The sequence below is a fragment of the Canis lupus genome, chromosome 38 (assembly GCF_011100685.1).
Source record: "Canis lupus familiaris isolate Mischka breed German Shepherd chromosome 38, alternate assembly UU_Cfam_GSD_1.0, whole genome shotgun sequence".
Lineage (NCBI taxonomy): Eukaryota > Metazoa > Chordata > Mammalia > Carnivora > Canidae > Canis > Canis lupus.
Window position 1 is genome coordinate 4192638 of NC_049259.1, and position 144179 is coordinate 4336816.

A 144179-nucleotide genomic window follows, 5' to 3' on the forward strand; every position below is an offset into this window, starting at 1 on the left:
AAGCTCACTTCCTTGGCAAACTATCATACTAATGAAAACAGTTATATCATTTCAATAAATAACTTTCCCCTGAATTACAGACTTGCTTATCAAATTGCTTAATAAGAAATCTCAACTTAACTGTCCATCATTCAGAATTAGCATGTCCTATGCTGGACTCCTGATTTTCCCATACTCATGACCTCATCTAACATTAACTACTTCCCAAAGACCCCATCTCCAAATATCATCACATTGGGGATTAGGGCTTCAAGATATGGATTGGAAAGGAACACAGACATGCAGTCCATAACAGATACCTTTATCTTCTATTCACCTTTCCCTTGATTTTTCCTCTACTTCTTAATAATCTTGCTTTTTATTGAACATACTTCTGCCTCATGGCCTTTCATAGTTCTTGATCCATCTGTCTAGAAATATATTCTTCCACAGTCCACTCCCTCAAGTCCTTGAATGTTTGGCACATCCTAGGAAATAATTCCCTAACTCTACCATCAAAAATTACAACACCCTCTTTTTCCTATCTGATGTATTTTCTTTCACAGCATGAATCACCCAGTAATATTCTATAAATTTATAAATTTTTAGTGTTGCCTATCTCTCATGAGAATTCGAATTCTATTAGAGCATAGATTTAATTTTTTTTTTAAATTTTTATTTATTTATGATAGTCACAGAGAGAGAGAGGCAGAGATATAGGCAGAGGGAGAAGCAGGCTCCATGCACCAGGAACCCGACGTGGGATTCGATCCCGGGTCTCCAGGATTGCGCCCTGGGCCAAAGGCAGGCGCCAAACCGCTGCGCCACCCAGGGATCCCCTAATTTTTAAAAATGTATTGTTATATCTCAAAACTTCTACAGTCATATATGACACACAGTTAAAAACATGTACTTTTAAATTGAATCAAATTACAATGCACTAATTTGGACTGCCTTGAGAAATATATAATTGAAATTATTAAAATTATAATGAAATATCAGTACACAATTTGTTTAATATCTGTTTTTCTATTATTAGATTGTGAACTCTGTGGATTAGTGACTTTTGTGAATTATTTAGTACTGAGATTTTTAGCAGTCTGAACAGTGTCTTCTTCATCACTGGAGCTCATTGAATACTGTTGAATGTCTACCTATCTATCAATTATCTATCTCTCTATTAATCTATCTCACATAAGGATAGCTTGTTTCCAATAGCACTCCTATTTGTGGATTCACCACTTTGTACTGTAGAACTCTTCTTTAAATTATCATGAATTATTCTCTATTATCTGTGGTATCTCTGTTAATGCAATAGAAAATCTAACAAACTAAATTACGTACGGTAGGAAGAGCTCTTCCTTTTAAAATTAAAAGATAACATTTTAGAGCAATTCTAAATCTTATAGAGGAAGTTTCATTTTTAAAAAAATTAACCACCTTAATAAAGTTAGTTTGTCAAAATAAATGCCACCTGCAGCATTTTGTGTTGCTTTCATTGAAATGATTCATTTGTGGGCAAATCAGTTGCTGTATAATGTTTTCCATAAAGTCTAGCACAGCTGGTTTTTAATTTGTCTATAAAGCAAAAATTCCCTTTGGAGTAAGTGTTTTCATTTGGATACTTAGATTTGTCATGTTTACAAACAGTATTTTCCTTACTTTATGGGCAAAGAAAAGTATAATAAGAGAGTCAATGTGCACACACACAAATACACATTAAGTAACTTCTAATTAGCTTGCTTCTATTCTAAGTAAATAGATAATGTTAAAAAATAAACTAATGGCCAGAGTACTTCCAATGAAAGAAAGCATGTGTTTATTTGGCTAACCTATGTTTAAATTATGAACACAGCCATCCAAATAAACACATTTGCATAGCACTTTAGAAGACATTTCTACCTACTTAATGCAAACTTGGTGAGAACATCATTACAAGAAATACTATTGTCATTTTATAAATGAACCCCAACATGAACTGACTTTTTCATTAATGCCAGGGTCAAGAATAAGGCCCTGGTCCTTTCTGTTCTAGTTCAATGCTTTTTCTCTTCCATATAGTCATCTACATCTATTTTCAGTAAGTCATGTTTCATTGAGATGAATAAGCGTTTATACTTGGCCTGTCAGACTTCCTTAAAACCCAAGCTGCTTTAAAGCAAATAAAGGTGCCCAAGGAATGAAATGAAGATAATTACATTCAAATATTAAGAAGCCACGATTCGGGCAGCCCAGATGGCTCAGCGGTTTAGCGCCACCTTCAGTCCAGGGCCTGATCCTGGAGACTCAGGATCTAGTCCCACATCAGGCTCCCTGCATGGAGCCTGCTTCTGCCTCTGCCTGTGTCTTTGCCTTTCTCTCTTTCTGTGTGTGTCTCTCATGAATAAATAGATAAAATCTTTAAAAAAAAAAGAAGCCATGATTCTCCTATCATTATCATGTCTAATGAAATTTACTTATACTCAAAAGCTCACGGTGTTATACTGGAACAACTGAGGTAAAGGGAAGGCATGCTACTTTGAGGGTAGAGTATTGCTTTTCAACAATAGGGCACAGCCCTGTTTCACCAAAGAGTAACTGAAGTGTAACATCTTTAGTGTCACAACCATATTTTAAGATTTAGCTTTTTAATTTTTTATACCTCATTTATTATTCACAAATACATTTTAATAATTAGGATAAACAATGTCACACAGGCAATCTCTATATTCCGCAAAGCTATGTTTGTATCTGTTGTTTCATCATGGGTGTTGATACCTGTTTAACAGCGATCTATGTTTTAAGAAACACTACAGGTGACACTGATGCCAGCTAGCTCATAAGAATTGCTGATTTATGGTGTAGAGTAATAACTTAGAAGACCTCCCATTGGGCAGCACGGGTGGCTCAGCAGTTTAGCGTCGCCTTAAGCCCAGGGCCTGATCCTGGAGACCCGGGATCGAGTCCCACGTCGGGCTCCCTGCATGGAGCCTGCTTCTGCCTCTGCCTGTGTCTCTACCTCTCTGTCTCTCTCTCTCTACTCTCTGTGTCTCGGATGAATAAATAAGTAACATCTTTTTTTTTTTTTTTAAAGAAAAGCTCCCATAATACATTGGCTCAAAGAAAATAAACACTTGTTTTTCCTTCAAGATTTTATTTATTTATTTGGCAGAGAGAGACAGAGAGAGCACAAGCAGGGGTAGTGGCAGAGGAAGGGGAGAAGCAGGCTCCTCATTGAGCAGGTAGCCCAACGTGGGGCTCGATCCTAGGATCCTGAGGTCATGACCTGAACCAAAGGCAGGCAATCAACCAACTGAGCCACCCAGATGTCCCTATCCTTAATTAAGTGTCCAGGAGTAGGAGGTGTGTGTATCACTCTATATGTCATAATTATAGGTGACTCTGTCTGAGGGACCCAGTTGCTGTCATTCTAAGGGTGTTGGAGGCTGGCTCACTGATATTTACATATATTTCAGCCCACGGAAGTGGGAAAAGAAGCCCATGGAACTTTTAGTGAAGGTACTGCTTATATCTTCAACGATGAACCCCAAGATCTCGGTGAATTTACTATTTGAAGTTTATTTCTTATTCACATGAAGTCCTAAACAGTTGTTTCCGCCCAGTGGATGGATCTCTTCTAAGGGGTTCTTCCAGGATCCAGACCCATTTCTTGTGATTTCACTATTGTCAACAAGAGAATTCCAGTCTTGTCATGCTCATCGTCTCCTAGCTGGTGCAGGGGTAAAAACCATGAAGTAGCAGTTTGGGAGCTATTAAGGAAACAGTGGAAATGGCACAGATCATTTACAGAACATTCTATTCTCTAAATGTAGCACATGGAACACTTGACTGAAAGGGGGGTGGGAAGCATAATCTAACTGTACACTGAGAAGAAAAGGAAATATGTTCATTGAACAGCTCCAAAGTTTATGCCAACTGGAACATAGTTCTTTCTTTAAAGTTATAATAGAGGAATTTCATCTTTCATTCCCTCTCATTTCTCAATGACCTAAAATGTTAATGATATACCAACTTGAGCAGGATCCAGGAAAAGATATGTCTTCTCTATAGCTATATGCTCAGATTAAATTTGGCAGGTACTATTTTAAGAGGAAGAAGAAAATAATTAATACTGGTGAAAATGTAACAGTTTCTGCCACAACTTTCCACACATAAAGTCTGCAAATATATTTGTTTAATTAAAGTTGAATATGGATTGTGGGGACAGCATTAACATAGATTTAATTTTCATTTAGCAAAATTTCCTGAAGAAATGAAGTGATAATGTAAATGTATTTGTTTTTCTCTTCTCTCTGGTGTCAGGTGTTTTATCTCTCAATTTTAACGCTATGCTAAAGGACTTCATGGAGTCTTACTTTGTAGTCAATGAGCTCTTATTCATTTAGTAAAAGTCTTCTGATTTAGTGGTTTAGAATTTCAAAGATACCATTTACTAAAACATCACGTAGATTTAATTAAGTGCTTAGCTTTTATTGGAAATATGGCAGGTGTCTGTCTAAATAAATTTCTATATAATTAATTAGTAGCTGTCTCTGTGTAATATTTAAGAATTGGCATGGCACTTGGTTAAGAATTCACTCTTCGTTAGATGAATAGTTTGCTTTCAAAGGAAATTACATCTATAGAACAAAATCCTCACGTTAACTGGAATTAAACTATTGTGTGTCAGAAACACTGCTAAATATTTTCACATATGGTAGCTAATTTAATGACGCCATTGGTAGTAAGGCCATTTCTATAAGAAAGGATTGAATAAAGGAGAAGATAAAGAGGAGGTAGGATAAGATGAGATTCTAAAGAAGAAGAGGGGGGAACAGAACCAGAAGAAAGACAGGCTTTTAAGTTGGCTTCACTGCAAACGAGAATTCTTGACATAAATCAAAGAGCTGAGAATAGTGTTACATTAAATGCACAGCAAACTCAAATAGATCCTCCATTATACCTAGTAATTCTACTTTGTTTTTCTGATTAGCTCTTGGAAGCTTGTTTCCCCAACTTCAACAACGGTATTACACATATCTCCTAATATGCCCAGATTTCTAATTCTGTCTTGCCCCCTTTACTTCTGCTTCCAGCTTAAATCCTCAGTTCATACTTTATGATATTAAATTAGATGGAGAGGAACCTTTTCATCTTTCCCATATGTGACTGAAACCATATTCTTCCATGGATAAAGTATGTCTTCCAGAAAATGCCAATTCTTCTTTGATCCCTTTTTCACATATCATGGAGGTCTTTCTTTTTACTTTAGCATACAATTAATCTAAAAATTTATATTAAAGGAAAAATTCTTAATTTCACAAAAGTCTTCAGCATCTGCACCACTGCCACATACTCATACTCACATGTGGTTGGCACTTGCTCCCTGCCCCCGTCACATTTCATCTCACACCAATATGGTTTCCCCCTTCTCCATTCCTTTGAGATTATCATTTACAGTTACTATTTTGTAAAGATTTTATTTAGTTGTTTGTTTATTTATTTATTTGAGAGAGAGTGAGGGCTAGAGAGATTACAGAGGGAGCTTGCTGCTAAGCAGGGAGCCCCATGCAGGGGCTGAGATCATGACCTGAGCCTAAGGCAGATGTTAGGTAGGTGCCAGGCAGATGCCCCTCATTTCCAGTTATTGGTGACTTCCATGGTGCCATATCGAAAGGTACATACTTTTTTATCTCTTAGCTTTACTCAATACTTCAGAGAGTTTCTCCCTGATTCTCCCTTTGTCAAATGAACTATTGTTTTGATTTCTTGAGAAGATGCACCCTTGGATTTCTTTGTTTCTTTTTCTCTAGACTATTTTTTTCTAGACTTGTTCTTTCTATGTAATTCCTACATATGGTGCTTTGAATAACCTTTCTCTTCTTCCTTGGATTCCAAATGAATTGAAAAATAAAAGAAGTGAGTTCAGTAATTAGGAGCAAAATGTAGTATTTGTGAATGATGAAATAGTCATTTAAGATGGTGGCTTATATTTTGGCTAGTAGTCTTCCTTTTTTTTTTTTTTTTAAATTTTTATTTATTTATGATAGTCACAGAGAGAGAAAGAGAGAGAGGCAGAGATATAGGCAGAGGGAGAAGCAGGCTCCATGCACCGGAAGCCCGATGTGGGATTCGATCCCAGGTCTCCAGGATCGCGCCCTGGGCCAAAGGCAGGCGCCAAACCGCTGCGCCACCCAGGGATCCCCCTAGTAGTCTTCCTAATAACAGACCCCTAATACAGACAGAGCCTCTCAGTCAATAACAGTGGAGAACTATTCTATGTCTTCTCTCACAGGGATTGAGTCTTCACCACATTGCTGAGAATAACAGAGTGCATGCTTTTTGTAGAAGTTGGCTCCCAAGAAAAAGGGGAGAGGAAAAAATAGAGACCTATGCCTGAGTAGGATCATGATCCTAAAATGAATATATGCCAGTGTGAGAGGTTGAATGAAGAGAGACCAGAAGTGCTGTTTCCTTTTAGTGGAAGGAAATTATTGTAAATGTTATCAATGGCTATAGGCGTTCCCAGTAATTCTTAGGAATTCTAGAGTTTGTATAAAGAAATACAAGTCACAGACATTATGTGACAAGTATGTGACAATTCCATAATGCAGATGAGATAGGCATCTGATCAGAAAGGCCTTCCTAGGCTACCAATAGAAAATAGCACCTGAACTTACACATTACTTGCTTTCTGCTTACACCCCTTATAGGCTGACACAAATAATTATTCTTTTATAGTTTGTCTAAAGTATAAAGAAAAGTCCTTGACTATAAGATCTTTTTTTGGTTCAAGTTGTATTCCCAACAGTAACCAGAATGTGGTAGGCATTATTGAGTGAATGAATAAGTGAGACAAAAGTAACACAAATATACAAAAGTGTCATATCAGTATTATATGTAGAAATAAGTGAAGGTGACTAAAAGTCTTATAGTTGTTCATTGATGGAAGAGATTATTGCTCTCTAGATTGATCAAAGAAGGCTTCAAGGAGATAAAATTGTGCTATGTAGGATGAGTGAGGAGAAAAATATGACTAAAAGCAAAGTTCAAAAAAAATCACAAGACATTTTTTGGGCCTGTGAAATTTATTAGAGTTACATTACATGAACTTCTTCTACTCACTGCTGTTATATAAAGAAACATGATGAAATATATGAAAGGCATAAAATCACACATTTTATTCTTCATTTTGTTTTTCTATTTCAATTATTGTTACTGTATTTAATATTTAACTCTATAACTTCTGTGTTCTAGAGAAGAATATGTAGTGCATGTGTACACATGCAAGTGTGCATATCATGTTGTGTATATAAATACACCTATAAATAAACAATATTCTAGGACTATACAATTTATTGAAAACATATAAACCATATTATAAAGTATATTTTCCCCTTAATCTTATTTCTAAAAATTACAAATGACTTTCTGCCTAGTTTATATATTCTCTTTTTATTACTTTAAAATTCTTTTAGCATAGTAAGTTGTTTTAAATCTTCTGTGTTTAGAAGCATCTTGTAAGCAAAAATGACAGTAATCACATGCTATTTTATTTTCCCTCCTTCTATTAATAGCAGTATAAAGTAATATAGCCTGAGAACTAATATATATGAATGGTCTATGCTTATTAACTCTAAAATGATTTGCAAAAGAAAATGTGAAATTGGGAAAGTATTCTTTTCCTGCAAGAGTAAAATTTCAAGAAAATGGAACAATCAAGAATAGCTTAGATAAGATTCCTGCTGTTTCTCTCCAGGAGATTCAATAATCTTCTGATTCTTTTCCTATAATATTGCACAAAATTGCTCATGTTAGGCAACTAGCAGGTATCAAAAGAATACAATTATGATGAGATGACTTTCTCTGATCTATAGACTAAGTCTGATTTTTAATTTTGCATTTTATCCCTATTTATTAGAACATGCAAATATTACCTCTTGGATTGAATAGCTCAACTCATGAATGAAAATTATCATTGTTTTGAGTTAACCTACACATTTTTGAGCTTTTAACTATAAACTTAAGGCCTGAACTGTATTTTTTTTTCCTAATACAGAAGCTATCCAAAAGTCCCAGAAAGGTCAATTTCATTGCTCTTCTCTATGATAGATACTTTATAAAGAACTGAGGGCAGTTATCACCATTATATTTCACCTAAGAATACTTTTTTAAAAATCCACACCATTTTTGGATCTCTGAAGACTTTGCACCAGATAAGTGGCAAGATCTAACCTAGAGGCCATTAGACAAAGCATATTTTATCATTGCCCACTGTGTAATCTTAGGCAAGAAGAATGTTTTGTAATTCTCATCTTTAAAAAATTCTGTCTATATTTCTACTGGTCCTAAGGCATGCATGATGATTTAGAAAATATTGTTTATGGGGATTTCTATAATAAAAGGAACATATACTTTCTCTACTACATTTAGAATTATTAAGCATGCCATTTTTTTTAGGTGAAGATGAAAATCGCTGTTGTAAATTTTATTTTCAGTAAGTAATTGAGGAAAGAAGAGCTGCAAAGCCGATACATATTCAGAAGTGATAATAATATATTATTATTATATATTTGATCAGAAATTTATTTTAGTAAATTTCATATAATTTCAATTTGATATTTTGTACTCTAATTTTTTCCTCTAAGATATTTGCCTACATAATTATTCTTCTCAGAAGTATTAACTAACATCAGATAGGCATAGAAATAAGCAATTAATTATTTAAATCTCATATTAATTTTCCTATTTAAAAAATATTTTTTATTTTCATTCATTGAGGTGATGTTTATTAATACAACAAATGTATACCAAGGCCTTAGGAGGTGCCAAGTTTAGTTTGATTTTCAAAGAGCTTAAATTATATTAGGAACCTTTATCCAGCAAATGATAATGCATTTCAATGTCCAAGAAAACAATGATATGACACTTAATTTCTATTATATTAACACCTCTTGCATTTTCTTTGTTGTTTTATAAATATTTATTGACTGTCAACCATAAGAAGGGCATTCTCCTATGTAATGCAGATAAATTGGCAAGCAAAAATGTAAAAATTTCATTCCTTTTTAAATTTATTTTCTAATGCTAGCTAACCCTCAAAGCAGAGCTCCATATACATGAGTGACCCAGCTTAGATGACAGAGCAGAAATACTCTGCTGATTCAGAGTATAGAGAGTTGCTGATTAAACCTTTAAGATTTTGGGTGGTTTGTCATAGAACAATAAATAATTGATATAGGTGAGGATACAATAAGCATAATATACAAATGAATAATAATATATCAGAAGAGTTATTCTCAAATACTTTATATTCAGTGTTTTTGTACAGTCATAAATAATTACAGATCACAAAAAACTTTTGTCCATTGATGACATCTATTGGTATCTACCATGTAAGGTATTAGAATAGACTTTTAGAATATGTATTTGTTTAAAAGTAGCAATAAATAACTTATTATAGATTAACAACATATTTTAATGGAAAAAAACCTATAATTTCAAACACAAAATATAAAAATAATGAGAGTGACATTTTCACATTTTTGCAAATTTAACTACTTTTTTACATACCTGACTGATTAAATAATAACTGGATTTATATATCTGGTTCTTCACTCAATCTACTGTGATATGTAGTTTTCCTTGAAGAAAATGAAGAAAAGTTTGCCTCATGAAGTCATGTAGTTGGAAGAGAGGGGCATTTTAACAACCTTTTCAGGTGATTGTGGATATATTTCTTCGATATGACACCAACACTCCTTAATTATGTTTCTTAGAGCTTGCTTGCTTGCAGTGAGGAATCTGAAACTGTATCAAATGAATTCTCATTTTACTCTTACATTAAAATCCACTTGTAGTTCTTGTACTTTGAACGGATTTTTCAAATATGCATGATTTTGTAATTTCATGTCCTGACCATTAAGAAAATACAGATTATCTCTGTTGAGCAGGGAGCCTGATGTGGGGCTGGATCCCAGGACCTCAAGATCATGACCTGAGCCAAAAGCCGACACTTAACTGACTGAGCCACCCAGGTGCCCAAGAAGAGCCATTAAGTACTAAGACACTGATACAAGTTTTCCAAAATTCTAATTTTTGTTTAAAATTTCAATCATATTGGGGCACGTAGGTGGCTCAGTTAAGCATCAGACTTTTGGCTCAGGTCATGATCTCAGGGTTTGGCTCAGGTCATGATCTCAGGGTTTCAGATGGATTCCTGCTTTAGGCTCCATGCTCAGTGCAGAGTCGGCTTGAGATTGCTTCCCTTTCCTTCTCTCTCAACTCTGCCCCTCCCTCCACTTGTGTATGCACTCTCTACTAAAATGAATAAATAAAATCTCTAAATAATTCTTGAATTGTATTGTTGATAATGTATTGTTAGTGCCTAAAATTAGGCTTTTTGATTATTAGTGTATGATATTACACTTCTACTGTCAAGCCAACTGTTTCAAAGACATTCATCTCAAATAAACATATTGCCAGCCATATAATAGGCAATAGCAAAACAACTGGTGAGGAATCATGGTGTTCCATCATGAAGTTCCCTTTTTATAAAGTCTTGGGTAACTAGATAACTGACTGCTTGAGTGACCCCACTTTTCTCTTTTCACACCATTCCCATTCTTATGGTTTCAGTTTGCCAATAAAAAGTGAACCCATGATGGCAGCCCACGTGGCTCAGCGGTATAGGGCCGCCTTCAGCCCAGGGCATGCTCCTGGAGACCCAGGATCGATTCCCACGCTGGGCTCCTTGCATGGAGCCTGCTTCTCCCTCTGCCTGTGTCTGTGGCTCTCTCTCTCTCTGTGTGTCTCTCATGAATAAATAAATAAAATTTTTAAAAAAGTGAACCCTTGAGATCCTAGGTACCTCAGAAATATCTGAAAATATTCAAGTCTGAATAAGTATAGTTTATAAGTCACTTGTTCTTTCCAGTAAAAATATTCATTAAAAAGTATCTAGTTCAGTCAGCTTGCATCACAAATAATTGCTAAAGTGCTTTTGGTTTAATAAACTTTATACAGTAGAAGAGTTTTAAGGACATTTCCCAATTCATACAGAATATATAAAATGATGTGCATTTTAGGATTCAGATACAGTAAAATTAATTATTGCTATTGTTTTGTCAAGAGCATTCTTAAGTGCAAGTAGCTTTCAAAAAATTATAGGTACATAGTGGTGAACAATACAGTGACTACTATACTAGTACATGTGGCCTGCTAGTCCACAAATACAGTGAAGTGTCATCCCTTGATTTGATGGCTCTTGCATCATTAATGCAAATGATGACATGGTGAAAAAGGTAAATAATAATATCATATTACTATAAAAATAATTTGGCATTACAGATGACCTATAAAGTTTTCAAGGACTTCCTGAGTGCTGTAGACCACATTTAAAAAATTTTTATAAGATAAACATGTGGAAGCAAATTAGTGTCATGGGGCATTAGGAGTATTGGAAAGGGGAATGATTTGTGATTTTGAATAGAGTGACTTGTTTTGAGAATGCTGAGAAGGTGATCTTTGAGTCACAAAGATTTCTGAGGAAAGAACTCACTACGCAAAAAGCATAACTAATGCTAGTGCCCTACGCATGTTTCAAGATCAGTCCAAAGGCAAGTGTGACTGGAGCAGAGTCAACAATGACTAGAGAGGTAACAAGAGGGCGAGATCATATAAGGCTTTGAAGGCCATCATAAGTATTTTCCAACATGCAGGGTTGTTAGGCGAGGGGTTGCATAACTTGATTTAGATTTTTAAGGAATCTGTCTGGTTGTAGACAGAAACAATAAGAGTGCACGGGTGAACACACATCAATGTTCTATAATGAGTTATTTTAGTGATCCAGATGATGTATCACCATGGTTTGGACCATAATGGTAGCAACTGGAGTTGATAGAATAAAGTGGTTGAATTATGGGTATGTTTGGAAGATACAGATATTGGGAATTTCTAATATAGTGCCTGGATGATGCAACAAAAAGACTGGCCAAAAAAATTCCAAAGTTCTTGAATGGAGCATATGAAATGACAAAGCTGACATTAATCATAATAGTTACAACAGCAGGAAGGTAAGTTTGAGGAAGATCAGCTTAGTTTTGACATGCTTCTTGTGAGGGTTTATTTATTTATTTATCTTTTCTTGAGGTATCTTTTAGACATATAACATTAGATACTAATTAAAGAGTTGGATACATTAGACTGGATTGAGGGATGAATTCATGCTAGAAATAAAAATGAAGGTGGTCCTTTGTCATTAGACTGGATGAGGCAGTGAGTATTAGATTGAGAAGAGATGAGAAATCAATACCTAGCCCTGGACCCTGCCAACGTTGGGAAGTTGAGTAGAGGTGGAGAAAGTAAGGAGACTGAATGAAGCAGGCAGGGAAGTAGGGGTTAATTCAAGAAAAAACAAAAAATTCTTTAGGTCTAGGTAAAAATAGAAGGCTGATTTCCTACGTCAAATCTATTGACAGTAAGATGAGAACTGTGAACTGATGGTTGGATTTAATAATATGGAAGCCAATGGTGACCTTGGTAAAGAGTTCTCTTGGGGTAGTGCAGGTAAAATTCTGATTAAATTGGGTCCAAGAGAGAATAAGATCTTTAACATTAAGCCAAAAGGCTTAGTACAGAGAGAACAGAACACTTTGAAGCAAAACACAGTAGAGCCCTTTAAAAAAAATCTATACTTCAACATCATATTAAGTTTTGTTATATAAATCAAGGCAAATAGTATTAAATCAGACCAGTAGTAACTTTAGAATTATATGTTCTATTTAAAATTCTAAAAATAGGAAGCTCAGGAAGAAAATTACTATAGTTTTTATATATTTTAAAATTTATAGTATGTTTAAAGAGGCACTCAACTCTCACAGTATTATGGAAGCTATAGTTTATCAGGACATTTAAGGATGTGATAGAAATAAGAATATACTGTCATTGTCAAAAGGATATTAATTTTTCATCATTTTTAACTTTTCCTTCTGTCAAGAGAAAGTCTGTTGTAATAGGAAAAAGAAGCTCAGGGCACACATTAAATCAATTTTCTTCATATAATTTTGTTTTTCTGTCTATAAATACAATAAAAATAGAGTATCATTAATGCATTTCAATTTTCAATTATCACATTAAATATACCCCAAAGAAATTAAACAGTTCAGATAGGGATATCATTATTGATATGAACTTTTCTCCATGCATAGAGATTACCTAAACTTTTTCAACCATTATTTAGTATTTTTAGACCTCTTAATTTGTTTATTAATTCTTTTTTTTTTTTTTCTAAAATCTCTTACTATCTACCAGGCACTTTTCCAGGAACTGGATGAAAAGAAGGAAACAAAATTTCTGAAAATGTATGATTGCTGTGTATATTGGTTTGCAATTTAAAAAAACAAGAGGTCATGGAAAACCACAATAGAATGATCACTTTTATCAAAGTTTGAATGTTAAATAAAACATATTTTGGTAAATTCTTATCTGTGCTGTATCCCAAATACATGACTAATCATATATATGTATATATACTTTCTCAAAATGACATAAATTCTTTTTGAGTAAAACATATCTTTAATTACTATTCTAATATCTGTGCTTCCCACATCTACTCCTAATGTGCTGTGACCACTATAGAATCATAAAACTAAACTAGTGTATTAACCATATATTGATAACACAACCAAGGAAAGATGGGAACTCAGAGTACAGACAGGAACTGGAGAACCATGCTTGGAAATGGCTGGAAACCACACATCTCTAAAATATTAAGAAAAATGAAATGTAAAATATTTTGGGGTAATATGTGAGGTAAATGTGAGGAAGTCATATTCATGCAACAATGACAGTGTTAAAAGACAAAAATCTTAACGATTATAATGAATTATAGTAAAAGTAAACACCTCTGTGGATGAGATGGGTATTAGAATGATCATAATATTCACGGACCTTCATACAAGTAGACAAGATAGGATATAGCAATAAAAACTATAGGGGCACCTGGGTAGGTGGTTGAGTGTCTGCCTTTGGCTCAGGTAATAATCCCAGGTCCTGGGACTGAGTACCACATCAGGCTTTTCGCACAGAGCCTGCTTCTCCCTCTGCCTGTGTCTCTGCCTCTTTCTCTAGGTCTCTCATGAATAAATAAATAAAATCTTAAAAAAACTACTATTAAAATAAATCAATTGAACATGCTTCTTTCAGAAAAAATAAATTGAATAAGCAACAGCAACAAAATAATAGAATGAAGAATATTTGATTGACACAATTGAAAATCTTGAACAAATAGATGTATATGGGACCATACATCCACAAGCCCAGCATTTTCATTGTTTTAAAACATTTACAGAAATATTAATGAATAGCTTCCATGTATCAAATTTTAAAAGAAGTTTCAGATAATTTAAAAAGAAAAAGCCTACTTTTATTGGATACTTTTTTAAAGTGTGAAATGTTAGCCCAAGTTTTATTTCACCATTAAGTCAACACACACTATTCTAAATAACTCTTGGACAAGAAGAGAATCAATATTCATACTATTATTTAATGATAGAAATATTACATATGCAATAAGATTAATTCAAGAAAATGTGGAAATTAAAAAAGAAAATGTATAAAGTTTGCATTTGGTTAATGTTAACAAAAGATTTATTTTAGGAGAATTTCTTTTATAAAATAAACTCAAGGCAAAAGAATATACTTTCAAATAGAATAGAAAATTTTAGTTATTGTTTAGTAAAACTCAATGCTAATCTTTTGGGGAAAAAAAAGAACTACTGGCATGTTTGATCACTTAAACACACAGACAACATTAAAAAACAAAAAAAAAGAAGAAAATAAATTCAGATAGAAAAAAAGATGAAATTGTGAGAGTCTTTTGTACATAAATTTATGGCAATCCTTTAAAATATTTAGATGAAATGAATGGTTTTCTAAGGAAAAAATAATCTATAGAGCAATCCTTGTAAGTAATTTATAAGGCAGACAAAAGCTCTTTTCTGAAATATATATGTCTTTAATGATCTTATTTGGAAGGGAAAATAGAGAATATGGAACTCTCTCCAGTTTAAGTTATATAGCTAGAATGGGACAATTAACACAAAAATAAAATTCCAGTTTAAAAAAATTTTTTCTGAAGGTACAATCAGCTGAGTCATCTTAAATAAAAACATTTATGCTTTAATAGGCAGTGGTTCTAATGTGGTAAGGTTCTGATTCCAGAGCTTTTAGGAGGCACTTTAGATTCGTGGAAGAGAGCCAGAATTGGTAATTTTCATATGCTTTTAAATAGCTCTGTAAGTCTCCACAGTGCCCTATTTTGAATATTATGCTAATGTAAGCAAATAGGACTTATGGTGTCTTATCCACCTCTAGCCTCACTAGCCAGTCATGACCCAGAATAAGGAATGCGATGATGGGTTATAATCTGGGCCTAATTTCAAAACAAAGTGTTGTTTCCACTGTGTTGTTTGGAAGAGTTTATAAAGTATGGAAAATATTTACACTCACGTTTTTCTTTAGCTTTTTAAGGAAATTATTTTAGTCAACACTCAAAATTGTTTTAAAGAGTAAATAAGAATTAATTTCATATATCTGATCGGTCTTACTTCATGAGCAGATAGTTCTCTTGAGGGCAGTCCTTCTTCAGGGAGAACAAGAAGCACACTGGGGAGAATGGGTGATCCTCTGAGGTGTGACATCATAAAATCATTGGGTGTTCATAGTTCATGAATTGCTAGAGTAGGAGCTCATTCTTTCCCATAAATGCTGAGACAATTCCTGGGGAAATCTAGGATTGATTGATTGATTGATTGATTGATTGAATGATTTTTTCCTTTAATGTCTGTGCTAGGAGAATCCGGACGTGCCCTTGAAACTGCAAACTACACAGGTTGCCAACACAAGGGAGAAGACAAATTTTGTGTGGGTGGTAACCCTACTCCTAGGTTTAGGTTATGGGAGGTAAGTGATGTAGGGTTGCTAAACTAAAGAACCCTTCTAAAATGTTTCCTCTATCTCTTCACCCCAGGCCAAAACTGTCTTTCTAAGAAAGCCTACACACAACGGTGTGAAAAGAGCAATTCGGAGATACTTACAGATATTATGTTGAACAGTTTTTTGTTGACCTGTTTTACACATAACAATCCAAATAGCCTTTATGTCCTACCGTAAAATTTTCCAGTATTCCCCTTTAGCTTAGCTTTCGTATTTTTTACATGATGATTCTTATTTTCTTGATGCAGTTATGTAATTACATTTCAGAAGCAAGAACACCAGGCCTGGGGATCCCTGGGTGGCGCAGTGGTTTGGCGCCTGCCTTTGGCCCAGGGCGCGATCCTGGAAACCCCGGATCGAATCCCACGTCAGGCTCCCGGTGCATGGAGCCTGCTTCTCCCTCTGCCTATGTCTCTGCCTCTCTCTCTCTCTCTCTCTCTATGTGACTATCATAAATAAATAAAATTAAAAAAAAAAAATTTAAAAAAAAAAAAAAAAAAAAAAAAAAAAAAGAACACCAGGCCTGTTTTCTTATTTCTATTGAGTTAGTGTTCATTTTGGCAGTTACTATAATTGCATATTACTGAATTCAGAAATGCCGGCCAGAAAAATAAAATGGGAACCGGTGCAACACTATTTTGATTCACATACTAGTTTCCTATAAATGATTTCACCAGCAAAACACTCTTTCTCTCCAAAGGCTTCCAAAACCCTACAAAAGGAATATGATCAAAAGCATTTTTTTTAACTCAAAGCAAAACAAGTAGAAGAAAGCTAAAACATAAAAGGAAAAAAGCACTCTCTATAATTATACTTTCAAAAATGTTTCATTTCCCCTAAATAGCACATATGGTTTCAATAGTACTTATTTTGAATATTTAATGTTATTTATAGTTTATGAAGTACACTATTCTTAAGAATTAAATCCTATTACAGTAAGAAAAGTCCTCTTCTGTTAAACTAGTATGAATAAATCACAAAAACAAACTTCTATAATATACTAGTTATTATGATTGTTTTTTAAAATTTGCAAATTTCAAGACAGTTTTTCTGAGATAGAGCATCTTCATTTCAAAAGTGACGAGAGAGAGATTTACAAAAGCAAGACATCTAGAAATGTAAATAGTTGATACAGGTAACAAAGGAAGAAGTAACATACCCAGATAGGTACAGAATTACCAATAGGATTTTACCTACCTGTATCAACTGACTCTTTTTATCAAAGGAATAAGACTTAATTTATTATAGTATTATGCTTTTACTTTGTACTAAGCTAATGTGAAAAACTCAAACATAAGATGGAATATTATTGATAATGAGACAATAAAGTTATAAGCTGTATGATATGAGTGAGCAGAACTGATTTTTCATGATCTTGTTGCCATATATTAGTACAGGTGTCCATTTATCCTCTGTGATAGTAATTGTCAAAATGTACAGCTACCCCTTTAATATCCTAGTTTGCTAATTTCCCTGATATAGTTATTCTTATATAGCTTTTCTATCATTACCAAAAAAAATCCAGATAATGCTTATCAAATAAAAATTATTTAAATATCCTGAAATCATACATAGAGCACATTAATATAAGTGGAGGAAAATCTACATTTTCCTGTCTTTTTTTTTTTAACCTCACTTGACTGAATTTAAATTAATTACTTCTTCATTTATATGTAATAAATAAAGAACAATCACCAATACGTAATTCCACAGAAAAATCTGTAGTAAGCCAAAGGGATATTGGTACATATTTTCCAATCTTATACTTCATTGGTGGAAAACTTGTAATCCTGGCTCATTTTAGAGTTAAGATCAACACTTAATACTGTTGGAACTATTCTCTAAATTGACTTGTTAAGAATAAGAAATAAAAAAATAAAAAACAAGAAAATAGACATTTTATTGAAAATTGGCTTGGTAAAATGTTTGGTTTACTTGTGACACTGGCTTACATTTTTAATCAAGTTTTTCTGAGGCTAATAATAAAATTATTTCATTATTCATCAGAAAATTCTTGACAAAGAATAATTAAAGGAATGTTAATGGAAGTTCATATTGGAGGTAGATCAGGGAGGAAAATCTGCATGGAATTAAAATGGTGCCAAAATAATCCATGAAGTAGACCATCTAGGACTATGAGATCATTATCACTTACACCCAGGGGGGCCTATTATATAGATATTTCTGAACTTTGTCACAGAGAGTGCAATTATGAAGAAGAAGAACCCTTAGTGCTTATAATTTAAGAATCGATTTGAAACTTGGTGCTTGATGATGAAATTTATTACATAGCTTGAATGATCTCTGTAATTTATATGATCAGGATTTGTCTCTGAACTTGTTCTAAGGTAATAGATGTACAGCTAGAGTGAAAGATAAAGAGCCAGCCATACAAGGAAACTGGGGAAGAACATTATAAGTATAAAAGCCCTGAGATGGAGACTATTTTAACATGCTAGAAGAGGAGAAATTCACTCTGTTTGTAGTATCTCTTGGTCTTGCAAAATAAAAAGGAGAAAGGCAAAATTAAGTATTCATTTTAACAATTATTAATCATCCATTATGTGTCAGATGTTATTCTAGTTTGTAATATATAAATGATGGGTTTCAAAGCAGATCACCCCAGAATGTACCACTCTGGCAGATTGATTATTTTGAGTTAAAGTTACATAATAAATAATCCATGCAAGGACACTCTGAACCTCCTTTTTCTCCCTGGATGTGGGAAATAAATCTCCCGTGTGAAAGGAGCCCTAACATCATGAAAAGGAAAAGAGACATCTGTGCCACCAGAGAGAGAGAGAATTTGGAGCTCAGGAGGCTACGTAAACAAACCTTGTTACTTGTTCCTTCCTCTCTAATTTACTACCCCAACCTCAAAATTCTTTGTCTTGTCAATTCTGCACAAATTTATTGTTTCCTTGTCAAAAAAGTATAAAAGCTGTCTACTTTGGTCACTTCTTTGGGTCTCATATCTTCTGGACTCCCATATATATGAAATAAAATTAAATATGCTTTTCTCCCGTTAATCACTCTTTTTATTACCAGAGGTGTCTCTGCCAAGAACCTAGAAGTGTAGAGGGAAATTTATTTTTCCCTTCCATACATAAGCAAGCTTGTGATATTTTTCCGGCTGAACTGTACATCTTATCGAAGGGAGCAGTCACTGAAGTGTATTACTATAATAAAAGTCAATAGACTTCCAACAAAAAGTGCAAACAAGCAACTATGGAGCACATGCTGAGGAAAATTAAATTTTGACATTCATTCTAAGAAAAATTGATATTGGGGTAAAATTTGAAAGATAAGGTGGCATGCTTGGGAATTATAAAAGTATAGAGAAAGGCCTGTGAGGCATATGTACAGAGGTACGGTGGGAAAGCATCTCTTGGTGGAACAAAATCTTCAAGGTTGATTGACTATAGAGTGTGGATGGTTAGGAGCATACAGTTACCTGATACCCTTTCAATATTCTGATACAGATACAATAAGACAGATATTCCTCCTTTTACTATACAGTGTTATGGTGTTGTTAATTATACATAATAGTAGTGCTTTTTTATATATGTACAACTTGGGGTAGTTACTGGTGGAAGGTTCAAATATCAAGGATCAATCATTGGTTTGCATTGTTTTCATTTTTTTTTTCATTTGTTATCTTTGGAGCTCATTTTTCTACTAGTTCAACTAAAACTTTATTTTTCTTTTGGTTTTATTTACATTTAGGCCCTATACACACAATGACAAAAATATATAATCATTTATAAAATATTACTAATTAGGTGATGTTTGATATTTTATTAATATTTTTCTTTGTCCTCTTTTTTTTTTTTTAACTATCCTTACAATGTGACAGTGAACTATAAATCAAGTATCTTTCAGTATAGTGATAGATATGATTGCTTCTGGGTAACTACTCTTTAATGAGGATGTTTAATCGAACCTGAATTCTCTGTGGATATTAGTAATTAATACATTAATACACTGCTCTGTGTGGGTTGTATTAATTGTATTAATTCTTTATATTGAAAAAATCATTTTTTATAACTACAGGGTTAAATTTTTTATCAAAATAGGAATAAAAGATATAATCTGAGAGTAGATTTTGAGTGTATAGATTCTAAGATAATACAGTTTAGAACAGTTACTCAGCTAGGATCTTCAATTATATTAATACACTGAGACATTTTCTGCAAGAATGCCCTAAAATCAATTACTCTGCCCCAAATACTGCAGTACACTGTACTTAGGGCTTTTCTGTGCACTTCATTGATTTTAAATTGCTAGTAGCAGCATCTGTGTCTTACTCCCTAGTGCTACTTTATGTATGTATGTATGTATGTATGTATGTATGTATGTATGCATATACGTATGTATGCATGTATGTATGTATGTTTCAACATGCTTATATTTAAAAATATTTTATTTAAATTCAATTTGTCAACCCAGTGTTACTTTTAGAAACTTCTATTTTTTCTCGAATCATACATCATTGAATCTGAAGTCATCAGAGTAAACCCATCCAATGTCTAATTCCCCAAATTTCTACTTTGATAATTCTTGATGATTTCAGTATCCATGTAGATGGAAATTTCAAAACTCAGATCTTGCAATTCCTTCTTCATTCCAACCTAGCCACTCACGCCCATGATTATGCATTATACATCATAACATTAGTGACAAATTGCATCTTCATAATTAAACTTTGAGAGCCCCACTCATCAATTAGCAGATCCTCTATTTCCAGTTTTCCATTTCTAATATCCTAATCTCAATAGTCCTTTGATTCTGCAAGAGCCTAAAATCATTAATACTACTAAATTTACACTGTTTATTACTGTCACCTCATAGATTTGTTTTTATCATACTTAGCTTTGATTCCATTATCTCTTATTTTGACGATATCTTTGCATACAACTTTATCAGTTCAGGGCCTCCATGAAGCAGATGAGAAAAAGAGATTAGATATTCAGAATATTTTTTGGTAAAATTGTTTAAGGGTGAAGTCACGGGGAGCAGGAGTAGACAAGAAGACCCTTTACATTATGGTGCAGGCCTGGGAGGAAAGGGAAGAAAGATTGGATAGGGAAAGTCTCAAATGGCTTCTCCATCTAGGAAATTCTTGATCAACCCAATGGGGAAGGCTCCAAACAAAAGTAGCTCATAAAAGGAACCTGTGTCAATCAGGAATAGTCCAGTTATAGCAAACCCATCATGCTCAGTCATTGGCTGAAGGAAGCCAGGAGAAGCTTGGCTTGGTATATACACTGCTGTGGATCGAAGTATGGCAACTGGAGGTTATCAATCAATATTCCATGTAGATAATTTTCCTTAAGGGAGATCTGATCGTAGAACTCCATAGCTGCCAAATACTAGCAACTCTGTTTATTTTGTTTCACTATGCTGGTTAAATCCCAAACCTGGTTAAATCCAATTCTCTACTTATGCTCTAATTGACGTATCTGTATGTCATATCTGTAGCATCTGGTACAGTTGATCTTTCCCGTCTATAAATATACTTGTCTTCAAGGACAATACTCTTTGCAGATTTTTTTTTCTCTTTTCTGATTTTTTAACATTGAGGTGCCTACAAGTCACACCACTTATTTTTTTCTATCTACTCATAACCTCTTAGTGAGCTCATCCACTTTCAATATAACAGACGGCAGATATAGACAGACAACCTCCAAACTTACATCTTAGGTTCTGCCTTTTCTCTTTTATTCTAGAATCAGAAATCCACTTGATATTTCCAATAATATACATAATAAGTATTTCCAATACTCGCTGCTCCAGGTTAAGTAATTAGTACACATGTCTAAGTAGTTCTTTGATTTTTTTCCCCATCATGTGCATTTCTTTAATTTCCCTTTTCCACTCTTCCTTCCAACCTGGATTATTTCAAAGGACATGAGTCTGATCTTTCTGTCTAGTCTTCTTTTTTTCTATATTAGATTTCACGTTAATATCATAGTTAACTTTTTAAATCGAAAAACTCTCATTAGCTGATTTTTCACATTATTGCCCTTAAATGACTCTGTTTATTTTCTTTTGAAAAAAAAAAAAAAACAGGATTTCAATAAGCCCATGAAATCAGAACTAATAAGGAATATAAAAGCTGATAAGCTGCTTAGATCTGATTTTAGGTTTCAGATCTGTTTACTTCCTTTCAAATCTGATTTTATTTTTGAGTATATTTCAAAAAATAACATACATATTTTTGAATTCCATAAATTTGATGACATTTCCAACAACAGATGTCTAACCAATAAAGTAGCTGACCCCAGGGTCAGTCAATTAAGCATCTGCCTTCAGCTCAGGTCATGATCTCATAGTTCCAGATAGATGTTGGCTCACTGCTTAGCGTTAAGTCTGCTCCTCTCTTTCTCTCTGCTTCTCCCCCTGGTACTTCTCTCTCTCTCTCTCTCTCAAATAAATTTTAAAATAAATAAATATATACATAAATAAATACTAATAAAATCTAAAATAAAAAAAGAAGCTGGCCCCAAAGAATTGCTTCATATTTATCAATTCCATTGTTTGTTTTCTTAAAGATTTTATTTATTCATGTGAGACACAGAGAGAGAGAGGTAGAGACATAGGCAGAAGGAGAAGCAGGCTCCCCTCAGGGAGCCCGATGTGGGACTCCATCCCAGGACCCTGGGATCATGACCTGAGCCAAAGGCAGACACTCAACCACTGAGCCACCCAGGTGCCTTTGGAATTTAGAATTTTTATGCCCTTGTGGACTTTATGCCTACTCATTCTATAAATTATTGAGAGAAGAGTACTGACATATTTGATTATAGTCATGAATGGTTTATAGTTGTCAGCTTGCCTATTTCCCCTTACAGAAACTTTGCTTCATGGATATTGAAACTCTGTTATTAGGTTCATGCATGTTCAGGATTGTTAAGTTCTCTTGAAGAACTAACCCTTTCATCATTATGAAATGATCTTTGTTCTGAAATTGACTTTGATATTTTTATATGAAGTCCAGCTTTCTTTTCTTTTCTTTTTTTTTTGAAGTCCAGCTTTCTTTGACTATGACCACAGTATATATTTTCCCATCATTTAGATTTTAACCTATGGGTATCTTTAAAAAAATGTTTGTTTGTTTTTTTTTCTAAAAGCAGCATATAATTAGATATTGCTTTTCAATCCAATCTCTGCATTTCAGTTGGTGGGTTTCAGCCATTACATTTTATATGATTAGTAATATGATTATGTTTAATCTATCATCTTGCTATTTCTCCCATCTGATCTTTGCTTCCATTTTCTAAGGCTCACCTCATTTGTTTCTCACTATTCAGGGATCACCATTTTTCATTGCCTAATATCCAGTATCCTGAAAATTGTTGGTTCACATATTTTTTTTTCTTGTTTTTCTTGGTTCATTCAGATGGGAAGTTAATCTGTTCTCTGTTAGCCCATATGGCTGGAAGTGGAAGCTGACCTAGATAATTTTTTTTTTTTAAATTTAGCACGATCCTTACTTATTCTTCTCCACCCTTTTCGATCTATGTCCAGGCACTGTTTTCTTTTCTCTGCCTCCCAAATTAGTTTTAGAAAGAGTAAAGAACATAGAAAAATATTTTAAAAATTAAGTAATATATGTAGTATTACCTACCTACTAATCTAAAATTAAAACAAGACAATAATTTGGTATACTGATCTATTTTCAAATACTGATTTGATCTCATTCTACATTTCCAGACTCATATCCCCAAATCAACAGGTGTCTTTAGCTTTAGATCTGTTCAATACTTTCAAATCTGATTTTATTTTTGAGGAGAATAAGTATATCTATTGTTTAGTGTTAAGATCCTGACCTCTAGAATTTGAATTCTCACTTGAGAGGTTGGGCAAGGTATTTAATCTTTCTACCCTCTCTTTCCTCGACAGTAAAACAGTGATATAAATTGCACCTACTTCCTGAGGTTGCTGTGAAGTTAGGTGAGTAATAAACAACATAGAAAATAGAAAATAAATTAATGTTACTTTTATAAAGTAATTTTAAAATGATTTTAATGATATTTAGTGAAAATGTATTCTTTTCTGTCATGTTTCAGATATGTTTACTTCCTAAAATTTTTTAAGAATAAGCATGCTAAAAAAAAAAAAGAATAAGCATGCTAAACAAATTATCTATTCAGTCTAGAGTTCATCTATGCTAGTGGCACTAGGACCCAATTTTTAAAGAGCCATCCATAATAATTGCTCTGTATGTGGTAATGACCTTCATGGCAGCCAACCTCAGTTCACTATCTTCAAAAGGGTGTTTTTGGCCAATTTTCCTCAGTTCTGGTGACTGTAGGGAGTTGATCACAGCAGGTTTGCAAATAAGAAACAAGATTTCTCTTTTTTTGGTCCATTACATATAAAATTGAGATGTTAAAATGCTTTTGGAATCACTTGGATTAGGCCAAATGATGATGGCTTGAAGTTTTCTTGGAGTGTTTCATACATCATCTGCTCCAAAATGAAATAATGATTCCTAATGTAGTCCTCACTCAAGGCACAAACAAATATGTTACTAATGAGCATTTTCTTTAATGGAGTGGGTCTTATTATAGCAAAAAAGCTCTCATTATTCCTTGGCAAATCTACCTTAATACATGCTTTGGTGGATTCATAGAGAATAATAATGATTTAAGCTATGCAGAAACACATGCATTCAGATTTTTCAACACAAACAGAACAACCAAAAGTCGGCATGTCAGTGGATCTTCAACTGTGAGTAAATACTCAAGTGATGTGTACTATTACAAAATCTTTAATAAAAGTAATGAGAAACACTATTTGAGGTTTATAATGGTAACTAAAGTTTTTTGTTTCATTTTTAGTGAAGATCAATCAGAAATCTTTGACTATCAAGACAAAATTGTAAGTAATAAGCATCATAGGAAGAAATCTAATAATCTGTTGTAGATTATTATTTGCAAATAACAAATAATGTTGCAAATTTGCAAATAACAGTTATAATTTGAAGGCAACTTTCTAAAAATAGCTAAAACATGTGGAAAGACAGAGAGAGAAAAAGAGACTGATTCTATCTAATGGCTGTATTTTATGTATTACATAGAATGGATATTTGATACATGAATGATGACAAACACAGAAAGAAAGAAAAGAAAAGAAAAAAAAAGAAAGAAAGAAGAAAGAAAGAAAGAAAGAAAAAGAAAGAAAGAAAGAAAGAAAGAAAGAAAGAAGAAAAGAAGGAAGGAAGGAGGACTGGTGCATATGCATGTATGTGTGTGTGTTCATTTTAAGTTAATAGATATATATTTTCAGTAACTTACAAACAAAAGTAAAGCTGAAGATACATTTGATGATTCCTATCCCTCCTTTTATTTTGCACCAATTAAGAAAGAACGATGGTTTCAGGTGTTCTAGTCAGATTGGAGTCATTTTCTGTTCAAAAAAAAGGATGCTGGAAAGGAACAAGCACAGGAAAGAGTTCCATGTGGAATAAGCATCTGCTTATTTGTCTTAAATCTTGAATTTTAAGATATCTTAGAATGTGTTAAAATTATTTTAGGACTTATCAAAATGAAGAACATTTTGTGATGAGGAAAGGAAGAGAATAATTTTTATAGTTGTTTTATAGTTATTAAGTGTTACTGTTTTATCAGTGATTTCTATCAGAAAATGATTACATTTGACAAAAACTTCCTAAATTTCAAGAGAAAGTTTTAATTGGCATTTATGTATCATATAATTATAATCAGTTTTAGAACTAGGGTTAATTATATTCATGTCAGTTAGGCTACAAAAATCAGTCTTAAATTTAAAAAACGCACTATAAGAGGTACATTGAGCCAGTCCAGTGCACCAGATTGAACATTTATGATATAGTATGCACTTTGCAAAATCTTACTGAATGAATAAAAATAGTATCTCTAGGCCTCAGGATTTCACATCCGAATATAACACCCCTCTCTTACCTTTGTACTGAAAATCAAATGAAAACCAAATATTAAGAGAGAAATATTCCAAATTCTTATTTTATCATCCATATCCTGTTTCCTTTTTATTTATGAAAACCTTATTAAATCCCAATCCAAGGAGATCTGTCTGGCATAGAAAACTGGAGAGAGGGTCTCTGCATGCTACAGGAAATAACTGGTGCTTAAAATAACTACTTTTTGAGTAAAACTGGGCCTGTAACTTCTCTATATGTGACCTGCTAATTCATCAACCCTGTTCCTATGGTCAAGATTCCATTTCTCAGGTTATTAGACCCAAGGTAGTAGGAGACAGAGCCTCTAAATAGCTGTGCCCACTGATAAGAATAAAATCATATTGGCCAGGCATTACACAGAGCTAAAATATTTTAAATTACAATAGATTCTGTGAAAAACTTTTGATCTTTTGACAAACTACCACTAGATCCGGGAATGTGGATCTACTGTCTGGTGATCAGACTGTAATGAGGAGACGTTCGATGCCCACCCTCCCTTCAAATATATTGTTAGGAATAAAGATTTCAATGTTTCATTTTTGCCCTTTTAAAAAAGATTTATTTCAGAGAGAGAGAGAGAGAAAGAGAGAGAACACAAGCACAGGAGGGAGGAGGAGAGGTAGTGCAAGCACAAGGGCAATAGGAGAGGAAGAGAGAAATTAAGCAGAATCCGTGCTGAGCTGGTGCCAACAAGGGGATGAATTGCACCAGCCTGAGATCATGACCTGAACAGGAACCAAGAGTTGGAGGCTTAATGAGCCGTGCCACCCAGGCCCCCAGTTTTTGCCTTTAATAAAAGGGTTAATACTTTTCATCATTATATTGTTCTATTAAGGTAATGTTTGACATTTTTGACATTTTAAGTAAATATCTTAAGAGCATGGTGTTTGTCATAGTATGTTGAACATGCATTACTTCAGTCTAAAAGTCCCCCTTAAACTTACTTCAGGATGCTCTACATTTCATGTTTGCACACTAAAAAGGGACTATAAAAACAGCATGCTGGATGGGACTCTGAACCTACCAGGAACACAAACAAAACAGGTATGTAGTGTTTATGAGCGCTCTCCATGCTCCGGGTAAAAGATTTACAACCCCACACTTAACCTTTACAACAGCCTGCATGATATGCTCAGGCCAAGATCTCATATTTACTGTTCTCAAAAAAAAAACAAAACAATAAAAACTAAAAGTTTGCTTTTGTTATAAATATTTGTAAATTCATTTGGTGGCAAATCATGCTTTGAACTGCAATACTAGTCTTTTTTCATCCAACCAAGTGAAAATATCCACTTGCTCCCCTGCAGAAATATTAATAGGTTTGTTTATGAGGTGTAACATAGCCTGCAGTCTATGTTTTGTATTACTTATCAAAAATTTTTTTTAAATGCATTAAAAATACATTTGGTTCCAAGGGTTTAGGGTCATGGAATTGTGAGAATATGCCTGTATTCCTCCCATGTCACTATCATTATGGTACATTTAAAGGGAAAGTATGATTATGGGCCAACATATCAATGTCTTATTCTATTTAAAAAATGTAGTAGAAACAATAATTATCATCAAAAGGAGCAGTAGCAGCAGTAAGAGTGGCAATTCTCACTTTAATGAAAACAAATGAGTTGGGATCTTTGGGATTGTCTCTTGATGAGCCAGAAGGTAATTCACCTCTTTTTTAATTTTATGGCAGAATAAATAAATAAATAACTAATAAATAAATAAATAAATAAATAAATAAATAAATAAATAAATAGATTTTTCAAACTGGATGTGCATTCCTCTTCTGCTTCATCTCCTTTACTACTGAAGAGGACTAAATTTTCCCAACACTCACTCACGAGTCTGAGATAGCACAGAAAAGTCTAGTGGATAACTAAATCAGGTTTAGTTGGCTTTTCCTGGAGCATCTGGTTTACTTTTTCTAGCAGATGCTCTAAATTATATAACCAATCTTGATTTTTCATCAGGGAAACCTGGTTTTGAGGATGCGTAAAGGAAAATTTCTGTCCAAATACAGCATCTTTTGGCACATTTGGGGGAAAAAATGGAATAGGTTTTCACCTTATTTTCCTTATTATTTTCTACCGTTTTAAAGGTTATGTATTTTTATGTTAATAGTCTGGGATTTTGCAAACTATCTTAACATTTTTTTTTTTTTTTGGAACCAAGTAGGGTGTATTAAACAGCAGTTCATATGTAATTATAACAAAAACTTTTGTGCTATTCAAAAGGTTCATAAACATTGTCTTACTTCAGTGACTTCCCAAGGTTACATTTCTCCATGATTTACATTATCCTTTACTATTTAGTTAGTTTAGCTTATTTCCAACTTCACTTATTAAAGATAACTATGTGATTAACATCATGGCAAGTAAAGTGTAGAATACATTTTGTATTCGGTGCATTGGGATTTAGCAAAATAGTGTAGAGGGTGTTGAAAGAGGGAAAGAGAAGAGTTTAATACGACCACTGCACATATTTTCAAAATGAATTTATACTCAGAAGCCATAGACATTAGATTAAAATATACAAAATCTCTGAGGGCACAGGCCTGTGTAGGGATGGAGACAGGGATCAGTGGGGCTAGAGGAATGGTCCCAACATGCTCAGGCACGAAGCTTGTCCAGCTAAGAACAATACTACCCTGTTCCTTTCACTGAGAGCTTTTGAATTAAAAGATGTTTGTATACATAAATCGCATCTTCTTTATCCATTCCACAGTTTGGCTATTGTGGACATTGCTGCTAGAAACATCGGGGTGCAGGTGTCCTGGAGTTTCATTGCAATAGAATATTACTCAGCCATTAGAAATGACAAATACCTGCCATTTGCTTCGATGTGGATGGAACTGCAGGGTATTATGCTGAGTGAAATAAGTCAATCGGAGAAGGACAAACATTATATGGTCTCATTCATTTGGGGAATATAAATAATAGTGAAAGGGAATAGAGGGGAAGGGAGAAGAAATGGGTAGGAAATATCAGAAAGGGAGACAGAACATGAGAGACTCCTAACTCTGGGAAACGAACTAGGGGTGGTGGAAGGGGAGGAGGGTGGGGGGTGGGGGTGACTGGGTGGCGGGCACTGAGGGGGGCACTTGAGGGGATGAGCACTGGGTGTTATTCTGTATGTTGGCAAATTGAAAAAAACAATAAAAAATAAATTTATTATTAAAAAAAGATGTTTGTAATTATTTATTTTTAAAGGACTTATAAACATTTGGCTTTAAATATAGCTGTGTTAGACAAATTCAATCCATGTCTTTATAGCTATGGTCAAGAAGTAAGCCCATTTCAAAACTTTGGATCAGTCATTATTTTACATGTTAAGGTATTTATTTGGTTTCCAAGAATTCCAGAAATCATGGATGCTTGTAAAACATTTCAAATACTGCATCCGTATAAAATAATCAAGTAAATAAAACATAAGATTATCTCTCTGTACTACATTTCTCTGGAAAATTTGTGTTTCTACCTAATGAAATTAGTTCCTATGTTCTTTCCTCTCCTTAGACTTGAAATAATTCAATCTTCTGGTCCTACTTTGAGATTTGCCTCACAATTCACTAAGAAAATTAATACAAGCAAGATTCCTAAAATGTATTATATTTGCAATCCTACACTACCTGCACCTCAACTCATATTTCCTTCTTTTAGAAGGAAAAATTGTATTTTCTGCTCTCATCAAAGGCTTGTCCAAATCCTCAATTTTTTTTCTCTAATTCCTACATCCCCTAGGCTTCAGAATTCATTCTGGAACTGATCACCCAAATCCTAAATTTCTCCTAATGCACTAGATCATTTCCATTAGCATAAAAACAAAAGGAATGTATCTGTTCATAAATCAAAACAAACAAAAAAAGGTAGATAAAAAAATCCTTGATTCCACCTCTGCTCATATTTATCACCCTATTTTTCTTTCCCTTCTACAGTGAACATTTTAGAAATTATATTCTATATAAATGGACTCTAGCTTCCTCACCACCAGATCTATAATCCATTCACTCCTAGAGAACTTCCACTTCTACATTCCACTGGAACTGCTCTGTTTTAGTCAAAGCAGAGGTCACATTAAATAGTTTCTAATCCCCGTATTTAACACAATTCCTTTCTTGAAACACAAACTTCTCTTGGTTCCAGAGACAGAATACTTATTTGCCTTTAAGACTTACTTTGTTGGCTTCTTTTTCTCTCCCTTTTCATGTAGTAATTCACAGAGCTTGATTCTGGGACCCTTCTACTTTGTTCTTGATATGTTACTCTGTTCAGCGAGCTCCTCTAGCTTCATAAACATTCAGTATCATCCATGTGATGAAAACTCTTAAATTCATCTGTATGGGACACACTGTACCCTGAGTTCTAGGCACAGGGATATGACATCGGGATCTTATGTTTAATATGCCCTCCAGATATAGTACTATAAACTTAGTAAGTCTTGTATTCTCCTTGTAACCTGCCTCCCATCAAGGTGTTCCTTCACAATCACCTCCATTTTAATAAATGTTACCATCTTCCTCTCTTATTAATCTCTGAGGCTCAGAAGCATCCTTAATTATTTTCATTATTTTAATACCCATATCTATTACATGAGGAAGTCTCATCACTTTCTCTCCAAAATAAAGCCGGATTTTACCATGTTCTGTCCATATCCAGTGGGCGTATTCTTGTCCAAGTAATAGTTGCCTCTACTTTGTTAGCTGTACTCCATGCTTCCACATGGGTTTCCATAGTATATTTCCCTTTAAATAGCCAATGTGATAATCCAAAATTATCCAAATTCAAATTAGGTCATAAAATTCTCTTGCTTAAAAATCCTCATTGACTTCTCATCACATCTGAAGAAAAATATACAGCCCTTTCCACAGTCGTCAAGCCACAACCTATACTTAGCCCCCCTACTCAAATATATGCCTAGAATATTTTGTTCTCTTCCCCCAAATCCTCACACTCTGTTTCTCTGTTCTCCTTTAGGACTCAACTCAAAGTTCACCTGGGTACAGCCAGGACTACCGCAGAAAGTTCTAGTAAGGCTCACAGTGAAACAAGAAACAAAGTTAGATGTATATAACTATGCTAGCCATACAGTTTTTTCTTGGTCTTCAGAGGGATCTTTAAATGATTTGTCCTAAAACAACATGAAAGACAAGAAAGTCCACGGGCATCGGCACCTCAAATTTGGCAGAATCTTTCTCCACTTTGGTTCCTGCAGCACTGAATTTTTGGTCTGTCCCTGTTAGTGAAAGTAAACTCTACTGAATTCAAATCACCATTTTCTCTGACCCCTAAATTGGCATCAGTGTTGGACACCTCGCCTAGCCCACTCTATCTTACATGGAATAAGGTCTATGAGACAGAGAAGATGAGACCTGGCCATCTGAACACCCATGCTTACATTCTCCGCCCACCAACTTCCTAATTTTTCACATCAGTTTCATTTTCTTGATGACACTTATCACAATCTGAATATGGATCATGTATTCATTAGTTTGCTCATTTATCATCTATCTCTATCTCTACTCACACACAAGTTAGGTTCTGTTAAAACAGAGATTTCTATGTCTTGTTCCTTTTATATTCCTAGTTTGTAGACTGTAATAACTCACATAAAGTAGGTGTTCACTAAGCATGTTTTACTAAAGGAATAAATATAGCTGAATTCATTTTGCCTTCCAGAAGGCCTTCACTTAATTGTTATTCTTGGTTAACATATAAAAAAGATAAAATATTTAATGCTGTATAATGTGATAATTACTTATGCATCTTCCTTCCATTTTCTCTACCATGTTTACAATTTTATTCACCTGCATTCATTATACTGATTAATGTACTTGTAGTAAAATAGGTCTCTATGGATGAATAAATTTCATACCAGTTATCATAATTGAGAACTATAATTGGATCATAAAAATTATCATTTATGTGGAGAGATATATTTGGACAACATACCCTTAAACCAAAGTAATAAGAAGAAGATCAGAGAAGGAAATAAATGAAATAAATGTGTCATTTGCATATAACATGTATTATTTGCATAGAACAATGCCATGTCATTGGTGTAATTAAAAATAAAAAAGCATCTTTGATTATAACTCAGGAATTAGGCACATATCCATATTTTAATCTATTAATCAATGAAAATGGGGAAACATTTTTTAAACATTTATTAGGGAACTTTAATCAAAGCTGCAGAGATTTTTATCTGTTTGTGGCAGTGCCAGAGAAATAGAAAGTAATAATTTAAACCATGCTAATTAAACACCTTAGAGGTACATATATTATTTCACTTTTTCTTTTCCTTTTTTTCTTTTTTCTTTTTTTTTAATTTGAAAGACTAACTGATCTCAAGGCAACATATCCGGTAAACGACAGTCAGAATATGACCTCAGGCTCATCCTCTTGCTTCCCTGTTCCTTCCCACACATGGCCAATGGCCTGATATTCAAAGACCAGGGCATTTCACCTATATTTCAATATTGCATCCAGAGTTATAACAACTGCTTTGAGTTAAAATTGAACTATAACTTATGAATATTTTCCTAATGTTAAATTTGATCTCTCTTTTTAAAGCTCGGTTCTTATTTTGCTATTTCCTCTTTTTAAAAAAATGATATTTAGAATTTATTTCAGATCTTTAGAAGATGTTTCACAAAATAGTTTGTGAAGGTGGAACATGCTGTATCAGCAGGCATGATAGCATAGAAGATATTTTCAAATTTGTAAATAAATTACTATTACATCCTGATCAGTTATTCACCAGTAGTTTGGCACCACTAGCAACATATAGTTTTATAGGAATAATAACTTACAACTTAATGTGACATTCAATACCACATTCTGGAGTAGATTAATGTTACAGTCAGTAGGATATTCACTGGGAAACCATTTCTGTTATCTATCTGAGTTCTCTGCAACCTTCTGAAAATATAAAATATGATTATATCATGTGAGATGCAAATAAGGCTAGCCACTCAGTGGCATTGCACAAATAAAGTGATACACACTTCCTTTTAACTCATACTTAATATAGAAGTTTCTTTTTAAATTTTTTATATATTTTATTTTTAGAGAGACAGCACTAGTGTATGAACGGGGGTTAGGGGGACAGAGGGAGGTTGAGAGAGAGAATCTTAAGCAGGCTCCATGCCCAGTGCAGACCCAATGTAGGGCTCCAATCTCATTAACCTGAGATCATGACCTGAGCCTAAACCAGGAATCAGACATTCTAACGACTCAGCCACCCTGGGTGCCCCAGAACTTTTGTAGAGGTTTCTGAAGAAATTTCAGTAAGTTTCTAATGAACTATCTGCAAAACTTAAACCTGTGATAATTCCCATTTCCTTTTTTTTTTTAAAGATTTTATTTATTTATTCATGAGAGACACACACAGAGAGAGAGAGAGAGAGAGAGAGAGAGAGAGGCAGAGACACAGGCAGAGGGAGAAGCAGGCTCCATGCAGGGAGCCGAACGTGGGACTCAATCCCAGGACTCCAGGACCACAGCCTGAGACAAAGGCAGATGCTCTATTGCTGAGCCACCCAGGGGTCCCAATATTCTCATTTTCTGAGATACAAAATAATTTAAAAGTACAGAAAAATTTAAGTTTTTTCAATTTTATTATCATGCAAAATTAATCTAAAGTAATAAAAATTATGTTGAAACATCAAAGATTTAATTCAAGAATATTTAATTCGAGAATCATGACTGTTCTACAAAATGACCCTGAGAAAAAATAAAAATAATTACATTTTAAATATATTTATTATGACTAAAAAGAATGATTAAGTATCATTCTTGTGACTCAAAGTTTTTTTTGAGTCCTATTTTGTTAGTTTGCTATACTACTTTTCTTCCTTTTTAAAAAGTTTATTATATTTAAATTCAGTTAATTAACATATAATATATCGTTAGTTTCAGAGTAGAGTTCAGTTATTCATCTGTTTCATATAACGCCCAGTGCTCATTATATCATGTGCCCTCCTTTACTATGTACTATTTTTATTTTCACTTTAGTGTTTATAGTTAGTGTACATAAAATATTTTGTTCTTACAGATTATGTTTCAACTACTTAATTTATAATATAACTAAATACTTTCCATGTGATTTCTTTCCATAAATAAATTTGATTCTCGGATTTCATTTCTAGGCTTCCCATGAGTAAACTTTTTATGCAACCCAAACTCAAGCATGTAAAATGTGTATCTATTGCAGAGAACAAATTGTATACATATATTTATCTTGTTTTAGAGGGATTCCAATGGTTTACTTATAAAACATAGAAATAAAAATTCTAATAAAGATCTTTCGTACTGAAGAATTTCTCAGTATTTTCGCTTTGACGAATTTTTCTCTTCAGGTCATAGAAATATCTAATTGTGGGTACATAGGTAAAAAACATTGCACTTAAAAACAAACAAACAAACAACAACAAAAAAAAACATTGCACTTGACCAATGGTAGAAATTAGACTCATTCTAATTTTTGCTATGCTTTGTGTTCAAAAGGTCTTATTTAATATCCACAAATATCAATTCTAGGTGCTCTTGAAGGTATTGATTTGCATGTTTGCTACTTTGTTATTGAATGTCTGCAGTAAATTACATGGCTATTATCACTTTTATTGAAACATTTTGTGTGATTTAAATGTATTTTTTCTATACCACAAAAGTGTTATTAAAGATAAAACAACATATAAAAAGAAAATACTACATGTGAATGTCTTCTTAAATAAACATTTTACTTTAAAATGGTTTTAGATTTGCATAAAAGTTGTGAAGATATTAAAGAGTTCCTCTCTATTCCACACTCTGTTTTTCCATTGACATCTTATGTTTGTATGGTACATTCATCACCATTAATAAGTCAATATTGACACAGTATTATTCATTAAAGTCTATATTCAATTCAAATTTCCTTAGTTTTTATGTAGCGTCATTTTTTCTGTTCCATGATTCTTCTCCAGAGACATTTCGTGTTGTAGTCTTTTATTCTTAGGCTCCTTAGGCCTCTCTGGTCTGTGACAGTTCCTCAGTCTTCTCTTGTTCTCTGAGACCTTGTCAGTTTGACGAGTACGTCAAGTATTTTCTATAATGTCCTTAATTAGAATTTGTCTGATATTTTTCTCATGACTACATGGTGGGGGGAGGGGCAGCTATATACCTTATTCTAAGTCATGAGTTTGGAACAAATCCACCTGTGCCGTTTCCCACCTGTGCCTGACAAATTGGGGAAATAGCATGATGGATAGAATGCTCTAAAACCTACCCAGTTTAGAAGTGCTTTAGCCTCAGCGTGAGACTTACATGGCTCAAACAGAACTTTCATGGGAGGACCGGGGAAAGGAAAACCAGTATCAATGTTGGGAAAAGCTTTTTACAACAGTAGCTGAGGTACATTGTTTCAAAGGCATTCATGTTTCAGCGTTTTAAAAGAGACTAAAACACTAGATCTTGGACCAATATTCAAAGATATGCCAAGGTACAAATATTGCAGAGTATGTTCTCCTGAGGGGGACTCACCAGTCTCGACATGATATATCTATGTAAGCAGAGGATGTGGTACAGTGAAAGATGGTTAAAGTAAGCAAGCATAGGAAGTGCAAGGGGCATTATGTATTGTGGACTCCTCAGCATTCTTATTTGTGCCAGTCTCTAGCCTGAACCTCCATGATTTGTGCAAGGAATCTTGGCTTTCGGGGAGCTCCCTGGAGAAAGCTCTCAGTAACTCTTTCAATAATCAAGCCCCCAAAAAAAAAAAAAAATAATCAAGCCCAACCATTAGAAAAACAAACAAATAAAACCCAACTAACCTTGCTGGTCACTATGGTAGGTAACAAACCTAGAGTAGCAGATACATTCCACTGCTCTTCTTTTGTTCAAGACCTTAAAACCAGGTATTCTGATGTTCCCAGAGACAAAGACCATTTCCATTTCCAATGCAAATCAATTATATCTCCAAATATCAAAGTATAATGTTGCTAAAATGTTTTTCAAAATTTAAATGCACAGTAATAATTATATTATTATGGTTGCATGCCTAATAGGCAGATAGTGAGATTCTTCAGTATTTCACACAACTTGGAATACACAACAGTAAAAGTTCTTGAGAAAAAGAACAAAGTTTCCTTTGTGCAATGGCATATGAGCTTAGACTTGCTCTCCTTGACCTCTGCCACTTAGCTCAATGCCTGGTCTTCTACCAGAATCAATCACCTTCTGGTTAGCTATTCCTTTATTTACAGAATATGGACTGAATTTCTCAGCAGAAAAACTTATTATAGTTATATTGCAACTTTCAGAGAATCCCTATAGTATCTTATTTTGGATCTGCCTGAACGTAGAAAGGATTTCAAGAGGAAGATAATATGAAATCTTGTCTAGAAATCTTCAATCATCAACACAGCAGAAAATGTTACCTGCTAACAATATTTTAAATGTTAGAAATACTTTTGAATAATATATTTTTACAATATATTCAAGAGCATGTTCTTTCTTGTATTCTCCTGCTGATATGTTGCTTAAGCTTCCTGTTCATAAGCCAGTTCAGTGAAAATGAAGAGTGAAGCTGGTTATCTCTATCTCTGCTACTGGAACTAACAGAAATGGTATTTCTCTATGCTTTGCATTTGATGCTGGGTAATTTCAGAAAATTACCAAAGTTTTGTATGTGTACACCTGAGTGCATATGTATATGTATATGTATTGATATATGTGAATATATAGAAATATCTTCATTATGAGGTTAAGACTTTCAAAAGAATACTCACAAAAATTAATTTGTTTTATATTTTTATTAATATTGATAGTTAACAAATCACTTTCATAGCATAACAGATCTTAGTATATATACATATATTTATGTTCTGTATCACAAACTTCAATTGATATCTTTTCAAAAGAACATTGCACATCTAAAAAAATACAGATACTATTTTGAAAAAATAAACTCTATCAAGTAATAGATACTCATAGCTAAGCCAGAAAATGCTGGAAATATAGTATCCATAAACATCTCAGGGCAGAATCCAATGGCAGCTATTATACAGAATTTTTTACTTAAGATATAGGAGTTGAAAAATACTTTTCAGTAAAAGATAAGTATTTTATGTTTTAGTTTTGTGTAATAACACTCACTGATATATCAGGAAAAATTTCAGGAGAGTTAACAATAACATGCTCACAAAATATGGTCATAAAATATATTAACACAGTCATAAACATGCAAGGAGAAAAACTAAAAAAGGGAGAAAAAGGAATAATCTCTACAAAATGCTAATGAAAAATATAGCCTAGGAAATATATTTCTTTAATAAAGCCCTTAGGTCCAAATGTTATTTTGTACTACTTCCATGAAGCCTTTAAAATTTTTTTATTTTACTCTTTTATTATGCTCATAACATCTAAATTTTTATAATATTGTATAAGCATGCTCTATCTAAGCAATGATTTGCCACACATAATAGCTCTCTTCTATGACCTAGTCCTCACACTGATGATCCTTTTTTTTTGGGGTGGGGGTTCCAATAACTCACTCAAGAACACTCATACTGACAAAAGATGAATGAAATCTGAGGAAAATAACAGGTGGAACATAGGAATTGAAAATTATATTTGTTTATTATTTTTTAGAGATTTTATTTATCTATTCATGAGAGACACAGAGAAAGAGAGGCAGAGACACAGGCAGAGGGAGAAGCAAGCTCCATGCAGGGAGCCTGACGTGGGACTCGATCCCAGGTCTCCAGGATCATGCCCTGAGCTGAAGGCAGCGCTAAACTGCTGATCCGCCCGGGCTGCCTGAAAATGATATTTGTTATGGCTTATCTATGCAAGCAGTTGAAGGCTTCAATCTGAACTAAGGTAGTGTGCTTGGTATTACATGGAGGCTTTTGCTAAAACACATCTGAACAGATTAATTCTTCTATGAAGAACCTTGCAGCAGTTCAAAATGAAATATTCCTTAGACTGAGTGTTACAGAAGAGTAATATGATAATTTTGAAAATTAGATGCATTCAGGTTAGGATTGATTAAGACTTTAAAGTTAAAAACTCTTAAATGAAATAACTCAAATGCCCATTAAGTTACCAAGTAGCAGGTTAAAAATTGCTAACCAGATAATGTCCAAATATTTTTAGATGGTGCCAGAGCTATGACCTTGTAAAGCATAAATGTGTATACTGCAAAAAAAAAAAATCCTTAGTTTATTTATAATCTCCTGAGATGAACAAGTTTTTAATAGAACCAATTTATGCAATGTAATAAGTAAATGATAGTTGCAATAATGAGTTTGACAATTTTTGTATTTATTGTTTCTCAATTTTAATTAGAACTGTATGGTTTTTGAATTTCTAATTATAAAACAAAATGAAATGTGATTTGACTTTCAGTTGTAAGCCTTTTGGGGCCCTTTAAATCATCTTTATCTATGAAAAGAAAGTCGTGAGCAACAATAATATAAAACAAGCCCTCAATGTTATCAGTGGTGCAAGAGTCACTGAGTTAATCAAAAGCAATTAGCTTTTCTCTCAGAAGTGTGCTGTTAAGATACACTTAAATTGAAGCATTATGTTCTGCTAATATGAAACTCTTTACTCTCATTTAGTAATGATTTTCTTTGCATTTAAATCATGCCACCACTGTTTTTGCTGACCTTATCAGACATAAAATGAGATGGCCTCTTTGAGGTAATAAAGGGCCTGGTTTTGGCTAAATTCTCATACCACTGTAGTTTTTCCTCTTGCATCATAACTGGTCTTGTTTTACAAAGGGCTTTTTACTTGTATGATCATAATGTGTGATGTTTTTGCTTGAGACGGTCCTCTCAGCGACCCATGGGCTTACAGATTCAGAACTTTAGCAGGACCTTTGATCACAGCTCCCCATGAACTAAAATATTGAAATGTGGCTTGGATGATACTTTGAAAACTTTTTAGGTTGGTCAAAAATATATATATATATAAAGAATGCTGGTCAACTGATAAATACGACATTGATTGAGTCCTTTTTGTTGCTATGGTTGTTGCCAACTGCAGGAACCAAATTCAGCTAATGGAAGGATACTTTGTACTCAATGTGGACAATAATGACTGGCAGGCAATGGGTGAAATCTACCTCAATCTCTAATTCTACATCATTAACAATTATTGAAGGGAAATCATAACAAAACAAACTTTTCTAAGCAGAAGAGACTTTTCAACCACATCAAACTACAATCATTTAAAGGGAGTTAGATAAAATTGGATGTCTTGTGCCATGTATGAAGAGTTGGGTAAAAGTCCATTTGTTGGAGATACAACTAAATTAACATTCCCTTGCTAAATGATATATTTTAGGTATTAAATTAAACATTCTAGGTATTAATAAAATTCCTCTCACTATATTGCAGTGACCCCAAATAATAAAGATGGCAGATACTTCTCTAATGTGTACTATGTGTTGGACACCTTATACATTAGTATATATGTTAACATATGTAATCATTAAAAATCTTAAGAGATAGTAACTATGATAATATCTGTTTTACAGATAGGGTAAATGAGAGCTCATGAAAAATAAGTAAACTGACAAAGGTCACACCACTAATGAGAGGCAGAATCAAGATTGTCATAATCAGGCTGGCTCCAGAGTCCATTTCCTTTACCATTATATTATACTGCCTCTCAGAATAAATTAAGAGCTGACACTGTTTCTTCAGGAAAGATTAGAATTTGAAGTTAAAAGAAAAATAAATATATCATATAAATTTGATATTTTATATCAAAGTTTTAGTAGTTCCTATAAAAAAGAGTAGTGTTTTGTTAGGAAGACAAAATTATACTCACTACATATCACTATTATCTACAGACATCTACACAACAGTCTAGTTAAACAAATCTGACTAAAGATGACTAGGGCTGTTATGTTTAAGGCATGTATTCAGGATATACAAAGCATAATTTGAAAAGTAATTCAGTTATATGTCAAATGTACAACACAACAGGGAATGATTTACAATTATTCTAAGTGAAGCACCATTCTAGTTTATACTGAGCACGCATATGAAGTCCTATGGGAAAGATTTGGAGAACAGTACCTTTTTACGAGGTGTGCAGGAATAAGATGGAAGCAAGCTCTGGAATTGGCAAAGCCATTCAGTTGAGGTCACAGTAGTAGATTATGACAAGCTCGAATCTAGTCCTAAAGTGGCTGAAGTCATGAGAGTCATAAACAGCTTGGACAGAGCAGTTCTCAGAAAGAGGCCAGGAATATATAGGATGAAATGTAAGCAATGTTCCAGAATGTCTAAAGACTGCAACAGAGTCTCTCTATAGAATCAAGTTTTCAGACTAATTGTGTGCCAGCTCTTCTAAAGGTAAGGAAACTTCCTTGTCTATATACAGCTTTAATCACCTGGGCTGAACCTAGAGAATGCCCAGAGCAATGCATGGCCTATAACAACAAGCAAAGACTAAATTACAAAGTAAATTCTGGCAGCTTCCAGAGAAAGTCTGTCTTTCAACAGGCTCTGCTGAGTTGACCTGTAGCAATCCTTTTCTATTTACAAATAGTCACATCATAATATCTATAAAGACATAAGCTATACAGTACAATGACTTGAGACTTCTTGGTGGTACATTAGTTTGTCAGTCACTCAACTATGTTTTACATATACTTTAGATCAAGCCCTGGGGAAATAATAGTGACCAAGAAAGACAGGCCCCAGTGTACACAAGATTACCCATCAGTGTGTTGGTGTGAGGACAATATTATTGTTGACTTGTGGTAGTTAAGAACATAATATCTTAAGACTGACTCAACCTTGTTAAGACTTTTTACAAGGAAATCTGTCAGCAAATGTCAGTATGTATGTTATATGTCTGTATGTAAACTAAATATTACACATAAACAGGTAATTGCAGATTTCTGGTTAAACATGGTGAATTGAATACATGTGTTTATCTTCATACCTTCCTGCATTTTCAGAAAAATGAGAGTAATAAAATTGAGAAAATCTTAAATTAGTCAAAGAAATGGAGAGAAGGCAACAGAGGAAGAGAAAAACAACAAAAAAAAAAGGTAAGATGAACAGTTATCACAACAGCAAAAGCTAAAACATAAGTCCTTAAAGATGGATAAATCAACAAAAAGCAGATTAATTTGTATTGTAGAAAACTGGAAAGATCAGGAATACCAGAAATTAAAAATGAAACTGAGAACTTGCTGAAACAGGTTTGCTTAAAGACATTTAGAGTCAGCTAGATCCTGCTTTTCCACCATTCCCTGTCCCCTAGATCTGCTACTCATCTCAATAAGGAGACAGAAGGTTAATCCTGGGCAAACATTGACAGAAGAATTCCAGGATCTTGAACACACTTGAGAGCAGGATTTATTGAAAACAGGGAAGAGTTACAGCCTCTGTCCTTTACACCAATCTCAGGACCCTGAGAGTCAGCCTTCTGCCTTGTATACTATGGTCTTTTGATGCCAAGACCTATGAGTGAGGCATCATTTATTGCAGGGGTTAACACTCCAGGTTTGATTCTTGGTGAATCACTTTATTTTCAAACCCAAGGATCGATATTCCTTGCACATAAATACAAAGCATCTAACCATCTTTTCACTACTATAAAATTTCTAATGAGAGCCAGAAATCACCAAATTTCTTAAGTAAAGTCTTCAATACAAAAGGGAAGACTAAAATAAGAGAACAGAAATCTAGAGAGAACAAAAATAAGGAAGAAAGCAGGACAATTACTGAAAATGAACTAAAATTATCCTTCAGAGACAAGAAAAAATATTACCTCCATAAATGGGGACATGATGTTGCAAAAGAAACAGTCAACGAATGTGATACTTCAGAAGTTTTTCAGAGTGAAAAAGCTGATCACATACTAGTGATTAGGAATTAGAACGACTTTGGACTTCTATGCAGCTACATTGAGTTGTAGAAGACAAAGAGAACTGCCTTCACGATCTGCAGGAAAAAAAAAAAACTTGCCAATTTTGAATTTTATATCCAGTCTCTCCATGTGAGACAATGTAAATTATCAACACACTTAAGCTTTATCCATCCTTTCCCAGAAGCTCCTGGAAACTGAGATCCAAGCAATAGAACAAATCAAGAGGTATTCAACTCAAGAGAGTGCTGGAGGAATATCTAGGATGATGGTAGAGCAGATGGTAAAAAAGCAGAAGTCCTGGGGTATAGGTCTCTGCAAGCCATGTCACCAAGACAAAGGCAAACAAATGAAAAACTGAAAGACTACTTGAAGTGTGTGTTAACACTGTTCTGTATAGTTTTTGGTTTGGGAAGAAATAGCAATGAGTACATTAATAAATATTCAAATCTAAATAAGCAATGATTAATTCTGGGTAACAAATTATAATACAATAATGCAATTTTAGTGTAGAATTTATATCTGGCATTTTAATATAAAGAGTGACAAACTTGTGATATAACTATAGTAAGGAAATAAAGGAAGAAAATGCTTTTGTGAACATCTATGCTTGTGTAGGAGAGTGCAGTCTGTCTATATGTAAAACTTCTTGGTGGGAAGAGTTCTGTAAGTGTTCAAATGTCATCTTCCATAGAGGAAAGGCAATAGTGCTTCAAAATGAAAAGTCAAGAGAGAGCAGAATATAAGTAGTATTGAGTATTTATAGGTAGGTAAATAAAGAAATGGCTAAAATAATTAAGACGATTGCTTCTAGGAATGTTATGGGGCTATGGGATGGAGATTTCATTATAAATTTGGCAATATTATATGAATTTAAAAATCATGTGCTTTGATAAAAGCAATTTTTAAAAATAGCATAAAATATGTTGAAATGTGTTGGAAGAAAGAAACAGTAAGTCAAGTCATCACAAACTACTTATTAAGACTCCAATATACCCAAGTTTCATTTTCATAAATGTGATCATCCATTAGAAAAGTTAAATAAGTACTGGGGGAAAAAATAAAGGTAGGAAGTAAAATTTTGGCATGAATATTATTTTTTCAAAGAAAACTCCACTGTACTCATCAATGTTGGGTCAGTATTCATCATATACGCTCCTATAACATCCTAAACATTCCTGTCATAGTCAATATACATACAATTGTGACTAGTCTGTTGTCTGTCTGCCGCCAGACTCAGTCTCCCCAAGGGTAGGAACCCTGTCTGGCATGTTAATTCCTATATTCCCATCACTTGATAAGCAGCTGTTACAGCACTGGCTCTCAATATAGATTTGTTGAATTAATGTTGAATGAATAAGATGTCCCTCTTTAATAGAAATGTTTTGTCTTGTTAAAGAGATAGAAAACTATAAACTCAATCATTAGGGTGCCCAAATGGCATCACGTAAGGCCCCAAGTCAGTAAACTGACTTAAAACCTAACCTAACTGCAGTGAACCCCCTAGAAATGTAACCAGTCAACATGGAAATCTCCTGGTCAGACCTAGGGAATTTACTGATAGATCCTTTTTGTTCATCCTGGGAAAGCAACCATGCCTATAATTATTATTTTCTAAATTTTTCTTTTTTCCACTCCTTCTCTGCCTTTAAAAACTTTTCCTTTCCTTAGCTCTGGGGAGTTCCCTTCTGCTTGCTGGGTTGGATGCTACCCAATTTATAAACTGAATAATAAAGCCAGTTAGATCTTTAAAGTTTACCATATTCAGCTTTTGTTATTTAACAGGTTTAGAATTATATCATTGACCTTTGCTCATTTTTTAATTCTCTGAATTGTAAGCTATTTTACAATCTAAAATTATTTTGAGAAGTATTCTCATTACAGTCTCTTGGCACATTTTAGGCACATTAACAAATCAGTGGCCATTTGTGAATTTGCATTATTGTCCTAATTTCATTAGTTTTTATTAGGAAGCATGGACTCAAGAAAGAAATGTAATAATATTGGTTTAAAAAGGGCAAAAAAACATTCATTACTCTTTGATTAAATTTCTAATCAGTATTCATTTCCAGTTTCTTCCAAGTTACACTAGAACATAGCAAATAAAAAACAAATCACTAAGCCTGGCAATATTTAAAATATGAATGTCACTTTCCAAATTCATTATTTTCTTCTCCTCAAGGCAACAGACAGCTTAGCTTTCATGGCAAGAAAAATAGTTCCTCTGTGGTCATTTCAATGCATTAAAAGATTTTAAATTTTCTAAGACATTATTCCAGCTTGATCTAACAAATGCTGAAGGCAAACACAGACTATTTACAGTATACTTTTTCTCCAACTGAATGGCTTTTACTATATTATTTTAATACCTGTCAGTACATCCGATAATAGGAGAGTCTTTCCACCTTTAAATATTGTTTATTTCACTAATGTAATATATGACATGGACCTTCCTTTTGGAACACTGCGTCAATATCTTCCCCGAAGGAAGGTGAACTGAGTTAAAAACAGCAATCTTTATTCCCTTCCATCGCCTAGGATCCTTGTTAGAGTCACTCTGCTAGGCGTATCCCATAAATGAATCCAAAGACAGTTTAATGTTGCAATTTTCCGCAACACTGTTAAATATTATAGTAGAGTCTAATTCATTTAAATCTAATAAAACTGATCCCTAACATTATAGTTTTAATTTAAAAGAGTGTGTCACATTTTATGGCTAGAATAGAAAAAAAAAGAAAGAAGCATTTATCTGCATCCTTTATATTTATTTATCTGAATCTGGTAAACAAATCCTCAAATTGCTGGTGATTTTTCCCTTGCATTTTGAATCTAGACTTTTTTTTTTTGAATCTAGACTTTTTTTAAAGTTTTTTTTTTTATTTTTTTATTTTTTATTTATTTTTTTATTTATTTATGATAGTCACAGAGAGAGAGAGAGAGAGAGAGAGAGGCAGAGACATAGGCAGAGGGAGAAGCAGGCTCCATGCACCGGGAGCCTGACGTGGGACTCGATCCCCAGGTCTCCAGGATCGCGCCCTGGGCCAAAGGCAGGCGCCAAACCGCTGCGCCACCCAGGGATCCCCTAAAGTTTTAAAAATGTAATTACTTAGTCTTAATTCTGGAAATATTTATCATAAGCCTCTTATACAATTTTCTGGGCTATAAATATATAATTGCTCTCCCTCGTTTGGACTTCAAAGCACTGTCCTTGAAGCCTCTTTTGTTATTTTTAAAAGAAGAGTTGATGTATTTCCACAGAGTTGTGATGAGATTAATAAAATAGGTCTGACTTTTGACAAATAAAATTTCTAGGATTTAAATATATAACATCTCTCAACTTTAAGGAGATTCTCTCAATCAATTCTCACAATTAGTGTATGCCTTATGTATTTTATTATTTTTCCCATTTTACTGAATTTTTTAAAGGTTCAGGAATTTTTCCAAGGCCTTGCAGCTCTTAAGTATGAAGTTAGGATTCTGGTCCAAGAAGTTTGACTCCGGTATGCAGGTACTTAACCTTTATGCTGTTTGGTGTAAAATGTTACATCTGTTTAATGTTCATTTGTGAAGTGTATAGTAATTATTTCTTATGAGCTTCAGAATGTCTTTGCTTCCAAAAAAGTACAAAGTTATGTGGGCTGGTAAAATTTTATCTCTTTTTAATTTAGTGACCCATGTATTCCCCACACATGTATATTCAGATTATCTGGAAGTTTATATTACTATTAGGGAACCCCCCTACACAATACCTGTGCTCAGGTTGACATTTGCCTTACAATGGAATAATTAAGTGATCATGCAAGCCTTCAGCATTCAGCTAATCTTAGCAATGTTCCTCCAAACAGCACATGCTGAGGACATCTAGATACACTCCAGGGAATCATCAAACCCTATGAAAAACTTTGCTTTAAGTGAATTGAAGTAAAACAAAACAAAACAAAACAAAACAAAACAAAACCCAAAACTGAATTCCTTATTTTGCCTTAATCTGCTTAGAAAACAAGACATGCACTCATTAATTGAAGAGACAACCTAAATTCACCAAAATTACCAATAGAGACTACACCAGATGGGGTGATCACACAAAGGAAACATTCTATTTTCAGCAAACCAGGAGATCACAGGGGATAACTTCTAAAGCCTTGACTCCCTAAGGTGAGAGTGTTCCTTTTTTTTTTTTTTTTTTTAAATTTTGTTCATTTATTCATGAGAGACAGAGAAGGGGGGCAGAGGAGAGGCTGGGACACAGGCAAAGGGAGAAGCAGGCTCTGTGCAAGGACCCCGATGTGGGACTTGATCCCGGGTCTCCAGGATCACACCCTGGGCCCAAGGCAGGCACCAAACCACTGAGCCACCCAGGGATCCCAAGAGTGGTCCTTTATTTAAGGACCTTTGTCATGGCCTGTGGAAGTGGGCATGAAGTTTCACTGGTGTACTTAGAACCTATACCTGCCTCCTATGTTAATAGGTTAATGATCCTGGTGGTCCTCCTAGGGTGGAGTCTTTAATATTTTAATGAAGCAGAGGTAACTGTCCAACAAGAGGAAGAGCCAGTATTAATCGGATGAGGTCTTGGGCTTCTAATATCTGGAGTATCTGGAGGGTGAGGAATACAGGCCTTGCTTTTTTTTTTAGGCCTTGCTTATTTTTGAAGCAGCCCTGAGAGTTTTTACCACAGATTTATTGTCTCTGATGTGGTTAGGATGGAGACCATTGGTTTTTGCATTCCCTTTGTTCCCTTAAAATCCTCAACTACTGAGGTTTTTCCATTTCTTTGTAATTCTCACACCTCCTAGGAAGTTCTATAAGAATATAAGAAGTATGCTTGTACAGGGAGGGCGGAGATCATGAAAAATATTTAGGTGCCTAAAATGACATCTTTTGTGTCACAGAAGCTGTATCTCCTCTTCCTTTTTCTAGAGACACCTAAATCTTTTTGCTTACGAAGTCAGCATGTAACCATGTGACTGACAAACTGGAGTCATAAAAATTGAGAGAAGGAAAAAAACTCACTATTCTGAGTTGAATAGTGTTTAGAAATATACACGAATACCATATATATTTTTAAAAAATAATTTATATTCATATATTTAAAAAGTATAATTTTTATTATAATTAAAATTATATGATTTATAATATAACTTATAGTAATATATTTTAAAAGTATATGGTTGGATGACATTGTGAATGTATTAAATGCCATTGAATTGTAAACTTTTTTTTTTAAGATTTTATTTATTTATTCATGAGAGACAGAGAGAGAGAGAGAGAGAGAGAGAGAGAGAGAGAGAGGCAGGGGGAGAAGCAGGCTCCATCAGGAAGCCCGATGTGGGACTCGATCCCAGGACTCCAGGATCATGCCCTGGGTTGAAGGTGGCACTAAACTGCTGAGCCGCCCGGGGTGCCCTGAATTGTAAACTTTAAGTGGTTAATCTTGTGTTATGTCAATTTTGTCTCAATAAATAATTTGCATACATTATTTATTAACTGTTGAATGAATGTCATTATTTTCAGATAGATCTTAGGGTATAGAAGAATTATTTATATATATATGTTCAACATCATGAAAAATGTTAATGCATTAAAAATAAAATTTCAAAACCATTCTCACCATTGATAATTAATTTAGTAATTGAGAGTAATTATTTTCCTCTAAACTCTTTTTTCTATGCATTGATATACTTTTACATGGTTGCAAACATTATTTATGGGTTTCTGTCTTCATTTATTCTTTTAGTTTTACACCTCTGTCAGTTTCCCAAGTCTATGCTACTATATCATAATTATTTTATTCAAATTTATATTTACTTAGCTTCTAACATTTAACTATAAAAGCTTATTATGTAAACACCATAGTTTGAGTAATATTCCAGAAAATATTAAACTTCTTGTACACCTGTAATTACTTTTAACTTATTTGCAGTAGGAAAATTAACAATTTAAAGACTAGGACTTTTTCTGGATACAACTGAAGTCTTTCAGAAAGTGAGAACTAATTTGTCCTTCCACTAGCAGGTTTTTTTCCTCTCTCAACAAAGCTAACAAAATGTGAATATTATCAGATTTTAAAATTCTTAATTTGATCCTCATAGATTTTTAAAAATTTTAACTACTTATTTTCAAATAAAATTTATATTTTTCATTAATGTGGGTTTTGTTTCAAGTGTGATTTTTTGTTTATATTCTTTGCCACTTTTTTAAACTGGATTTATGATATTTTTAAATGATTTATAAAACATTTCAATTATGGCTAGTCCTTTTATAAATGTTATTTTTGCTGCAGAAATATTCTATTTGGCGATTTGTTCTGAAATTTTTGTGATTTGTTTTTAGTTCCAAAGTACTGATATTTACAAAGTCAAATTTTCTTTTGTAAACATTTTAGTTCATTTGTGATTCGAAATTAATTCCTAATTAATTTATAATTGCTATTATGTATTATAATTAGCCAAAATAATTATAATTATTCTTAATTAAAAGATTTTTTTTAAAGACATATTTATTCAGCATCATGATCAGACTATTCCATTTAGCAATCAACATCATGGGTGCAAAAAAAAAAAAAAAATCTACATTAAAACCCTTTGTTGGAATGCTTTACACTTTCCATAGAACAGAAACTAAAATAACCTGTTATACAATTAGTCACAAATACAGTCCTCGAGTTTTTTGCCCATACCCATGAGTATTGTCTAAAACATGTCTTCTTTGTAGCCACTAGGCCCTGCCACCACTGTGCTTGGCTGAGTTCACAAATCTGTTGTAACCTGTAGCTTCCCTGTCCCTTCTCTGGCTCTCCTCTTCTGCTAAGCTTTGTTTCCTGGCAGTAATTAAAACGTTCTGCCACCGCCTAGCTGCTGCTGCTGCTGCTGCTGGAACCGCCATAGCCACCTTGGTTTCGTGGTTTGGCAAAGTATTGGCCTCCACCACCATAGGGGCCAGAGCTTCTGCCTCCAAAATCTCCTTCTTTCATGGGTCCAAAATTTGAGGATTGATTGTTGTAATTGCCAAAATTGTTATAGCTTCTGCCACCTCCAAAGTTGCTTCCGTCATTACCAAATCCGTTATAGCCATCCCCACTGCCACCGTATCCACCACCACCTCGACTGCCACCGAAGCCACCTCCACCACTGGAGTTCCCTCCACACCAAAGTTGTCCTTCCCACCAACACCAACCCCACGACCACCACCAAAGTTTCCAGAACCGCTTCAGCCTCTTTGGCTGGACAAAGCACTAGCCATCTCCTGCTTCCGTAGGGCTTTCCTTACTTCACAGTTGAGGCCATTCACAGGATGGCATTTTTGAATGACAATCTTGTCTACAGAGTCGTGGGCGTCAAAGGTCACAAAAGCAAAACCTCTCTCTTCGCCACTGCCTCGGTCAGTCATGATCTCAGTCACTTCAATTTTCCCATACTGTTCAAAATAATCTCTTAGATGATGCTCTTCAATGCCACCAACAAAAATCTTTTTCACAGTTAAGTGGGCACCAGGTCTTTGAGAATCTTCTCAGGAGACAGTCCTCTTTGGTTCCATGACTCTTCCGCCACCTCGTGCGGCCCAGCGTTCGAGGCCGCGTCCACCTCCAGCACGGTGGCTACACGAACCCAAAGCCTCTGGAGAACTTGGTGTTGGGGTCTCTCATTACCACACAGTCCGGAAGCGTCCCCCATTGCTCAAAATGGCTCCTCAGACTCTCATCGGTTGTTTGGAAGCTCAAACCTCCCATGAAGAGCTTCCTCAGCTGCTGGGGCTCTTTGGGAGACTCTGACTCAGACATGATGGTGTGGGGAGGGGAGACCTTAACGATGCTTCCTCGGTGGCGTCCAGGGGCAGAAAGGAGTAATCTAATGAACATATCTTTAAAAGATTGTTTAAACATTTCTTCATAATTCCTTTATTTTAGATTTATTCTATCTGGATTTTACTTGGTATGTGGTACGAGAGACTTTTGTCTCAAATAATAAATTTCCCAATATATTTCTTACTTTTCCCATCCCTTTGTAATGGATTACATAAATGAAATAACCATGATGATCTATATGTCTACGTGTCTGTCTGTGTTTGTACTATAGCTGTGAGTATCTATCTATCTATCTATCTATCTATCTATCTATCTATCTATCATCTATCTATCATCTATTTTAAAGATTTTATTTATTCATGAGAGACACAGAGAGAGAGAGAGAGAGAAGCAGAGACACAGGCAGAGGGAGAAGCAGGCTCCCTCGGGTTGCCCGATGCAGGACTCAATTCCAGGACCCTGGGATCATGACCTGAGCCAAAGGCAGACGCTTAACTGCCCAGCCACCTAGGCATCCCGTTAGTCTATATTTTTATCTACACCTGAATAAAATAATCTGCCTAAGGGTTATTCTATCCCATTGAATATCTTCCTAGGCTATATAAACTTACCGTATCACACACTTTTTCTTTTTTTAAATATTGGTTCTCCCATATATATTTATTGTTTTTCTCGACTTTCCCTATCATCTCAAGGTGGAGACTATACTTACCTTTTGAAATTTTGCTTTTGTCAGTTAGAGTTTTATCCCATAAATGTGCTTAACACACAGTTATAATTTTTTAAAAATTATTTATTTATTATTTATTATTTATTTAATTCATGATAGACACACACACACACACACACACACACACACACACAGACAGAGACATAGGAGGAGGGAGAAGCAGGCTCCATGCAGGGAGCCCAGTGTGGGACTCGATCCCAGGACCCCAGGACCAGCACCTTGGGCCAAAGGCAGGCACCAAACTGCCAAGCCACCCAGGGATGCCCACAGTTATAATTTTTAAAAAGATTTTATTTATTCGTGAGGGACATAGAGACATAGCCAGAGGGAGAAGCAGGATCCCTGTGGGGAGCCCGATGTGGGACTGGATCCCAGGAGCCTGGGATCATGACCTGAGCCAAAGGCAGATTCTCAATGAGCCACCCAGGTGCCCCATACATGGCTATAATTGAAATAACAGGGGCAGCCCGGGTGGCTCAGAGATTTTGCGCCGCCTTCAGCCCTCAGCGGAAGGTGTGATCCTGGAGCCTCCGGATCAAGTCCCACGGCGGACTCCCTGCATGGAGCCTACTTCTCCCTCTGCCTGTGTCTCTGCCTCTCTTTCTCTCTCTGTCTCTCATGAACAAATAAATAAAATCTTAAAAAAAGATAATTGAAACAACAAATAATGGTTGGGTGTTTCTATTTCTAACTTTTAATCTTACTGGTATTTCATAAATGTGTGTGTGCAAAAATAATTGGAATTCTGTGTGGTTTAGATATACAGATGGTTTGTCCAAAAAGTGGACGATATGTTAACATAAAATGCAAATTATGACTTTTCTAAATAATTGATTTTTATTAAGGCAATAGGATTTTGTTTCATGTCTAAGAAAAAGATATCTTATTTTCCCTAATAAGAATAATAATAATTCAATCTATCATCAAAACTGGGACACTTTTAAGAGTGAAAAGAGGCATTAGTAGTAATTTCACTTGTCAACAGGACTAAACTGAGCCTGTTCTGGAAAAACTAGAGGATAATAGGTGACTTCACTGCCATATTCTAACATTTAATGTCTGCCATTGTACTGTTTTTCTCAACCTTGTGGATAGTTAACCAATAGTGGTTAATTAGACAAAAATCCAGTCTCTGTAGCCATATATGATCAAAGCCAATGTTTTGTGACAAGTTGCTCAATGCAGCAATCTAAGGTGTTATTTTTTATGGACAAATATGTTAAATAAAATTGTACAAATGCATAAGCAGACATTATACAGAAGGAAAGCTTAAAAATAACAATATTTTTGCATACATATATACTCAGAGTCATCTGTAGATTGGGGTGTCAAGTTTATTTTCTCATTTTTAAAAAATTAAATAAATTTTATTTATTTTTGCAGGAAAGAGAGGGAGAGAGAGAGCATGCATGAGTGGGGGTGGAGGGCAGGCAGAGGGAGAAGCAGAATTCCTTGCTCAGCAAGGAGCTTGATACAGAACTTGATCCCAGAACCCTGGGATCATGACCTAAGCTGAAGGTAGACACGTAACTGACTGAACCACCCCAGCACCCTCATTCTCCCATTTCATATACATGTAACTCATTTGTGGTACATCAGAACTAATCACATTTTAAAGTTACTCAGAATTTGGATCACAAAAAATTAGATTGTAAACCAAACCTTAAAAACTGCTTTTACAAATAAAAGTGTAAATGAAAAAGATTTTAGCTACTGTCTTAGTGAAGTGGAGTGATACAAGCTTAGTCTCAAAAAAGGAGTATTTTTTTCAATATTGTTATGATGAAGTTCTTTGTTACTCTTAATCTGTTTATATAACCTGTGGGAACAGGCATTTATAATTTAACTGAAGTCAGCTTTTTTTTCAGTGTATTTATATAAAACATATCTTTTTCAGCTGGTTCAACCGCATCCCCAAAACACAAAAATATAAGATATTTGTTAAATAATAACTCAATGTCATTAAAGTCTAAGAGACTGGCTGGATATTTTCAAATGCTGAATCATTTGAGCTGAATTGACCTTCTTTCATAGATAATAATTTCTTAGGTGTACAACATTCAGAAATATAAGACACATACTTTGAAATATTGAGCTTCAAACTAGGAACTTTTAATGTTTTCCCTGAAATATAATTTAATGTGAAAAAAAGTTTTAAAATTAAAATGAAAATTCTTAAAAATCATTAACAGTCATGCTTTTCTCCAGTCCCTCTGTTCTCAAAAAGACACTCCAATTATTTGTAGCTCTGTGATTGATGAAACAAAACAGTGGAAAAGTAGGGTGAAAACTTTATATATTCTCCAAAGAAAGTCATTATTCAACCGTGAGGAATATTAAATCTTGATAAAGAGATCAATTACAAATAGCTCTGTATGTTCACTCAGAATTGTATGTTCCCAGTAATGAACTGCGTATCACTATTAGAAAGGCTGGATATAAATCATTGAGATTTGCCACAATGAAATACGAAGAACAGATTATTATTGTTATTATTCGCCTTAGGTGTGCAATATAATGATTTTGATTTGTTTCAAGACACATAGAGAACATAAATCATGAGTTTAAAGGAAGTTACTTTTTGTTCATTTTTATTTTTACTTTTAAACTTTGAGGCTTTTCTAGAAGCTACAGACAACACAGGCCAATACAATGGTATTCTACTCTTTGACCAATATATCTATATGTCTATCAAAGATCATTTGCATTAGAATAAAAGCACCCACCCTTCACAAAGCAAAAATCTAATATTTTTTTTAATTATCCCATTTTATTCAATTAGATGAGGATAGAACACTGCTTAAAAATATATGCTTGCTGACAACATTTCTGAAGGTTAGTTTTTCCCACCAAAGTAACTGAGTTGCCTCCCATTGACCTTCACTAATCTACTTAGAGGCAATTCCCTGCAGAATTCTTAAGGCACACATTTTTGGGTTCATGCAGTAATGTCAAATCTCTTGGGGAACGTCATGATTGGAGCCTTAATGAATACCGTTTTCCTTCAAAAATCAACGTAGTTTTTCATTTTTTTTTGTTTTTGTTTTTGACTTCAAAGCAAAATCTAAAATATCTTTTTATAGGAACGTTTAGAATATTTTTTAGAAGCAGCAGGATTGCATGCTACAATAGTTTGGTGTGAAAAAGCAACTTAGAAAATAAACTTAGGATTGTGACTTTTTTTTTCCAATGATATAGATTGAGGAACTGATGGGTAGTGAGTAGATATCTATGCAGATTGTTCATAATACTTTTGGTTGGATGTACTGTGTAAAGTCAAGCACTGCCCTGTTTAAATATATTTATAATATGGTTACACATTTATTTTTAAGCCTACTGGATTTGGATTTAGCCATGCATAAATATTGGAAAATGTAAGCCATAGTTTATTCAGATTGTTTATTAGAAAGGAAAGTAATTTGAGAAAGGAAAAGGGATGAAAATATAACCTGTTTTGTCAATGATTCACAAATCTTTAATCTTCTTAAATATTTAAAGTAGCCTATTGTGAGAATGTGTCCTGATGATTTTTCTTATATATATATGCTTAAGTTTTGTAAAACCAGATATATTGATTATATCAACTTATAAAACCTACCCTCCTTTCAATTAGTGCATAATAATGACTCAAAGTATGCTTCTTATTGAACAGTGGTCTTGATTCTTGAAACAGGTTTTTTTTTAAGACTTTATTTATTTATTCATGAGAGACACACAGAGAGACAGAGAGAGGGAGAGGGAGAGAGAGAGAGGCAGAGACACAGGCAGAGGGAGAAGCAGGCTCCATGCAGGGACCCCGACGTGGGACTCGATCCCGAGGCTCCAGGATCACGCCCTGGGCCAAAGGCGGCTCTAAACCGCTGAGGCACCCAGGCTGCCTGAAACAGGTTTTTAATAACCTGTTTATTATCTTAAATGCAGTAAAAAGAAGCAAAGTAAATATTTGATTATCACCCATTATAATTTCATTTTAAATATATCACTCATTATAACCATCCTCAAATTTTTTTCTTTTGAAAATTAAAGTAATAAAAGAACTTTCTGTACATGTTTGTTATCTGATAGACTATACAGCTGGTGGGAAGGTTCACTGAATTACTCTATGTATGTTGGAACTGTTTCCTAAGAAAAGTCCTTAAACCTTATCTGTTCTTCAAACTAATTTGGTCTCACCTAAAGATCTTGCATTTCTTTTTTTTTTTTTTTTTTTTTCTTTTTCCATACTCTCCTTTGGTCCAGCTATCTAGGTACCAAGCTTTTTTTTTTTTTAAACTTCCCAGAACTTGGAAATCATTCCCAAATTCATAGCAGAGCTATAATTTTGTATTCATTTTCCTTCTGATATGTTAGAGACTGTTTTTATTGGTCTCTAAGAAAGTATTCATTGAGTGAACTTTTGAATATTAACATGAGAACTCTTTGTAAGAGATATTTTTACTTCTCATACCAAAATTTTAAGAATTACAAAACAAATTAAATTAATACAAGGTGATGAAAATGAATTAGATGCATCAATGAAATTCTACAAAAGAATTGTAGAATTGAATACCACAATTTTTCCCAAGGGGAAGGAAGCTTCTCAGTGCTCTCAACTGAAGTGTTCTTAATATATTCTCTTTAAGCAACATGACATGTTCAGGATTTTTCTCACAGTTTCCTTTATGGCTTTTGATTTAACTTGATAAACTAATCCATGTTAATTTGATCTCCATCACATTAACACTCAGCCAGAGGCCATGGTTTTTCTTAACACGTGGGGTGAAATTTGTATGGTTTTTAGGTTTGATTAGCAGAAGAAATAACCATTTTGGGCAAAATACTTCAAGTGTGATCTTTGTTGACTTTCAAATCACATTACCTAATTGTATTCTCTGTTTTTTCGTTAGGGCCATCTATCCAGCAACTGTTTTTAAAGCTATAACTATACATACCTCACTCCAAATTGAATGTGATTGATGTCAGTCTGATAATGTCCCAACTGAATTCCAATTTTTATAAAAGGCCTAAATATTATTTAAATAAATAAAACTTATCTCCTAAATAGTGTTGTAAAAAATCATATTTTTAAAAACAGGATAATTTAAATTCCATTAAAGGGATATCATTCATTTAGAAAGCATCTATTTCCTATCAAGTGAATTGCAACTTCTGCCTCTTTAGACAGCATGTCATTTCTTATAGATTTCAATATTATTACATTTTTTATGTGCCTGAGATATGGAAATGAAACTAATGTGGATGACAAGATTCTGTCTTCTTTTGGTGAAAAACAACAACATCCAAATATAAATTAGGCACACATCCTATATAAAGCATAGTTATATGAAAAAAAATCATATGCCAGGAACAGGTCTGTGAGTAAATATGTTATTAGAAGATTCAGATTGTAAAGTCTGTAGACTTTACATAGACTCTCTCTCTCTCTCTCACACACACACACACGCACACACACACACAAAACACAAGAAATAAATTTGTTCTACATGGGCCAATCTGGATTTAAATTGTAGTTGCCTTTTAAAATATGAGGGAAGTAGAATTTTGGATTGGCAGAAATATTTAGCTATGTATTGTACTAATCCTTATTGACGAAATCCATTTATATGCAGCCTTAAAGAAACATTGAATGCAAATCTCATTTTTAATCTTCTAAAAGAGCTCAAGGATAATTGTACTGAAAAAAATACTTATTCTGAAGCATGACTCATTACTTGATTTTATTTTCTTCATTGTCTTGGATACAAATTATATGTTGATTTTATATTCTTTCTCTTGTCATATATTTCACATGCTTATTTTGCAGATGATGCTTTAAGAAAAATGAGCTTTAAAGTACTTGCATATGATTTGTGTTTAAAAATATCACTGATATTAAAGCATGTCTCTTAAAGCCAAATTGCCGTGTGCAAGATGATTCTTTTAAAATATGAAGTTTTCTAAAATAAATAAATAAATAAATAAATAAAATATGAAGTTTTCTTTGTGTTTTATGTATTTACCTAGATTTCTAATTGTGTATATAATTTTTCAATTGTATTTTTTTTAGCAGAACTGCAGTGGACAATCATAATTATTATTTATATTTTTTAGGGCCACTTGAGGATTTTTTTTTCAGAATTCTGAAATATTAAAAATGCAATCTACCAAATGACTTACTAAAAATATGGCATTATTGCATGTTTTCCCTAAATATGAGATTCCACAACAATTATGGTTCCTTGAGTTGGTAGATCAGCAAAGATCTTGCAAAGAGTATGACATGGTTATTGGTCATATGTCATTTATCTGTGTTTGTCAAACAATTTCAAAGCATTTTAACAAAAAGAACAATTATTTAAAAATCAGATCAAATCAGTTCATTATTTCCCCTACCTACAGAGTTGAGATCCATTTTATTATCTTTTAGTAGAATAACAATCATTTAGCTGCTGATAATGACATAATGCGGACTACACAGTTCATGTTTGAGATAATGTCTAGGCTCAATGGGAAAGAGTACAGTGAGTCTAGGAGGTGAAGTGTAAGCTGGTAACTGTGAGAAGAAAGTCACCAAGATATTGCTGGTCACCAATATATTGTGTATTCTCAGGTTGTGCATTCTTAGAACTTTTCCAGTCCTGGATATTAAGGCAACCTAATATAGTTTTATTTCTTAACCCCTCTTTTGTCTAGTTGCTTCTCAAAATGTGGTCCACAGATAATATTTATCAGAATCAACAGGGACTTTTTTTTTTTGTCCCAAATGATGTTCTTTGAAGGCTACTCCAAAAGTACTGAACTATAGCTCTGAAGAAAGGGGCCAGGACTCTGAATTCTGAATGAACACTTCTTGGGATACCTATGCATAATGAAAATTTTAAAACAACTCCAATAAGTTGATCCAGATACCTCCTATTAATAGATAGAGACTAATTGTAGATCTAGTCTGTGGAAATATAAAGTTCTTTGACAATCTTTGACCAAGGTAAGAAAATTCTTACATTATTCCTATGACCAGGTCCACATATTATATTCAAATTCTGTCCAGTAGGTCCTTGATTTACCCCTCAGTGACCAGGTTCTTGGCTTATTATTTTCATTCTTTCTGGGAAGTGGTGGCAATCTTATGAATGTAGTTCAATATGATTCTTTTTTCCTATCTAATTCCTTATTATATAACATTTCTTATCTGCTGACTCTGAACGCTTGTATATTCAATATTTCAAGATTCTCCATCATTGTATTTCACATGTCTGGTAGAATGCATAGTTGTAAATCCTTACTGAATCTCCATTTTATTGACCACATATTGCATGGTGGGCAATATATTAACACTTACTCTTGTATTCTGGGGATATTGTGCTCCATATCTTTAAATGGTCATTTAATGACTGCAACTCTTCCCATATGAATATTTTACCCTGTGGGATGCAGATTTTGTTAAATATTCAACCTTCTTTTCTATCTCAATCAAACAAATCCTCTGGCACACAAACACAGTACTTGAAGCCAAAAGAGACCCTGCCTAGACATACAGCATTATCTTATCGGTAGAATGATCCTTTAATACTTTTATTAGATTCATTGCTTCCAGATACAGATATATACCTAGTATATACATTTGCTTTCTCATTAACTCCTTCTTGGATTAGTGTAATATCTGCTTCCTGTACGTATACTACGTCCAGCTGTGCATATCTAGTTTACCTGCCTTTGCACAGGTTGATCCCTATCCCTGGAATGTCTCCTTTTAATAGCACACTCATACTTGTGGATTAGTACTTTTTAAAAAGAAAGGCAGTTTAAAAAAAAAAACCTTGAGAAACAGAATTAATTATGACTATATAAAAGGGCTGAGACAAAAACCAATGTGCCAACATAATTTCCTTAATTTGAATTTAATTCTGATGTTAGTTATTTATGTAACTTTGTTCTATGAAACTTTGAGCAGCTGAGGACAGGCATTGTTTTTCACCTGTGTTTATATTTGGAAGTTCCTCACTCAATGACTAAATTCCTGAAGGAATGCATTTGAGCATTAGTAAGACTTTTATTAGTAACTAGTTTAAAAATAATTAGTTTTAAGGACAAATGTATCAAATCAATCAGATTTATTAGCATTTTCTCTGAATCACTGATATTCTTTTATCCTCAAATCCTAGGTTGCATCAATGACCTGATAATTATGCTTTGCAAAATGAATATTCTGAATAATCATACTTAAAATAATTTGGTTCAAATAGACATTTCCACCTAGGTCATAACATCTTTCCATTTTTCTAATCTTCACTGTTACCTAATCATTTGAATATCACACTATTGTAGACTCTCCAAGTACTTTTTTTTTCTAGTTGGTTATTTTAATTTTTTAGATTTAATTGCAACTAAAGGCTTTTCATATTTTAAAACTTTTTTTTTTTTTTTTTTTAGTTTTTATACCAAGGTTCTTAAATTTCTTAGTTCTGGGGTTCTGTGATCTATAACTTTTTCTGAGAGAATCTTCTCTCATCATTAAATTCTAAATATGTAAGTTAAAACACTCCTTTTTGAACAGTGATACATGTTTCACTTCTTCCTAAAATAATATTCAAAACCTGTTAACATGATGTTAATTTCCAATGTGAATAATTACATTATCCTTTTAAAAAAAGCAAAACATGAATTGCCTTTAATCGGATCTGATTAGTCTTAGATAAATTTCTAGAGAACGAAAGGAAAAAAAAATAAGGATCAAAATAAGCAAACCAAAACACTTGGAATCAAATGTAAAAGTTAGTTTTCAACAACCCTGGAAAGTACAATCAAAGAAATATGGATATTAACTAAAATGGTTTTAAAAGTGGCATGTGTCGGGATCCCTGGGTGGCGCGGCGGTTTGGCGCCTGCCTTTGGCCCAGGGCGCGATCCTGGAGACCCGGGATCGAATCCCACATCGGGCTCCCGGTGCATGGAGCCTGCTTCTCCCTCTGCCTGTGTCTCTGCCTCTCTCTCTCTCTCTCTCTCTCTGTGTGACTATCATAAATAAAAATAAAAAAAAAATCTTTTAAAAAAAAGTGGCATGTGTCTGTCTGCCGTATTAGTACATCAAAGACTTTATGTCAGTGGGCATTTTCTTTCCCTGGCATGTTCCCTGTGTTACTCATGTATCACTTGACAGTCACTGAAGTTCTGCATCCCATGTTGGTTCCTGTTCTCCAGAAGGTCATTGGTACTGTTGTCACTCTCCTTCATTTTTTAAAAAAGACTTTATTTATTAATGAGTGACACACAGAGAGAGAGGCAGAGACACAGGCAGAGGGAGAAGCAGGCTCCATCCAGGGAGCCTGACGTGGGACTCGATCCCAGGACCCTGGGACCACGACCTGAGCCAAAGGCAGACGCTCAACTGCCGAGCCATCCAGGTGCCCCCACCTTCCTTCACTTTAGAGCACTGTCCTTAGTGTAGCTCTTCCTGAACATCTTTTGTAGGATACAGCTTTACAATTTCCTAACATAGTGCAAACCATTTTCTAAATATCAAAAGTGACTCACTTTCAGTATTTCAGCGTCTTTTTATAAAGAAATGAGGAATTCTTCTTGATTTGCCTTGTTAATAGATCAGGGAATATTTTAACTAAGTGATCTGCTAAGGAAATTTGCCTCTCTACCTGTTATCCAGATGATCTGGAAAATGCTCAGAAAGCTTTCCTTTATATCCATTCAATATGAATTTCTGACTATTTAGGCAATTACCTGACAGGTTCAGCATAGTCTTTAAGATCCAACCTTGTGGGCAGCCCCAGTGGTTCAGCAGTTTAGCGCCACCTTCAGCCGGGGGTGGGATCCTGGTGACCCGGGATCGAGTCCCATGTCAGGCCCCCCGCATGGAGCCTGCTTCTCCCTCTGCCTGTGTCTCTGCCTCTCTCTCTCTCTCTCTCTCTCTCTCTCTGTGTCTCTCATGAGTAAATAAATAAAATCTTAAAAAAAAAAAAAAAAAAGATCCAACCTTGTAGAAACTCAGTCCCTGGCATTTCTGCCTTTGCCCAGGGTATAACTTTTTGTGGAGACTCATTGAGAACTTATGTAAAATGAAAGCTATCAGCCTGCCTGATAACCAGGATATAGTAGCATATATCTATAAATTATTGCCCATTCTATGGCCTTATTAATGAAGTTTGAGCCTTTAGTTGGCACAGAACAGAAACTGAAAATAAAAACGCAAGATGATTTGACAACATGTCACCTTGAACTAAAAGCTGCACTTTGCTTTGGTATGATTTAGGATATCAGCATCTCTAACTTATTGCAATAGACTTTAAAATGTTTTCCTTCAATTATTCATTTAAGAAAAGATTACTGAATGCCAATTATATGCTAGATATTGTTCTATGCATTGGGAATGCATTAGTGAAAAAAAGAGATAAAATCATTTAGTCATGAAGCTTACATAACTAGAGGGAGCAGAAAGATGATATAAAATAAACATAACAATTAGGTAAATTATATAACATTTTAGAGATTGAAATTAGATTAAAATAATAAAAAAGAACAGGGTACAACTCTTCCATTATGTTGGCTGGGAAAGTCAGAATAGACCCCATGAGAAGGTAAAATTGATCTAAGACTTGAAGAGGGCAAGAGTTTATTATTATGATGTCTGAGTGAAAATAGTCCAATCAGACAAAACAGCTGGTGCAGAGGCCTAAAACCTTGTATATTAAGGGATACAGAATGGTTGGAGCAGAGTAAGCAAGGAGGAGAATAGTATGAGTTGGGGAAAAAAGAGATATAAGAATTAAAGACTTTTTTTTTTTTTCAGAAGGTTTAGCATGGTGCTAATGATACCCAAGGTATTTAAGTGATATCCATTATTATGAACAAGAACCCTGGATGATAGAGAGTATACCAGTTGTCTATGGCTGTTGCAAAAATTACTACAAAATTGGTGGCTTAAAACAACAGAAATTTGTTTTCTCACTTTCTGCTGGCCACAATCAGCCCCTGGGCTGGAATCAAGGTGCCAGCCTTTTTTAGTTTCTGTGGCTGCTGCCACTCCTTGGCTTGTGGTCACATCTCTCTGATCCTCAAAGCCAGCATCTGCCCAACTCCCATGTTAGTTTTCACATGGCCTTCTCCTTTGTGTGTGTCGAATCTCCCTCTGCCTCTCTCTGTACTTATCCAGATGATCCAAAATAATCTTCCCATCGCAAATTCATTGACTTAATCACATCTGGAAGATCCTTTTGCCACATAAGGTAACAGTGACAAGTTCCATACTTTAGGGCCTGCTCTCTGTAGGGGCCATTAGTTAGCCTACCACAAGGAGTTATGGAATTAGATTATCACTGCAATTTTAGAAAGAAGAAAATTAACCTAAATTTCACCTATGAAATGTATTGAGACTATTGAAACTAACCGGAAGTCTTACTCGCCTTAAGGTAGATACTATCAGCTTACAAACTTTCTAGTAATTTTCGGTTTAGTTGATCACATGGTATTGTGGCCTTATAGAAAGGGTTAAACAATGTTCTAATAAAAGCCTGATTCCTGGAGCAAGAAATTTAGCTCTATAGGATCCCGAATTATCATTATTTCTAATCAGCTTCCCAGTCATTTCTCCTTTACCTATTAAAAAAAAAAAAAAAGCATGTGAAGTACAAGTTGATATTAGGAACCTTTTCAGTAGCTATAGCTGGTAGTTATGAATTTAACCTATCTTATTCTTGTAAATGCTTACAATTTAATCTTTATCCAAGCATACCACCAAAGAGTTTAAGATTTTACTTGATTTTGTTGGCCTTGGGCTTAAAAGACTGACATCCTGGTGCTTACACCCTATATACTACATAATGGGCCCTGCATTTGGAGGCATATATTGTTTCATTGACTTATCTTTAAGCAAAAATTATTCTAAAATAAATGCAGTGTTATACAGATGCATGTGTTATGAAAAACGATACTTCTCTGAAGTACTCCTGAAATGAATGAACAAAGGAATAAACTTAGAATGTACTGCTAATTCTATTTTTATATTAGACTTTCACAGGATTCTTCTCTTGTCAAGAGAGCCTAGGAATGTTCCAGGAAAAGCTTTATTATTCAGTGAGAGAGTCCAGAATTTAGCGTTACTACCAGAACAGATTAGCATATTGTATTCTGGTAAGACCTTTAGTCTTATGTCTTGACATGAACCTGTGAATATATACAGGATATATAGGGTATAGGATGCTCATCACCCTGCGATCCTGAGGCCATCAATGGCCTTGGAAGATGTCCTGGAGATTAAGCTCTCTGGCTCCACATCCCTGGCTCTGGAGCCATTATTTTCCTGTACTCTGAAACTCTTCATTGTGAGCACAGGCCTGCCCTTCTCTGCTTTCCAGAAACTTCACAAGGTAGCTAGTGGGCCAAAGAAAGAATTTTTTCTCTGCACTTTTAAGTTTTAAATGTAGTATATCATACTATTTAAATGCAGTATATCATACTATTTTTCAATTACTGTGTTATTTGATTGTCCACAAAATCTTTAACTGTTAATTGCCCTATAAAATCATATCTAAATCAAAAGGTGGTGGCAGCTAACTCTAATCCTCTTTACTATACCTATTATGAAATAGACTCCAGTTTCTTCTTTGTTCATAATTTACATTGATGCATGCATTTCTTCAATCATTTAAGCAGGGTTTGGTGGGAGTAGTAGAGGTCTAATTGTACATTTCTACAATCTCAGCAATTCTTATTGAGTCGTGTGTGTGACAAGAATATAGGCATATTTCTTTTGCATCATGCAGTTTCTAGCACAAAGGGACACTTAAAAGAATTGCTTCCTGATAACAGTGATTTTGCAAAGTAGCAGTCATTTGATTTAAGCACATGTAAATTCCACTTCAGTTAGCAGAACTAGAGATTTAAATGTAATCATTTTAAATGAATACAAATTCTTGGAAAATTCAAATTATCAAATGAATGACTAGAACTATCACATTGGAAAATTATGTGATATAACATTGATGTTTATGGCAGCTTTCATAATATAATTACAAAGTCAGTAGATGGCACTATTTGTTTTATTAATAACCACTGACCACTCCCTTTACTCATAAAAGGTATCAATGATAGTTTATGTTTAACAAAATTCCAAAATTGCTTATATCTATCTTACCAAATATATCGTTTTGATTTCTTATTATGATGGCTTTTTTGCCTTAATTTTATAGAACAATTTTAAATAAGGGCATGAACATTTTTTTCCCCAATGTTACCACTTTTAACTTGAAGTTTCAACCAGATATGAAGAAAAGGTTGTTATAAAGAGATGTCTTTTATTAAAAGGATTATTTTTTTTACTACTTATAAGAAATTGTAAACTGAGAATCTGAGATAGATCATCTAACATGTTCTGATCTTATAGAATTCATTTCAAGCTCCAAATCTGAACATTCGCACTAATTAATTTCCATATTGATTAAACAACAAAACAAAATACAACCCAAAATTTGTGCAAGTAAAATGATGGTGCATTTCATAGAAGACAAGTATATGTGGAGGAATCGGAAAAAATTGCTTTTATGAAGAAGTAGAGAAGTGCGAGGAACCAGAGGATGGTGCCTTTCATAAAAGACAACTGTATGGAGGAACCAGAACAAATTGCTTTTATAAAGAGTAGACGAGTGTGAGAAACCAAAGACCCATCCTATCATAAGCAAATGTGGTATTTTATATGAATGTAACAGTAAGTGATATAATTATACGTTAATTCTATGCATCAAAAAAATTATATGTGTCAAGTTGGTTAGGCTTTGGTCCTCGTTGTTTGGTCAGACACGAATCTAGTTGCTGCTGTGAAGGTGTTTTGTAGATGTGATTAACATTTACAATCTGTTGACTCTAAGAAGATCTCCCTTAGTAATAGGGATGGGCCTAGTCCAATCACTTGAAGGCATTTAGAGAAAAAAACTGAGGTTTCCCATAGAGAGAGGAATTTTGTCTTAGTCTGTAATAGAGAAATCCTGCCTGAGTTCCCAGCTACCAGCCTGCCATATAGATTTCATACTTGCCTGGCCCCACATTGTGTGAGCAATTCCTTAAAATCAATCTCTTTCTTTCCCTTTTTAATTGTGTTTGTACTGTTTGTTTCTCTGAAGAACCCTGATATATAATATAAATAGAAATTTATATTAATTCAATTATAAAACTTAAGAAGTCACTGTGTTTATGAAATAAGAGCTGGTAATAATGAAATGGGTAAGACTACATGCTGGCCAAAAAAAAAAAAAAAATTGCTGAATTTAAAACAATAATGAAGGGGCTGCCTGGGTGGCTCAGTTGGTTGAGCAGCCAACTCTTGATTTTGGCTCAAGTTGTGATCTCAGGGTGGTGAGTTTGAGCCTTGTGTGACAAGCTCTACACTCGGCAGGAAATCTTAAGATTCTCTCTCTCCCTCCCCCTCTTCCCTTCCCTCACCTCCCTGTCTCAAATGAATAAACAAACAAACAAATCTCAAAAAAAATAAAACAATAATAAAGGGAAAAAACACTGAGTTATTGATAGAACTAAAATATCAAATCAGGTGGAAGAACAGACATTAAAGTTGCCCACAAAAGTCGTTAGAAATGAAAATGGAAGTTTCAAAGTTATTAGAGAAGATGAAACATGGGGGATAGATCTAGGAGCTCCAATGTATATGTGATAAGATCGCCAAAAGAAAATGACTCCTTGACTATCAAGAAAAAATTATTCAGGAAACAAGTCCCAAAGATGGCCTATAGTCCACGAGAAGCAAAATGTTATTTACCGGCAGGGGAACAGACAGCAGGCAATCTCAGACATCTCAACAACACTAAGTGCCTAATGATAATATGCAATAAGAAAAACTGAGAAACATTAATGGGGACAGGAGAATGAGACAAGAATTATATATCCAAACAAAATATTATCCATGTTCAAGAACAAAGTAAAGATAGTCTTACTTATGCAAGGTACAGGACGGGCACTTGACTCTTCTTTGTTGCACCTGCTATTTTTGGTACTGTTGTAATCTGCTGTGTTCCCCAGATGAACCATTTCTCATCTGCTTCTTGAAGTTGTATTTATTGCTTCCTCTGTCTGGAACACTCTTCTTTCTTGTTCAACTTTGTAGAGCCTTGCTATTTTCAGATCTCACATAAAAAAGAAACAAAACCAAACCAAAACAAAAACCCCAACTCAGATTCTTCTGCATAGAAAAACCTACTCTGCTTCTAAAACCAAATGAGCTATTATTCCTCTTTGGTGATTTTTCCCCCTTTTCATTTTGTTTTTACTGAGGTATAATTTATATATCATAAAATGCGCCCATTTGTGTGATTTTTGAAAAATTGGCATATTCAAGTCATCATCACAATGATCAAAATACGGAACATTTCCGTCACACCCCAAAATTCCTGTTTAGCTATACCCAGGTAATCCTTCACCCCCATCTCAGGTAATCACTGATTTACTTTCTTTCATAGACATTATCTTTTCTAGACTTTCATGTAATTGGAAACATACAGCATGTATTCTTTTGCATCTGGCTTTTTTTGCTCAGCTAATGATTTTGAAATTCAAATATGTTGTCTTATCAGTGGTTCATTATATTTTATCGCTAAGTAGTATTCCATTGTATGAATGTACAATTTGTTTATCCATTTACAAATCTTTAACCATTTACAAATCCATTTCATTATGAATAAAGATCATACAAATATTTGCATTTGTATAGTCTTTTTGTGGACCTATGCCCTCATTTCTTTTGAGTAGGTAGGTAGGAGTGGAATTGTTGGTCTTATGGTGAGTATATTTTTCCTTCTTTTTATTTCCAACTATCCTATACCATTCTGTTTTAGGTGTGTTTTATAAGTATTATCGAGCAATGTGATTTTCAAGATATCAAATCTGAGCACTTGTCTTTTAACAAAGAGAATTTAACTTAGTCATATTCATTGAGATTATTGTGTTTAAGCTTATTGAAACCATTTTATTTTGTATTTTCTGTGTGTCATCATTTCCTCTCCCCTCCTCCATTCTGCATTTCTTTTCCTTTATTTTTTAAAATTTACATACAGTGAAATATACAGATCTCCAAGATCTCTAGTTACAATTTAATGCGTTTTGACAAATTATGCTTCTTTTTAAAAAAAAACAAACAAAAAACAACTTAGACTTCTCTTTTTCACTGCTCCCTGTTGGTTAGGGAGACATATATCCTATATTAGTGAGGATTAGGTTTGACTGCACAATTAAAACCAAATCCATGTGGACTTTTCCAACGTGGTGGCAAATGTGATCACTCAATTTTAAAGCTCATTTTACCTTAGTTCTCCCACAGCAAAATACAACTGTCCAGTAAAATTTCTGATTAATTATCTTGACTTCAACCACCCACCTTAAAACTAAGACCATGGCTAAGAGAATAAGGACATCCTGGTTGGTCCAACCAGGAGCATGTGTCCATTCAATAGTATTGGTTGGGGAGGAGGAGCCACAATCCAGCCCTATGACACTGATTTTCCCTCGGAGGAATTCTGTTGCTAGAAAAATGAAGACATCATTTTCAAACCTTCTTCTATCCATTAATATATACATTTTCCTAGAAAAACAATTATATACTGTTGTGGTTTATAACAGGCATCACAACATACCTGTTTTTGTAATTTTTCTTTCTCCTAAGTATCTCCTGGAGTTATTATCATATAAACAATATAACTCTCATTCTTTTTAAATCCTTATGACATGCCATAGTATAGACATATCATAATTCAAACCCTTTTAATGGATATGTAGGTTGTTTTGAAATTTTTAGTATTACAAATAGCACAATAAACATCCTTCCATATGCTTCTTGTGCATAGGTGTGACTGCTTCTTTACACATTTACATCACATGCTTTGTGCTGAAGTATGTTAAGGTAAGTTACCTGTAGGATGCTTATAAATATCCAATAAATAGGAATGAGTTCACAGAACATCTGTCATTTTTATTTTAATGGATCCTACCAAACTGTAGTCTAAAATGATTATATTTGTTTGTACTTCCATGAGCACCACAGGAATACCTATTTCTCCACATCCTTGCCATTTACTTGTTATATATACATACTAGATAGCCTTTTGGTCGGTCATTTGTCTTAATTTGGGTGGGATGCCTTGCACAGAAATCCATAATTGTAGTATTTTTAAACTTGCAAATCTTTTATTTTACATTTTTGCATTCTGCTTCTTACTAAGAAAGCTTTTTCTATCTAAAAGTCACCAACACTTTTTCAATATATTTTTCCTAATAATTCCATAATTAAAAAAAGTTTGGGCTGTTGGTCCACTTAAACATATTCTTGTGAATGGTGAGAAATATGAATTTGAATAATTTTTAGATAGCCAACTTGCCATTATAATATTATAACGATCACTTAGTATTACTGAACAACAGTCATGCCATTGACTTTTCAGTTTAATTCCACCTTATTGGCTTTGTTTTTGCCCAATTAATAGAGATATGAATTGACAGATTCAGAATTCTAGCACTTGCAGAATGACTGTAGACTATTCACCCTTCTAATACAATTTCTTCCTCCCACATATTTAAAGTACCATCTCTGTCATTTACTAATTCACCATAAATCCATACATTTGTGTACAGAATTTCTTGTTTCAGCAATCTATGTGTCTGTTCTATTATGTTTAAAACTTCTAATCTGATTATTTTATCCACTCTGCTTACAATTTAAAAAATCCCTCTGTATCTCAAAATCACGTATATGCCTTTTAACATCCCTACCCGCTCCTGCTTTTTGAATCTAAGATATGACTACAGACTGTTTTCCCCTGTTATTTTCTATCTTCTAGTCATAAAAACCTTCTGGTGGGTATCTGAACAGGACAAGTACATTTATTGCATGGAATACTCATGTCTCCATGTCTTCAGAAGCTTCTTATGCTTCATCTTTTATGCCTCATTTACTGGCCAAGCACCTATTTCTTTTTAAATATTAATTCAAACATTGGCACTTCTGGCCTTTCCTTCCTCTCCATCCCAATCAAGTAGAAAGATATTATTCTTTCCTCCTTTATGTATCCACCACCTTCTCCTGAGTACTGTATATCTTCATTTACATATTTCTCTCCCCAACATAATGAGTATCTTGAGGGCAGGACCATATCTCATTAAGTATGTAGTATGGACTGAATAAATATTTGTTCAGTAGGTTAATAGAAAAGATTGTCAAATTATACAAGCAATCACCAGAGCATCTGATTTATAAAATGATGCAACAAATTTTCAAACAAGACAAAATATCCTTTCAAAACAGCATCAAGAAGTGAGTGAACTTAACTGTACTCAATTAGCTCATAACAAAGCAAATGGGTGACTGGAATGATAATTCACACTACAACATGTTTAATGAACTAGTAAAAGATAAATTCAGTCAAAGGAAGCCAGACAACTCATCTTGGAAGAATTAGAACAGAGGGGCTCTATTATCATCTGGCATTCACTTGATGTTGTTTTATGTTCAGAAATGTAAATGGATAGGGACTCCAGGGATATTCCAGATTGTTCAAGTTTGGTGAAAAATAGGGAAAACGGGGCCTTTTTTTCCTCTTTGTAAAGAGTTAAATATTAGATCTTAAAACCCTGTCTCTAGAGCAAAGAGCAAAGACAACACAGCTTATTATTATGAATAGTAATCATAGCAGTTGCCAACTTTGATATTATCGTGTACTAGGTACTAGGAGCTATTTGATTTGTCATCAGTTAACTCTATAGGTGGTGATAGTATTCTCAGTTTATATGTGAGGAAAGTAGAAAATGGCTCCTCTCCTCTCTATGAGAGTCATTAAGTGAAACTCAGAGCACGTGACCAGTACGAGTGGAGGCTGATGCTTATATTCAGGCATTTTCATTGCAAGCCCACAGATCAGTAACTATGAAGTCTTGCACTCCAAAAATAAAAGTATATTGTGTAAAATCTATGCCAACAAAAAGAGAAATGTACAAAATTGCATTGTTAATTCATTACATGAATGATCAAAATTCATGATTTTTAGAATATGTCTAGAATAAAGAAATAGAACTTGAATATAGATTATAGAATACAAGTGGTTAATTGCTTAAGAAGAGGTAGAAAAACAGTATAGCAAGACTAGAAATAAAATAAAAAGGCTGTCAGTTTTGTGTTTAAAAATTCTCTCAGTAGATATAGTTTTAACAGAAATTTCTTTAAATATTCAAGGTTTGAACATTCAAGGTACAATTAATTTACTTGTAGTTGAAAATCTATCAGAACAAATAAGACAAGTGAGAACTTCTAATTGATTTTCATAAAGTCGGCAAATGTGACAGTGATAGAGCATAACAAAAGAAAAATAACAAATAACATTTCATATGGAAAGGGAAATAGCATATGCTTTAAGAAATATTCTTTAAAAAGAAACTCAAAACTTAATCTAGTTTGCCTGTTCTCCTTTATTCCTTAAAGGCTTACCTTTTGCTCATTGTACTTCTTTTCAACATTACTCCTCACATAATTGGAGGATCTCAATGTCTCTGTTAAATTGTCTGCTGGGAATTAAGATAGCCCCTTCTGTTATTTTATCATAAGCCTGGTCGCTACATATCTGCCAGTGAAATGCAAGGTTGGAGGGGGAGAGAAGCAGGAGCCATTATTACTCCATTGGCAACAGTGATAGGATGCCTGGCTTTTAGAAAATGGCAGACATAAAGATTTGCTTTTAGAAGTGAATTATCTGCTTCAGGGCTGTGAGGTTTTTGGTGAAAATTTCCTGTGATTCTAGCATTTCTGGACTTCTGAAATGATGTAGCTCATCCAACGGTTTTGCATGCCCCTAATTCTTTGTATTAAATCACATCTAGCCTAAAATAGCCAGAATGATTGATTTTTTTTGTTGTTGTTGTTACACTCTTGACTGTTATGTGTCCCTGAAGTGGTCCTTGCTAAAACATTTTAAAACATGATCTGACTTATTCAAATTTGAAGGTAATAATGATCTTGCTATCAGCCAGGGATGAATATTGATAATCCATTGCATGTTATGGAAAAATAGCTCATTAAATGATTGGATAGGGGCACCAGGATGGCTCAGTTGGTTGAGCACCTGCCTTCGGCTCAGGTCATGATCTCAGGGTCCTGGGATCGAGCCCCATATCGGGCTCCCTGTCCAGCAGGGAGTCTGGATCTCTTTCTCGCTGCTCATGTTCTGTCTCTCTCTCTCTCTGTCTCAAATAAATAAATAAAAGATTAAAAAAAAATTTTGGATATGTTTACCTCGAATAAAGTGTCTATTAAAGGCAAGGGTTGGGATCCCTGGGTGGCGCAGCGGTTTAGCGCCTGCCTTTGGCCCAGGGCGTGATCCTGGAGATCCGGGATCAAATCCCACGTCAGGCTCCTGATGCATGGAGCCTGCTTCTCCCTCTTCCTGTGTCTCTGCCTCTCTCTCTCTCTCTCTCTGTGTGACTATCATAAATAAACAAAAATTAAAAAAAGTAAAGGCAAGGGTTTTGGAGAGCAATAGCTTCTGCAATATAATTTTATTGTGGAAATGACTATAAGAACTTGTGGGGGGGCTGAAATTTCTCATTACATGAGAGAACTAATGGGAAAGGAATAACATTCTGGAATTTTATCCTTTATAATAAACTGGTAAATGTAAGCAAAGAGTGTTCCTGAATTCTGTGCTCTATTCTAGCAAATTATCAAACTGGAAGAAGGCATCAGGGGAACCCCAACTTATAAACTGTCACTCAGAAGTGCAAGAGTTCCAAGAGTTCTCAGTGGTGTCTGACATGGGAGACAGTCTTTGGAGATGGAGCCTTTTTCTGAGACCCTTTTATGTAGGGTCTGCATTAATTCTGGGTAGCTGGCATCAGAATTAAATAGAATTGTTGGATACCCAGTTGGTGTCTGGATAACTGGAGAACTGGTTGATGTGAGGAAAAAAAACAACAACACCCATTTGTTGTCAGGAGTGTTATGAGTAAAAACAGACTGAATGCCATCCTATGAGATGTGTTACAATCCTCTGACCTAGCACTGTTCCTCCTGACCTAGAGGATGTTCCTTCTCCCATAATTATGGATCTAGAAACCAACAAGTAGAAAAGTAGCAGCTCCCTCATCCTTATATTAATATGTCACAAAATTTTGTGTCCCAGTTTTGCAATATTGGTTTCTACTAGTTTATCATTCTTGGGTGATGAGAGAAAGACAATTCCCTCTGGAGACATAATGGTTCCATCTGAGGAAAAGTTTTCATACAGGTGTTTTATGTTTCTCATTCTTATGAACAAATAGACCAAAAAGAGGAATACTGAACAAGGTGAGATGAGTAGCCAGGTTGTCCCTTATACAATATGGGTAGGCAGAGTTTTGAACCCAGAATATTATTTCATAGCGATTGTTCATTATTAATCAGAGCCTATAGCAACCCAACACATACAGGACCAGTAAAGGATATTCGAAGTTTCATGAATGTGTGATGTGGTTTAAAAACATGATCAGTTGTGGTGCTGAAGGCAAAAGAGAGATCAAATGAACAGTGGAAGAATAAAGTTATCAGTTCAACAGTATGCTGGTGACCAGCTGCAGAAACAAAACTGTAGTAGCTATGTGTATTTATCTTTCTTAATCATTTGTAAATAACAAATCGACTTGTACAAACAAATGCCTATTTATTTTCCTCTCCTTCTATAACTGTTTCATATAAAAGATGTTGTTTGTGAACAATCATACAATTAAGTCTTAGATTATACTATATTAAAAAATTAGTTGTATCTGAAGGATAATCACAACTCAGATGGATAAAGTTACAAATGGGAATTTTCCCCTTCCTTTTGTTCTATGTGAAGGGCTTCATTTTAGCAAACATAGTTGTATTACACTATGTGGGAAGCATAATGCTGCAGTTTGGGTTTAGTTGAGTATTATAAAGTGTAGTATTCTGGATATTTATTAGGAAATACTTTTTGGATCAACATCTATGGAAGAGAAAGAGAAGAAACAAGGTGAGTCAGAGGGAAAAGTTGAGTTGCGATGGTCAAAGGTCAGCTCCCAGTATGAGCTCTGGAATGGGCTATTAGAATCATCAGATTGGCTCAGGGTCACCTGGACTTTCTCCCTCCGTGATAATCCCCTGGGTATCCATTGCCCCTCAATGGACAGAATATTGAGTAAAGCAACTCTCTGCCACAGAGGCAATCCCTGAAAAGCCTCATAGCACTCACAACATCAGGGCAACGATGTTTGACTTTGAAATGGAGGGGACCTGAGTAACGGGGCTCTACTCCATGTGTACCACACAGGCGGTTGCTGGTGTGGTTGTTTAAATTTAAATATGCATTCAAGGCTATGATGGAAGCATAGCCAAAGGGGTAAACTGTACCTATTTTTCTGTTGGCAACTTAGCACCATTTAGTCCTTATGCTTTCTTGTCTGTTGCTGGATCTGGAAGCTTGAGAACTACCTTCTGCCAATTTGAGGAAATCACGTGAGAATTTGAACGTTGGAAGAGAAGCAGAACAACCATAGCTTCTGTGGCTGCAGCAGACAGATGGGTGAATTTTGTAGGATGTGAGGTTTTGCCAGTGGCTCCCAGCTATTTTCCTGAAAAACACCCACTTTCATACTGAAGCTGACTGAGAATATTGGTGAGAATTGTCTGCAATTCCTGATTTTTTTGATTTCTTGATGCTTCCTTCCCCAGTCCATCCTTTGACAATAGAAATAAGTTTCTATTTCTCTGCATTAAACAGATTTAAGTTCAAAGTACTAGAGAGATTTGCTTCTGCCTGCCTCTCTGCCCTTCTGATCTGTTAAATTACCTTAGTGACTCACCCTTTGTCATCATCAGCTGCAAGCTTTCAACAATATCAATGTAAAATAACCCAGTTTCTGACACCAAACTCCTTAATTTCCAGCTATATTCTTTTAGTTATGGCACAATGACTCCAACTAATAAATGAATTAAGCAGAATTGACAATCTACCAGTCTTCCCACTACTCACTTATGTTCTTATATTTTATTTAATCAGTTAAGAATTCACAGTCCATTGTCATAAGATTTACTTACATTTGCCTTTGGCTCCTTTACTTCTCTCTCGCTTAAAAATCCCAAACCTGATTGAATCTACCTCTCCTGGGGGAAATCCACATGAAATCAGATCAAATCCATGACCAACAGTCTCAAATTTATTCTTACCCTTACCAGTAAATCCTAGCACATTTTCCAATCTCCTGCATTATTATTTTCTATTTTCTGCTCCTCCCTTGGATCTGACATAGTTTCTCATCTATCCTCATTCTTCACAGAAAATGTAGGCAACCCGAAGGGAATTTTTCCCTGCTGCTTCCAACATGCCCCTGACACTATGATCTGGACCCCTCCCATCCTTCCTATTGTCCTGTTACTATGGATGAACTGTTTATATTTTGATCAAAGGCAAAACTTTCCATGTGTGTTCCAGGTTCCATCTCTTCCACTTGCTCATGACAGAAAGTTCACTGTCTCTGTTCTGTGTCATTGTTTTCCTTTTTGTAAGAATGATACATAAGGATCATGCACAAAAGCATGACAAATGGCATTAATTTCTCCCATCTTATAAGCACAAATGCTCCTCTTTTTACCTCACAAGTCTTCAGTTACCATCCCATTGCTCTGCTCTTATTGATAAAAAAACTTCTTGATAGTGTTTGTACCATCTTATGTCTCATTCCTGTCCTCCTTCTTGCTCCACTATGGGGAGTGAGGGGTGGGGAGCAGTTGAGTGCGTGTGTTTGTGTGTATGCACGCATGTGTGCTTTTGTGTGAGAGAGACAGAGAAAAGGATCACAAACGACTTCCATGTTGTTAAATCCAATGGCTATTTCTCTGAAGCTGACTGAGAGTATTTCTCAGTCCTATTTCATTCATCTTACCTGCTGCAATTGTCACAATCCACCCCTGTTCATTGAAACCCTGCCTATACTTGCTTTGTAGGTAGCATTCTTACCCCTCCAGGAAACTTTTTTTTTTTTTTTTTTTTAAATAAAGGCTGACTATCTCATGCAGGGCCTCATTTGGATGTGTCTGGAGTCTGACAGACTTGGCTATCCTACCTTTTCCTACAAATGGACCTTCAGAGCTTGTTTGAATGCTTGGGTAGGGTAACACAGCTTCTTGTGTACCTTTGATCAAAGAATAGTCGTCCTCTATGGAGGAAGGCTATCTTCTTCCACTTCGGGATGGATGCATGTGGAGTGATGAGAGAGCAAGGGGACACCTGCCTAGCTAAACAGATCAGCTGAATCAACCTTGGCAATCAGTGAGGTGACAGGTGTCACAGCCAGATTTCTCTCACATCCTATGAGACTCTAAACATTCCTAAGTCTTCTCTACCTACACTGCTACCATGATGATGTCTTCCAGTTTAAACACTGTCTATATGGTAATGACTCTCATATTTAAATCTCCTGCCCAGACCTCTGCCTTGAGCTGTATCTAGCTGTTCACAATGCATCTGCATTCAGATGAGAAGCTTCTCAAACTTGTTTAGAACTGAACTGATCCCCACCTATGACAAACTTGCTTTTTCCGCCTGCTTTATTCCTATTACGTAAATATCAACGGTATCCTATCTAGTTGTTCAGCCAAAAGCCTAAGAGGTTTTTTGACTTCCTCTTTTTTTCTTTCATGAAACACCAAGTACAATCTCTCTCTCTCTTTCTTTTTTACAGATTTTAAAAATTTATTTATTTTTTATTCATTCATTCATTCATTCATTCGTTCACGAGAGACACAGAAAGAGAAGCAGAGATGTAGGCAGAGGGAGAAGCAGGCTCCTGCGGGAACCCAATGTAGGACTTAATCTCAGGACTCCAGGATGACGCCTGAGCCAAAGGCAGCTGCTCAACCACTGAGGCACTCAGGTGTCCCCCAAACACAATCTCTTAGCAAATTCTCCACTTCTCAATATCTCTACCTACACCACCTCAGCCAAGTCTTCATCGTCTCTTACTTGGATTACTGCAATAGCTTTTGCCTTTCTTTCATCTCTTTTAAGGCAACCTTTTAAAAATATAATGCAAATAATGCCCACTTTTAATCAAAATCCTATGGATGATTTTGAATCCATACAGCTTCTCAATGGGCCTTACCCGATAATCTCCTCCCATCCCCGCTGCCCATTTTAAGAACATTTTTTTTTAAAGACTTTATTTATTTATTCACGAGAGTCACAGAGAGAGATAGATGCAGAGACACAGGCAGAAGAAGAAGCAGGCTTCATGCAAGGAGCCTGACGTGGGACTCGATCTTGGGTCTCCAGGAGACTCTGAGGTGAAGGCGGCCCTAAACCACTGAGCCACCAGGGCTGCCCTTAAGGACATTTTTGACTTCATCTCTCACTCCTCTCTTCTAAATCAGTGGCCTCTTGCTGTTTTCAGAATGGACCAGTACATGTCCTTTCCTTTTGTTATTGCATGGCTTGTTTAATCACTTCTTCATGCAAATATTTCCTTCTCAGTCATAGTTTTTCTGTCCATTCTGTTTAAAACAATGAAACACATGCCATTCCTGGCACTTTCAATTTCTTTTCTCTCTTAATTTTTTCTGCACAGCATTTAGTACCATATGACCTACTATCATTTGACTTACTTATTGCTAGTATGTCTCCCCTAGAACATAAGCAACATAAAGCCAGGGATCTTTACTATTTTTTTTCACTGTTAATATTCTTATCACACATATACTATTGCTTTTAACCATAATAAATTCACAAATATTTACTGAACTAATAACTTTGTAAAATAAATTTATCAAAGAATAAAACTATTTGATTATATCAGTCAATTCCTCCCCAAAAATTTAGGACATTCAAAATATTTATATATATTTAAAGATTTTACTTATTATATATATATATATATATATATATATTGATTTATTGATTTGCCAACATATAATATATTTTTAAAGATTATTTATTTGTTTGAAAGAGATAGAGCATGGGTCCGTGCACAAGAGTGGCAGGGGGAGAGGGAGAAGGAGAAGCAGACTTCCCACTGAGTGGGGAGCCCAACCCTGGGCTTGATCCCAGGACCCTGAGATTACGACCTGAGCCAAGGTAGACACTTAACTGACTGAGACACCCAGATGCCCCTAAATAAAATATTTAACTATATTGATAAATAATATGATTAAAAAAACACACATACTCAAAGAATAGGATAGAGAAGAAAATAAAAGTGAAAATAGATTAGAGAAACATAATGTTCAGTATGACCAAATTTGTTGTGAAAAGAGTTGAGAGTTGCAGAAAGTCTATGTGATATTAATAGCACTGTCCTCTGGTTGATGAAGTTAAGGTTAATTTTTGTATTTGGGGGGCACAACTGAGTGACTCAGTCAATTAAGTGCTTGCCTTCAGCTGGTGTCATGATCCCGGGGTTCTGGGATGGAGCCCGGTGTCCAGTTCCTTGCTCAGTGGGGAACCTGCTCCTCCCTCTCCATCTGCCACTGCCCTGCTTGTGCTCTCTCTCTCTCTCTCTGTCTTTGTCAGATCAATCAATCAATCAATCAATCAATATCATATTTTTTGTATTTCTCTTAAAAATTAGTATTTTGAAATTTTCTAATATAAAGTTATTATTTTTAATTTCAGCAAAAAGGTAGTACATTGTGTTAACCAAAATTTAGTGAAAGTTGCTTTCATTTTTCCTCAGCTACCAGAAAGCACAGAGAAAAATCAGTTACCTAGTTCAGTAATTTGCTCCTCTCTAGTGATGGGTATCAGTCTGTAGATTGTTTTGTTTCTATTTGGCAATAAACATAAAGTTTTGCAATATGCTTTCAGATGTAAGTTACTTTAAGTTCTCTTAACTGTGGTTAAGAGAAAATAAAGTATAGACCATCCTAATAGAAATGACATTCTTGCTAGCCCTGCAATCATCTCAACAGATTCATGTACTGCCAATTGTGTGTTAAGCATATATAGATTGTCTGCTCTGTGTATTATCTATTGAAAGGGCTATTGCTAACCATACTGCATACTTCCTGGACATCTTTCTTATCATTTAGATAGTGTGTACACAGAGAATGCAAACTAATTTTAATGTGCACTGAAGCAAAATATTACCAGGAAGGTGAAGCTACTAAAATATATAGCATATAAATTGTTTGCAAGCATTCATGACTTTCTGATTACCAGGCATTCTGGATGTTCCACGCTACTGCACCTCCCCATTAGTATAGATAACTGAGAGATGAGCATTATGTTGGAAGAAAATAAAAAAGAACTTATTTTTACTTCCATCTCATCCAAGAAATAGTCATGCTTGCTTCGAGGTATTCAGAAGGAAAACAAGTCCACCTTTTTGAATGCATTCTACACCACACACCTACTGTATTCGACCAAAGCTGTGGCTGAAGTTCCATGAGTGCTCCTAAAGCACCCAGAAATTTTCCTATTAATTTTTTGTTTAATGTATACTTTCCCCTATGAGATTATAGAATCCACAAAGGTCATAGATTTATCCATTTTGTGTCTGAGGTCTCTGAATAGATGTCACCATGCTTGGCACAAAGGGTACACAAAAATACTTGTTAAAATACACCTGTCTGCATTTGTATGTGCACAAGCACATATATATATACACACAGGTACACACACCTATGCTATCCAAGGTCATCATGTGTTTTGTAGAATTTCTTAAGAAGTTAATACGTTTCTCTGAAAAAAAATTGAACTACTTCTTCATAATTGCAGCCCTCGCTAGAATGTAGAACATAATAAAATGGTTTATATTAATATTATTGTTTGCTAAGGAGAAGATGTTTTTCCTCCTTCTATAAAAACAATAGTGTGGGATGTATACCATAATTTTGTAATGCAAATAATCTGTGTCCTAAAACAACCAGTGATATCCTGAAACGGGTTTCTAAAATAGAGCGAAATATCTTTCCCTTCAAAGGTAGTTCATGAATTAATATGTTTCATTCGCTTAGCACGGAGTCTTCTACACCAGCTTCCTGGATAAAAGTGATTTTAAACCCTGGCCTTGGACCACTGGATTAGGCTTCATCAAAGAAAAGTAGTTGAGGTAGGAAGGATATATACAGTAGTTGTAATGTGTCCTCTTTCAAACCCTAGATTTCCACCTTCCAAATTTAGAAGTTTAGCAGCCAAGTCTCTGACTCAGTTCCTCTTATACTCAATTATGATGCATTTCTTTATCCTTAAAACCTTGTTTAACACTTATTTTGGGTAACAAGTTTTTTTTTTTTTTTTCCGCTTGCCTATTTCAATTTTAAACGAGACCATTTCTATGAGACTCCTGAAGAATACAGCATCGGTAGGTAATGCTATTTTTCTTTGCCAATTTCTGTGGCATCTTTGTGGTGGTGAAATGCATCTTTGGTGGGGGGACTCAATTGCTAGAGAATTCCAAACCTTTATCTCTAGGTTACTTCTATTACTGAAGTAAGTGACCCTACAGTAGAATAAAAATCAAACCTAGTTTATAGTCTTAAGGCCGTAGGAGGTTAAATTAATTCACTTACCAGGTCTGCTCCAGCATTTGTCCCTAGAGAATTTTTCCCGCCACCACTTTCATAATATTATTTTTCATTGTCACTGAGTGCAATTATTTTTCACGTTAGTCATTTCATCAGTGCAAGGGAAATATGCTCATGCTCCTTCACAGCTCTTTCCTGAGTGACCTGACTGCCTACATGTCTTTTCATTTTATGGACTCAGGAAACGGATTGTAGAGAGAAATGTAAATGGTAAGATTTTGGTCCCCATCTTAGTTGGCTCCTGGAGGCAGCAACTTCTCTCCTTCTTTATTGTCTCCTGCTCCTCCTTCACTTTTTGCTACTTATTTCCCCTTTTCATGGACTTTTACCCAATAAACTTTAATTTCTTCCCTAAATTCTCCCAAATATTTCCATAGCTAAATGTTCCATACATTGTTGGGTTTGTTTTTTTGGTTCTTGCTTTTTAACTCTAATTGAATGCTCTGAGCAGGGATATCCTTTATCATAACAGAGTGATCAATTCAAGGGTATTTTTTTTTTTTTTTGTCCAGGCCTATAGAGCCACTTTATCTGACTATATAGCAAAACTATGGGCTACAGATCAAGCATATGAGTATCCAAATAACTCCTAGAGGATAGGAGCTCCAATTCCACTGCTAAATATACAATTTTCATCTCTTGCCTTGCTTTTTGCCATCAAGAATTAACTATATTAAAAGGATATTCTTGACAGTTTCCCAATAACAATTCAGCCTTCAACCCAGGAAATCCCATCAATAGATCACATAGACTGCTTTGTGGTGGCTGGGAGAGATTCAGTGGTTTAGGCTATGCAGCTAACAGTGCAGGGAGATCTTAAAAGATCTCTATCCTTGACACTATGGATAAATAATATGAATGCTCCTGAACCTCCTTAGAGAGTACTCTTGAATATATCACTTCTTTATAGTTCAACCTTGTTATGAAATCTTTTTACTCCTTGAAAGTCTCTCTGACACCACTTAAGACAGGATCAGAATTCCTAGTCTAAGAACCATCTGAAGTCCTTCAGGGATAGTTTGGACCAAATACAGTAGGAACAAGCAAGAAATTGTCTTTTGAGTAGACTACAATAGATAGCTATATATCCAGTTCAAAGTACAGAAACATTTCACTGAGAAGACCTACCAGTTTCTACCAAAGGTCTCAGTCTGTGTAGATACTGATATTTCTAATATCGATAAGAAGTTAGATCATAAGGACCTCTATAACAGCCTTTGCCACTGACCTTTCTGTAAGTGTTAACCAAAGCTATAAGGCTATACCAGTTCCCTTTGGCTTGTGGCTCATCTTCTGAGTCTTTACCTTAAGTTGGAGACACCAACATATTTAGTCCTGGATAGTCTACGTTAAATTCTAGGAATGGTCTACTTTATACATTGACCAATAGAGCTCCTCAAAGGTGATTCATGATCATTAAATTGCTGGCCTCAATCATTTATTTAATCAGAACAAAGATCTCTTGTTTCTTGTTGCCCTCCTGGAGCTCTGAATTGCTTTAATGTTTACTAACAACAACAACAACAACAACAACAACAACAAAATAAGCAGTTTAAACTTTCACATTTAGCATGGTAAACTGAAACTGAGTGGGAAGAGTCTTGGCTAACACCCTTACTTAAAAAAGTAAAGGCAACCTACTCCATTCATACATTATATCTATATCAATTATGTACTTAATTAAAAGGAAGTACCATCACTGGAATATTTCCAATGATGCTTTCCAATTCCTAACTTAATTCCCACCTTGGTTTCCTCCATCCTTGCATTGCCATACCCACCTAGTTTCATATTAAGATCTTTTAGGTTACCTCTTAGGATTTTAACAATCCTAAGAAGTTTTGCCTTGCAGTTTCAGGCCACTTGTATGTAGCCTTAGACTCTCTTCCCCTATTGTTGAGCATTCTCATGTCAGCCTCAACATTGTTTTGTTGTTGCTTGCTTCTTTGTTCAGTTTTCTTAAAACTGTTGTTTTTCTAGATCATGACCCTTATTATTGGATTTGAATTCCTCCAGACCATGGCAAATAGAACAAATAGAGAATTAGAATAACAGAATACTAACATTAACAATTTTATATATGACTAACACAAGTATCTATAAAAAATTAAATTCTTCCCTCAGATCATATACAAATACTGATTTCCCATTGATTAAAGTCTTACGTGTAGGAAGCAAATTATTAAGTCATTTAGAAGAAAATGTAGAAAATATATTTAAAACATATATTGGGATATTAAAAATCACTCATCCTAAACTTCCAGCTTAGAATTATATGGCTCAAACATGCAGAGAACTAAGCCTTTGCTACAGTCAAAAATCCATGCTGGGGCTTCTCATCACTCTCCATTTTTTTTTTTTTAATGTTCCAGCTTCTATCTTGATGTCAACCTCTGTGTTTAATTAATTTTAATGACCATTCAAACTATGTAATTCTATTTCCAAAATCCTATCTTTTCATTTCCCTGACTTTTCTCCATCAGGAATCTTTACCTGATGTTCCCTTAGCCTCCCACTTCCAGTGTCATATCCTGGACTATTTTATGTCTAGTAGCTATCATTTCAAACATGCCATTCTGAACATTATCTCTAAAACTCATCCTTTCTGCTTTTTCCCACCGTTTCATACCATCATGATTTCACTTCCCTTTTGAAATCAAATTTTATAGATAATAATTACTATTTTTCACATGTTTATATTTTCAACTTTTGACCCTTTCTCACTTATACTATTAAGCAATATATTCCCCTGGTTAATTATGAAAGTCAAAACTATTGTAACTCAAGAAAAATAAACAATCTGAAATTCATGATTATCCTTATAACCCACTCTTATCAGGCCTCAGCCATCACCAACACATTACTGGCTTAAACTGCAAGTAATATTTTCAAACCAGGCACTTCTTACCACTTACCATGTTACAACTAGTCTGAATTCTCTCTAGAATAGTGCAATATTATTTTTCAAGATTTTATTTATTCATGAAAGACAGAGAGAGAGAGAGGCAGAGGGAGAAGCAGGCTCCATGCAGAGAGCCCGATGCAGGACTCGATCCCGGAGCCAAAGGCAGATGCTCAACTGCTGAACCACCCAGGTGTCCCTGCAACATTTGTCTAACTGGTTGGTCATTTACCTCTGTACTCCTTCAAGTGCTTTCTCCAAATGACAACATGAGTTAAAATGTAAGTCTGATAAAAAACTGTTAATGGCTTCTCATCTCTCTCAGAGTAGAAGTTAAAGTTCTTATACAGGTGTATGAAAGCCAGTAGGCCTCATATACAGATATATAGGAATCATACAAAGATTGTTCTCATCAGTATTATTTGTAATGCTAGATACAGGGCAAATAGGATGGTCTTTAGACATCTACATTATTACTCCTTTTTGCTTCAGGAGAAGAAATCATTGCATTTGGTTAAGTTGGAAATGTACTGGTCATTATTTAACCCAACCCCAAAATAGGTATGAAGTAATAAAAGTAAAATCTCTAAGCTGTTGAATCTAATGTTAATAACACAAGAAGAAACATGGTGGCAGTGAGGGTCATCTCTTTTTATCTCTGGTTGACCCTGGCTTTCTCTTTCTCTAGTAACAAAAAATGGATTATATAATCATATTCACATATTGGCATAGACATAACACCGGAGGAGAACATAATACTGAAAGAAACAGATTCAAGAGAGTAGACAGCTTTGTGCATACAATAATATTAAATTTGTATTTTCCTCTTTTCTTTTCATCTATCTCAATATGATATTTTACATATAGTAAATATTCAATAAAAAAGAAAATAAAATTCTCTGGATATCATCATACATAAATTGCCAGATTGAGTATTTCTAAGCTTCATGAGATACTGCTTATTATAAATAAAAGTATAATATTTGGAGCCATTAGACATAGACTTGAATCCTTGTTCTGAAATGTACTAGTCATGTTTTCCACTTTCTCTAGACCTCTATGACTTCATTTGTAAACTAACATACATTACACTGATCGCCATTGAAAGATTAATGTGCAGTAAATGACTGGCAAACAATAAATACCCCCAAATTGGAGCTTGTACAATCATTTATAAATAAAGAAAACATACTCTTTCACACAGATTTCATGCTTTGGTCCCCTCACCTTTAGCCTGTACTATATACAGACCTACCAGATACTGTTTCAGATTTTTGTTTTGATGAACACTGGGTGTTATATGCAAGTGATGAATCACTGTATTTTACTCTTGAAACTAATATTACACTATATGTTAACTAATTAGAATTTAAATAAAAAATTGAGATGTTAAATTTTTTTTAGTATGACCTGCTATGTTAGTGCATTGCATTTGAACATCATATGTAATATTGTTTCTGTTTTCCCACCATTATATTGTCCTATGATTCTAGCATATTTTGGTTTCGTTTTAGTGGTCATTGCATAATACAATAAAAAGTGTTTTAAATGCTGAAACATTATAAACCCTAAATTACTGATAGCTATTATTATTATATCCATGTGATTCATTTGTAAGACATGATATTAGTCAACTGAACCCTAAACTTGAAATCACAAACTGTACAAGGAATAGTAAAGAGAATATTTATTTGTCACTGTTATATAACACAATCAAAGCACATTTTATTTTCCAAGGTTATATTTAAATAAGTTATTGGCATATTTTATTTTAAAGATAACTCTTTGGTACTTGATACTCTGAAAACATGAAACATTAATGTTATTAGAAAAATAATAGTCATCATCAGGAATCTCACATAAAAATTTGTTATAATCATTAAATGATAGTTGTTGATCTATAGGTTTGTTGTTGATCATAGGTTTACTTACAATATCTTTAAAATATTATCCTTTTAATGCCTCAAAAATAAACATAAACATAAAAGGTAATATTATAGATTGCATTACACATGCTTTTTAAGCCATACATAAGATATCCATTGTATGTACATTCATATATATATATATACATGTAGTATACACTACATTTATATACTATTTATGTCATATATAGAAAGCATGTGTACACAGTTATATATAAATTTTAAATGTCTAAGCATTAAGTTATATACATATACAGGGCTTTTCTAAAATATTTCAGCATATATTATATGACAAATGAGTTCTCATTTTGTATGTGGTGAAATAATCAGGAAAATAAATTTCATGGTTATGCACATAATGCTTATATATACATTATTGCTTATGTATTTAAAATTAGTTAGAAAACAAGGATGCAATTCATTTCTTTTTTTTACAGTTATTTCAGTTAAACCATTGCCAGTATTTGAGAGAAGTTCCTTTTTTTAATTTATGGAAAAGTTTATCATAACATAAAAATACATTTTGTTTATATAGCTTTAGAATAAACGATGGTAACTTTCATACACCATTTAGAAATGGTTGCAACTGCCTGCATTCTGAGTTTCTTCATGAAATACACATATATTTTTTCCTTCTTTCTTCTCCATAGGGGCAAAAGGACTATAAATTTACCATCTGCTCTAAGACTTTTTGGCCATAAAGACCGCAGTTAAAACTATGTTAATAGCTCAGTTCAGACAAGAATGATTCCTTAATTTTCATGTCTTATAGGGTAAGTTAATTAAATCCATTAAGGCTATTTTATCACTCCATAGGCTACTCAGGTTTTTGTTTGCTTCCATCTTATAATTCCAGACTAAATTCTACATATCTGTTATTTTCATAATTTCATTTCTACTAAGCCTGTTTTTTGTAACATCCTGTTTCACATATTTAAAAGTTAAAATAAGTTTTAAATGGTTTAAGAGGCAGGTTGTTACTAAGATTAAAATTGTTTTGATATTGAATAAAAATATATATCATTGAGGAAAATAATGCATCTAAGAGTCTGTTTATGTCCAGTATCATGCTGAAAGCATGTGCATAAAGGAGTATACATATGACCACAAAGATGGAAAATTAAATTCTGGAGCTGCGTGATCTTTACTTTGACAAATCCATAAAATGCCCAAAAATACACTGTAACAAGCACATTATAGGGCATACTTATAAATACTTACAGGGAAAATATTGTCAGTCTTTTGTCCTTAGTTTCTGGTTTAGTGTTGAGCACAGAGTAAGATGTTCATGCTTTCAGTTTTGAGCAGAGTGCTTTGGGGAGATAGAAAAGTGACAAAATATGTTTGGGAACATGGGAAAGGCTTATTGGAAGAGTTTTATTGATTAATAAAATTTGTCAGGTTGAAAAATAAAGGAACGCAGATATGTCAAAAAAACCCGCAGGTTATTCATGTAGTGATTCCCTAAACTTATGAGTGACTCAGAAGTTAATGAATAATTCTGCAGGATATTTTAACATTTCAAACCAAAAACTCATTCATTTATTCAGTTGATAGGTATTTATTGATTGCTGACTATTCAGCCTGAGGATATGGTGGTATTCAAGATATATTGAGTCTATCATGTAGTAAGAAAGAATAAAAGGTAGGTATAGTGTATGATATAGGTAAGGATAAGATGGTATAGGAGCACATAATGGAGCATCCATTCAAGTCCTGACAGAAAAATTTCTCAGTAAAATAGGTATTTAAATTAAGGTCTTTAAAATTGTTAAATGCAAAAGCATACACAGGTTTGATTTCATTTGTATAAAGTTCGAAAAAGATGAAGCGAACTGTTGGAGGGACGCATGTTTATGTTGTAAAACTATAAAGCAAAGTGAGCAAGGAAATGATTACTACAAAACTCAGGATATGAGTTTTCTGTAGCATTGAGGGAGAGGTCTATGATTGAAGAGAAAACATGAAATCTAGAAGGTTTTTGGAGTGTTGGCAAGATTCTATTTCTTGACTTATGTAGTGTTACACATGTTTTCATTAATAGGGATTGATTATAATTCATAGTTATGTTGTATGCATTTTTGCATATGTTTTTAAATCTTTCAATAGAAATTTTAGAACTAGAACACAAAGGAGGCAGAAATAGAAACAAATCCAAGTCCAGTTATATTAGTGATCCCAAATGAATGGTATTAAAATTTCTACATTAAGAAAATTCAGCTATATATTTTTTCCTTCAAGAGATACTCCAATGCATATAAACATGAAAGGTTTGAAGTTATGATGTCAAGAAAATATAAAGATCTCAAATTATAATAAAAAAAGTAGTTGGATAGATACATCATGTAAAATAGGCTTTTGGAAAAAAATGCCTTCTTAGTGACAAAGATTATTACTAAACACTTTATAAAATATTTAACTCAACAATAAGATATAACAACCCCAAGATGATGTGAACATGAGAAAAATCACAAATAAAAGAAATATAAATAGACCTTAACATGAAAAAAATAACGAGAACGATAACAGTACAGTAAGAGGTTTCTATAAACTCCACTCAATTGTTGATGTTTTAAGGGCAGATACTAAGTAAAAATTAAGATACTTAATTCTTCCTGTTGAAAATAAGAAAAGAGTTGGCCTCCTTCCTTTTTCATAGAATATTTATTTCAAAAAATTATAATTGTGTACGTAAAGTCTTCTTAAAGGCTACATAGGCCTCTTTTCAGCTTTAAGAGCTAGGGAGATCTTTCTCAAGGAGAGGGGAAATGTTTGAGATGGAATTCTCCAGGAAGAAAGTGACCATCTCTCAGTGTGTCTGCGGGAAGGTAGGAACTTAACTTAGACCTTATTCCAGACTACTTCCTGTCATAAAGATATTAGAAGTTGATTTTTCCTTTGGATAAAGTCCATTAATGAACACAGGTGGTCTCCCCAGTTACAGATAAATCTAGGATGAGCCATGTGTGACAACTGGTGCTGTCACATTCTCTTACTTGAAGACTATGCATTTTGAGAACATATATGTAATGGCTTATTTCTGCTTGGCTCATAAAAAGGTCAGATTGCCTTCTGTCTTTGCATTCTCTTAATGAATTTCTATGATGCACATAACAGTTGCTATAATGCTTATTCACTAATAACACTGATTTTTTTTTCTCTTCTACCTTTGTAAAGAGATTTCCTGGGTTGAGAGGAAACTTTGTTTTTAATTAGATTTACCCAACTATTTGCAAGAAGCCTTAATTAGCACTAAGACCAACTGGATTAAAATACCTACAAATTTGGGAATTTAAGATACACACATATAAATAACTCAGGGATGAAAGAAGAAATCATAACAAAATAATGATGTTCAAGCTGAATTTTAATGAAAACATTTTCTATCAAAATGTGAGGTTCAATGAAAGTGATTTTTTTAAAAAGATTTTATTTATTTATTCATGATGGACAGACAGAGAGAGAGAGAGAGAGAGAGAGAGAGAGGCAGAGACACAGGCAGAGGGGGAAGCAGGCTCCATGCAGGGAGCCCCATGCAGGACTCGATCCCAGGACTCCAGGATCACGTCCCTGGGCCAAAGGCAGGCGCTGAACCGCTGAGCCACCCAGGGATCCCCAGTAAAAGTTATTTTTAAAGGAAAATGTGTGGTGTGGAAATTGATGAGGACCAACCAAATGAGAATAAGCAAAGGTTTATTCAGAGCCTGCTGTAGCAAGGAAGTCAGCCAACATCACTTGTGTTTGGGCAGAGACTCAAATGCAGAAGAAGAATGGAAAAGCTTTAGAATTATCCGTTAATCTTTGCCTATTGGAAAACTAGATCCAAGAGGGAAAAAAAAAGTAATAGATCACAACAACATTATGTCTATGACAGAAAAGCAAGTAATTAATAATTAATTAATACATAAATAAAATTGGTGTAAAAATAATAGATCAACCCAAGTAAGTATGGAAAGAGCAATTTAAGGAAAAGCAAACCTTATAATGATAGAAGCTATCTAACAACTAGGGAGAATAGGGAATTTCCTTATCTACCATAAATCTAGTCAATATTCTGCTGTAATGTTGAATCATTAATAGTATTGTATTGGAAATATCAAGATTAAAAATATAAGAACCAAAAAAATATATATATAAGAACCAAAACATAACATAGGAGATAGAAAAATCAATAGAATACACATAAGGATGCTTTAAAAAAAGTAAAAGGGCTTAGTTAGGTATATTTATATTAAGAACTATATATAAAAAATAAATGTTTAACTAGGGACCACAAATATTTAAAAACATGACTTTTTAAAGAGACATCAATTATAGTTGATACGATTATAATGTAAATATAATAAAATAATTTACCTAAGAATGAATGTAACAATAGCTATGTAAGACTTTTACAGAGAAGTTTATTTATTTATTTATTTTTAAAGATTTTATTTATTTATTGATGAGAGATAGAGAGCGAAAGAGAGAGAGAGAGAGAGAGGCAGAGACACAGGCAGAGGGAGAAGCAGGCTCTATGCAGGGAGCCTGATGTGGGACTCGATCCCGGGTCTCCAGAATCAGGCCCTGGGTTGAAGGTGGTGCTAAACCGCTGAGCCATCCCGGCTGCCCTATAGAGAAGTTTATAAAACTTCACTGAGCAACATTAAGAAAACATGACAAACCACCATCGGGAAAACTCATAATCATAAAAATATTAGTCTTCCTGAAATTGATCTATAGATTCAGATTTCATTTTTCTGTATCTTGAAACATTTCTTTCATCAACCTAAGAATTATTTCATTACTCATAATTACTTCCAATTTATGCTCTTTGGGACTTTAAAAACAGCAAATGGAAGAATGATGGAAACATCTAAGCAGATAGTATAGGAGTGAAATTGCTCATTGCTATTAAATCATCTTTCATTTTCCTTATTGTGTTGCTCACTATAGTACATCATCTTGACAGAGAAATGAAGAGTTTATATATTTAGCTTTTTAATTATTTATTTTATTTTGGTTTTCATTGGACACTCTTCAGAATTTTTATTTTTTCTTCATCTTCATCCCATATTGACATTAAGAAGAAAATTAACAGAAGTTTTAAAATTATGTAATGAATCAGAAGATGAATGAAAAGAGACCCATAGTGGCAATCTAGATGCTAATGATCATGGTGAATTTGACTTTGTAAACAAGATTTATTAGTCTTCAGTTGATGACTAACTAATTGGATTTTTTTTAAAAATAAACAAGAATTAGCCCGTAAATAAGTATTTATAAAGACAAAGGGAATTAAGGTGTCTCATACTTAATCATTGAACAGCAAGGACTATACAACTTAACTTTTGTGACAAGTACTTAGATTATTCCATTTTGCTGAAGATGTGACATACTTTTATTTTTTATGATTATTATTTAATTGATGCAGTTGTAAGTAGACAAATGTTGAAGGCAGGAATGTACAAAAAGTTCATTGAAAGGAAATAAATGGGGTAGAAATTTTAAAAATATTGGACTAATATTCATAGCAATTAGTTGGACCAGTATGAAATTGGCCTTCAAAACCGGGAAAACATGAATTAAAAATTTGGTTTTGCTATGCTTAAATTTCTATTAAAAATTCTAAGAGGGATGCCTGGGAGGCTCAGAGGTCTGGTGCCTGCCTTCGGTCCAGGGTGGGGTCCTGGAGACCTAGGGGTTGAGTTCCATGTCAGGCTCCCTACATGGAGCCTGCTTCTCTCTCTCTGCCTCTCTCTCTGCCTGTGTCTCTGCCTCTCTCTCTGTAACTCTCACGAATAAATAAATAAATAAATAAATAAATAAATAAATAAAATCTTTAAAAAAAAATTCTAAGAATGTTGTTTACTACTGTTGGAAAAATACTTACAAAATCATTTAAAAATATTTTTAAAGATAATTTAAGATGTTCTTTGGATCCAGTTAGTAAGTGCTGTTGACTAATTTTCCTGTTAAACTGAGGATGAATAATCAAAGATCTATAAATTAACACCAAAATGTGATGACATTTTATGCTCATTTAGACAATACCAAATTTTGGTAGACTGTGGAGTAACATAAATATGTATATGGCTTGTGGAATATAAACCAGATGACTATCTTGCAAAACTAATTTGTGATTATATTTAAAACTTATATATATATATATATGTATATATATAATATATATAATTCATAGCAATTGTTTGTACCAGTATGAAAAAATATATATATATATATACACTACCATGAGTTAGCCATTTCCCCCCCTAAGTGCTTACCCTAAAGAAACTCCTGTGTATATTTAGCAGATGATATGGACAAGAGAACTTATAGCAGCAGTTTTCACAAAAGCAAATGATTTTATTGATTAATTAAATTTAAAATAGTCACAGAGAAGGATATTCAGCAAGAGTGAAAATGTATTGAACTACATTATAAGTGATAACATGGGACAGAGCTGAGAAAGGTACTATAAGAGAGTAAAAAACTCATCTAAAGATGATTAGGTTTTAGGATATCACTTCAGATAGCCTAAGCAATAAGAAATTAAATAAAAAACAATCCAAAACCCATCAGAACTAAATTAATATAATCCAGGTGCATATGCATATGTAGAGAACTAGCCTAACAAGGCATAAAGCTGATAAACACATTACTGTTCAGGTGTGCGATAGTTTTGAGGTGTTTGAGGAAGATGGGTCAGGAAAATCATACCCCAAAATGGGTAGGTAAATCAATTATGATCTACTACTTAAACTGCAGGTGAATTAATGGGTCTTTGTTTTATTAGGCTTTATAAGTTACTTATACTATTGACATATAAAAAAGGTTATGTATAATTATTAAATACTGAGAATTTTTTTATTTGCTTTAAATTCCTCTGTTCCAACCTATTTATCCAACCAACTACGTATTTTATGCTTTGTAGAAAATTACCTATAAATATTTGCCACCCATCTTCTTGTAGGCAACTTTATTCTTATAACCAGTGGTAGATTATTATTATTATTATTATTATTATTATTATTATTATTTATTATTATTATTATCACTGACATCGACACCTTAAATTTTCAATTCATAAGCATTATAAGAAATAGTAGGTATTTAGGTAGGCAGTGAGATATGTGCCCCAATAATATTTAAAAAACTCTAGCAATCTCTAATTTTTTGGTAACAAAATTCAAAATTCCAACTGATCTGAACAATTATTACTGTTTCCATTTCTTAACCAGAGTGACAAAAGCTTAGCATTTATAATAATTATAAAAAGAGGGGCACCTGGGTGGCTCAGTCAGTTAAGCATCTGCCTTTGGCTCAGGTCATGATCCCAGGGTGAGCTCCATGTCAGGCTCCCTGCTCAGCGGAAGCTTGTTTCTCCCTCACCCTCAGACTCTCCCCCTGCTTGTGCTCTCTTGCTGTCTCTAACAAATAAATAAATAAATAAAATCTTAAAAAAAAAAAGTAAATATAATTATAAAAGGACAGGAGGAGATAACAGGGCAATTCTTTCTCCTGAAATTCATTTACATATTTAGATTCCAAAGACATGTATGTGAGTCCATTCTGATATTTAGAATTAAAAATATTGTATTTCAGTTATCACTTATGAAAACATGTTTGTGTATTGATAAAAGCATAGAATAGCAAATAGAATAAAATAACAATCCTATGTTAACAATGCTTATATAGAAAATAGGAATAATAAAACAATTTCATATTCTGGAAAATTATAAACAAATTATATATTACAATTTTAAATTAATATAAATCTATACAAGAGACTAGATAATGAACGTATTAAAATTTACACCTCCAGTATGTAAGATTTTTTCTATTCAGAATTTAGTATTTATTTTTTAATAATAATATTTAATAATAATATTTTTTATTTTTAATAATAAATTATTTTTTATTGGTGTTCAATTTGCCAACATACAGAATAACACCCAGTGCTCATCCCGTCAAGTGCCCCCCCTCAGTGCCCGTCACCCATTCACCCCCACCCCCTGCCCTCCTCCCCTTCCACCACCCCTAGTTCGTTTCCCAGAGTTAGGAGTCTTCATGTTTTGTCTCCCTTTCTGATATTTCCTACCCATTTCTTCTCCCTTCCCTTCTATTCCCTTTCACTATTATTTATATTCCCCAAATGAATGAGACCATATAATGTTTGTCCTTCTCCGATTGACTCACTTCACTCAGCATCATACCCTCCAGTTCCATCCACGTTGAATCAAATGGTGGGTACTTGTCGTTTCTAATGGCTGAGGAATATCCCATTGTATACATAGACCACATCTTCTTTATCCATCATCTTTCGTTGGACACCGAGGCTCCTTCCACAGTTTGGCTATCGTGGCCATTGCTGCTATAAACATCGGGGTGCAGGTGTTTCATTGCATCTGTATCTTTGGGGTAAATCCCCAGCAGTGCAATTGCTGGGTCGTAGGGCAGGTCTATTTTTAACTCTTTGAGGAACCTCCACAGTTTTCCAGAGTGACTGCACCAGTTCACATTCCCACCAACAGTGTAAGAGGGTTCCCCTTTCTCCGCATCCTCTCTAACATTTGTGGTTTCCTGCCTTGTTAATTTTCCCCATTGTCACTGGTGTGAGGTGGTATCTCATTGTGGTTTTGATTTGTATTTCCCTGATGGCAAGTGATGCAGAGCATTTTCTCACGTGCTTGTTGGCCATGTCTAGGTCTTCCTCTGTGAGATTTCTGTTCATGTCTTTTGCCCATTTCATGATTAGATATCTATTTCCTTATATAATAGAAGTTTAGTTCTTTTTGCGCCCTGATCATTTAGACGCTATGACCTATCATCTGACCAAAAAGTCCTTATTATTCTGTAATTAAGATAAAACTAGAATGATGACAGGTCACATTTTACCAATTTAAAAAAATTTACCATTTAATTCTTCAGAGTTTGAACATTGACTTAAGAATATTTTGACAAGTTTTATTTTTGACATCTTTTTAAAAGTAAACAACTTTTGAACAACTTTTGATTTATTAACTACAATGCAGTCACTCTCTGTATTTCAGTAATATATAGCGATATATGTATGTAATACACTACAGTAATAATATATATATATATATGTATATATATATATATATATATATATATATATATAATCTTGCTCTGGAAGACCTCAGTTACCAATGATCTGAGTTTTAATTTACTTTTGATAAAATGGCAATTCAGATAAATCTGAAGCTGTTTATTTATTATTTTATTTTGGTGTGAAAAATTACTTCCTCACTGATGGCTTCAATAATTCTGTGGGGTATGTGTTTTAATATTTGAAGTCATGGACAATGTATAGTTTTAGGCTTATGACTATTATTCTAAAACAAAATAGTAATCTTAACACCATTAATTTGGACATGTAGTTTTGTACCTGAAACAGTCCTGAGCTCTTAATCAGCAATTGTGCATTCTGGTTCTCTCCGCGGGAATCGAAAGAGACCAAGAAATGTATCATGCACTCTAGATCATCTCAATTCTTGGTAAGGTGTGAGATTTCAGAGGTTCTGAGTAAAATGGAACAACATCAGGGCAATGTGGTTGCTAATATAAAATGTTGAATGGTTTTCAATAGAAATATCTATAATAGAACTAAATGATTATGATGGAAATTAAAACCTCAAAGGTTATTCAGTTTCAGAATTTTTATTTTATAGTAACAAAGGCCACTATTTCTCTAATACTAACACTCAGAATGCTTTGAATATTCATTGGAGTGCTTTGTGTCTGCTTCAGAGTGTTATATATATATAAAACACTCATATATATATATATATATATATACATATATATAACTTTATATATTTATATTCTCAAGTCGATCACATATTACTGTGGGAAAGGAACTTCTCTAATTTTCTCAAAGAAGCAGCACATAGAGCTTATCTCAAAAGCTTTTACATTTGCATAGGTGGATTGATTTATTTTAGGGACAATTTGGAATTCTGTTATTCTGAATAATTAATCTAGCTACTGGCTATTTCAATAATGTGCATTTATTAAAATTTAGGCATGGAATCAAAATTTAAACTAATGAATGTCTATTCTCATGTGCTTTTATGTTGTCAATCCATTGCATGGTTTGCTACATTTTATGTTGCAGAAACTTAAGAAATAACATCAAAATAATGAGAAACATTTATGCATTAAATAATAAATGGAAACCATAGGTATTGTATAAGTTTCCATTATAAATTGATTTCTTAATAGAGGCATTTTTTAACTAAAGGAGCAGGTATCAATAAGTTGTGATCTATTAACTTGGTAAAAGAATCACATTCCTTTAATGCTAACAAATATTGTGTGATTCGATTCAGAATATTTTCATAGTTGATAATACAATCTGTGGAATTGGAAATAGAACCTGAAAACCTGGATTAGTGGTCAAAATTCGCTTCTGAGGAGTTGCCAAGGTTGTAAAAACAACTTCCTAGGCCTCAAATTTGTTTAAAAATGGTGCTTTTGAGTGAGGTTTGGTTTCAAGATCCTTAAAGATTTATAGATTCTAATGCTATTTGAGATTAAGAATGTGAACTCTAGTAATGATATCCCTCTTTCTTAAAATAATCATCCCTTGGCATTTTATGACTTTTTTTTTTCCCATACAAGTTAGCCTTTTCCTTGTTCCTTGTTTGCAACTGAAAGTATAAAAAATAAGAGCAAACATACGACTGTAACTACTGTGTATGTGGCATTAAATTTTACCTTTTTTTCCTTAAAGTATAATAGCCAAGAATATATTTGTTTCACTGCAAGTACATTGGTTTTACCTTGTTTTTCACATGCTATTTACAAAATTGGAAGGATTCAAACTTGTGATTTTATCTGGCCACCAAAGTTCCATTTGTTCAGATTTTCAAAATACTTTTATTGAACCATAATTGATTTACAAAAACCCTGCACATATTTAAAGAATACAGTTTGATGAAATTGAACATTTGCATACATCCAGGAAACCATCACCATAATCAAGGTAATAAACATATTATCACCTCCATCTATCTATCTTTAAAGGTTTCCATATGTCCCTTTGTGTGTGTGAGATAAGAGCACTTAACAAGAGATCTAACCTCTTAAATTTTTAAGTGCACAATACCGTGTTGTTAGCTAGAAGTACATATTGTACAGGAGACCCCTATAATTTATTCATATTGCATAACTGAAATTTTATACCCATGAACACAACTCCTCATATCCCCTGCCCTAACCGAATCTCTGGCTACTATTATTCTGTTTTCTAGTCTATGAATGTGGCTATAGTAGATAGCTCATAAAAGTGAAATAATGCAGTATTTGTCCTTCTGAGACAGGCTTGTTTTACTTAACATAATGTTTTCCAAATTCATCCCTGTTTCTTAAATGAAAGAATTTTCCTTTTTTTAAAGGCTAATATGCCACTGTATGTATATATCACATATTCTTTATCCATTCATCTGTTGATGAATATTTAGGTTGTTTCCTGCAATGAACAAGGAAGTACAGATATTACTTTGAGATCCTGATTTCAATTATTCTGTGTAAATACCTAAAAGTGTCATTGCTGGGTCATATGACAGTTCTATCTTTAATTTTTTGAAGAACCTCTCCATATTATATTCCATAATAATTGCACAATTTTACATTCTCACCACAATGTACAAGTATTCAAATCTCTGTACATCCTCACTAACATTTATTATATATATTTTTGTGTAACAGCCATTCTAACAGGTGTATGATGATATTTCATTATGGCTTTGATTTGCATTTCCCTGAGTGATGTTGAGCATCTTTTCATATACTTGCAGCCATTTGTAAGTCTTTTTTTTTGGTAGAAAAATCTATACAGGTATTTTGCCCATATTTTATTAGGTGTTTTGGATATTTATTTATTTATTTATTTATTTATTTATCTATCATTTATTTATTTATTTATTTTGCTGTCACATTGTAGAAGTTTCTTATATAAGTATTAAGTCCTTATCAGATAAACAGCTTGCAAACATTTTCTCCCATTTTGTAGATTACCTTGCATTCTGTTGCTGTTGCATTTATTGTGCAAAAGCTTTCATTTTAAAGTAGTCCCATTTATCTATTTTTACTATTATTGTTTTTGACGACATATCCAAGAAATCATTGCCAAACCAGTGTCAAGAAATTTTCCTGGTGATTCTTTCTAGAAATCGAGTTTTACATTTAAATCTGTAATCTATTTTTATTAGATTTTGTGTAAAATGTAAATTAAGAGTCTAACTTCATTCTTTTGCATGTAAATATTCTTGAATCCTTCATCATGTGTTGAAAAAAATTGTCCTTTCCTCACTCTGTGTATTGACATCCTTGTCAAAGATGAGTTGATAATGTATGTGTGGGTTTATTTCTGGGCTCTCTGTTCTATTCCAGTGGTCTGTATGTCTGTCCTTATGTCAGTACCATATTTTTAAAACTATTGTAACTCTGATATATTTTTAAGTCAGGAAATCTAATGCCTCTAGTTTTGCTTATTAAGATTGCTTTGGTTATTCCAGGTCTTTGGAATTCTCTATAAATTTTAGGATTTTTAAAATATATTTGTAAAAAAAAAGCCGTTGGGATTTTGATGGAGATGTGCACTGAATCTGTAGTTTCCTTTGAGTAGTATGGACATTTTAACAATATTAAGTCTTCCAATCCATGAACATGGGGTATCTTTGGTATTTTGAAGTGTTTGGCATACAAATCTCTTACCTCTTTAGTTAAGTTTATCCCTAAATATTTTATTCTTTTACAACCTACCAAGACTGATTCATGAAGAAATAAATCTAAACCAACCAATAATGAGTAATGAGACTGAATCAGTAATCAAAAACTTCCATCTAAATTGTTGGTTAATATTAGAGAAAGTGGGGAAGATCAATTTTTTTTTAAGAGATAGGTGTTTTATGTAACTATAAATAACTGGCATTGATTTTTTTTTTAAAGAAGCATGCTTTGTTATATAAACAATAAAAAATTGAAGTAAAACAGGATACCCAACTACTAAAATCAGGGTCCAGTTGACCTGTTTTTGATATTAAAAATAGAGTCAACATATGTTGACTCCTCAAAATATGTGTATCCTTATAAATGTCATGTATTTTAAGTTTGCTTTTTGTTCAAAAGTCTCATAAAGCAAGCATTTTTTCCCCTTAAGTCAAAGTGAGGAAGTTGGAGCTTAAGATGCCTATAAGACCCAAAATTTGTGATTTATAAAGTGGCAGATTTGGTATTCATTCTAGAGCCTCCTGATTACCAATCTAGGCCTCTTGTCCCTAACATGCATACAGCCTTCCTAAGTGGATTCCAACCACTCTCATCACCTTCCTGCTGCAACTGTCCCCAACAGGATCAATGAAGTACATTTTGTAAAACTATAAAACTGCAAACCCTCATAGTCCTCTTACTTGTCAGCTTTTTAAAAACTTCAAACTATCTATATGACTTTGGGAAAATAAGTTGTGATTCAATAGGGGAATCTGGAAACTAAACGCCAGTTAATACTTTACACTTCTATCACTGTCATGGCAGACAGGACACACAGACATACACATAGACACACACATATTTGGGAATATAATTTTGTATTGTGTTAAATTTTTAAAGCCATATATTGTGATAATCAATGTACTATGTTTTAAATTTGGAATATAGATAACATTAACCATAGGTGATTTATAACACTGTAGGGATTATAAGCATTAGTATTATAACTAATATTATTTTAGTATGTGCAATTTATTAGGTACTGTCCTAAATATTGCACATACATTATGCTCCCTCAATTCTCATACAAATGCTTTAATAGTGATAGTCTCATATGTATGTTTAATGAAAACAAATATGATAAAAGGTTAGTATCCAAAATATAAAAAAAAACTTATACAACTCAACATCCCCAAATCAAATAACCCAACTAAAAAATGGGCAGAAGACACGAAAATACATTTCTCTAAAAAAAAGACATATAAACGACAACCAGACACATGACGATGCTCAACATCACTCACCATCTGGGAAATCCAAATCTAAGCAACAATGAGATATCACCTCAAACCTTTTCAAAAGACTAAAATCAGAAACAGAGGAAACAAGTGTTAGTGAGTATGTGGAGGAAAAGGAGCACTAATGCACTGTTATTGGAACACAAATTGGTACCTACTGTGAAAAAACAGTATGGAGGTTCCTCAAAAAATTAAAAATAGAATTATCATATGAGACAGGAATTCTATCACTGGATATTTATCCAAAGATTATGAAAACAGTAATTTGAAAAGATACACGCACTCTTATGTTTGTTGCAGCATTATTTACAATAACTAAATAATGGAAGCAATCCAAGTGTCCACCGAAAGATGAGTGGATAAAGCATGGTATATATTTACAATAGAATATTACTTAGCCACAAAAAAGAATGAAATCTTGCTATTTGTAACAATATGGATCAATCCAGAGGGTATAATGCTAAGTGAAATAAGTCCGAGAAAGACAAATACCATATGATTTCACTCATATATGGAATTTAAAAAACAAAACAAATGAACAAAGCAAAAAAAAAAAAAAAAAGGGCAAGCCAAAAAACAGACTCTTGACCATAGAGAACTGGACTGAAGTTTACCAGAGGGGATGTGGAAAGGGGGTGGGTGTTGAATAAAATAGGTGAAGGGAATAAAGAGTACAGGTATCGTGATGAGCACTGAATAATATGATTCAATAAGTGTTGAATCACTGTATAGTACACCTGAAACTAATATAACACACTGTATGTTAATTATACTGGAATTAAAATTTTAAAAAAGAATGCAAAAAATAGAGCAAAGAGTGGGGACAAAGGCACATGAGCTGCCTTCTGCTGCTGCAGATCCAGAGCTTTCATAATTAGTTATGCAAAGAGTACAAGAGCAACTGCAAATACAGAAACCAAGCAGGAATTGGCTTGCCCTAGGGACCTGGCTTGCCCTTAATACTGAGTCTCCCACATGCCTAATATGGCATTCACCAATGAATATCAATGTCATTGTATATTCTTGGACTGGGCTGATCAGAAGGAAAAAAATATTGATATATGAAGATAATTCTTGGAATGCTAGCTTCACCACATTGACTAAATTATGTATGTATAAATTGTCCCTTTGGGACAGCCTATAGCAGATATTCTCTCCCTAGTTTTCTCAGTGTATTACTTTCCTAATAATTTTCATTGACAAAGTCTGGAATTAACTATGTCTCCAAACATTTGTAATAGTTGTCCACAAAGCAGGATATGGATATTTTTCTTCAGCAAATGCTATGCTTGAGTATAAATGAGTGATTGCAAAACTCATTAAGGAGTATCTGTGGAAGTGACAACTTTAAAGAAGATTCTAAACAACTCTAAGAAGAAGAAAGTACTTTGGAGAAAAATCACCATAAGGAACATGATTTTTCATAGTGCCTACTTTTTGCTCCCAAGAAAAGATGGAATTTACAAAATAAGAGCTAAAAGATGAGATGGTAAAGTAAAACTTGCAGGTAAAACACCCACGAAGATGGCTATAATCAAAAGAATGGAAAATAACAGGTGTTGGCAAGGATGTGGGAAAATAGGGATCCTGTGCACCTGCTAGCAGGAATGAAAAATGGTTCTGCTGCTATCAAAAGTCATTTGGCGATTCCTCAAAAACTTAAACATAGAATTACCATATGATCCCAGCAAATCTACACCTAGCAATACAACCCAAAGCCCTAAAAACAATGGCTCAAAGAAATGCTTGTACATTGATGCTCACAGCAGCACTATTCACAAGCCAAAATGTCAGTGTGGAAACAACCCACAGGTCAATGAATGGACGGACACAGAATGGAATGTTATTCAGTCATTAAAAGAATTAAATACTGCTTCAAGCAAAAACATGGATTAATCTAGAAAACATTATGCTAAGTTGAAGAGGCAAGATACAAAAAGTCACATATATATAAGATTCCATTTATATGAAACATCCGGAATATGTAAATACACAGAGACAGAAAAGCAGATGGGTGGTAAGTATCAGCGTCCAGAGTGGGAAGGTAAATGGGGAATAACTGTTTAATGGGTATGAGGCTTTATTTTGGCATGATGGCAAAGTTTTGGAACTATTTAGAAGCAGTAGGTGAATGGCGTTGTGGATGAACTCTGTGTGTGTGTGTGTGTGTGTGTGTGTGTGTGTTACATTTCCTGTGTTTTTCTATTTGAGCTATAACTGACATATAGAGTATTATGTAAATTTAAGGTGTGTGACTTGTTGATTGATTTAATACATTTATATCATGCAATGTGATTAGCATCATAGCATGATTAGCTAATATCTCACATAATTATCATGTCTTTTTTGTGGTGAGAACAATCAAGATCTAGTTTCTTGGCAAGTTTGAAGATAATAGGTTAGTTTTAATTTGGCCTTATTCAACTAATTAATGTTAACTTGTTTTCGGTGCAGAGAGGCATGACAATTTCTTTAAAAAATTCTAATGTCACGGGTAAAACTTAGTATCTCTAAACTAAATTCAGACTTCTCAAAAGCTCATTTCCAACTCTTCCTTCAATAAAGAACAAGTGATTAAAGTGTACAATTGCACAATCAGCTGACAAATAACAATCAATCTATACAACATATTTAAGAAAGGGATTAATCTCAACATAGTACAAAGATGCTAAAATTAGCTTACTTGTGAATAATTGTTTGACATCTTGTAAATACAAATGCAGTTACTAATTTTGCTTAACCTTTATGATTATGGGTTTTGGATAAGGACATTCAACTTTCTACTAGAGAAAAACTCTTCATATTGGATTATGAGTGACATTTTAAAATTATAGTGTTAGAATTTTTATAATAATGATAAATGCTTATTTTGAGGGTAAAAATAAACCCATATGACAGGTAAAAATCCAAAGAATAAAGTATCATTTTAAATTTCCCTATCAGGGTGCCTGGGTGGCTCAGTTGGTTAAGTGTCTGACTCTTGATTTCTGCTTAGGTTATGATCTCAGGATTGTGAGACTGAGGCCCATATCTGCCTCTGGCTCTGCACTCAATGTGGAATCTGCTTGAGATTCTCTCTCCTTCTGCCCCCAACCCCCTCTCAAAATGAAAAAATAAATCTTAAGAAAAAGTAAATAAACAACAAAAAAAGAAAAAGTAAATAAATCTCACTATCAAGAATGTTACTTAGCATTTGGTAAACATGACTTCAGATATAAGGTATGAGAGTCACAAGAAATATATAGAGTGAGAAGAATAATACAACAATATTTGTCACAGAATGGTCCCAAACCAGTTTTTTTGGAAAACCTAAAAGCATATATGTACATACTCATGACTTCTGATATTACAAAGAATTGGTATTTTTAATTCATTATTCATTATTTTAATTATATATATTCATAAGTAAACTTGTATTTATTTTATTTTATTTATTTTATTTTATTTTATTTTATTTTATTTTATTTTATTTTATTTATTTATGATAAGCACACAGTGAGAGAGAGAGAGAGGCAGAGACACAGGCCGAGGGAGAAGCAGGCTCCATGCACCGGGAGCCCGACGTGGGATTCGATCCCGGGTCTCCAGGATCGCGCCCTGGGCCAAAGACAGGCGCCAAACCGCTGCGCCACCCAGGGATCCCTAAACTTGTATTTCTAAAATCTAACAACTTTAGTGATATCCTGCCCAACAATCTAGTCTCCTTTCATTTAAACTTAGAGTTTGGAAAAAAATAAAAATAAGAGTTTGGGAATTATTTCTCTATTATTACATCCCAGGTATGAATTATGTGTTTAGGGGTACATGTTGTCCTGAAATTAGTGCTTTTGCTGCTTTCTGGGTCAAGCTTAGCTAGGATACTTGGAGTTACACACAACTTCAAAATCTCAATGGTTTCATTTTTACTTATACTACTTAAATATATTCGTAATATATATTTATATATACTTATATATCAAGGGTGTCCCTGGAATTCTGCTTAACACTGTCATTATCCTTTCTCAGGTACCCAGGATAATGGAGAAGTCACTATCTGAGCGTTGCTGTTAGTCAAGGCAGAGGAAAACAAGTACTCTGGAGAGCCTCACACTGGTAACCAAGTCCTCTTTCTACACATGAAACACATCCTTTTCACCCACAGCTCATTGGCCAGAGGTAGCCCCATGGCCCCATCTGGGCACAAAATAGTGATGAAATAGAATCTTACTCTAAACCTAAAGGGAGAAGTGGAATATTCAAGATTCCAGTAATATCAATAACCACGTGTGTCTCTTTCCTCACTGGCCTCAGCTCTGCTGTGCCTCACCTTGTTTGATTCCTTAACATGTACTGCATCTGAGGCTGCTCACAAATACACCTGCCTAGACACAGTTCTCATCTAATATAGCTCTACTCTTCACATGTCATGTGGAACTCAGGTTTCTTTCAAGATTGATAATTTCTATGCTTACACTTAGGAGGTGTAGCATAGAACTATGGGCACTATATTTCCACTCTGGAATTCTTTAGACCTTTCTGTAATGTTTATTTTCCATCTTCCCCATGGAGTGCCAAGGACCAAGATGAATGTATAGTGTTGGATAATTTTCAGAGATCCTTTGGTCCTTTGCCTAATTGCACCAGTTAAAACTTCAGTAAAAATACTGAATGAGAGTAATGGGAGTGAATATACTTGACTTCTTTTCTTTTTTTAAAAGATTTTATTTATTTACTCATGAGAGACACACAGAAAAATGCAGAGACCCAGGAAGAGGGAGAAGCAGACTTCCTGTGGTGAGCCTGATGTGGGACTTGATCCCAAGACCTTGGGATCATGACCTGAGCTGAAGGCAGACACTCAACACTGAGTCACCCAGGTGCCCCTATACTTGACTTCTTATTTGTACCAGGGGAAAACATTCAGTCTTCCACCATTAAGTGTGTTCCCTAAGATTCTTTCAGTGTGTCTTTATTGGGCTGAGTAACCTTAGTTTTTAAATGGACTCCAGAAAAGTGTGGCATTTTCAGATCATGTTTTTTTTTTTTTTCTCGGTGATTGGTAGGAGTGACATCCTTTTTAGTTTTCTATATACTAAACAGAAACTAGAAATCTAAAGGTATCTTCTCACATCCAGCATATTCTTGTCATTCCTCTCAAATATATTGAATATTTATAGATTATACTGGAATCCATTTTAAAAATATACTCTATAAATTTTTTAAACTGTGCAAGTTGTAGAAGTTGAAAAATAATTAATTTTCAAATTAAGAGAAGGCTTCAAGCTTAACCTAAATCTTCAGACTTTGAACTAGAACTTATCTTGAATTTACAGGGCAAAAATAAATTGTAGAGACTCTATTTCTGAAGAAGAACAATCGATTCCAAACTATCTTTCTTTAATAGGAAGCTATAAGTTGGTCATAGGGTATAAAACAAGATTTTTTTTTTAATAATTTACCTCTAGTAGCATAATGACCACAAATTTTTGGTAGTGCAAAACAAAAACCAAAATATAAAATCACCCAAAACAAAACACATCTTCAGCGTCCTAACTCGGGAGCAGCTGAAACATGAATTAGCTTCTTAAAACTTTTTCCACTTTCCTTCTTTTTTACATGAAAATTATCTCTATTTGGTAATGTCAGTTAACATTTTATGCTATCATGCAATGTTTTCTTTTAGTTTAAGCTTGAAGCCCTCTCTTAATTTGAAAATTAATTATTCAATGTTTCCTCTAATAGTAGTTAAAGTCTTCTTTCTAATATTGCTAGGCCTGTGTCCATTCCACTCCTATTTTGTTGGACCGTTACCGAAAGATAATAAAACTGTACTGCAGGGAAACATTCCAAATTGGCCACAAACCCCTCCTTCTATGTCCAGCATCAAATTAAGAATAAACACAGTAAATGTCACATTTTACCAAAACGGTACAAGGAAATGGTAGTAAATGTAGTTTCCTTGACCACCTCTCAGGGTGGTCTTTATCTTTATCACAAGATAAAGGTTAGTATTAGGTAGTGTATGATTACAAGTTCTATTCCCTGCAATGATATTCCACTAGCCAGCACACTTGACATCAGCCTTGGCCTTGTGTCTGTGGCCACTGCCATGTGAGCGGACCTAAGCTACGTTCCTTCTGGGTGGAAGTTCCTAGAGCCTCTCTTTCCCCCTTCAAAATTTCTAGTGATGTCCAGAGAGTGGATGAGTCCTGAGGAAGGACAAAAATAATGTAGGGAAATTGTGAGAAACATGAATATGAAGGAGAAGCTTTTTTGATTACATATCACTGAAATTTGAGAGTTGTTTTTACTAAAACATAAACAAGCTCATCCAAATGGTACAGGAAAATGTCATTATTTTATAAACAAAGGAACACTGGTTTTAAATGCTAGCCAAATAAGATTCTAGCACTGACCACTAGAGGATACTGCTTATCTTTAATCCAGAAGCTTCCAACCTTGGTTTACAGAACTCCAGAGTTCTCTAGAGGCCAAAATAGGTAGAGGTGGGGGTGGGAGGGCTTGTGAGGTAGAGGAAGAGTGGACTTCACGTGCATTTCATCCATTTTGGTGTTGCTTTGATCAGCCATTCAATACATTGAGATTCTGTGTAAGATTTTAATTAACCAAATTTGGCTCCTCTTAATTTATTATAATATGCCCTGTCTAAAATAAGACTATGTAAACAGAAAGGGTACAGTAAGCGGAGTATCTTTAAAAAGGTAAAACTCAAAGAGGAAAAATGTTTAATTGCGTCTGCAGCCTTGTCTGTTAGGACAGCCCTACTCAGCAGATACAGACACCTCTGGCCTCAAGTGCTAATTGCTACCCTTACTCAACTATCACTTTTTTTGTGCTTTTCATGAAGATTTTTCTCATGGGAGTATCTGTTCTGATTAAGGGAAATGAATGTGACACTTTCCTTGAGTGTTAATTTCTCTTTATACATTAATGATTTGTCATTTTACATTTTTCGTTATATATTAATGATTTGTCATTTGGCCAGCAGGTCAGTCTTCTGTGAATTTGGCTAATATGAGCCAATCTCACCAGAGTCACACTCCTTCAAGTATGTGCAAATACTACAAACAGATCCCAGAATTTAACCATATCTCAATCTGCAACCCTGAGGCCCTGTGTGGACAGGGAGCCAGATTATTTATGTGACAGGCATCACCTCTACTTCACTGGTCTGTACGTTGAATATGAGGCTGTTTTGTTTGTTCTTTCTTGTGGTAACATTTTCCCTACATTTAGCACAATAAAAAGACTTGAGAAGCTTACTAGCTCTGTTCTCACCAGAATATAAATTTCATCAGGAAAGTATTGGACTTTGAGAATATATGCTTTTTTTCAGAGTACTAAGCCACACTTTAGAAGAGATTTATGGTATCTTTGTGCCCTGAACAACTGCTGGCACTTCTAAATGTCCCTAACCTTTCAAGAAAGCAAATTTAGCATCAGGAAACCTGGTTGCTTAATTCAGCAATTTCAACTGTACTAGGACTTTTTATTAAAATTAATATTTTAAATACTAAAAGTGATGTTATTATTTCCTGCAGTGCTACACCTAAATAAACCATAATTGTAACACTTTATGCTTCAGAAACAAGCCATAGAAGAAGATACGTAAATACCAGCACACATTATGAGATGAGAATTTTTCACAGCAAAATTCCAGCCATGGAACTATTATGTAAAAATATATATATAATTGAGGCAGCCTGGGTGGCTCAGCGGTTTAGCGCCGCCTTCACAGGGCGTGATCCTGGAGATCCTGGATCGAGTCCCACGTCGGGCTCCCTGCATGGAGCCTGCTTCTCCCTCTGCCTGTGTCTCTGCCTCACTCTCTCTCTCTGTGCCTCTCCCTCTCTCTCTCTCTCTCTGTGTGTCTCGTGAATAAATAAAAAGTAAAATCTTTATTTTACTCTTATATATATATATAATTGTGTGATTACTGTTTCTCTCTTTCAGATGAGTTTCTAAAGAGTAGATGAAAATGGAAACTAAATATCCCTCTGCAAAAAACTGCAACCAAATCCCAAATTCAGGATCTTATAAGTTAAAATTTAAGACATCATTTGAAACCTTTAGAGGAGGCAAACTGCACAAATGAAAGCTGAACTTTATAAAACCAAACAGCACAAAACAAAAACATCCTATTTTTTTCAATAATCCTTTATCATCATTCATTTAAACTGAATTTGAGCTTAATAAATTTTACTCCTGCAATGTCTAGGAAGGAAAAAACACCCACTGGTAAATCTGTACTCGATAGACTTTGGGTTTTTTTGTGTCATAATACTCCAATTCCTTTCTCTTTTTGTCAAAAACTCCAAAGTTGGAGCCCCCTTTGGAATGATATTGTTTTAAATATTTCTCTAGCAAGGCATGTTTCATTAGTGATAGCCACAGTCTTAACTGAAAGTTGAGTAGCCCTGGATTTTATCTAAAATATAATGACAACAAGCAATAACAAAAATCACTTGTCCTGGACATATAACTTTCTATCACTTTTATCCTCTTTTTCTGATTCTCTGTTATACAATGAAAAAGAATTTTAATTGGTCCACAGTTAGAACGCGTTGGTCAAATGCTCCAAATTTGTTTCTTTTCTAAAAAATGATTGTTTCCTGTAATTTCGATCATAATCTTTTATCAATATATCTCGTTTTTAAAATATGTCATGGTCAAAGAAGTTGAAAAATATGCCACAAAATTAGGATACCCATGCACAGAGGCATTCCTAGGTTAACATATCCTGTCAAACAGGTAGTACTCTGAGGAATATATAAAATCATAAAGTGTTTAAGTGTTTTTTTAAACCTAGAACTAATTCTATTTTCTTTCTCCAATGTTTTAAATTCATATATATCTCTGCTTAAAGTCATTTGATTCTTCATACTTTGACTCTTGGATTCAGATTTTCTTCTTTTACTGATATGGACTCTTCGATTGACTTTAATTCTATTACTTACACCTCAGTTAGGGAGGTGGTATTTATTTTTTTCTGGTTGAGGGATAAGATTAACCTTGCATATGAAATGTGGTATTTTTCAATAGTAGTCTTCAGTAGTAGTTCTGAATTAGAAAAAGAACTGGCTCTTCACACAACTGCTTGATGAGAATTGCAGTCTGTAATGCAATGCACTGTATTGCTCTACATTCAAAAAAGAACATGAATGATTGCATTTGCAAGTCAATGAAGAGAGTGACATGTGAAATTCTTTGTTATTAATGTTCAGCTAGATGGTCATTTACCTTAAAGAAGAAAATTTTTAGAAAATTGAAAGAGTAAAAATGCAATTCAGAAGAATGACTATTTCATCCAAAAATAGCTCAGGAATATATTTATTAGAAAAGCCCAGAGATGCATTAAAAAAGGTCCACTCCTCTTGATACAGAGAAAATCAAATACTCTATGTGTAAAGAAGCATTTTTCCTTATACATAAAATCTTTTGATTTCAGCATGCTGTTATCTACATTTAACAAGCAGAAATTAAACATGAACTAGCCACAGAAATTCTCCTGGTTCTTTTATAAGCATTGGTACAACAACTAATTAGAAAATCTCTCTCTCTCTCTCATTTAAGATTATATTTATTTATTCATGAGAGACACAAAGAGAGGCAGAGACATAGGGAGAAGGAGAAGCAGGTTCCCTGCAGGGAGAGCCTACTGAGGTATTGGATCCCAGGATCCCAGAACCCTGGGACCCCCGAGATCATGACATGAGCCAAAAGGCAGATGCTCAACATTTGAGCCACTCAGGCGCCCCCAGAATCTCTTATTCAGAAGAATTATAGGGGTGGATAATGTCCTGTACTTGGGTGGCAGCCAGAGAGAGAAGATAGATGCTTCCACCTGAAACATTTCAGGAACTTTATATAAGATGTCTATAAAAGTATATATTTGTAAAGATAGACGTTGGGTCCCAACATAAATTTTAGTAGATTAAAATTGTGTAAGGCTTATAATAGTTCAGACTTTAAGTATTTATAGCTTCTCCATGAAACTTCTTGGAGCCTTGGAAAAAGATTTATGTTTAATATAAGTATTTTTGGTATATTGCAATAGAAAATATAAACTATCCTTTTAAAGCATACATTTATTTATTCGCTTTTTATATACAGTCAATATTCCTAAAATTCTTATTCTTTCAAACATGAAATTGTTAAAAAGATGGTGGTTTGAACCATGGTCATTTTTACAATGTTAAAGTGTGTAGTAAGTCTTCCCACTTGTGAGACTGTTTAATTGAACTGAACTTTAGCCTGTTTGGACATTCTGTACATGTGTACAAATATAGAATATCTTAGTGACCTAGGATGGGGAAGGATTTCTTAAATAAAAATTCAGTGAAGTAAGCCTAGTTACAGAAAAACTAATACTGCGTGATTCCACTTATATGAGGTATACAAATTAATTCATAAATTCAGATTGTGGAAAGGTGGTTGTCAGAAGCTGAGTAGAGAGGAAAAATAAATTACTAACCAAAAGACACAAAGTTTAAGTTAAGCAAGATGTATAAGTTTATATATCTTTTGTATTACATTATGCTGACAGTCAGTGATACTGTATTATACACTTAATAGTTGGTTAAAAGGGAGATCTCATATTAACTGTTCTAACCACAGTATAATAAAGTTTAAAAAATGAACTTTGCTTTTGAAAAAAGCAAAACATAATGCAAAATATTAATAAGATTATAACAAAATATTTCTATTTAATAAAGCATGTCACAAAGTTAATAGAAAGATAACAAATTTAAGAAGATATTTGCAATGTTTAAAACTGAAACATGATTAATATCTAGAATATATGAAGATTTCTGCAAATTAACAAGAGGACACTCAAGAGAAAAATAAGCAAATTATATAGATAGGCAATTTATAAAAGGAAACCCTTAAATAATAACAATCAAGTACATTTCCAAAAGAATTAATATCCAGACATGCAAATTAAAATAAAAAAGATATAATTAATATATATTAGACTGTTAAAAATTAGAAAGTGAAAATTTTAGTTGTTGGTGGATAATGGGAATAAAAGCCTGATGTGCTGCTGGCTGGTCAGAGTGTAGAGAACAGCTATTCTGGAAATCAATCTACCAATGTTTAGGCAAATTAAGTGTAGGAATATTTATCATATCACAAAGAAAATCCCCATTGTTCCACAGGGGATATGTAAAAGTACATTCATTGAACATGATTTGCAGCGCAGGGACTTGGAGACTATATAGCTTTTCGTCATCAGAGAATGGATAGATATAATGGATGTGTACCATGAAGTATTTTAAGCAATTAGAAGCAATGAATTACATGTACATATAGCAATAGAGTTCTGTTCCATGGGGAAAAAAATAGGTGAGAAATAATAACAAACAGGAAATGAAGGGAGTGGGAGATACAGGCTTCCAATAAGTCATAGAGATGAAAGGTACAACATAGGGAATGCAGTCAATGGTATTGTAATAGTGTTGCAAGGTGACAGATAGTAGATCGTTTGTGGAGAGTATGGCATACTGTATAGAAAAACTGAATTACTATGTTGTACATCTGAAACGAATGTAACATGTGTGCCAACTATGATCAAATAAAACAAACATTGGAATTAAATATGTTCCCATAAAATAAAAGCACACATTTTATTAGAACATACATTAATAAAAATATATATAATTAACACAAAATAATGGTGGCCTATTGTAGTAGGAGAACTGGTGGGTATGTACAGATTGACCTGCAAAAAACAAAGGAGTCATAAGACTAAAGAAAAAGGATGACTAGTCCAGCTTGACAAGAAAGGGTTTATTAAGGAGATTTATAGATGCCTATCTTGTCTGGTTACTACAAGTTGAGATCTCCACAACCACCTCCAGTAAGACCTGCTTTTGTAGCCATTGACAAGGTTGGAGATTACCCAGGAGGGAGAATGTTGGAGAATCGGTGTGTGCAATAGTCATACCAACAGAGCAGATCAAGAAAGGTTATGCCCCGAGAATATACTGATGGGTGTAGTTAGACAAAAAGAAAGAATATGGGAAGTAGAAGACTGTGCTTAAGAAGACTTCAGGTCACAGAGAAGTCATCTTGGCTGATTTGTCCAAGATGGCATTAGTCTGGTTCACACAGAGCCCTGTAAGTCTTGAGAGGTTCTCAAATAGTCAAACAATTGAGGCTTATATGCCATTCTGAGCTAAGGAGAAGGGTCTGGGGGCCTGGGATGTCAAAGGAGAGGAAAACAGTTCACAGGAAGATGGGAAGAGCAAAAGTTTGGTAAACAAAGTTTTGCCATGCCATGCAGATAAGTTTCTCCAATGTAAAAGGTTATCTCTGGCAATAGCTCTCTTCCTGGTATGGGTAAGTGCTTATAGAAACCAAAATATAAATCACTCCTTTCAAGCAGCCAAGGATATCACAGCTAAGACCGGATATTGCCTGAACCAGCGCAAACTGATAACACCCAGAACTGATAACCAGGAAGCCCTTTAAAAAAGGAGGACTTTTGCAGCAAATGGTCAGTCACCAAATGCTGACCCTTTCACATCTGACCACATCAAAAAGGGAGCTACTATTCCCTTTGATGAGAGTCCCACTGGTCTCTGAACATAGAGATTCTCTACTGCTTGAGCATAATAAGGAGCACTCAACCTCGAGCTGACCAGGACTGGACCGAGGCCTCATATCCACTGAGCACTCATGGACTGACTTCATGTTTGGTGCCTTAACTTCTTACCCCTTTTGTATCTTGTTTGTGGTGTAACTTTGCATTGTGCTTTGTTTTGTGTGACTTGTGTATGAAGTCAAGTTAGATGCATAGTGAAATGGCATTGAGTTTGGAATCCTGAAACTGTCATGCGATTATGTTAACTTTGCTGTATGACTGAATAAAGCTGACGTTTGTGGAAGGACACACTAATGGGTGGGTCTTCATAGCATGCCTGCAACAGCCCCCTATCCAACTTCTTTCAAGCAGGGAAGGGGGAAGTAAAAGCTCTTCTTGAGTCTGTAAAGTCTGGGTTGTCTTCAGGTCAAAATAATCCCCATGTCCAAGTGGCACATCCCAGATGGCCTATCCTGAACCCCCTCACAATGATAAATTGACATAGCTGAAGTAAAAATATTATATGATTAAAAAATAATTAAATGTCAAAATCTTTAATATAGAAATTTAGGAATATATGTTCATTCCTATGCTTGCCTTCTTTTTGCCTGCATAACAATATAACAATATAGCTTTATACATATATCTCTGCAATGTTAAGTTTTTTCCCTAGGTGTTTTATATTTTTATGGCTTATGAATAGGATTTATGTCAATCATATATTCCAACTCATCAAATATGCCATATATAGAAAATCATTTATTCTATCTTTAAGGATTTTTAATCAAATATAAGTGAATTATTTTATTAATTCTAAGAGGTTTCATTAATTCTCTTGGATTTTATAGGCAAGTAAGCATTCCTTCAGTAGAAAATATAATTTGTGTTTCTTATTTTCAATATTTATGTGATTATTTTCTTTTTATAACTGAATTGTTTTTGAAATATCAAAGCTATTTTGAGCAAGCCATCACCATTTTGTTACTCATTTTCATTTTCAATATTTATATGGTGTTTGTTTTTCTTTACAAGTGAATTGTTGGGGAACATAAAAGCTATTTTAAACAAAAAAAGTGCTTTTTGCCATCAATGCCTTTTCTCTTATCAATTTTTGGTATGATTTTGGCTTTCATTATGAGACTAATATTCATTGTCATATTATAAAAATTTCCTTTTATTCATAGTTCATAATGCTTTTTCTTTGCTAAACATATAATTTTCCTGGCAATAATCTGATGTGACTAACTGAAGAACTCTGAGATAGATATACATTTTTAATAGATAAGATTAAAAAACCTATAGAAATTATTACATAAAGTGGACTATTATACAACATGACCTCAATTGTGTAGGATTTATGGGTTCCCCTAAATTTACTAAGGGGATGGAGAGAATATTAGTTTTTAACTGCTAACCAACAAATTACTAAGAGCTTATCTTAAAGCAGCACACATTTATTATCTTACCTTTTCCGTAGGTCAGAAGTCCAAGCATGGCATAACTGGATCTGCTCAGGATGTTGGTAGGGATGCGGTTCTTATCCGGGACTCATGGTATTCTAGGCTCACTGGTTGTTGGAAGAATGTATTTATACATAGTTACACAAATGAGGTTCACCTCTGTTCAGAGACAATTCTCAGCAACTAGAGGCTGCCTGCAGTTCCTTGGCCTGTGACTCCCATTGGCAGTTCAAATATCAGTGTTTCCTTTCTTCTAGACTAGCCACAAAACACTTCTCTGATTTACTCTTCTGTGACTGGTTGTAGAAAACTTTCAACTTTTAAAGGACTCATGTGATTAGGTCTGGCCGATCTGGACAATTTCCCTATTTTATTTTATTTTTATTGTTTTTAAAATTTTTATTTATTTATTCACGAGAGACACACAGAGAGAGGCAGAAACATAGGCAGGAGGAGAAGCAGGCTCCTTGCGGGGAGCCCAATGTGGGACTGGATCCCGACTCTAGGATCACATCGTGGGCTGAAGGCAGATGATTAACTGCTGAGCCACCTGGTGTCTCCAATTTCCCTATTTTAATGTCTAATTGTGGCTCTTATTACATCTGCAAAGTCCCTTTACAGTAATACTTAGATAAATTTTTGACTGAATACCTAAAAGAAGGTTTGTGGACACAAGAAGCTGGGGTTCTAGGGTACCACCTTAGAATTCTACTTATCACAAGTTATGTAAGATACTCTATCAACACTGAGTGATGATTCTGTCACATATGAGATGCTCCCTTCATTACTCTTACAGAGAATTTTATATGTTCTTTGCCTTTGTAAGAAGCCACTTGACGGGGGACTCTTCAATATTAGCAGAACTAAGTTCTTTCTCAATTTGGTTTGTAAGATACATTCACTTATCTTTCCTCCTATTTATTGTTAGTGATATTAACATGTGTCATTTGTTTAGAGTGGGGTTTTTTTTGCCAGATTTCTCCCTAAATTTGCTATTTTTTCTTCTCATACTCAGTTGAAATTGAGTCACTAAATCCTGCCCAGACTCAAGGGGAAGTAGGTTAAACTCTCTCTAGGGATGGGTTGGAGAAAATGTATCTATACATATTATTTACAATCTTTCTGTAAGAATGACTTGTCCTCTGTTCTTATTTACTTATTTAAATCAACATGGACTCATAAATGTTTATTTTATTCTTTGTGTTATAATCCATTATTTTAATATTTATTTTGTTGCTCAAGCTTTTCCGGCTTTGACAGTTAGGAGCTTGTTCAATTTGGCTTCTGGGTAGAACTGGCCTCCTGGGCATGAGAATTCCATAGTCACACCTGACTGCACACTCAGAATGCCTTCCTTATGTTTCTAAATAATTTTCTCCTTTCCAGTTGAAGTCTGATGGGACAATGAGGCATTTGCTAGGGACTTAGAGACTCAGCTCAAGCACATTCCCTCTTTCTGCCTTCTCTTTCTTGGCATATGCTCTCCATGCCTTACTCCCACATTCTTTGAACCCGTGGGCATGATCTGGCTTCCTCCTTCATCTGGTGCTTGGAGATTATGCTGGAATGTGAAGGGCCTGCATTCTGACATTGCACTCTGCCCAACAGGGACTTAAGTCTTAAGAAAGAGAGAGTTGATATTGTGTGTCATGGCCTGGAGTGTGTCAGTGGGGCATGGCAATAGCCGTTCCCATCTAAGCTGGTAGCACCACATATCTGATAGGCACTGAGCCTGAGACTATGTCCTGGGTACTCATATACCCTTATAAATGTAAATAGGTCCTTACAAAAGGATGACTTCTACTCAGGTTTCAGGGCTTCTCTAAAAACAGCCAGCTTAAAATAATCCGTATGCCAAACAGGCATATTTTGGTGTGGCAAAATATGATCCCTGTTACCTCCCATAATTGGCCTTCTCTCACCCCCAAAATCTGCTATTTCAGAGTTACTTCGTTTTCTTGGATTTTTCCAATGAATACAGGAGGTATACATGTTATTAAACTTTCACTTGGTCTTCTTCTATTAATCTTACATCAACATAATTATTGGAGCAGCCAAAGAACCTAAAAGGTTGTTTTTAGAATATAGTAACTTCAACCCGTTTTTCAGAGCTTCTCTCATGTTTCTGTTTTTTTTTTTTTTTTTTTTTTTTTTTTTAAGAATTACCAGTGTAAAATAATCCCTCTGCCAAAAAGCCATATTTTAGGGTGACAAATTCTGCTCTCCTTCAGTAGGATTCTGTTTTTAGTCTAAAATTAATGAACTGACATATCATTTGGTAGTCAATTGTCTGTATGTAATAGAATATGTATTTAGAAGCGCTTAAATAATAGAGGTTTCATTTTCTTATAGCAAGCACAATTTCCAGAATAGTAGGTCTAGGAAGTATTCAGGAGTTTCAAGATGTCAAGGCTGAGTCAGCTTTTCTATGATTCTTTTGATCTCTTCATCACTGTCTCTGGTATCCAATCATTCTTAAACATTATGCAAATCTTACTGAAACAGGGAAGAGTTTTGAAATTTTTTAGTTTATTTTTACCTTATTTATCCATACACCAGGATTCTGCCTATATTATAGCAGGATTGAGGCTGAGAAAATATTTAGCATTTTCAGCCTCCATTGTGAGAGGTTCAACTCCGAGAAGTAAATAAGGCAAACTGTTGATGAGGAACAAGAAAGAGGTGGCAGTGTGCGACAGCTAGCACATATTGGATGTGCAACAGACCTGTTGGTAGTTCAGAGTGCCTGAGCACCCAGGGATTCAGGAGCTGAGCCCAATACACACTACATAAGGTGTCTATTACTTTCTCTTTCAGTCCATCTTTTATATCTTATTATGCATTCTTGATTTTTATTCTCACAGCAGAGAATGTTTTGTAGGACTATTAATAGAACCATAGATTTTTGCTTTCCAAATGCAGTTGAATTTTTTTCCCCTGAGCTTCCAATTAACAATTCCACAGAAGACCTTTAATTGTCCCTGATGGAATGATATTTACATGACTTGTAGTATTCGTTTTTGTCAGAGTAGGGCATTATGATTGACTAGGCCTGTTATATGCCTACCACTGTGGGTTAATGGGGAGGGTGAAGTTGGGATAGAAAAATAAGGGAATATAATTCACAATTTCATCAGAGGTATTGACAAGGTTGAAGGTGTTTTCTCTAAAGGAATTTTTTTCTAATACATTTATTGATTCAATTTGGTGAGTTTCAGTTGTTAATTAGATTTTTTTAACATTGGATTTTTAGGTTCATTACATCCTTTTCATCTCAATCATCATTCTCTTTATTTGTTTTATTTCTCTTCTGGTTCATTTCATCTATCTCAGTTTTCTTTCGTATAAGCTTATTTCATAGAGTACATAAAAAAGAGATTTTTAGGGGAACACAATGCAGAAGTATAATAAAATTGCATTCACTGTCTCTAGTTTATAATCCAAATCCTTCCCATTACATCTTGAGTAAAAAGTTCTATATTACTTCATGTTTTTCAAACTGCTTTCACCGGTCTGGTCTTATAATGCTTTTGATTTGCATTTCCTTTTTTTAAATGAGAAGAGTTCTGACCCTAACAGATTTGGTGATTATTCTCATCTCTGCATGGTAGCATTTAAAAGCTACTTTAGGTTAAAATCATTAATGAGAAGGCAAGCAAACTAGTATTCACATGGAGAGAGTGGGTGAGGAACGGTGGTGGGCAGACCAGAGCAGATGTTGGAGCTCCAGCAAGCCCAGGAAGCCTTGATAAAAAGGGCTGATGGGTGAAAGGTGAAGTGGGATCCTATGAAGCAAGTAGGCAAGAGATGGAAGTAGAGGATAGGCAGTTGGAACTGCAAGTGGTTAAGAAGATAACTGCATGGACATAGAGGATTGGTTAGAACTGATTTCAGAAAAAGTAACTTTATATTAACAACAATGGAAGTTAAGCTTCTGACTTTCAGAAAATGGAACTTAAAATATGGAAATGACGCTAGCTAGATGAACACTGTGATGAGGTTTTCAATGTAAATATAAAAGATATATGTATATATATATACAAAGATAATATCACTTAAATGTGTCTTTAAAAATTAAACTAACATTTAATTTTCTCTTAACTATTCTGTCTAAAATAACAGTATCTGCTTTGTATCTGTCTTACAAAATATCACTTTTCTTTATGATATTGTTGGAAGAAGAGGTTTTTAAGGAAGAGTGTTTGCCCTGTTTGGGTAAAGCCAAGAGGCCAAAGATATAGAACAAATAGAAGGGGAGGAGGAGGGAAAGAGGAAGAGGGAGAGAGAAGATAAGTTTAGAAATCTGATAGATACTCATCATGTGGGGTCTCATAGACCATGGACAAGACTTTTGGGGTTTAATTGAAACAAATCATAACACTGACAATAATTGTGGTGCAACTTATTTTTTAAAGTATCATATCTACTGCTATGTAGAAAGTAACTTGTCTTCCAAGAAAGCGAAAAAAGAGCCAATTCTAGGTGAGAGATAATAGTCATTTAGTTGGCAGTTAATAGTGGTGAAATTCTTGAGAGGGTAGTTAGCATTTCTTCGCTGACTTTTTGTGGAGTCCATGCAAAAGAAACCAATCAGGGATAAAGCCAAATTTTGGGAATTGTGGTATCACTCACAGGAGCTTCGATAGAAAAGCAGGTTTGAAGACAGAAATCTAAGTTTTTTTGTATACTTGTTTTAAAATGCTTGTTTGAAATCCAAGTGAAGATGACAAATAGGGATCTTGGAATTTATGGGATAGATAGGGGTATAAAAGTGGAAGTGACCTGTTCAAGAAGGTATTAGAGCTTGTGTCAGAATATCTGAGGAACAATAATAAATGTAGGAGAGTGGTTCTCAGACTGAGTCTTGCATTACCCCAACAGTTAGTGGTCTAGAAGATGGAAAGGAACAAAGGATGTTCAGAAGGATTGATGTGAAGAAGCAGTGGGAAAAAAAAGGAATAGTGTTAGAGGAAATGAGATATCTCACTTTATGTATGTCCCTCATGTCTGTCTATATGACTTTCTGGAGTTTAAAACTAAAAAAGATATATGAAAGATATATGTTTTTTTCTTGATGGTTACTGGAGCTTAAAAGGCTATAACTTGCTGAGAACAATTATCAAGGGAGTGGAGGTTGAGTTAGTCCCCAATGGTCAATGATTTAATCAATCATGCCTATGTAATGAAGCCTCCAATAAAAACCCAAGAAAACTGGGTTTGGAGAGTGTCTGGGCCCATGAACATTTGGAGATTTGTGGGGAGTGGTATGCCAGATGAGAGCATGGAAGCCCCGTGCCCTTTTCCCATACCTTGCCTATGCCTCTCTTCTCTCTGGCTATTCCTGAATTACAGCATTTTATAACTTGATAATTTAGGAAGTGAAATGTTTCTGTGAGGCCCTTTAGCAAATTAATCATACCTGAGGAGGGGTTTGTTGGAATCTCCAATTTTGTATCCAGTCACTCAAGCACAGGTCACAACCAGGACTTGTGACTGGCATCTGAAGTGTGTGTAGGGGCAAGCAGTCTTGTGAGATGGAACCCTTAACCTGTCAGATCTGATGCTATCTATGAATGGATAGTGTCAGAATTGAGTTGAATTATAGGATACCTCCCAGTGTTTGAGAATTGCTTGTTGAATGTGTGGGGAAACCCCTACACTTTGGAAACTGGGTACCAGAAGCATTTTCAAACTTTAAATTTTATTCAAAATAACCACCCCTAGCTTTTCACTTAACATTGTTTTAATTTTCTTCAACATGTTTAGCCCAATCAACCTAGACTATCATCTCTTTTCTTAATCTAAATTATAGTAGCTTAATTATCTGTGACTGTGCTTAAATATTTTAATCCTTTTTGTTTCCAGGAAATGTAAATATTATCAATAGGTGGATTATGACTTTAAGAATATAAAAATTCATAACTCAGTTATTTAAACTAGCCTACTAAGGTTATTCATGTTTGCAAAACACGTTTGATTTTTTTTTTCTTATATGAACCTTTTTTTTCTCTTTGAATAATATTTTGAAGTGAATACATGCTAAAATAGTTTGAATAAAATTGCTATCCTTCCTAATCTGGGAAAAATTATAATAATATATATTCCAATTCTAAAGGCTAGAATGTAGAAATTTTACATTTGGAAGTGTACTTTCACCTACTATTAGCACTTTTCAAAAGCATTTCAATGCACAATATTATTTAACAGTCATAGAAATTCAAAAGAGTTTCATTTAAGAGTTTCATTTTCTTAAACAGATAGTTTTGAGACCCTAACATGAGCTGGATTCTATGTGCTTAGAATATATGAGTGTGCAAAGCAAACATTCCTGCCCATCTACAGCTTGTATTTTAGAAGGATGGTGGGTAAATCAAGGCTTTTGGTCATTCATACTTTTCCTAGGTTCACAGAAGAGGTAGAAGCAGAACTTCTGGAAATTCAAATCCAATGGAACTCTAGTCAGTGTTAAAAGAATTCCTTTTCCTTTGTATTGTTTTGTTTCTAGGACAAATAATGAATCATAGACTTTAAGAATTTTTTTTCATGGTCTGTCACAATGTGACATTTTCTGATCTGTCACAAATATAAAATGTTAAATTATGCATGCTATTAACTTACTCCATATTAATTTTTCCTTTTGTAAATGATAAAACAGTGTAAGCATTGAGGTGAATATATATGGTTTCTACCAAAGGTAGCAATCACTGTGAATGACTCTGGAAGATGCATAATATTCAAAGTAGTGTCATTGTAAATACCATTCAGTTGATAATTCTAGAAAGATTCCATTATGCTATAGTAATCTGAATATAAAAGCATCCTTCAAATGCTAATAATTAACATGCATAATTTTGCTGAAATCACAAGACTTCAAATACTTTCTTTTGTAAATTTTGCTTTTTTCATGAGTTTGATGCTTCTCTGGCTAAAAGAAAAGATAGTTTTATATATATATATTTAATAGTATTATGTTACCTATAAAATGTATTGCATAACAACAAAAAAATTTAATAAATTTAAAATTAAAAGGAGCTTACTAAAAAACTTTAAACTGTGATTTCTGATAATTAAAATGTAAAGTTTTTTTTTTTTTTTTTTAGTTACTTGCTCTGTATGCATACAAGTTCATTCTTCCTTAGGAATCATTGTAGAGAGTGGTTTCCTGCAGGGAGGCTGTCTTTCATTCTTTATATGGTGAATACTGTTAAAAAATACATGTATATATATCTTATATTGTATTTAAATATATATATATATATTCCATAGCATATATTGTATTTAAAAAAAAAATATATATATATATATATTCCATAGCATGATTAAGGCACAGTAAAACAGACATTATTCAAGGGGAGTGTAATAGGTATAAAGACCTGCAATGGAATTTTGCAGTAGGAGAGAGAGATTAAGCTTAATTCTGAATACAGCATGGGCAAGTAGGAACATATAGGCAAGGAGCAAGGCAGGGTTCAGTGGATGGAGAATTACTAAGTGGAATCTGTAACAGGAAACATAAGGGGTAATGGAGGGTTCTAAGGAAACTGGCCTAATGATATTCTAGCTGAAAGCAGACCAGGATGATGAGACATCACTTGGGGGATGGTGAAAAATGTGGAACCTGATCAGATATCAAAGGTGGAAGCTTATGGTTAAACTGACTTATCAAGAGTCTAGCTAAAATCGGATAATATGGAGGAACATGATAGTAGACCTTGTTGAAAGGTTTAGGGGAGCCTGATTGTAGAGTTTGGCCAAGGAGAGAATGTATGTCAAACCCCACTCATCTTTCAGGACTCTAGTGTAATTTTTTCAGTGAGACCCCTTCAGATCTTCCAGATCACACAATCTAACCTATTGCTTCCCTCTGCCCCTTAAACATTATTCTCTCTCATAGTATCTGGTCATTTTTCTTCATTTATCTTAACTCCAATGATATCTTTATATGTATATTTATTAAATGCTTGACCTCTCGCCTTAAGCTTACTAGCATCACATACCTACCATATGTGTTTTATTTATCAGAGTATGTTTAACACCAAACCCAGGTCTGGCATAGAGTAAATTATCAACTTTTGTGTCAACTTAAAAAGATGGAGAATGAATTAAAGAGATTATGCATTTATCTGAAATTTAACTAATTCTCGTATCAATTTGATAGATTATATTACAAATGGCTTTAGCAAAGTCTAACATTATTCATCTGTATATATGCAGTTTGATTGTTTATAATGTAGTTCACAACTTTTGAAGAGAAAGATGTTCCTGATTATTTAAGGAACTATTGCCCAACCAATGTTCATTCCTTTTTTCTTTTAGTAATATATTCCTTAATAATTCATTCATCCTTTTACCATTTATCTGAGGGAAAGATGGTACTTTTTGTTCAGATGTAAAGCCTGGTTGATTCTAAGGTAAAGATGTTCCTCTTCCCTTTGTCAGTGATAGGCTTAGGGGTTAGCACATGATCCACTTCTGGCCAGTGAGCTATATAAGACAAGTCTGCTCATATTTCTGGTCAGATTTTCCTCTCTTGTTTAAGAGATCTAGAAAAACGAATTACTATTCTGCCTTAGGTAATTATTATGTGTTGATGTGATCTCCATAATTGCCATGGCTATGAAAGGAGCCAGACTGAGGACAAAGCTGTCATCCTCATAACAAAATAGAAGTAGAAATAACCTGGGTCCTTGATGTCATCATTGCACTATTGAATTAACCAGCTCTGAAGACATCTTGACTCTTGAATTTCTGTCTAGTGAAAGCTAGTTTGAAAGGATTTTTCTTGCGTCTTCAGCTAAAAGTTTTGGAATGCATTTTCAAAACAATAATGTGTAACATTCAGGATGTATGAGTGAATACAATTTCAATAAAATATTTACTCTGCATAATCACCAGTGTCACTTTGGTCAGCAGAGTGATTATCTGATAGTGCATTAGTGCAGAATGAAAGAGACACAAGTTTAGTTGGATTGGGTAAAAAACCATGCAATTATCTACTGTTTTCCCATTAAAAATCTTCATAAATTACTTTATGCCAAACAGCTTAATAGCTATGCCACAGCTGGAGCTGAAAACCATCATCTGACACTGTGGGAGTCAAAATGTGTTATAGGATCAAACTTATGAATTGCTTTCCTTTCACAGTGACTTAGCTGAAATATTGATGCTTTAATGAGTAATGTTGATAATAATTAGCATGTGTATGCCATAGGATGTCTGCTTAATTTTCATGGCACATGACATTGAAATAAATTGTTTTCATGTGCTCTTCCCTAGCTTAATCAAGATTTGTGAGACTCTTTATGGCATCATTAACTATATTACATAAACCATTTAAAAAATCACAGGTTATTAATATAAAGTTATATATTTATATGTGATACTATTCTAAGGGCTTTACATATATGAACTTATTTTATATTGCCAACAATTTTATGAAATGAGTGCCTTTATTATCTTCCTAGAAATGATCAAATGGAGGCACAAATATTCTTAGTTCCCCTGGATCCCTCAGCTAGGCTGTGGAGCTGGACAGTTTGATTCTACTTTTTTTTTTTTTTTTTCTCTCTTTTTGATTCTACTCTTAACAACTGTGTTGGCTCCTTCTTATTAGATAGAAAGCATACAAATGATACTACAGAATGAATATTTTAAATCTTTCTCAACTATACATGAGGATTGTTTGCTATTTGAAAGAATAAAATACTCTTTAACACCATTAGTACACAAATTCATTTTATTAAATTGAATACATACTGTTAAAATATATCCTATAGTTTAGACTTAAGATATTTCCTGCTTGAACTCACAACCCTGAGATCAAGACCTAAACTGAGATCCAGAGTCCGATGCTTAACCAAATGAGCCACCCAGGTGCACCAAGACTTAAGAAATTTCTATACTTAGAAGTTAACCTTATGTTACATATGGGAAATTTGTTTTAATGAACAGTTATAGGTATTGATAACTAACTCCTATTTCTAAAGTTATGATTATTATTTGTCTGGTCCATTCACAGAAATGAACTTTGAATTAAACTGCCAATGCAATTCATTGAGTTTCCTTTGCAGGTGCATCAGTACTTTATTTAAAATCTATTTAAAGAAAATGCTTTTAAATAAACTACCTATTCAAATGGTAGACCATAATGAATAATACTCCCAAAGTTTCAAATTAAACGTTTTTTTTCTTTTCCTTCCAAAAAGAAGTTTTCATCCAAGCTTGGAAGATTAAGCATTACAACAGGGAGATTTAGGGGATGATAGTAAAGTCATTAATTATGTAAGTGTATTAAAAATAATAAGTCATAAGGGAAATTTGATTAATGGCTAAATATTAGAATAAATAAGTGTGATCTTCAGTGCATTGTGATATCTGGGTGTTACATATATTCATGAATCAATGTTTTCCATTTACATATCTTCCCATTTATCTTAGACCTGTACACATCATACATTTATGCATCCAAAAAAAATCCTTAAAAATATCTTCCTCACATATTCTATTAATTAAACACAGGTATGTACTCTAGGTGGTGCATTCTTATGAAAAGCCATTAAGTATAAAGGAATATATTTGATAAATTTTGAAGCCCACAGTAGTTAAGCCTATTTTAAACTTAAACAGTATTTCTTATACATTGATAAATATTACACACATAATAGTCATCATTAACTAAAGCAGCATTTAAGTGCTTACTATGAACTTAGATGAAGACATCTATATACAAATAAAAGAGTTGGACACTCTATCCTTAGGGAATTAATACTTTGATGGAAGAAGCTTATTTTATGCAGTTGGCACAATGTCAGTTGGTCATAGGAACAATGGAATTGAAATCTCGCAATTATGTGTCAATTATTATTTTCATGTTTTAAATAAACTTTCAAGAAGGTAAAAAACTTGTTCAAGGTTACATACTGTCATTGCCATTATAGGCTTCCCCCAGGTCCTTTTACTACTTAGACTTTCTCCTAACCTCACCTACCATTTCTATTTTCCACTCTGCAGTCAGGGTGATATTCCTAAGTTAAAAAAAAAAAATCCTGCTACTCTGTTCTGTTTAAAATACAGCAAGTGCTGCCAATTGCTTTAATAATTATATCCAGTTTCCTCAATTTGTAAAACAAGAATATAGTTTATCTTTGTGCCAATTCAGAGAACGATCTCTGGCTAGTGCTAATTACTTTGACCAAAATACTGGTTTGGGAAGTGGGATCCTAGCAGGGATTTTCCTTCCCTATCACAGATTTTGGATGACTTAATTATTGGTTGAGAATTAGAGTAATAGTGAATGTTTAAGAATCGATTCCCTTTCTTGAGGGACTTATGAATGTCATCAGTGATGGAAAAACTGTTTAACTCATGGAGAAGGTAGAAAGGGATGCCAGGTTTTGGGTATGGTGAGTATCATAAACTTTCAGTAGTTGATGGATGATCAGCTTTGAACCTGAAGCCAGATAGCTGGTAAGACAATCCAGGTAGCTTCTCAGATTAGACAGTGTAAGTGTTGTCATGAATAAGGTGTTTCTGAGGGAACTGTCTGGGCTCTTGGCATAGTGATGGACTCACAGATGTAACAACTGGGGCACCTCATCATAGTCTTTCCATTTCTGTCTACAACGACCCTGATAGTCCTATCCCACTCTTCTGAGTCTACAGCCTCCTTCATTGCTACACTCATTGCTTCATTCCTGCTATAGCAGCTTCATTGCTTCCACTCAGTATTCCTCTTTCCCACCTGAAGCAAGGGTAGTATGTAGGGGTGGGACTGAGGGACAGGTTTCTTGTTGCAAATATTGTATGTTTGGTTTTCAAATCAGTTATCTGGGCTAATAAGTGTGTTCTTTCCTTAAATTATGAGTTTCCAGAATCCATTCCCACTTTCCTCTCCTTCACTCCCTTTCCTTCCCCCTTCCTCATATCTTTCTCTCTGTGCCTTTTCTGTAGACATACATTCTTTTTTTTTTTTAGATTTTATTTATTTATCCATGAGAGACACACAAAGAGAGGCAGAGACATAGGCAGAGGGAGAAGCAGACTCCCTGCGGGGACTCTGATGTGGAACTCGATCCCAGGACCCCAGGATCATAACCTGAACCAAGGGCAAATGCTCAACCACTGAGCCACCCAGGTGCTCCTAGACATATATTCTACTAACAGAAATAAAAGGTAGTGAGGGACAAAAAGGAAAAAAAAAAAAAAAACAGGTAAAATGATGAGAGATATGCTGTCAATACTTAAGGTAAAATGGCATTAGTTTGACATTGTGATCTATGACATACTCCTCTCTAAATTCCAATTAAAATGATATTGAACACATAACAAAAGAGAAAATATGTCACTATATGGGAGAGTAAGTCTAACACCAATTTTTCAGAGTTTGGAACCTGAGTCCTATGCTAGAGTATTATGATCATGGGACTACAGATTACCATTATTGCTAATGTACCCTTTAGCCATACAAATTTCAGTCTGACCACCCACAGAGTTCACACGAGATTATAGCTATTTCTGTCTTATAGTGTTGAGCTATAAGGGCCTTTTGAAAGAACATTGTAAGTGATTTTTCCTTCCTCCAGATTCACACACTGGTGCTTGATTTCTTGAGATGAGAAGAGAGTATTCTTGTTCCTCCCTGTATCACCAATAGGCACCTTTCTTTCCATAACTCACAGTTTCTGATGTATTTTATGGATGAAAATTATGGGCAAGAGTTAAAGATTTTAAAGAATAGAAGACAGTGGTGTGTAGCAGAGATGGAGTAGTCCATACAAGGCTGTAGATTTCTTATAATGAATCTAGCCAAAGAAAATTAAGCAGCTTAAGTTGTTATAGTTGTTTTGTTCAAAAATATTGTTACTGTGGGACTTTCAGAATCACCAAAAGAATACTTTCAATTTTTCAAAACAAGACAGAAGTCCACATTTTTATTTGGATTCCTCTTATTTCTCTCAGGTAATAAACAACATTTCTGTTAGCCAAGATTAGCCTGTGGGCCATTAATTATGAAATCTATAAAAACATGCTGATGCTTATGTATAGGTTATAGAACAAAAGGAAAATGTACTTGATCCAGAAATATTTCAAAATAGCTTATCACTTGACTATTCCTTTTTTAGATCAAAATCCATACCCTACTCTGCATTTCTATAGCATCAGTTTTCTTCATCCTTGTTAATTGAAAAGAAGTATTCTTTCTCCCTTCAAAGACCTACCTCTCTCCTCATGAGCTAAATTCCATCTGCTTTTTTTTTTTCTTTCCCAATGATCTTATTTTATCAAGTTTACCCTTATTCATCTAGATCTTCAACCATTCTTCAAAATCAGCATAAGAGTATGGTCAGTTTCTACCACCTGGAAAAACAATAGCGACAACTCTATGTCCTCTTTTTATTCAGAGACTGGATTCATGGCCACACTTTTTTTTTTTTTAAAGAATGTCTTTTACTTATTGTTTTAAGCTTTTCTTTGCCTTTTGATTCCTTTTTATTTAAAATTTAAACTTTAGGCTCTCTGTGACTTCCCATTGGACAACTGCATCTTTTGGTGCAGTGCCATCTGGGACCCTGACACACGAAGGTGAAGGTCAGAGTAAATAAATTTGGCCATATAGCATACCTGGTCACCAGGGCTGCTTTTAACTCTGGCAAGGTGGATATTGTTGCCATCAGTAACCCCTTCATTGACCTCAATTCCATGGTCTACAAATTCCAGTATGATTCTACCCATGGCAAATTCAATAACACAGTCAAGGCTAAAATGGGAAAATTGTCATCAGTGGAAAGCCATCTTCCAACTTCAAGAAGTGAGATCCTGCAAACATCAAATGAGATGATGCTTGTGCTGAATGTGTTGTGGAGTCCACTGAGGTCTTCACCACCATGGAGAAGGCTGGGGTCATTTGAATGGTGGGCCATGAGAATAATCATCTTTGTCCCTTCTGCTGATGCCCCCCATGTTTGTGATGGGTATGAACCATGAGAACTATGATATCCCCCTCAAGATTGTCAACAATGCCTCCTGCACCACCAACTGCTTGGCCCTTTAGTCGAGGTCATCTATGATATCTTTGGCATCATGGGGGGACTCATGACCATAGCCCATGCCATCACTGTCACCCAGAGTATTGTGGATGGCCCCATTGAGAGGTTGCCTGGAACATCCCTGCTTCTACTGGAACTGCCAAGGTTGTAGGTAAGGTCATCCCTGAGCTGAATGAGAAGCTCACTGGCTTGGCTTTCTGTATCCCCACCTCCAACATGTCAGTCATGGATCTGACTTGCTGCCTGGAGGAAGCTACCAAATACAATGACATCAAGAAAGTTTTAAAGCAGGCATCAGAGGGCCCCCTCAAGGGCATCCTGGGCTACACGGAGGACCTGGTTGTCACCTGTGACTTTAACAGTGATACCCACTTTCACCTTTGATGCCAGGGCTGTATTATCCTCAATGACCACTGAGTTGAGCTTATTTTCTGGTATGGCAATGAATTTGGTTATAGCAACCAAGTGATGGACCTTATTGTCCACAGAGCCCCTCCAAGAAGTTAGAGTCCGCTGGACCGCCAGCCCCAGCAAGAGAAAGAGGAAAAGCTGCTGGGGAGTCTTTGCCCCAAATCATCCCTCAACACACTGAGACTCTCACACCTCTACACAATTTCCATTCCAGACATTCCTAAGAAGGAGAGTGACTGGGGAAGCCCTGCCTTGTCATGTACCATCAATAAAGTATACTATACCCAGCCCCTGCCCCCCCCAATTCAACTTTACTGCAGAATATTTGATATATAAATGCCATTTAATTCTTAGTCAAATGTAGTTGAGTCTCTGTCACCAAAATTCTTTTGAAATTACTCTTGTAGATGTGCCAATAAACCCATTTGCTGCTAAATCCAATGAACAACTTTTATTCTGAAAAAACTTTTGATCCCATGTAGCACTGTATATTCTTGTTCAAGTTAACATTTCAATAATTTTTCCTTCAAAAATAATATACAGTAGATATATGTTCATTGTAGAAAATTTAAAAAGCAAAAAGTTTTTAAAAATTATTTTCACAATTGAAAAATAGCCATTCTTAAGCATCATACATATAGTTTATATATGCACAAACATATGTAGCAAAGTAATATTTAAGTATGCAAGTATTCAGCTATCTACATACACAGAAATATCTTAATATGCTCCCTCCTTCACAAAATTTTAAATACTCTATCAATGTGGCTTATTCCCATGCCAATATTTATTCCCAAATAGGTACATGGTGGTTATTAAAGAAGCCAGAAAAAAAGAAAAAAAATTACATGATGGTGAATCATGTAATCATGATTTTTCTAATCATGGCTTTTCTACTGAAGCCAGAAAAAAAAATCTAGAAAGGTGTCAAAAAAACTGTAACTAAGATAGAAAATGACAATAAATTAGAAACAGAAAATGGTAGAATTTATCCACAGAAAGTGTTTTTAAAGCTTTTTTTTAGAAATCACTTTCTTTCAAAGATAATGAATTTTAAAATATACAAAAATGCACATATTTGGTAATTAAAAGGGAGAAATTAAACAAGTCTTAACCATAAATTAAGATTGAAACAAAAACAAAACCTAAAGGAAAATCATATCTAATATTTAAGAATGCATTGGTTTTTCTATAATTGCCCTTAAAATATGAAAATAAAACAAATGCTTTATTAAAAAGTAACACTGACATTCATTTAATAAATATTTAAATACCTTCTACTTTCCACATGCTTTTCTAAGTCCCAAAAGTATTTTTTTCAAATATTAATTTTCATTACCAATATCAACTTGACTCAACATTTTCTCTGTATATCCTAAACAGACTGCATGATGTTTAGGACAATGGATTAAATGGTGCACTTCATGTGATTATGCTCTAATCAGCTGTTAATTTCATTCACTATCATTGTCATAAATCTACTCTCTAGAAAGCAACGTCATGGTGTTTTCATTCATTAGTAAATGTTAATGCATTCTCACGTCACACATTCAATGCCCTTCACATTGAACATTAAATTATATAATAACTAATAATCAGAGTACAGAGAGAAGTAGACAACATAGAATTTCAGAACATGAGGGTGCCTGGGTGGCTCAGTCGGTTAGGTATCTGCTTCAGCTTTGATCATGATCCTGGAGACCTTGGGATCAAGCCCTGCATGGGGCTCTTTGCTCAGATAGAGCCTGCCTCTCCTACAGTCTGCCCATCCTTCTGCCCGTTACCTTGCTTATGCTTTCTCTTTCTCTCTCTCTTTCTCTAAAATAAATGGGTAAAATCTTAAAAAAAAAAAAAAATTTCAGAACATGGATTCTGGACAAATGGTTTGGATTCATATCCTAGTTCTTCTACTTTGAATAAGTTAGTTTTCTAATCTGTCAAGCAGGAATGATAATAATAGAATTTATCGCATATGGTTGTTGTGAAGATTGCATGAATTAATATATGTAAAACATTTAGAAAAGTGACTGGAACACAGAGAAATACTTTAAGTACTAGCTGTTGCTATCACTAGGATTTAAATGATAGGAGAGCAATATTTTTTTTCTTTTATTCCTCACCATATTTCCTGTCCCTTAGAATAGAGACTAACACATGGTAGATGCTCAATAAATTTTGTTGAATAATGAACATTTATTAAACACTTCCAATTGCCAGTCATGGAGATAAGTATTTTATGTGCATTACTTCATTAATCTTGCTAATAAACTGTTGAGTTTAATACACTTATCATGTTTCTTTTCTTGGTATGGACCTTAAAACATAGGTTAAATTAGCTGTCAGATGTTAGCTGATTGGGAAGCTTATGAATTCCCTATTGCTACTGTAAAAATTACCACAAACCTTGAAGTTTCACTAATACATATTTACCATCTTACATTTCTATATGTCAAAAATCTGAAATAGGTCTTACTGGGGTAAAATCAAAGTATTGAAAGACTGACTTCCTCTTTGGAAGCTGTAGGGAGAATCTTTTCTTGCCTTTTCCAGTTTCTCGAAGCCTTCCTATTTCCTTAGCTCATGACTTTTTCTCTCCATCCATGTATAAAAAAACAAAACACCCAGATGGGGAAACTCTGAGATGACCTAAATGTGTTTATTAATATAAAAGACTTAAAGTAGCTATTTTATCTTATTTTCTTGCAAGATTTTTAAATTTATTATTTGAAAGAGAGAATGCACAAGCACAGGGGAGGAGCAAGGGCAGATGGAGAAGCAAACTCCCTCCCCTGAGCAGGGAGTTCAACTTGGGGCTTGGTCCCAGGATCCCAAGATCATGACCTGAGCTGAAGGCAGATGCTTTACTGACTGAGCCACCCAGCATCCCTAAACCAGCTATTTCAAATACAAACTCATTAGTAAGTGGATACCTAGTTCAATAAGTAGGAAACAAAATAAAACAAAACAAACCCATCCAAATATAATTAAATATAGGTTATAGAACTAAAATATAGTACATATAAAGTCTGACATAAAAAATGTAAAATCTTAAATTGAAGGAATCACTGGATTACTATGATATCAAATTGGACCATGTCAAAAATTGAGTCAGTGAATGTGAATATGGATACTTAGAAATCACAGAATTGGAAGAACAGAATAAAAAAAAAAAGATTCAAAATAAAACATAGCTCTAAATGGAAAAATATATCCTATAATATGCATCTTTTTGAGGCCCAGAAAGAAACTAGAAAAGGAGTAGTATGCCATTTTATTTTTGATAATATTTTCTTAATGACTAATGATATTTATTATCTCTACATGTGCTTGTTGAAATCTTGTATGTCTGTCTTTTTTAGACAAATGTTTACTAAAGTACTTAGCCATTTCTGATGTCTTATGCTGTGGTAAGAGTATTCATATATTTTGCATAGTAGACCCATACTAGATATTTCCTCCCATTCTGTAGGTTGTCTTTTCACTTTCTTAATAACTCCCTTGGCAAAGTTTTTAAATTTTGCTGAAGTTCAAAGTCTATTTTTTCTTTTAGTCCTGTGTCTTTGTATCCCATCTAAAAACCCATTGCAAAAATCCAAGGCCATAAAGATTTACCTCTGTTTTCTCCTAAGGGTTTTATTGTTTTAGTTTTTATATTTATAATACTGTTACATTTTTAAAATTTTGTATATGGTGTAAGTTAGGAGTCCAACTTCATTCTTTTTTTTTTTTCCAACTTCATTCTTTTGCATGCAGACAACCGGTTATCCCAGACTCTTTTCTTGAGGAAAATATTCTTGCCCCAGTGAATGGTGATGGCACCCTTATTGAAAGCAAAGTGGCCATAAATACAAGTTTATTTTTGGAGTCTTAATTCTATTCCATGGATCTATATGTCTATCCTTCTGCTAGTACCTCGGAGTCTTGATAAATGTACATTTGTCATAACTTTAGAAATAGAAGTGTGAGTGCTTCAATTTTACACTTCTTTTCAAGATTGATTTGGAGGATTGGCTTTTCCATTTCTACCCCCCAAAGGCCATTGAAACAGAGATTCAATAGATTTGATAGAGATTGAATTGATACTATAGATCACTATAGATCACCTTGAGTAGTATTTTCAACTGAATAATAGTAAGTCTTCCAATTTTTGAACATGGATATCTTCCATTTGTGTAGATCTTTTTAAATTTCTTTAAGCAATATTTCATAGTTATCATTGTATGTCTTTGACTTTCTTTGTTAAATTTGTTCTTAGGTATTCTGTTCTTTTAAATATCATTTTAGATTGAATTGTTTTGTTAAGCTTCTTTTTCCAATTGTTCATTGCTTTGTTTGTGTTGGGTCTTGTACCCTACAACTTTGCTGAATTTGTTTATTAGCTATAATAGGTGTATGTGTGTGTTCTTTAGGATTTTCTATATATAGGATTATGCCATCTGCAATTAGAGATAGTTTTAACTCTTACTTTATAATTTGAATGGGTTTTCTTTTTTTTTTTTTTAATTTTTATTTATTTATGATAGTTACACACACAGAGAGAGAGAGAGGCGCAGAGACACAGGCAGAGGGAGAAGCAGGCTCCATGCACCGGGAGCCTGACGTGGGATTCGATCCCGGGTCTCCAGGATCGCGCCCCGGGCCAAAGGCAGGCGCTAAACCGCTGCGCCACCCAGGGATCCCGGGTTTTCTTTTTTTTTTATTAGCGAATTGCTTTGGCTAGAACTTCCAGCACAATGTAAATAGCAGTGGCAAAAGCAGACATCCTTATCTTGTCTCTGATCTTAGGAACAAAGCTTTCTATCTTTAACCAGTGAGCATGACATTAGGCATGGGTTTTTCATAAATGTCCTTTACACATTCAGGAAGTTCCCTTCTATTCTTAGTTTTCTGAGTGTTTTTATTATGAAAGAATGTTGATTTTTGTCTAATGCCATCTCTACATCAATTATGATGATCTTGTGCCTCCCTCCTCTTTGTTCTATTAATGTCGTTGATTAGCTTTATTATGTTGAACCATCCTTGATTCCTGGGATAAATCCCACTTAGTCAAGTTATATGATTATTTTAATATGTTGTGGATTCAATTTGCTAATATTTTGTTGAGGGTTTTCCATTCATATTGATAAGATATATTGGTCTGTAGTTTTCCTTAATTGTGATGTCTTTGTTTTTTGTATAAGGGTAATGTTGGCCTTACAGAATGAGTTGGTAATCTTTATTTAATCCCACTCAGTTTACTGAGATTTTTAGATATCTAGATTGATATATTTCAAGAAATCTGGGAAATTTTTGGTCATTTTCTCTTCAAATATTGCTCTTTTTTCTTTCTTCTCCTTCTGGAACTCCCACAATGCATATGTTGGTGTGATCAACAGTGTCCTGAGGATCCTTAGGCTCTGTCCATTTTTCTTTATTTTTTTATCTCTTCTCCTCAGACTGGTCAAATTATTTTATCTTCAGTTTTACCGAGTCAGTCTTCTGTCTTCTCAAATCTATTGAACTCTAGTGAAATTTTCATTTCAATTATTGTGCTTTTCAGCTCCAGAATTTTTATGGTCCTTTTTACACTTTATTTCTTTATTGATATTCTCTACTTCATATATTGTTCCATTTCATTTCTTTGTTGATTGTTTCCAGTAGCTATCTGAGCACAGTTAAGAAAGTGATTTAAATCTTCATTTAGAAAGTCCAACATTTGCACTTGCTCATGGACAATTTATATTCATTTCTTATTTTCCTATAAATGGATCATATTTACTTGTTTCTGTGCATTCTTTGTAAGTTTTTGTTAAAAATTGGACATTTTGAGTATTATATGCAAAAAAAAGATTGAGGGGAGGAAAAGGAAGAAAGAGAGGAAGGATGGAAAAAGGGAAATGGGAAGAAGAAAAAGAATGAAGGCAAAGAGAGGAAAGGAAAGAACAAAAAGAAAAAACAAACAAAGCAAAGTGAAATACTAATCTTCAAGTCTTTTCAAATGGACTCTTGTTGGGGCATCCCTTCAATGCCCAGCCAGGCCATTTACTACTCTACCTAGCTTATATTTCCTACTTGTTCTGAGCCAAAAGACAAATCACAGTTGGAAGCTTAATGTCTTCTCTGGTCTTTTGTGAGCATGTTAACTGACCTGAACCCACATATGTGTTAGCTTTAAAAATCCCTATTCCCCCACAATACTCACTCTTTGCCCTTTTCCCAGAATTCTGGTGTGTTTATTCTTTTCTCTGTTTCTTTTGTTTTTCCACCCCCCCACCCAAGCAGAAACGTCTTTTATTTGGCTTTTATTGTTTTTGAAGATGACAGAGTTCCTCTAACCTGACAGTTTACAAATAAGACAAAACAAAAGGAAGCCCTCTAGAACAGTCCTTCAGGAGGAAACCCCAGTCAGTTCAAAATAGATAAACACAATTTCCTGGTATCAAGAGCTGCTTTGCCCCCTCAAGTATTAACTATCCACAGCAAGAACACAGACTGCCACGTTTGGACACCACCATGCTGGGGAGTGGTGTAGGTGATGCTTGTTACTATGCCACAAAGATCTCCTATCCTATTTTCAGTGGCCTTTATACTGGCTAAACATTTGCTTGGTTGCTATAAACCTTAGAATATTTTCAGAGTTTCAATAAGGTTGATTCTGGAAGCTTTCGTCATTTGGGGGGGATTTCTGGGAAGGTTCCCTACTCCTACGTTTTTGCTGACACCACTGGTATATTTTTATAAGCAAAATTATTGGAATATAGACATAGCCATCTGTTTAGACATTGATGGCTGTTTTCAAGCGACATTTTCAGAGTTGAGTAGTTGCAAAAGAGGTGGTATGGGCTGCAAGCCTAAAGTATTTAATAACGGTTTCTTTAAGAAAAAGCCTGAAGACTTCTGTCTTAAAATTTTCTTTATACATAAACTTTGCAAGATAAAGAGTCTATTACTTGTAATCTACATGTAACTTGTTTTTATTGCTATATTCCACTAGCTTGAAGTGATCAGTAAAAGATTGTATAGAAATATTAAGAATGGATATTCTTGCCTTAGTCTTAGAAGAAATACATCTCATTTTCACATAAAAGTATTACATTGGCTGTATTTAAGAATATATTTCTTTTTTCCACCTCCATTGACTACCTTGACTTATTTACACTTATAAATGTATTGTGAATATATTCAGCCATTGCTTCCTCAAATTTTTGACAACTCTTTTGCTCTTCTGGAACCGATAATATATATTTTAAACCAGCTGATGACGGGATGAGCATTGGGTGTTATGCTATATGTTGACAAATTGAACTCCAATAAAAAAAAATACAAAAAATCACTTGCTATTTTCCTAATACTCACCGAAGGCCTGTTCAGTTCTCAGCTGTACTCTACATTTAATTGTAGCTTTATTGCTACATCTTCCTTGAATTCACTTTTTTTTTTTCCTGAAGCACCTAGCCTATTGTTAATCAAAACTAGTGAATATTTTATTTTAGATTTTTTATTTTTATCTTTAGTACTTCCACTTCCTTTTATATAGCTTCTATTTCTTTTCATATGTTCATTGTTTCTTTGTAATTCTTAAGCATAGTGTAGTAATTGTTTTAAAGTCATTGTCTACTAGTTCCATTAACTTTGTAATTTCTAGGTCTATTTGCTTTTGACTTATTTTTCTCCTGATGGTGGGTAACACTATCCTACTTTGCATATTTAGTGTTTCTGATTTCATTGCATGACACTGAATATTGTGTGTCTGGATTTCATCTTTTACTTATATATTTTACTTTAAGGAAAAAGAAGCATAAACAAGTCACTGCCATGGAGAAAATATATCAGAGTGTGTGCATATGTAGTTGGGAGTGGCAATAGAGTTGTCAATAAAGAATATCCAACTTTATAATCACTCAAGGAAGTGTAATTTGAAACAATGAATTAGTCCTTAAAGCAGGAACTAAGCTTTGTGTAGTATATGAGAAATTAGAGTGAGCTTAAATTTTTCTAAGTGTAAAGTTATTTTTTAATTATGGTGCAGGCAATCTATGACAAATTTTTAAAGTGTCAAATGCATAGATATAGTGATACCAACAAATGTCCAAGAGAAGTGAAAGATGGCAGTTGCAGAAAAGTATGTAATAGGAGATGCAGTGGGCTCAAGCACACACAGAGACAACCAATTACATATTCATAAATAATTGTATGAATACATTCATTCTTGAAAAACATCTATCTAATAATGGTGGTTAACTATAAAGAACAGGAAGGAATCAGTTGGCTGTGGGTGTAGATTAGATTAGATAGATTAGTATTCAAAGAGGGATTTCATATTTATGTATTCTTTGCATTTTTTCTGTGGAATTTCAGAGGTTTAATATAAAAAAAAAACACTTTGAGAGTTATAAGTTGAATGGTCTAAGTGAATAAACACTAAATAATGAAGGGCCTACACTGAGGATGGTGGGTAATGAGCAAATGAGAATCATTCATGCTTTGGTTTATATGCCTCTATATCATTTATATATTTAACAAAGATAAAGTAAAGATAATTTTTTTGGCAAATACCAGAAAATAAATGTTTTAGGCTTTGAGGTTTTGTATGGTCTCTGTCATAGCTTCTTCATTCTGCCATTGCAATAAGAAAGGATATCCTGACAACATATAAATGAATGAATTTGGCTGTGTCTCAGTAAAACTTTATTCACAAAAACAAGTAGTGGGCCAGAATTGACTTTCTAGCTATAGTTGGTCTACCCCTGGTAAGAAGAGTACTTCTAATAGTTGTTTAGGGAAAAAAAAAGGAAACTGTGTATGTTTGATCATCTGCTTTTTTATAATGACATATCAAGTCCATTTTTATGTGAACTATGAACTACTTTACAATACAATTAAAAATGTATTCACCTTAAAAAAATTTAAATGTATTCACCTTAACCAGTTCAAAAGATAATAGTAATATTTGTGTCAGAATGCATTTGCTACTGATTTAGACAACAATGAGGGGCACCAAGGTGGTTCAGCCAGTTAAGCATCAGCCTTCTGCTCAGTCATGATCTCATGGTCCTGGGAGCCAGCCCCATATGGGGACTCTCTGCTTAGCGGGAGTTTGCTTCTCCCTCTGCCCCTCATCTCACTAGTGCTCTCTCTTTCTTGCTCTCTCTCTCAAATAAATAAATGCAATCTTAAAAAAAAATAAACAACAAATGAAACACCACTCATAATATATAGAATACCTATAAAATCATAAAATGTGAAAAAAATCATAGAAAAATACACACATTGGAAAACTAGTTTTATATAGAGAATAGGATGAGAATAATTGTAAGATATAGTTAGAAATGTGTTTCTACAGAATTTCACATCATCTTCAGTTTTTACAGTCAGTTGCAAGATGACCATAAAATTATAATTTGTTATAGATGAGTTAGCATGTCACACAAAATACCCAGTCAACCAACATATTGTAATATTTTGCTGAACTAAAATCATGTGTTTGAACTAGAACACAAACTAACATGTTAATAACTAAAATGTCTCTTGGATTATTTATTTTTTAAAAAGTGATTTATAACACTGTAAAACAATTAATGGAACAGCTCTATCTGGACAAAATTCTGTCTTCTAATTTACTAAAACAACTCAGACTCCTTATGTCTAATAGCTTTAAAACAGAAGGGGGAATATATAGCTGAAATAACTAATTTTCAGAATATGAGAATTATCATTCTACTTTAATGAATACCTAGTATGTACTGTTAATTTACATATACTATATAATTTAATTTGTAGACTAAAGCTCTGTGGTAACTAATAATATCCCTATTTTACCGATATGACGAAGGAGGCTCAGAAAAATTAAGTCCTTACTATGATTATAGTATTAATAAATTGTGGAGATGAATTCTTTGGGCATGGTTCCATCTTCTAAGAAGTTATTCTTCCCACTGTACTTTATGAAATCTCAAAGAAGGAAACTAAATTCTTCAACTAACTCTAATCTGAATTGAAAAATTCAGAAGAAAAAATATGTGGAAGAAAAAAATCAATGTCATTTACTTCTAAAGCCTTCTTATCTGTATTAGATTGAGGAACTGTAATCTTTGCAGAATTATTTTCATAAAACAGCACTATACATTTTAACAAAAAGATTTTAGCTTTATTATCTCGGACAAATTTACTTAACCTCTATGAACTTCCTTTGTCTTACATGCAACATGACAACACTAATAAAAAGCAACTTATAGTTCTCAGAGGTTTTGAAAATTAAGCAAAAATGAAGGGGAAATGTGTTACCACAAAATCCAGTGTAAAGATAATGTATAATCAAAATTTTCTAAAATTCCTTTATCTGTTATGTTTGATTTTATATTCCATGACACATATATTGATATACAAAATATGAGTTCACTATGATTATCTAGTCTATAAACAATGAGTTTCTCATTAAGAAAACTTTATTCTTCACAAAGTATTTTGATGTGAGCTCTTGTCAGAAGACAGTTCTCCATGAGTCTCACATTTTTGCACATCTTGTATCAGATTCTGCTTTGGACCACGTTTTCAAGGATATTAAAAAATAGCCTAGGAAGTTAGAGATAGTGTCTTCTTGACAGTGGAGTTCAGAATTGTTTCTTGAGTGGAATAATTTAGATAACATCTTCTTTTGGGACCACAGTTGGATATGTTTGTTAGCAACCCTGATATACAGTTGATAATTTCTAACGTTGGGCTTTGTCAGCTGGGGCATAAACCTACTGAGTGTGCAACATCTCTATGGAAGTGGGGGAGGGGAGGCAAAAGGGAATAATAGGAACAAGAAGTTCATGCTGCATTTTGATCCATGAGTGTAAAATCCCAGGAGTCTTGTGTCTTCCTTGCTACTGTGCCATGATAACTTGTTGGGTTTCAAGGAGGGAATGACTTAAAATCCCACATAATTCTTCCCTTAGGTGTGACTCAAATTTTGTGCAGAAAAAGATGAGGTTTTATCCCTTATTTTATGATTTCCAAAAATTTAAAATGTATCTGATTTCCAGACAATTCTCTCTGGCTAAAAAATAAAATTAAAAATTTTTTTGAGTATAATCAATACACATTATGTTAATTTCAAGTGTATAACATAGTGATTCAACTTTTCTGTATGTTCTGCTATACTCACCACAAGTGTGGCTACCATTTGTCACCGCTAGTTCAATGTCACTGATCACATTCTCCGTGCTGTGCCCTTTAGTCCTCTGACTTATCCATTCCATAACTGGAAGCCTGGATCTCCCACTCCTCTTCACCCATTTTGCTCATCCTCCTTCCTTTTGGCAACCATCACTTTATTCATTTATAGGTCTGACTCTGCTGTTTTGTTTGCTTATTCATTTTTGTTTTATTTTTTATATTCCACATTTGAGTGAAATCATGATGGTATTTGTTTTTCACAGTCTGACTTATTTCCCTTAGCATAATACCCTCATAAAAAAGATGGCATCTTGCCATTTGTGACAACATGGATGGAACTAAGGAACCTAAACTAGACTTTTTTTTTTGCCACTTATCTTAGTAGAATTTGTGGCTTATAAATTGAACTTGGGCAAGTCGTTGTTTGTCCAAGGAGAACAAGGATATATTTGATGGTTGGCTTCTACAGAGTCAAATAAGCAAGGAAGGGGAATTTTGATATTTTTCTAAAAGCAGTTTGGAAAAGAGAAACTGGTTGGAGATGCTATTTGGATGAAACCTTCCGGGCAAAATTATCAGTCATTTTAAATTTAATTTCACCTTTTTCCTCAAATGTACGTGAGCATATTTAGATACTACATTGTAATCTGACATATAGTTTCTCAAAGAACTTGATCAACCTTTTTCTCTCCTATTTTGAAACAAAGTCCTTTTCACTTTTTTTCACTTAAGCTCCAGCTAAAATAATTGAAACTATCTTGCATAACACATATACACAGTAACTTTAAAAGTGAAATTCACACTCCATGAGGCTAGATTCTCTTATTCTGAGAAAGTGTTGAGGAACTGGGGCTGGTGGCAGACATGGCGGTCTTCCTTTATGGCACATACCCAGTGGGTTGATCAGTAGGGAGTTATCACATTATGCTTTTTAATCTTTTTGTTCTCTTTTTTCTTCTATTTTTATTCCTCTCTCTCTCCTATACAGCTGTTAATTATGCTTTATATGTCAATGAAAAACTCCATTGCTAGTAGTTTTAAGAAATTTATTATTCATTTTATTTATTATTCATACTATTCATTTTATTGTCACTGAACTGGAAAGGCATAGGAAAATCACATTTTTGGGAGTCCCTTAAGTCAGTGTACATTGACTGTGTACATTGACAGTGTACAGTGCCAACATTTCTGTTTATTTCCACAAAAGTAGTAATGATATTGTTGCTGAAAATGTTTAAAACTACTGAATGACCATGAAGGTACCTGTTTGACTTCCTTGGTATGATGCGATATCGAAGTATTTAGAAGTTGCTACACCTAGAATATTGTTAAGTGTATCTTTCTCAAACTCAACTTTATAATAATATGATAAATTCACATAAAACAGACTGTCAGATATATTAATAGATACGAGAAAGTGTTTGGTCTGATGAACCAGAGAGCCTGGACTTGAAATGTGAGTTCACCATTTTACTTAGCATTTAATATTGAAAAGATTATCTGACCTTCAGTTTTCTCATCTCTAGAATAGGGACAATTATAAGACTTATAATGCCATCAAATGTAAAATGAAATAACATGTATACAACGTATAGAAAAAACCTTTGGCATATTCATTGATTTCAATATTGTTATATACTATTACAAATAAACTTGCAGGCTTGCCAAAGGTCACAGATTTGGAACAAAATCAGATACTTTTACTGTAATTGACCAACTTGGGGCCCCATAAATATTTAAAATACCCTCTGAATCCTTACTAGTTTATTTATTGTCCATGTCACTTTTGTTATTGTTAACTATATCTTTTAGTATTAGAATTATTTTTAGACTTCACAGTTGTTTAAAAATAACAATTGTTATGTGGAACATATATTCATTAACATACCATACAGTTTAAAATTTGTGAATTGCTAATTAAAATTTACCATCTTACATTCTGGGTCATTTTAAAGTTTATCTTCCCTAAGTTATCAATTAGGTCAATGAAGGTACCAATTGCATTTTTTTAAAGATTTTATTTATTTATTAATGAGACACACAAAGAGAGGCAGAGACATAGGCAGAAGGAGAAGCAGACTCCCTGTGGGGAGCCTCATGCAGGACTGGATCCCAGGTCCCCAGGATTATGCCCTGGTCGAGCCAAAGTCAAATGCTCGACCACTGAGCCACCCATGTGCCCTGGTATCAATTGCATCTTGGTGTAATTATTAAAATTAATTTTTTAAAAGGCTGTAGAATTTGTATAATACTTATTATCTATTAGACTTATTTTAAGAATAATTGGAAGGTAACTTCATCTGGAAGTATAAGATAGCAATAACATAAGATCCAACAAGAGCAAGTAGTCTATAAGGGAGAGAGAAACTTAACCAGATTCCATGCTAATCATGGAACCCTATAGAGGGCTCAATCTCACAACCCTGAGATCATGATCTGAGCCAAAACCAAGAGTCAGATGCTTAACTGACTGCACCACCCAGGTGCCCTGAGTTCAGCTTTTTTAGATTCCACATAAGAGTGAGAGCATGGAGTATTTGTTTTTCTCTGATTTATTTCACTAAATATAATGCCCCTAAAATCCATTTATATTTATATTGTGGCAAATGGCATTTCCAAAGTAATTTGGCTCTCTAGATTTATATGCATACCATAATAGAAATGAAGGGGTTATAAATGAGTTAATAAATGAGTATTTTTTCAGTTTTTGTTCTTTTGCTCTTGCTTTTCCTTTAACACAATGCGATTGTGTATTATATTTCTAAACTCTAAGTTGTTATTCTGTGTTAAATGGTGATTCTTCCCTCCTTGAAAATCATGATTAATGAAACAATTTTGTTAATATACCAAAATAGCAGGCAAATCCTGAACTCCTGACATGTGAATAAGATGAGAATTATGTTGGATTCCAAGTGAAGGAAACTTGGAAGCATCATCATTATGTGTTTACTAATAAATATTACAACTTCAAGCTCTTTGATACAGGTCTTTTTTTTTTTTTTTTTTTTAGTAGTTTCAGATTAATTTATTTTTTATCAGATCAACTTTTGCTTTGGATCAAATATTTTGGTAACTCTCAGAGCTCTTCAATTTCCTTTAGTTTAACAACAATAATAATAATGATCACTTGCAATACATAAAAAGTCATCCACAGTTATAGAATATAGATAAAAAAGTGAAAAATAAATTTGAGGTGTACTTAAAAATGGAAAGTAAAGACTTGAAAAATGAGTAATCATTAAGCTTACTTGATTCATGAGCTTTTATTTTTCATTGAATTGAATTTTGGAATAGACTTTCTTATAACACAATTTTTTTTTATGTTTGTACTTTGTGAATTAAGATTGTCAGAAAAATACAAAAGGTACAGTTTAATTTGAATTTCAGATAAAAAGCAAATATTGCATGGGTATACTTACACATTTATTTTATTTTGGGGGGTATATTTATATTAAAACCTTTTTCTTTGTTTATCTAAAATTCAAATCTTACTATATATCTAATATTTCTGTTTATTAATCTGTCAACCTTAGATTGATAACTGAAAAGTTAGTAAGATAAACAATGTTGAAATGGTAAAAATGCCCTTTTACAAGCTCATCAGCATTATATCCCCATTTATCATAAATTAGAATTGTAATGAATTTTAGATATAGTTAACTCAACTGTGCTGAGTATAGTAATTCCCTCTAAAATATTATTGTCTAGATAACTATTTCATAGGAATTCATTCTTCATAGTTCATGCCTGGGAATTTAATTTAGGTATGTTCATACCCTGAACTTTATGGTCAACTAATATTCGATAAAGGAGGAAAGACTATCCATTGGAAGAAAGACAGTCTCTTCAATAAATGGTGCTGGGAAATATTTTTCAAATAAAGTTCAGGGTCCAGTTCTGGGTTCTCTATTCTGTTCCATTGATCTATGTGTCTGTTTTTGTGCCAGTACCACACTGTCTTGATGACCACAGCTTTGTAGTACAACCTGAGATCTGGCATTGTGATGCCCCCAGATATGGTTTTCTTTTTTAAAATTCCCCTGGCTATTCGGGGTCTTTTCGGATTCCACACAAATCTTAAAATAATTTGTTCTAACTCTCTGAAGAAAGTCCATGGTATTTTGATAGGGATTGCATTAAACGTGTAAATTGCCCTGGGTAACATTGACATGCTAGACCACTCTCTTTCACCATACACAAAGATAAACTCAAAATGGATGAAAGATCTAAATGTGAGACAAGATTCCATCAAAATCCTAGAGGAGAACACAGGCAACACCCTTTTTGAACTCAGCCACAGTAACTTCTTGCAAGATTCATCCACGAAGGCAAAAGAAACAAAAGCAAAAATGAACTATTGGGACTTAATCAAGATAAGAAGCTTTTGCACAATAAAGGATACAGTCAACAAAACTAAAAGACAACCTACAGAATGGGAGAAGATATTTGCAAATGACGTATCAGATAAAGGGCTAGTTTCCAAGATCTATAAAGAACTTATTAAACTCAACACCAAAGAAACAAACAATCCAATCATGAAATGGGCAAAAGACATGAAGAGAAATCTCACAGAGGAAGACATAGACATGGCCAACACGCACATGAGAAAATGCTCTGCGTCACTTGCCATCAGGGAAATACACATCAAAACCACAATGAGATACCACCTCACACCAGTGAGAATGGGGAAAATTAACAAGGCAGGAAACCACAAATGTTGGAGAGGATGCGGAGAAAAGGGAACCCTCTTACACTGTTGGTGGGAATGTGAACTGGAGCAGCCACTCTGGAAAACTGTGTGGAGGTTCCTCAAAGAGTTAAAAATAGACCTGCAATTGCACTGTTGGGGATTTACCCCAAAGATTCAGATGCAATGAAACGCGGGGACACCTGCACCCCAACGTTTATGGCAGCAATGGCCACAATAGCCAGACTGTGGAAGGAGCCTCGGTGTCCATCGAAAGATGATGGATAAAGAAGATGTGTCTATGTATACAATGGAATATTCCTCAGCCATTAGAAACAACAAATACCCACCATTTGCTTCAACGTGGATGGAACTGGAGGGTATTACGCTGAGTGAAGTAAGTCAATTGGAGAAGGACAGTGTATGTTCTCATTCATTTGGGGAATATAAATAATAGTGAAAGGGAATATAAGGGAAGGGAGAAGAAATGTGTGGGAAATATCAGAAAGGGAGACAGAACATGAAGACTCCTAACTCTGGGAAATGAACTAGGGGTGGTGGAAGGGGAGGACGGCGGGGGGGTGGGGGTGAATGGGTGATGGGCTCTGAGGTGGGCACTTGACAGGATGAGCACTGGGTGTTATTCTGTATGTTGGTAAATTCAACACCAATAAAAAATAAATTTATTTAAAAAATAAATAAATAAAAAATTAAAAAATTAAAAATTAAAAAATAACTCAAATGCACTGAAACTGAATAAAATATTTAAACTTTTTACACAGATACAAAAACAATAAGATTGCAACCATCAGGGGAGAATATTGAAGTAGCTAGAGAAAAGCTTCTTATTAAATACTCTTTTCTTTTATGGGATTGCTAACATTTAATGATAACCACTGAATTTTTATCATTCCTGGCTTATCACCTCTAGTTGTCTGAACTGTTCCTCATCCAGCATAAATTCATTCTACTTCTCATTCTAGTCATTCTTTTCTTGACACATTCTATTTTACCAATGCCTTCTGTTTTCATCAGGCCAGCTTAGAAATTTTTTAAATGACCACACTCTATGTTCTGAAAATTGTACTTGTATAAAGACTGCTTAAGACAGTGTCTTGGCTTTTTAAACAGATATATTGTGTGATTGAATTGATTTATATTGTTTTTAAATTTAGTGGAAAGCTCTAACTCCCTCTTTAAATCATTCTTTTACATTTTTTTCTCGCTTTGGGGTTGGTTTGGGTTTTTTAAAAAATGCAAGAATTGCAGTTATTTCTGTGAGAATAGCTAATAGAAGTCATTCATTTTTGTCAGCAAATTTGTTTCTTTTACTTTTTTTTTTTCAAATTTCTCAGGTCACTAATAATATTAATAATAAAAAAGAAATGCTGTAGAAGATCACTGTGTAGGTAGAACAGCGACTCCCAAAATTATTCACACTGTATTTCCTAGAATTTGTGAATATGTTACTTTACATATTAGGCAGGACTTCGTACATGTGATTAAGTGAAGACCTTGAGATGGGAAGATTATCCTGGATGATCAAGTTGGGTCCAATCTCATTATATGAGTTCTGAAATTAAAATGTTCCTGGCTGGAGTCAGCAGGAGAGGTGAATATTGAAGAATGGTCAGAGATGCTGTCAGTGTTCATTACTCTGTAGATGGAGGAAGTAAGGAGGGTATAAGACAAGGATTGTAAACAACCCTAGACACTGGAAAAGACAATGAAACACATTTCCCATAGAAACTCCAGAAAAGAGATCTTGGTATTAGCCCAGAGAGCCTCATGTCAGATTTCTAACCTATAGAACTATAAGATAACAAGTTTATGTTGTTTTTAAGCCAATAATTTTGGTGTTATTTGGAAACTAATTCCATAGCTGTACAGCACTAATACGGCCTTTCCTGATTGATATATAAATCACTAGTCATTCAGATCTCTTGGTAATAATTGCTTAATTATAAATTCCTTTAACCATTGTACATCAGCTTTAAAGTAGAGTAACTAGTTTTGAAAATGAAGTTTTATTCTATTGAAAGATAAATAAGGTTAATAGTTATTAAAGGTAATAAATGTTTTGGTATTTTCCCAATGACTCTTGGATGTTGGAAAGACTTTATGCTTGAAATTCAAGTGGCATGA

At 34.2% G+C, this 144179-nt stretch overlaps 3 long non-coding RNA genes across 13 annotated transcripts; 2 read left to right on the top strand and 1 right to left on the bottom strand.

Moving 5' to 3' along the window:
- Positions 1-3218: 3218 nt before the first annotated feature.
- LOC111094552 lies at positions 3219-40328 on the bottom strand. Of its 2 annotated transcripts, XR_005385625.1 has the most exons (4): positions 16056-16265; positions 15567-15748; positions 9532-9768; positions 3219-3728 (listed from the first exon to the last, which is right to left on the bottom strand). It is a non-coding gene; the product is annotated as an uncharacterized LOC111094552 (long non-coding RNA). The 2 variants fall into 2 exon arrangements; XR_005385626.1 differs by lacking the exons at positions 15567-15748; positions 16056-16265 and adding an exon at positions 39987-40328.
- Positions 11685-25073, top strand: LOC111094554. 3 transcript variants are annotated; one of them, XR_005385630.1, is made up of 5 exons: positions 11685-12032; positions 15812-15921; positions 23860-23910; positions 24801-24840; positions 25040-25073. It is a non-coding gene; the product is annotated as an uncharacterized LOC111094554 (long non-coding RNA). The 3 variants fall into 3 exon arrangements; XR_005385629.1 differs by lacking the exon at positions 11685-12032 and adding an exon at positions 15169-15225; XR_005385628.1 differs by lacking the exons at positions 11685-12032; positions 23860-23910; positions 24801-24840; positions 25040-25073 and adding exons at positions 15169-15225; positions 16222-16271.
- On the top strand, positions 40096-105935 carry LOC102153439. 8 transcript variants are annotated; one of them, XR_005385623.1, is made up of 9 exons: positions 40096-40265; positions 40877-40969; positions 45217-45298; positions 45787-45945; positions 67154-67209; positions 78295-78389; positions 84342-84464; positions 101712-101798; positions 105660-105935. It is a non-coding gene; the product is annotated as an uncharacterized LOC102153439 (long non-coding RNA). The 8 variants fall into 8 exon arrangements; XR_005385624.1 differs by lacking the exon at positions 78295-78389 and adding an exon at positions 78606-78641; XR_005385622.1 differs by lacking the exon at positions 78295-78389 and adding an exon at positions 78630-78641.
- The last annotated feature ends 38244 nt before the right edge of the window (positions 105936-144179 follow it).